The sequence below is a fragment of the Lottia gigantea genome, assembly GCF_000327385.1.
Source record: "Lottia gigantea unplaced genomic scaffold LOTGIsca_30, whole genome shotgun sequence".
Taxonomy (NCBI): Eukaryota; Metazoa; Mollusca; class Gastropoda; family Lottiidae; genus Lottia; species Lottia gigantea.
The window spans coordinates 1,255,738-1,399,916 of NW_008708987.1; the positions used below are offsets into that span (position 1 = coordinate 1,255,738).

The 144,179-nt window shown below is 33.7% G+C and overlaps 11 protein-coding genes across 11 annotated transcripts in view; 7 read left to right on the forward strand and 4 right to left on the reverse strand.

The window, feature by feature from the left end:
• Positions 1 to 839, forward strand: part of LOTGIDRAFT_161657 (hypothetical protein) — a gene marked incomplete at both ends in the record, with an annotated part of 2,484 nt that extends 1,645 nt beyond the window's left edge. Inside the window, one exon of the mRNA XM_009057503.1 lies at positions 755 to 839. Coding sequence (XP_009055751.1) covers positions 755 to 839 — 85 coding nt within the window. The remainder of the gene's footprint in view (positions 1 to 754) is intronic.
• Positions 840 to 2,522: 1,683 nt separating this feature from the next.
• Positions 2,523 to 3,092, reverse strand: LOTGIDRAFT_161658 (hypothetical protein; the record flags this gene model as incomplete). The annotated part of the gene is made up of 1 exon (XM_009057504.1): positions 2,523 to 3,092. One exon carries the CDS (start codon positions 3,090 to 3,092, stop codon positions 2,523 to 2,525), a length of 570 nt encoding a protein of 189 aa, XP_009055752.1.
• A 1,209-nt stretch (positions 3,093 to 4,301) lies between these two features.
• On the reverse strand, positions 4,302 to 9,263 carry LOTGIDRAFT_215949 (hypothetical protein). Its single transcript, XM_009057505.1, has 9 exons — positions 9,200 to 9,263; positions 8,630 to 8,786; positions 8,116 to 8,278; positions 7,327 to 7,555; positions 6,613 to 6,864; positions 5,794 to 6,027; positions 5,282 to 5,387; positions 4,677 to 4,865; positions 4,302 to 4,399 (listed from the first exon to the last, which is right to left on the reverse strand). The coding sequence occupies exons 1-9, from the start codon at positions 9,249 to 9,251 to the stop codon at positions 4,324 to 4,326; spliced, it is 1,458 nt and encodes a 485-aa protein (XP_009055753.1). The 5' UTR covers positions 9,252 to 9,263; the 3' UTR covers positions 4,302 to 4,323.
• An 8,821-nt stretch (positions 9,264 to 18,084) lies between these two features.
• On the forward strand, positions 18,085 to 56,143 carry LOTGIDRAFT_161660 (hypothetical protein; the record flags this gene model as incomplete). The annotated part of the gene is made up of 36 exons (XM_009057506.1): positions 18,085 to 18,210; positions 18,684 to 18,769; positions 19,543 to 19,690; positions 20,205 to 20,394; positions 20,801 to 20,961; positions 21,807 to 22,008; positions 22,454 to 22,566; positions 23,020 to 23,117; positions 23,836 to 24,032; positions 24,597 to 24,700; positions 25,018 to 25,152; positions 26,258 to 26,411; positions 27,187 to 27,207; positions 27,792 to 27,898; positions 28,417 to 28,517; positions 29,095 to 29,320; positions 29,634 to 29,759; positions 32,831 to 32,898; positions 33,072 to 33,168; positions 34,798 to 34,926; positions 35,505 to 35,552; positions 37,481 to 37,735; positions 38,211 to 38,385; positions 38,637 to 38,793; positions 40,479 to 40,666; positions 43,503 to 43,641; positions 43,686 to 43,805; positions 44,532 to 44,637; positions 45,020 to 45,134; positions 45,746 to 45,900; positions 47,741 to 47,835; positions 48,530 to 48,727; positions 49,406 to 49,505; positions 53,389 to 53,532; positions 55,506 to 55,619; positions 56,012 to 56,143. The coding sequence occupies 36 exons, from the start codon at positions 18,085 to 18,087 to the stop codon at positions 56,141 to 56,143; spliced, it is 4,830 nt and encodes a 1,609-aa protein (XP_009055754.1).
• Positions 56,144 to 60,939: 4,796 nt separating this feature from the next.
• On the forward strand, positions 60,940 to 61,941 carry LOTGIDRAFT_118943 (hypothetical protein; the record flags this gene model as incomplete). The annotated part of the gene is made up of 1 exon (XM_009057507.1): positions 60,940 to 61,941. One exon carries the CDS (start codon positions 60,940 to 60,942, stop codon positions 61,939 to 61,941), a length of 1,002 nt encoding a protein of 333 aa, XP_009055755.1.
• A 3,008-nt stretch (positions 61,942 to 64,949) lies between these two features.
• On the reverse strand, positions 64,950 to 71,520 carry LOTGIDRAFT_161662 (hypothetical protein; the record flags this gene model as incomplete). The annotated part of the gene is made up of 10 exons (XM_009057508.1): positions 64,950 to 65,302; positions 65,787 to 65,960; positions 66,168 to 66,282; positions 66,665 to 66,837; positions 67,187 to 67,401; positions 67,969 to 68,203; positions 68,567 to 68,631; positions 69,065 to 70,212; positions 70,573 to 70,667; positions 71,235 to 71,520. The coding sequence occupies 10 exons, from the start codon at positions 71,518 to 71,520 to the stop codon at positions 64,950 to 64,952; spliced, it is 2,859 nt and encodes a 952-aa protein (XP_009055756.1).
• Positions 71,521 to 72,128: 608 nt separating this feature from the next.
• Positions 72,129 to 76,548, forward strand: LOTGIDRAFT_232618 (hypothetical protein). Its single transcript, XM_009057509.1, has 6 exons — positions 72,129 to 72,229; positions 73,037 to 73,121; positions 73,474 to 73,621; positions 74,471 to 74,663; positions 75,140 to 75,405; positions 75,831 to 76,548. The coding sequence occupies exons 3-6, from the start codon at positions 73,541 to 73,543 to the stop codon at positions 76,257 to 76,259; spliced, it is 969 nt and encodes a 322-aa protein (XP_009055757.1). The 5' UTR covers positions 72,129 to 72,229; positions 73,037 to 73,121; positions 73,474 to 73,540; the 3' UTR covers positions 76,260 to 76,548.
• Positions 76,549 to 76,896: 348 nt separating this feature from the next.
• LOTGIDRAFT_215952 (hypothetical protein) lies at positions 76,897 to 97,879 on the reverse strand. Its single transcript, XM_009057510.1, has 39 exons — positions 97,735 to 97,879; positions 96,567 to 96,676; positions 96,190 to 96,222; positions 95,599 to 95,653; positions 95,190 to 95,314; positions 94,946 to 95,032; positions 94,156 to 94,223; positions 93,812 to 93,862; positions 93,375 to 93,477; positions 93,084 to 93,140; positions 92,458 to 92,661; positions 90,757 to 90,840; positions 90,373 to 90,459; positions 90,023 to 90,133; positions 89,453 to 89,590; positions 89,103 to 89,195; positions 88,364 to 88,410; positions 87,872 to 88,094; positions 87,289 to 87,430; positions 86,420 to 86,462; positions 86,046 to 86,118; positions 85,424 to 85,543; positions 84,998 to 85,032; positions 84,631 to 84,697; positions 84,047 to 84,139; positions 83,449 to 83,588; positions 83,019 to 83,103; positions 82,157 to 82,392; positions 81,667 to 81,823; positions 81,048 to 81,137; positions 80,578 to 80,638; positions 80,080 to 80,177; positions 79,618 to 79,699; positions 79,292 to 79,374; positions 79,005 to 79,085; positions 78,461 to 78,627; positions 77,886 to 78,075; positions 77,602 to 77,670; positions 76,897 to 77,507 (listed from the first exon to the last, which is right to left on the reverse strand). The coding sequence occupies exons 1-39, from the start codon at positions 97,751 to 97,753 to the stop codon at positions 77,379 to 77,381; spliced, it is 3,936 nt and encodes a 1,311-aa protein (XP_009055758.1). The 5' UTR covers positions 97,754 to 97,879; the 3' UTR covers positions 76,897 to 77,378.
• A 1,611-nt stretch (positions 97,880 to 99,490) lies between these two features.
• On the forward strand, positions 99,491 to 106,222 carry LOTGIDRAFT_53303 (hypothetical protein; the record flags this gene model as incomplete). The annotated part of the gene is made up of 8 exons (XM_009057417.1): positions 99,491 to 99,733; positions 100,229 to 100,499; positions 101,323 to 101,403; positions 102,063 to 102,110; positions 103,730 to 103,783; positions 104,841 to 105,188; positions 105,606 to 105,786; positions 106,096 to 106,222. Coding segments are annotated over 8 exons (1,353 nt in total), but the record flags the coding sequence as incomplete, so codon positions are not given.
• Positions 106,223 to 108,871: 2,649 nt separating this feature from the next.
• Positions 108,872 to 110,353, forward strand: LOTGIDRAFT_118933 (hypothetical protein; the record flags this gene model as incomplete). Its single annotated transcript, XM_009057511.1, has 4 exons — positions 108,872 to 108,970; positions 109,336 to 109,448; positions 109,780 to 109,882; positions 110,123 to 110,353. The coding sequence occupies 4 exons, from the start codon at positions 108,872 to 108,874 to the stop codon at positions 110,351 to 110,353; spliced, it is 546 nt and encodes a 181-aa protein (XP_009055759.1).
• Positions 110,354 to 114,147: 3,794 nt separating this feature from the next.
• LOTGIDRAFT_119057 (hypothetical protein) lies at positions 114,148 to 123,791 on the forward strand (the record flags this gene model as incomplete). The annotated part of the gene is made up of 16 exons (XM_009057512.1): positions 114,148 to 114,270; positions 114,818 to 114,922; positions 115,243 to 115,389; positions 117,217 to 117,369; positions 118,009 to 118,256; positions 118,878 to 119,067; positions 119,511 to 119,662; positions 120,045 to 120,111; positions 120,432 to 120,548; positions 121,054 to 121,209; positions 121,532 to 121,612; positions 121,811 to 121,945; positions 122,345 to 122,452; positions 122,807 to 122,935; positions 123,422 to 123,508; positions 123,693 to 123,791. 16 exons carry the CDS (start codon positions 114,148 to 114,150, stop codon positions 123,789 to 123,791), a joined length of 2,097 nt encoding a protein of 698 aa, XP_009055760.1.
• Positions 123,792 to 144,179: the final 20,388 nt, after the last annotated feature.

Here is a 144,179-nt window from a genome sequence, read left to right on the forward strand (position 1 = left end):
ACTCACATATCATCTCTTTGAATAAGTTATTGATATTTTCACAAACAGTTATTACTCATGTCGGGGGTGTATCTCGAAAATGGACTGAGGGTGGGAAATGAAAGGTTTCTCTCTGATGTCAGGCCCAAAACCTCTTAATCCTTCAGGTGCCAGAGGCCCACGGAAGGCAACAGATTTCTGATGGTCTAAGACATATTTTGAATATTTAGAGGGCTTAATTTTCTCTTCAGAATAAGACCTTTCACAGGCCTGATAGAGGGTCCCTGGCCCAAGGGCCCACCCCCTAAACCTAACCACTGACTGATTTAGTGATTTTATTAGTAATGATAGCACATGGAAATATAAAAAATAGTTTGTATGTGACTATAGCCTAATTGGAAAAATCGGCAGATTTTATTTATAAAAAGTGATATCTGAAATTGAGGTCTATCAGATATCAGAGCAAAAATTTATATGATGGAATCCATCAAGAAAAGTGCTTACCCAGACAGTATATTTTTTACGTCACCTAAAAGCTTTATGATATGATTCAGATAGCTGAAATATAATGCTATCAGAGCAAATATTTATAGAATTGTATCCCTTTTTACAAGTTTTGCGTCGCCTAAAAGCTTTATAATATGATTCAGATAGCTGAAATATAGCTCTATCAGCTTGCAAATTTTTATATAATTGTTTTCATTACAAAAGGCGTTTGCCAAAATAACATTTTTAAAAGTTTTACGTCACCTTAAAGCTTTATTATATATTTCAGTGCTCTACCAAGTTTTAATAAAGAAGAAATTGAAGATGATTTAGAAAGTGTTAAACCTTGGTTAGATAAAAAGGATGAATTATGATTGCCAAAACTTTTAGTCTGTTGTGTGAGCTTCTTATTTAGACTTTCCTGCCACATATTTTAACCTCACTAGCTTTCTTACTATATCTATAACCTTATCTGTTTACAAAGCCATAGTCCAATCCAAGTTAAAATTAAAATGACGCAAACGGTCTTGTGGATTTAGACAAAGACAATGAAGTTTGTCACTTAGAATTGCCTTATTTGCCTCCATTACACACAGGCTTTGGTCACAAAATATTACACCAAAAAAGATACCCTTGTCAAGGTTTGCTTTACTTGCTGATTTGAATCCTTTCACCCTTTCGAAAATGATAGTAAAACATGAGGTTCCACAGCAATTAAAGAAATTTAGCTTAATGACATTCAAAAAGGTTGTTCAAAACAGATAACTTAATGGTGATGTCCCTATAAATGCATTGAGATAAAAAACAATAGTTGGAGAAATTGTCAGGAATCTTGATTGTGTATGTATTATATTACATTCCATTTGTATCTTATTGTATTGTGTTTATTTATCTTCTGTTTGTTCTGCATTTACATTGTATTCATTTGTATCACAATTTGATGTTTGTATTAAATTTTTTAATTTTTAGATATTTTTTGTTACATGACTAAGGATAGGTAAACACATGTTCCTAATTTAAAGAAATCTATGAATATTATCTTTCTCATCTGAAAGAGTCTCATTTCAACTATCTGTGTTATTCTCTAGAATGAAAATCCAATATTCGTAAAGCCGCGAATAAACGAGGACACGATTCGTTCCTTCTATTTTTGTTTGTATTGATTATCCCTCAACGAAAACCGTACCGGACACCGTACCTCGTCTATTCTCATCTTTAGAACAGTGTAAATTAAAACACGAAATAAGATGTGATAAGAATTGATGTGCATCACATTTTTTTTACATCCAGAAACAGCAGATACAAAAATCATACAATTGATAATAAAAATATAAACATAAAAAATGTCGTCGTGATTTATTAGGTATGTAAAATGTCGTTTGACTCGAACACACTTGAGATCAAATCATGAGATCAATCTACACAAGAAACTGATAATCATTAGGCCTATTATATTCTTGATTCTGTTTCACAAATAAAACTTACAATCCAGTTTAAGGTAAATATGGTATTTTTCAATCTAAATTTCTAAGCCTAAAGGAACACCTTCACTATCTGTTCGACCAATCATACCTTGGTTTCAGAATTTTTTTTAACTTATATAATCAGTAATAGTTTTCACAGCTCAGCATCGAAATTTGAGCCTTCAAATCCATATGTATACATAATTATTCACGTTTGAAAGTTAAAAATTCGACTCGAATTTTAGTGAGATTATGTTATGGATAACACATATAAAGAAATACACAGTGAAATTCCTAGTTTGAGGTATATTTGAAAGGATTATGCGATTTTCGTGCATTCTAGTATTTTTTAAGACTATTAAAGTACATTCAAGACCCAGATCAATCTCCGAAAATGACGACTCCACGACATATTCCCACATTAAGATATTGTGTGACATTGAACTCTAATCTCTTGGTGTACATGACTGTATGATTTAAGGTGTTTCTGGTAGCGTAGCTAGTTCAACACGATGCTTTGTAAATGACAATAATGTCCAACCGTTAGCTACATGGTTTCTACAAACGGTTTATCCTTGAACACGATGCTCCAAGCTATTCATCCTGAGAATCGACAGAGCTTCTTCTAGAACTTACATCAGAAAACGCAACGCTGTGTCGCTTCCTCAGACCCTGACCTTGGTAACCTCCAGGTCTTTCTTGGTCACTAATGGTACTTCTGCGTCTTAGAATTCCAGCCTTCGGACTTTTAGGCCTATCACGAGCCACAAATGTCTTTGAACGCACAAGATTCATTTGAAAATCTCGCGTCTCATCGTTTGGAATCCGGTAACTTTTTATTAGACTTTTATGACGTTTCAAAAGTTTTTCTCTTTCCCGCGCTTTCCAAGACTCGTACTGATCGCGATGTTGACGCATCCAGATTTCAGTTGAGGGAGTTCGTTTGTTGATGTGGTCTTGTTCTTGTTTTAATCCTCTTGTCGTGCGTCGAGAACACCGGTACTCTTTGTGAAGTTCCTTATCTAATCGGCTATTGTTCATTTCCAATAACTTATCCTGAGCACAATTCAACTGAAGGCTTCTCATTTCCCGATTCATGGAGTCCACATGAGATTTTCTCCGTCGTGGACTCACCTCCGACTCTTTCAAAATTGCTACATTCATTTTCTAGTTCTGACTACAGCTATTGGCTGTTCCAGTTCGTTTGTAACGGTCTGAAAGGTATGGTATGGTAATGTGTCCTTACAAAGGAAGATCCTTCGATTTACAAGGGAAATAATTGGTCTTTGAAAACAAAGATATCTTTATATTTGACTAAAGTTCTGAAATGTTCCGTCTTATTTCAAACAGGGTTATGAATTTCGGACTTATCAATTTTGTAAAAGTTATTACATCCAATTAATTCCTCATGTTTTATTTAATTTTGTCATTCTGACCACAGAAAACTGTCATTGTGCCAATCAAAACCTGCTTACGAGTCGGACACAATATTTCGTGTGAAAGTGATGATTTCCGTAGCCTATACACCGCTTCAAATAATTGATCCTAAAAATTAATTAGACTCTATAATGGATTAGCACATTCACTTCAAACGAATTTAGAGTCTATTTCAAAATTACAAAACAGAGAGTTTTCCAAACCGTTCCTTAACGTTGAACCGAAATTTCATTACTGACACAGTTCGGCCAAACGGATCTGATAATTCAAAATAGGTCAATTATTCTTTCTATTTATTTATTTGTATTGTATTAGACCTAGATAAAACGTTTCATTTTTCTATTAGTAATATTTTTCATAGCTTTTAGCCTTTTGTGTTGATCTTTTGACTTGTAACAAATGGGCCAGGACAAAAGGGCAATATTAACAAATATTTTGGTAATAAGTGCGCAGTTATACAGTTGTATAGGGAATATGGGTCACCAATACATAAATAGCTGGGGATACAGTGAACTGGAGTTTTACTTCCATCTGTATCCGTAATAATTAAGGAGTTTCCATATTCTTCTGTTAAGAAAATACTGAGGGACTTTCAGATGGAAGGGATCCATCCCACAAAAACACTCTGAGCTAGAGCTATCGCATCTTGATCTAACTTGATATTGTAAAGATGGAGTTATGTTGACACAGACTCCTTTTGGAACATGACAAATCCAAACTTATCGCCTGAGTGACCATCTGTTTGATGGCCCCCTTTGACTTCATGTAGCTCTACCAGTTCCCCAGAAGTGATATGGTAACTGTTTGGATATCGCATCTGAACAGTAGGACTAGATATGCCAGGCAAGTATCCATGGAGGTTTTATCACAGAAGTTCAATAAGTGCGTTTGTCGTGTCTATAGGCGAGGGTTAAACGATGAACGACAATAGAAACTAAAATAATATTATTCATTTAATCTAGCATTGACCAGTAACTTTAAAGTCTGTTTGTGAATGTGATTTTATAGATTTACCATAAGCACAGAATGAGGATCTGAAAAATAATTTAGAAAAAATAATAAAAATTGAGCGTATAGTGTATATGATTATCTGTGTTCCTTGTAATTCCATTAGAAATAAGTGTGACGTAGCTATCGCAAAGGTCATTAGATAATGTTTTCAGCTTTTGCAATAATGACATCGTCTACGGTTAATAATTCATATACTTAAAGGAACTAGTGATGGTCGACGAGAAATTGAAATGGTGCAAATTGATGATATTTGCATCCCCGACACACATAAAAAGTTACATCTTTAAAGTACAGACTTACGTCTTCTCAGTTTTTCCTTCTAAAATGGACACGCCCATCACCTTCCAGTTATCTGGGTACATCCACGTGGTCAGCAGACCGGCTGTTTTATCATATTTTACTGTTATTCCTGTCACATTACCAATATCTGTTCTAGTCACAACTAAATGACTTACTTTATCACCATTATTCTTTATTTCACCTGAACCTCTGGAATATAACACATGTAACATCGAAATTGGTCGACAAGTTCTAAAAATATTCATTGGAACTTTGAGAACAGATAGGTATATGGACTTATGAACATGAATTACCAGAATCGGTTGGCCAGACAAGATGTTCAAAAACTGCTAGGATGCTTCGATCAATTTGCTGCAATTAAGAAATACCAGAAGAACGTTTTCAGTTCTGTCTGAAGGTATGACGCTTGTCTGGCAAAATTCTACTTCAAAGGCAGTCAACGATGGTACTTTGAAATGGCATTAATGTCTTTCATTATGTACGCAAGATGGCGCTGCTTCTTTGTTAGTTCATTGGGGTTCATATGACAAGGACGGCAGAGCGAAGGGAACGCTATGGAATAAACGTAGTTACGAAAAGCACATGTAATTACTGATATGACCTACTTAGTAAGTGGTAGTAAGTCAGTGTCTTGTTTTGTACCATGCAGTTGAATATGGACTTCACCATCCATAGGAGTATCTGCTGTAATGTTCACTTGATAGTGGTACCCTGGAAATATAGGATACATGGTTGCAGGGGATTCGAACCCTCGACACTTTAATCTTTGGATTAGGAAATGCTCAGTGAAAATATGTAGAAACTATTCGCAGTAATGGCTGGTAAAGGTGCCCTCACACCAATGTATTTACCAGCTGTGTATTGTTGCGAATAATGAAAGAGGTCATGAGTTCCGAGTGCAGCTCACAACTCAGTTGCATTTGAGTTGCGTTCGAAACTAATATTCGAGACCATATGCAAAGGGCGAATTCTGGGTCTGAGGGCCCCTTAAGCTTCCAGTCAATTCTTTCGTGTACGATAAGAAATTGACCAGAAAGTGGATGGGGGTTGGAGGGGAAGCCTGACCTGCCCATTTACCAACCCGTGGTTGGACAACTGATTTATGGGTGTTACTTACCGCAGTAAGTTGAGGCCGATTTGGTCTCAAGGTAGAGTGAACCCTTCGCACTGGATTTATCAGCATGGTAGCCCATTCTGGAACAACCGTTACCATTGCAGTGTAAACATTTACCAGCATCAAAATCTTCGAAGTTAGCACAAGGGAAAGCTTTAAATGGACACACTGAGTTGATAGTTTCAGTGTAGAGGTAATATGATCGTTCATGACTACAAGAAACAGCAGCTTCGGCACCTGAAATTGGCAGACAACGATTCAGAGGGTGTCTTCATCAGAACACATGTAGCTTTTATTTGTGTTGAAAAGTTTCAAAAGATTTTGCTGCCAGATTATGACACCATATTCGCCAAAACACAATTTAAAAATTTAAGAAAGAGACACTTCGTCGTTTCATAACCTAAACTTTGCAAGCCGAAGTGTTGTTAGCGATTAACATTTAATGATCTGGCCAAGAAGTTGATAGAGAAGGCAAAGATTCCCCCGTTGGTGTTTGAAGCTAGGAAATACAACCACGACAACTTTCAGACGCCCAGAGCGACAGAATGCGTGAGCTATAGTTTAATCTTAAACTGTAATCACTTGACCTGCTAATACAGCTGCTGAATTCTCAATCTCATAAGAATCAGATTTTAATTTTTTTTTTTCTGATGTTTTCGGTCCATTGTAATCTTACAAGTTTTCTACCACAGTCCTGTTCTAATGACGTTATGTTAACCAATCGAATCGTGTCTTGTTTGACCCGTTCCTTGATAATAATGACGAAATGTGGAACAGGGAATCCAAAGATTTAATTAGATTTCTGAATTCTTTCATGCTTACCATACAGTCCCAGAGTTACAGCGTTCCATCCGGTATGCAAAATCTTTTTCAATAAGTTGGAGTCACATCCAGGTTGTTCCGCTCCGCCATTTGGGTAAAAATCCACGTCCCCCATAGCTTGCTTTGTTCCCATCCCAATAGAAAGTATTCCTGCACCATTCGCATGAATATTGTCCACCAAAACAGCATCCGTAGGATCAAGTCGTACCTTTGGTGGAGTTCCTTCAAAGTACGGACCTGCTGGGTCCAAACCTAGAAACATATTGTAATAAGAACTACTATAGTTGCTTAATTCAATAAACTTTATGAATTTGTTACTAACAGAGGAAGCAAAATAGATATTAGGTATTAGGTATAATGTGTTAACAGGCGACACCAGGCCAAGTCTCGGAAGAAATGTTCGCACTGGTTGCCGATTTAACAACACATAAAACCCTTTTACAGATTTATAAAGCCTTGAATGGCACAGCTTGTAGTTCTACCACAGACTTGAATGATTCTGCAAAACATTCCTTTAAACAGCCAATACGTGCGTTCCTTGACGCATCACCTTACCTGTGGAACTTACTAACAATTAAGAAATCAAAATGTGCGCGTAATTGAAAAACAAAAAAACGTTTGTGTTAAGGAATTATTACTGATTCTCAGTAAATCTGTCGTCGCAGAATGAACCTCAGTGTTCATGCGTTTTAAAATTCGAATGTAAGGTAATACCTGAGATTCGTCCAAGATTTTTAACTCGTTCACCAGCGTAACCAGAAACATGTGCGCCTAGACTGTGACCAATGATATGGAATTTATCAGGAGAGCTGTGTGCGGTCTTGATCATTGCGTTAATAAGCTGTGCGATCTGAGCTCCGACCACTCTAGTGTTGGACGAAGCTTGGTCGTATGGTAATCCGGCACCGTTACCCCAATCTACGATTATAACATTCACATCTTCCTGCAAATAAACGTACCAAAAGAATTCAAGTGCCTGAATACCGACGTCACTTCTATTTTAGCTCTTTACAAATTCTTGTATCTAAGATATAAACTGACCATAAAGGATTATACAAAACGTTTAAATAACCACTACAAAGTACAGTTCAGGTCTCGCGTCTTGGAAAGTTTCTTACACAGATCGAAGCTTCGAAGGTTTGAGAAAATAGACGCCATTGTATACACTGTTCAAATATGTATATTCCTCGGATGTCGTTATAACTCAAAAAGCTATAAGTCCTGTGATTCCTCAAATAGATATATATTCTACAGATGCCGTTATAATCTCGGTTTAAGCGAGGACCAAAAAACCCTCACTGGCTTCTTGGGGAGCCATGACAGCCGAGCTCTGGAAACGAAGATCAGTCTTGAAATCTTGAGCGATCTCTCTCACCAATCGTTGGAAGGGACGTTTTCGGATCACTTTCAACCACCCTAATCTCTACATTGTCCTCCACAACGTCACATCATGCTGAAATCTTGGATGAAATGAATAACGAGGTGCATATCAGGTGTTCTTACCGCTCTGAGCAATTCCGCTGCCAAATCTTGTAACCACTGACGTTTACCATGATGGGTAAATCCGTGAACGAGAAACTTAGTCTTCTTGGAGCCATCAAAATGGGATTTCTGGACCGAAGCCGCATCGGAGACTATTTCTTGAACGTCAGACGTGGGTGTGGCTCTAGAAAGAAGACGTAGTCACTGACACATCTTATAGATCAAGGTACAGACAATTCCAATGACTGTAATACTTTATTTATCCTACTGAAACCTCATGCTTCTTAAACTTCAAAAACTCAAACGAAATCTTTCCCTTTTCCAACATATGGTCGTTTCCAACTAACGAGCTGATTGCAGCCCCTTGACGCAATGGTACTTGTCTGCGGTCAGAATAGGGCTAGAGTAAGTGCAGTTATTGTTTCTGTCAAACAACTGTCCCAGGAAAAACGGCAGTTTTCTTGACAGAATAAAGCCAGTTCACTAACTAACTTGTCCAATGGTGGTGGATGTTTGTAGTCGGATTATCCCTTACCTTGTGCGAAGTAGGAACTGTGTTTTTAAATCAGCCGGACTTTTAGGAAGAACTGAAAATGGTCTGCTGGAACTTCTAAAAGGTGGCTTTTGATCGAAGCATCCTAATTCGCCAAAACACACTCGTTCACTACCGCTACCAGTTGATAATATGAAACCTGAAACATATCACAGAAACTTTGACACCCCAATTCAATATTTTCTCAGAATATGTCGTGAAAAAATCGAATATTGTAGCCCATCGCCAGACAATAGTCCACAAATCTGTTCGTAATATTACTAGGAGGTTCATATCCCGAGAACTGTCGCAAACTTTTAAATAACGTATTTATAAAGATTCTAAGATTATGTAAGAGAATCTGATATAAATATACGCCTAAAATCACAAATTAATTAGATCTGGCGCGCTGTAAGTTGGGGGAGTATAGATGTAGTACAAAATAGAAGAAGCAAATACGAGGTAGGTCCACGGATCAGAACACGATGCGACACGATTAGCGTCTTCTATCTTCTACTGTATCTATCAATTACACACATCACCAGACACCATACTTCGCTCAACATAGCTTACCTTGACAAATTGGCAGTGCTAGAAGCCACACGATGGCTGACACATCAAACATTCTGAAGGTTTGCCTAATCTCTGAAATCTTATCAGACAGGCTAAAAATAGATAATTTAAAAATTAAAGGAACTTTGCTTTGTCATGGGTTTGATTGAAAACGTTTTTTCTGATAACTTTCATTTTATTAGAATTTGGACATCAGATGGGTAAATTCTCACGAACGCTGGCCTTACGTTAATTTATTAACTCTGAAAGAAAGAAAAAGAACAAACTAGCCTACATTAGGCAAGGATAACAACTTAGGTTCACAGTTAAAGATCCTTTCTACCAGCTGGTCCTCTTGGCATTGATCTTTCCCAGATTATCTGTACCCATGTGCAGCTGGATCTTCTGGAATTATGAGTGAAGATAACTTATTCAAAGTCATCGGACTATCACACGGTACGCTGATCGAGATCGGAACCCATAGGCATAGCCGCCATTTGCTCGACGTAACCAAGCTAATGACGTCAGGTAAAGAACCAACGCTCGAAGCTCACATTTCTGGAGCTAGTGACCTAATATTCTTAAAGGGTTACGACCTCTTAGGATGACCAAAAATTCGAAATTTTAAAACTTGGCCAAAATGAGTCTTTGTTCACCAGTGGACTTACCTGGTATCAAACTATACAACAGAATCCCCCTATCATCCAATAAATCCATAAAACTAAGTAATAATTCATTAAACTAAGTAATAATTCATTAAACTAAGTAATAATTCATTAAACTAAGTAATAATTCAGCGTTAATTCTATAGGCCTTTTCCTCTATGCATTGGATATTGTTAACAACGTCGGAATTTGGGTCTGGGTTTAAGATGGCTAAAAAATACTTTACAAGTTGCTAGAGGTCGATTTTAGCTTTCCACAGCTCTGACATAAGCATCTAATACTCTGTTGTTGTTGTTTTTTTGTACCGCAGACTTTGACCCAAAAATTGGGACCTTCCTTAATTATAATTGGTCTAGATATGAATTAACAAAAAGTGGGAATTTTTAAACTAATCTTTTGAACAACTAATTGTTCACACCAACTGTTGTTTGTTTAATCATGCACATTTCTTCATAATATTTTTATTTATTTATTTTTTTTTAACCGTACTAGACCTTTAACTGTATGTTGATGTTGTCATGGATACGGATATACTACCGGTCGAAATGGATCAAGGTCGAGTTCAATGTTAGCATGTTAGTGAATTTGTTTGGTTTTAAATGTACATTATATTATGATAATCATCACAATTTAATGTCCTTATACATTTCAATACAAATTAGGCTACATTTAAAAGTCATAATAAAAGTCCATTTATAAGTCTTGCTTTTCCAGACTTACAATATTTTCCCCTATAAAAAACGTCTGGATAACAAAGTCTCATGTAATTACGAAACTAAATTTTTCATTTCCGGATATTTGCAACACTAATTCATGGCCAACTAGACCTTCAGAAACTTATATTTTGTAAGAATTAAGAAAAAAAAACATCGCTTGGCAATATCACAACCGCTTAAAATTTTCCATTGATTTTTGTCGACTTTGCCTGTACATGGAAGAAGTGTTTGTCAAGTTGGAGTGAAAAACCGACACACTGTGTAGCATTTATCACACTCCGTATATATAAGTGTTTTGATCGACAAGAAAACAAACAGAATCTCGATGTAAAGGTTTTATTTAATTTCGATTGATCGTTGGTTTTAGAAATGGCAAGGTGAGATTTTAATGCTTTACGTAAAAGGGTCAAAATTAAGCAAACGTGGTGAAGAAAAATTTGACAGACATTTGTGACATATCTTCATTTATTATTATTACATTGATAGTCCGAGGAGTAGGCTAGACCGAAACATCTGCCTCTATTCTAGCCTCTGATAGCTATTTTGAAAGTTGTCAGCTGGTGTAGAGATAGAAAAAAAAACTGTTATGTGAGGATTTTCTGCCTCTATTCCAGCATCTGATCGCTATTTTGAAAGTTGTCGGCTGGTGACAGAAAATTAGGCCTTGTTTTGTGGGGATTTTCCACATCTCTGAAGATCTGGTTCATTTTAAACCTGATTAGATGCTTCAGATCTGCCAAACTCTGATATATTTGGAAAGATACATATTTTTGTAGTTTAGTCATACCTTCAAAATCACCCTACATGGTCCTGTGGTTCCGTCAAAAAAAGGTTTTTAAACAAAACTAATCTCTGACCTGCCATTAAAGATCGAATGAGCTACCAAAAGTTGGAGATGGGACGGCGGTGGGAGATAATTATGATTAAATCATGATAAACATTCAAGATTTGTATTTTATTTAAGGTGGTAGAAGTTATTGGTAAGTGATAATCATAGAAAATTATATTGGGTACTAATTAGGCTTTTCTTGTACATTTCGTAAGAATTCATATTATGGCTTTATTTTGTTAGAAATTTATTTTGGATTTTAAGAGACACTGTCTTGATGTTTACTTTTACAATTGATAGAACTCAATTTCAGCTTGGTATCCATATCCCTTTTCAGAATGAAAATTAGACATCTGATTTGTCTACAATAAGATAAAAACTGTACCACGGTAGTTTAGACTACTATCATTGCCAAGCATCACATATTGGATGGCTTAAACTGTCATATAATTTACTTTGGAATTATATTGATGAAAAGCTACAAAAAGGCACCATTGAAATTAGCTATAAATAAACTAAATTCAGCCATAATTGAGCTTCTTCTAAAATTCTTACATAAGCTTGTGAAACGTGTCCGTTGTTCTGTCAGCTTGTGTCTCAGTTTATTCTTGCTAAGCATGCTGGTCTTGTATATGTGGGTGATTGGGATGATGACATGGTTTTACATGGTCTTCTTTTATAACTGCATGCTTCTTAGATCTATATACTTCTGTTATTAATTGGGATAAATTAATGGTTACTAATAAAGAATATTATGTTATGTTAAGTGTTGGATAAAGAAATTGGTAATTTAGAATCCTTGTTCACGAAAGGCCTCATGTGTTGTTTAAAACAGATTTTGCAATGTCATAAAACATTAAGTTTTAGTGGAATTGCAGGAACCATAGTCATCTGATTGAAAATTGAAATGGTGCTAATTGATGCTATCAGTGTCCCTGATACATATGAAAAATTTAGAAAACCTGTTTATAATCTCTTTTAGATAAAAGATGGACATATAACATACGAAACTACCGCGACTTAATAAGTTGAATTTTGAAAATAGCTGCAATATTTCAGCAAAGCTTTTAATTCACATTTAAAGGCTTAAAAATGGCTATAAACGTGACTTGAAGGCTTAGCTGAAATGTTAAGCTTTTTTTAAGAAATTCAACCGTTTTCTACGTTTGTAGTTTTCAGAGCAACTGGACATGGATCTCATAACATTTGTTAGCTACCAACTAGATACTATATTTTACACATAACTTTAACCCTGTGCCAGTACCTTCTGTTGAATTGTGACTAGTTGCTTGTCACCTTTAACTGGTTTCTTTTACAACCAACGTGATACTCTAAATTTCTAGTTGACCCAAACAGCAAACCCAATCAAATAAACACCATATTAATTTGAATACATGTCTGTTCATTTGTTTGTGTGGACATATTAATTATATGAATATAATGCCTTCCAGTTTTTCTGGAGAAAGACCTTTATTTATTGCCAAAATGTATTATTGGTCTCAAGAATACTTAGTATATGATTTTAAAGGGGAAATTATCCTTTTAAAGGTGGGTTTCCTTAATTTTTAGTGTCAAATTAATCAAACTATTTAATTCTTAATCATATCATTATGTTCTTATTGCATATAATTAAGAGTTTTAACCAATCATAAATATCCATGTATACTGTTTGGATAAACAAAAATAGATTTTTTGACCTTTCATAATCGGCCGCTCATTGGAATTCTGCTGGCAATTCTCTTCTAATTTAACTTATGAATTAATTATGGACATGTGAGACAAACTGGTATTTTTCCAACACCTCTACTTTCTATTCATGTAAGTATTGGCATTTTCAATTTCATCTTTAAAGTAAATCTATATTAGCAGGTCAAACAGGAGAAGTCAAATATGATAAGTCATGTATAAGATATCTCTATGTATAGCTAGTTTACGAAGAACATGTCTTATTCTAACATTAAATATATCCTGTTCATACCTACTTGTTCATTGAATAAAAAATTATCTGGTCTAGCTTTATTGTGAATTGAATAGGAAATAGAGAAAATACTGTAAATAGAGAAAATAGGTTAAACATAATAAGTACTGGTAATAGATAGTTCAATTTTAAAATGGATTACGCTAACTCAACATCTAGTGAAATGCAGTTTTATATGTGAAGTTGTGGGCTATTTTCACAATAAACCTGGTAAGTTTTAAGGCTAAATATACTTTTATTGTAAATAGAAAAGAATAGTAGGTTACATTAGTGAATATTTGAGATGGATTACACTAACTCAAGATGCACTGAAATGCTGTTTCTGGTTTGAAATTTTTGATAATTTTTATATAACCTTGGTGAGTTTTTAGGATTTTTTTTCTATTTTGAATGCATTGTTTATTGATTAAAATGGAGAATATTCTTCTTATTGACTTCTCACTCCTGTACAGTAAGTTCCATTTCCAACGCTGGCATTTTGTGACACAAACAAAAGGTGCATTCAGTTTCTAATACTTCTAGGAATACACAATTTTTTCGCATTACAAAATCCCAGTGTTGGAGAGGGAAGAAATTTGATTGACTGAAGTGGCTATATCAAAAATAAAATGTAATAAGAAATGGTACGTAAGTTTGGTCTAATTTTAATAAGACTGGTGAAAATAAATGTAAATTGTTGAAACATTTTGTGTATAATTAAAACCAGGAGTAAGATGCTATTATACCATGACCTCTAATCACTCTAGTCAAAGGATTTTCATTATCTTAGACCTAGTGAAAAATGTGAAAAATACCATAGAATTGGGCGTGACATTTTTTTTTTAATGTACTGCATGATCTGTGATGTATTGATGTTGTTTGGGCTATTCAGCATAAATGTTAAATTATAGTATACATCATCTTCACAATATCAAGCTATTACAAACTTCATCTTCACAATATCAAGTTATTACTACCTTACTACCTACTATTTATAATTTGAGTGCAATAACCACTATTCTTGTATCACAGAATGCATCGATTTGATTGGATTGTATGCGAGCGAAGTTAGAAAAAGACAAAATTTGTAGTAGTTTGACATTGTGAAGATGCTATAAGATTATATCTTGACGTTGTGAAGATGCTATAAGACAAAGTTTGTAATAGTTTGACATTGTGAAGATGCTATAAGACTATATCTTGACATTGTGAAGATGCTATAAGACAAAGTTTGTAATAGTTTGACATTGTGAAGATGCTATAAGACAAAGTTTGTAATAGTTTGACATTGTGAAGATGGTATAAGACGAAGTTAGTAATAGCTTGACATTGTGAAGATGGTATAAGACAAAGTTAGTAATAGCTTGACATTGTGAAGATGGTATAAGACAAAGTTAGTAATAGCTTGACATTGTGAAGATGGTATAAGACAAAGTTAGTAAAAGCTTGACATTGTGAAGATGGTATAAGACGAAGTTAGTAATAGCTTGACATTGTGAAGATGGTATAAGACAAAGTTAGTAATAGCTTGACATTGTGAAGATGGTATAAGACAAAGTTAGTAATAGCTTGACATTGTGAAGATGGTATAAGACGAAGTTAGTAATAGTTTGACATTGTGAAGATGCTATAAGACTATATCTTGACATTGTGAAGATGTGTCGAGGTATAAGATGAAGTTAAGACTATATCTTGACATTGCGAAGATGCTATAAGACAAAGTTAGTAATAGCTTGACGTTGTGAAGATGCTATAAGATTATATCTTGACATTGTGAAGATGCTATAAGATTATGTCTTGACATTGTGAAGATGCTATAAGATTATATCATGTCATTGTGAAGATGCTATAAGATTATATCTTGTCATTGTGAAGATGCTATAAGATTATATCTTGACATTGTGAAGATGCTATAAGACTATATCTTGACATTGTGAAGATTTGTCAAGGTATAAGATGAAGGTCGTAATAGCTTGACATTGATGAGTGAAGATGAGTATTTACATGTGAAAGTTTATGCTCTAGTTATTCTAGTATAGTAAATATTAAGTGAGATATATCAGTATGAATGATATTATTGAAATATTTGATTAAATGAATGATAGGAGTGGTCAGAAATTAATCTTTAAGGTATATTGTCCACTAATTAGTTTTTTCTCTTCAAGGGATGTTGTCCTTGAAATTTTTTTTATAGGTAAAACTAAATGGGATGTAACCGATGAAATATTTGCTCAATCTTTTCGAAACACCTGATGATACCGCACAACTTTTACTCTCGATTTTGATACTTTAGATGAGATTTTGATTAACGGAATTGTCCTTCTTATACAGATTTTTTATTCCAAGCTATTTACAATTTCAGCTATTTGTGTCACTTTTAAGAATTATGAAATAACATGTAGCACTTCACAATTTGATTTTGACTGTTGTCACCATAGAAACAAAACAGATGCCCTAGTTTTATTCTTAAGAAGTGATACAGCTGGCTGGAATGAAGCTTTATCAGTTATTAAAATAAATATTTAGACTGCTATATTTATTTTCGACTATCAGTTACGTATTTCAAATTATAATTCTGACATTCTGTTTGCACGTTATCAATTCAGAACGAACTTATGAAGTTGATATTAGAATTCTTTTGATATTTGTCTTAATATCCATGATCTCATCTTTTTGGTAACCATGAGAAAGGACAGTAAACGAAACATCATGATAGACATTAAATTTAGATTGCTGTGTGGTAGATCAGCTTTCTAGCTTTTTTGGCAACAAATATCAACATATTTTTATGGCCACTTTCTTGAGCTCAATCTAGCAAACAAAATGTCAGATTGCCTGAACATTTTATTTCTATAAAATATTTATTTCTCTTTTGAAGATATTCATAGTGAAAACTGTTTCTTGTAACTAGATGTATAGTAACTTATAATCAGTAGGCTATAAACTATAGTGTAGTACTATACTGTATATATAGTAATTGTTAGTAGTTAGTAAGTGTTCAATATCTTTCAAGGTTCAAATGTCACTTAGTGCTGATATGAATTATATTTCTGTTAATACTATAGCATTAAAGATATGAACTCACAGCACCCCATGAAGGGCCCAAACCCAGAGTCTCAGAGGGAGCAAAAACTTTTCAAGGGTGACTATGGAACTCAACAAGATATTCAAGTCATCTAAATTTTTCAGGGGCCCTACGATTTCTTTTGAGGAGGGTGGGGATAATTGAAGAGCAGATTGGATTTATTATGCCAATGTCGGTGCTTTTGAAACAAAGAGCTGTTTTATATTTAACCTTATCAAAATGTCATATAATGTGGTTACAGATAATATTGCTGTGCTTTTCGATTTTGGCCAAATTTTTTAATTGCAGTTATTTTGAATGTGTTTTTGATATCAGTTTGAAATGCTAACAATCAGTTCTGATATAGTCAGGATGATTGGTCATTTATTGAACTAATAATCAATATATCAACAGTAAGGATTGACTGTGTATTGATCTAGTAATTCACTATAATTGCCTGAGGCCTCCTACTCCATTAAACCTAGCTGAAAAATCATTTCATTAATAATTGTTTAGTATTTGGTGAACATTTCTTACATATTCTTAGGTCACGGGTTTATCGTGGAATTTTTTTGTTTTTTGTGAGAGTTTGATAAGGCCTAACAGTGATGAATTATTGTTAAAAAGTAATCTTATTTAGAATTCAGGAGTCTTCCGTAAAGCTGAACCTGTCTTGTTAATGAATGATAAATTCCGTTGTGTCTTTTTGGACGAGACTCTTTACTTCCTGTATTTATCAGTGATTTGTTAAGTGATAGTAATATTGTGAATTAAACATAGAAAGAAACTTTTGGAAGATAATTCTGACATTTACTAAGGTCTTTAATTGTGACTATTGGTTATCTAATGATACATTTTATTATCTATATCTTATGCCTGTTTTGTTTTCATTGACTTTGTTTATAAATACATATTCCTAAACGACCAGCCTCTGATATTTACATTACAAGAATCGCATGATCACATGATATTGACATATGACGATTCATTACCGTTTTTATGTTGCGTAACTTTCATGGAAGCTGTAAGGTAATTTAGTACAAGTTTCAACAGTTTATTGTGCAATAATTGTTTTTTTTTGTTAAATTTCCAGGAATTTTGTAGAAGAGCCAATCCCTAAAACTACGTTCTTACAAAAAAATTAACATCCTTGTCAAATAGACATCTATTTCACTGGTTGTCAGCCCCTAATTACACCCCTGCTTGTGAATATACTTTCATTAAGGCTACAAATACATGGAATAATGTGCATTTAAGAAATACAGTAATCTGATTGGATAACAAAACTCAGTTTAAAATTAATTTTATTGGTTGACCAATCAGATGATTGCAACACTAGTCATCTTAAGTTAAGTTTTACAGATTTTAGGAGGATATAAAGGTATATGATGCTCAAAAGGGATTTGCATTATTCCAATTTTCAATCAAACATCTGTGGTTCCTGCAATTCCACTTAATATGCTTTAATCACATCAGGCAATACACAATTAGTGATGTCATCAAACATTTAGTTTCATTGGAAGTTCAGGAACCACAGATGTCTGATTTAAAATTGGAATGGTGCAAATTGATGTTTTCAGGGTTCCAAATACACATAGCAAATTTAGCAAACCTCTTTACAATCTTTACAATAGATAATGATAATATTTATTTTGTAGAGAAGAAGAAAATAAAAATGGCTGCTAGCGGTAACACAATCGAAATGGCTAAAGTAAAACCTGTCTCCTCCAATAGGAATTCAAAAGCTGTGTCTGAGAATGCATCTGATAAGAATATCACACCAACACTGGCCAAGTCTCAGGTAAATTGATAAAACTGAATCTTAACTGTGAATAGTTTAAAGGGACAGTTTGACCATCTGTTTGACCATCTGTACCTTAGTCTCACAAATGGAATTTTTTTAAATAAGCCTTAACTTAACTGCAAATCTCATGTGTATCCAGAATTATCCCTGTTTAAAAAGACAAATCGGCCTTATATAGTATAGAGGTATATAGAAAAAGAAATTTCTAGTTTGAGATATTTTTGAAGTAATTATGTGATTTTCTAGTACTTCTGAAGACTATTTAATTATATTCAAGACTCAAACCTCCGATAAAGACAAACTTGTCCCTTTTAAGATGGTGTCTGGAATATTTATGATTTTTTTGATGTCATTAAATTATATGGAAGTGTTGTCAGTTGGAGTTCTTCTGCCATAGACCAGCTTTAAAAACTTTGACAGGCTGACAGCAAATTTTTAAAATGAAACATTCTGCCTTTTTTTATTTGTAGCAAGATGAGAAAAAATGGATCAAGACGAATATAAAAGTAAAAGAATGTGCTCATTTTGTGAAAGCTAATAATCAAGAATCTTCACAGTAAGTTAGAAATATTTTTAAGGATTCAAAAGAGGGTTTTCTGTCTATATGTCATTGTCAAGGTCACATGCAATCAAGCCTGTACAAGGTATTGGGGGTGAGAGCCGGTCTGACTGTCGGAGGCATTGGCACAGACAAGAATTTTTCTTACCTTGAAGAGGATTTGCAAATAATCGCCTAGCAGACTACAATCCAACTCACTAGCGACTGAGCTATTCTACTGCAGTATTCAGAGTGGCCATCCTGTCATTAGCCATCCAGTCAGGTGCAGAAAAGTACTGACAAAATCCATTCTTTTCTTCAACAGTGAAGTTAAAATCCCCCCATGCAAGTTTCAACCAAATTTACCTCTAATCAATACACACAAACCACTTGACACAGCAAATTTTCGTTCTCTTTTTTTTATTAGCTGTTACTTTTAAAATAGCCACTTCAGTTAGGGTCTACTGATAGCCCTGTTGAATGTTTGTCAGATTAACTTTTTGACCCAACCTGATAAACACCACATCACAAAATACCAGCACTGGAGAGGGTAGAAATTTGGTCAATTTTGCCACTGCTAAAATACCAGCCAATCATGTTGCATCAGAAGAAATGAATGGAACCTTATTCTTGAAAACTTAACTAAGATGAAATCCAGATTGAAAAAAATTGATCAGTGACAAATAAAATGACTGGAACACTAAGATCATCTCAAGTTTTCAAGAAAAGTTTTTCAAGAATAAGGCTGCAGGTCAATTCATTAAAACTAAAATTTGTCTTGCTGTTTTCAGAGATCCTAAATGTAATTGTGGTTTGCGTAAGGGTCACCATCGAGATAATCAAAAACAAGGCCATGAGACACATTGGAAGGCTCACAGTATCCATGCCAACGCCTATGGTGAACTGGAATTCGATGATGATAACAACCAAGTTGCTAAGGTATGGTTGCCATTTTGTCTAGTCATATGAAAAAAAAGATTCTCATTCACTTTTGTTTGTTTTTCTGATTATCACTTTCTTTCCTTTCCCATACAAAATTTCATTGGTCTACCTCATCGCCTAGGAGACGTCAATCTAACTTCCTAGCTAGTTGACCATCTTCACAATTTCAAAGTTTCGAACTTTGTACTTATACCTTGACTGCAATACTCACCTTTCTTGTATCACAGAAGTTTGTAAATGGAGCCATTTGATCGGATTGTGCACTAGCGAATACAGCCAATCAGAGGCCTTGATAGAAAGTCTGTGAACACAAATCCATAATGTTTAGTCTTTCATCAAGGGCTCTGATTGGCTGTATTGGCTTGCGCACAATCCAATGAAATCTCTGCATTCTGTGATACAAGAATAGTGGCTGTTGCAGTCAAAGGTACAAAGTTCGTAATAGCTTGACTTTGTGAAGATGCTGATCTCCATGCATGGTGTTGATTGATTTTTGTATCCTGTTTTTCAGTTTGTGCGTGTAGGAGACTGTGAAGAAGGAGAAGTAAAAAGAATTTTAGATAATCTCCTGATAAAACACTGGAATCTCCAGAAACCAAATCTGTTGATCTCTGTGACTGGGGGCGCCAAGAATTTCGACATGAAAGCCAGGTTAAAAGAAGTGTTCAGAAGAGGTTTGCAGAAAGCTGCCGAAAGCACTGGTAAATACGATTTTCTTTTTTTCAATTTACATATAAGGGGTTAATGTATAGGAGTCACATTCACAATGTCAAACTATTACCAACTGCCTCTTATACCTTGACTGCAATAGCCATCTTTCTTGTAGCTTGGAATGCAGTGATTAGATTGGATAGCAAATACTGTTCTGTTATTTAAAGTGATCTCTACCCCTAAATATCGTTTAATGACTATATTTGATTCATTATCCTGAAAAATATTTTGGAATAACCAAACTTCTTTCATGAAATTAGGCACATAGGTGTTAAAACATAAACTGCATAACTTTAAAGAAGAAGTGTGTTTATACCATTATATTGTCGTTTTTGTTTTTTTGTGAAAGCCACCATATGGAATTCAATTTGAATAGAAATATTTTGATAATTGTAGGTGCGTGGATTATAACGGGGGGTAGTAATGCAGGAGTAATGAAATATGTAGGGGAGGCAATTAAAGAGATCAGTATCTCAGATGAGAAGAACAGGGTAGTAGCTATTGGTGTGGCACCGTGGGGATGTGTGAAAAAACGAGATGAACTCATTAATTCTGAGGTATGAGGAATTTTTTTTAATTTATTTTTATGTGGGCATTTGACTTAACTCACTTTTTGCACCAAATTTTTCTAATAATCTGAAGGTAGTCGTTAAAGAGGGAAGGTGTCTCGTTCAGTGCAAGATTATTTATTCCAAAGAAGTTTGGGTATCTTTTAGTTTTTCAATCTGTCGAGGGCAGCCCGTAATAGTTTGGGTGTCTATAGTGATTCAATCTGTGGAGGGAGGCCCGTAATAGTTTGGGTGTCTATAGTGATTCAATCTGTCGAGGGAGGCCCGTAATAGTTTGGGTGTCTATAGTGATTCAATCTGTCGAGGGAGCCCGTAATAGTTTGGGTGTCTATAGTGATTCAATCTGTCGAGGGCAGCCCGTAATAGTTTGGGTGTCTCTAGTGATTCAATCTGTCGAGGGAAGCCTGTAATAGTTTGGGTGTCTATAGTGATTCAATCTGTCGAGGGAGGCCCGTAATGGTTTGGGTGTCTATAGTGATTCAATCTGTCGAGGGCAGCCCGTAATAGTTTGGGTGTCTATAGTGATTCAATCTGTCGAGGGAGGCCCGTAATAGTTTGGGTGTCTATAGTGATTCAATCTGTCAAGGGAGGCCCGTAATAGTTTGGGTGTCTATAGTGATTCAATCTGTGGAGGGAGGCCCGTAATAGTTTGGGTGTCTATAGTGATTCAATCTGTGGAGGGAGGCCCGTAATAGTTTGGGTGTCTATAGTGATTCAATCTGTCGAGGGAGGCCTGTAATAGTTTGGGTGTCTATAGTGATTCAATCTGTGGAGGGAGGCCCCTAATATTTTTGTGTATCTTTAGTTATTCAGTCTTTTTAAAACTATTTCAGGGAGTGTGGCCATATAAATACAGTTTAAACGACGGAATGAAATCAGATAATCCAAATGAGACTTTGTTAGATCCGAATCATACTCATTTCCTATTGGTTGACAACGGCACACAAAATAAATGGGGTACTGAGATCGCGTTTCGTTCGAAATTGGAAAAGGTTATTGCTAAATTGAAAAGCACTATGAAAACTGATGACACAGGTAAGTCAATATCTTTATCTGAGAATTCTTAACAAACTATTATAATTATTTAAAACAGCAAGAAAACTCTGAAACTTTACAACGAACAATCCGAAACCCCCAATTCAAAACAACAGTTACAGAGCATTACATTGGTACCAGCTGATGTACTTTTCAAGTGAAGAAATATTAAATAATAAAAAGTGGTAAGCATACCCTGCCTGGCACAACTCGATATTAGTCACAGACAGAAACCTTTCTGAAATATCTGGTTGTTATTAGTATTTGTTGTACTGTATTGCCCATTGTAACTCAATATTACACATATAATAGAAGGTAAAAACAGTTTGTTTGGTTTCAATAAGAATGTGATGTTTATAGGAACAGTAACTAAGGTAAGATTGGTCAAAAAGATGGCAAACCTGTCCCTTTAATATCTGTTTATCCGTAGTATTTTTATTTTCAGGAACGGAGACTAAAGATATACCAGTAGTATTATTGGTACTACAAGGTGGTCCTGGAACTTACCAGACTATACATGGTGCCATTAAAAATAAAACACCCACTGTCGTAATCAAGGTAAGTTTTGGATCAATCTCAACCTGGTTTTCTCCTGAATAGTGATACAGGTCAGAGGTGCTCATGTGGAAAAAGCGTCTAGTCGACAATAAACAGAGGCACGATGTGCTATGGGCTGTGAACGGAAATTTGAAAAGAATATACTTATGCTGCTGTCATAGGCCAAAGAGTGAACTCAAAATTATCAGGGGGTGAAATTTGGCAAGACCGGTAAAGGGGCATGAATTTTACACTATGTGAGAATTTTGCAAATAGAAATTAAATTTAAGAAAAGTTCCAGAATGAACTCACTGATCTTCAGAATGACTCATCAGTGATCAGAGTAAAACACCAGTTCATGTGGCCTGACGAACAAATCTCAAGTAGGGAAATGGATCATAAAAAGTTGAGAAGCACTGGTCTAATAAGATATTGAATTAGTATGTAAAACACCATTTTATTTCACCTTGACAGGGAACTGGTGGTGCAGCAGATATCATAGCTCAAGCCTTTCAGAAAGCCAAACCAACAGAAGTTTCCAAAATAGATCAATCTGGCATCGAAATTAAAGAGTAAGTAGAATATACATCAACACAATTTCATTATGATGTCATTATTTACACGATGTCATTATTTACACGATGTCATTATTTACATGATGTCATTATTTAAAGATGTCATTATTTACATGATGTCATTATTTAAAGATGTCATTATTTACACGCTGTCATTATTTACAAGATGTCATTATTTACATGCTGTCATTATTTACACGCTGTCATTATTTACATGATGTCATTATTTACATGCTGTCATTATTTACACGCTGTCATTATTTACAAGATGTCATTATTTACAAGATGTCATTATTTACATGATGTCATATGCTTAGTTACGTCAAAACAAATAGTGGTTGGTTGACTTGTGAAAGTCTGACCTTGAAGTCATCTTTCCTCATTATACATATACCCATCGACCCAACTGTAAATAGGAACAGATAATCTGGGAAAGATAAATGCTAAGAGGTTGGCCAAGGACCAGCTGATAGAAAGGACCCTTGTGTATCAAATATGATTGTTTATAACATCACGATTGCAAAATTTACAATTATTCTATTCGACCTTTGGGCTAAAGATGGCAAAAAACCTTTGTTTTGTTGGAATTAAAAGTATGACAGACCTCTGACTGAAAATTTTGAATGGTGCAAATTGATGTTATCAGTGTATGAATACACATAAAAGTTCAGAAAACCCCTTTACAATCCTTTAAAGAATTATATTTTCTTCACAGAACAATAATGGAGTTAGATGATACAGCAGAAGGAGATCTGATATTAAAATTACAGCAATCTTATGATAAGAACTCGATACAAGATTACATGAATAAAATACGGGAGATAATTCATAATAAAGATTTATTAACCGTCTTTGAGTTAGATTCCAGAAACTTGACAGTTGATGTGGCCATTTTAACTGCCCTATTGAAAGGTAGGTTAGTTCACATGACTACACAGTGTGTGGGATGTAAAACTCCATTCATTTCATCTCAGCTTTAAATGTTATAGAGTTAAGATTGTGTAAGATGTCATAAAGTCAAATGGTGTTAATATCCCACCTTTGTAGGTCAGAGTTAAATGACCTAAAATCCAGTATTTAAATTTAAATAGCCCATTAAAGATATTTTTACAATCTGAAATGTTTCCAAACATTGAGAGTCTATTCCTATTCATAATGCAGACAACGTAAACTTGCTTGGAAGCTGACAGATTTGTGTCAAACAGGTCTGGTTTCATTTCCAACCACAGTGAGCTTGTAGCACATTTAGTTTATTGCTTGGTTAGCGCCAACAATTGATGGTTGTGAATAAGTCATTTTTTTTCATAAATCAAGTCGACCCAGCTGTAAATTGTTAAAGATAATCAAGGAAAGATCAATGTCAAGAAGTTTGACCTAGAACCTGCTGGTAGAAAAGATCCTCCTGAACTAAGTTGTTATTCTTGTTTAAAATGATTGAACTCTTATCCCATTGAACACATCTTTGTCTGTTTTTAGCCAATAAAAATGATGTTATGGATCAGTTGGAGTTGGCGTTAGTTTGGGATAAAATGGAAGTTGCCAAAAATGATATTCTGGGAGATGATACCTTGGATAGAAAGGTAATAAAGGCGTTTTTGTGGGCCGATTCAATTTGATAGATTAGCTATTTTGTGCATTTGTGAGAAAGTTTACCTAAACTGATCAGGCTAATCAACCTAATCATCAGACGACTAGTTATTGGTGGTTAGGCGATTAGATTAGACTTTTTAAAGATGAACGCATGTGGATTTCAACAATAATAAAATTATAATAATCAAAACAGATGACTTTCTTTTGTTGTCAGTGCAGGCAGTCATATTGCCTAATCGCTGATATAAATTTCTCATTTATAAACCACTGATAAACACACTATTATATTGTATATTCTGTATTATAGAAATTAAACCTACCGGAGAAAATGTTGACAGCTATCGAGAGAAATCGTGTGAGTTTTGTAGATCTATTTATTGACTATGGTGTCAACCTAAAACAGTTTCTAACCAAAGAAAAACTTCTCCAGTTATATAATACAGTAAGATTTATAGTTATACTCTCAGTTCAGATTGAAATGTTATCAGCTTGTTTGAATGGCAATAATCTTCAAGTCTCTACAAGCCCATCTTCCCAATGTCTTATACCTTGACTGCATTAGCCAATATTCTGGTATCATGGAATGCTGCGATTGTATGCTTGCAAATACAGCCAATGAGTGCTTGTGGTTTACATATTTTCTTCGTGGGCTCTCATTGGCTCATTCGCTAGCATACAATTCAATCAAATAGCTGTATTGACAAACTTCACTGATACAAGAAAAGTGCAGAATGAATTCAAGGTATTGGATGTAAGTTGTAATACCTTGACAGTGTGAAGATGCTGAGTCTAATTCAACATTTCGTTTGACTCTACATGCTATGGGGGTAAGAAATGGAAAAAGAGTAGGCAAGTTTTATCATTCTCCACACAATCTATTGAACTAATTTCAGATTCAGAAATGTGTCACTTCTTTTTGTGGATTTAAGAAAACAAAACTAGGTTGTATTTTGCCAAGTAAAGAAATTAATTTTTGTAAGAAAAATAAGTTGTCATATAATGAACATTGTATTTTTAGATACCTGAAAACTGTATATTGAAGAATTTGTTGAGAAAAAGTAAAATTATTAAACCTGGCATGGTATGGTATATTAGTATATTTCTATTTATTTTAGAGACAGTAAAACACAGGCATCTGTTTCTATCAATAGTCCTCTCTATAATAGTATATATATGAGAAGGTGGCTAACGCTAGTCACGACCATCTCTGCTTCAGACGATTTTGTACCATTTACCGTAATGAAACATGATCCCAACCTTATATGAATCGTTTCATTGAATATTTTCCCTTCACACAAGACCTATTTTATACTATTTCATACTAATTTAACTTTTGTTCAATGAAAATACTAAAAAAATTTACACCCATCGTTTCAGTGTATCAATGGAGCGGCCCTATGATGTCATGCAACAATTCCAACACTCTACCTGACTGTGCTACAGCAAGCCCTATTATACAGTATATTAATATGAATATTTTTAGCTTTCTTAATACTAACGAAATAGGTGAATGTTATGTTATAATTCTGTGATGTTACGTTTTTCAGGAGAAGATAACTATGGCCCACGTCGGAGAATTATTACAATATTTAATTGGAGATTATTATCTCCCCTATTATTGTGATAAAAACAACTCAACGTATAACGATGTAAATAGTCCCGTACATTCAGGTCTCCAGGCAATGACTAATTTACATGTCAGTAAGTAGCCTTGTTTCTCCAGTATGTTCTTAAAAGTATACTCCCTCTTAGGATAACAAAGAAATTAATTTTTTAAAACTTAAAGTAAAATAACAGAATCCCTCAATGATACAATAAATCCATAAAACTAAGTAGTAATCTTTTAAACTAAGTAAATTTGAAAGCTAATAACTTAGTTGAATGGATAAATAGTCTAATATAGAGATTCTATTCTTCAGTCATGAGACCTGGCAAGTCTAATTCATGAATTTATACTCTTATTGACCAAGTACAAGGTTTTAAAATTCGAAAGTTAGTATTCTTTTAATGTAACAGCTGTTCTGGACGGTTGATTTTACAGATTACAAATGGAGTCATTCCAGGAAAAAATTTACAGAGTTTGCCTTTTTTATTCATTCATATTAGTGTTAGAGTATCTCCAAAAGCACTGGCCTAGGTCATGAAGTTAAAACTAATGTAACCCCCATTTCCTAACATGGTGGCATAGTCTCGAAAAGATCTTAGCATTAGGATGTCCTATTAACTTCTTATTAACTTAATTATAGTTTATAGGATATCCTTGTTTTAATAGTTTAGAGAATACGTAGCCAGATGTCTGGACGGATGTCATTATTCAAAACTCTGTTTTTAATTAACCCTTTTAAAACTAATTAATTTTGATCAAGTAAATATCTTATTTTAGAAATATTTCAGGTATAATTTACAATGTTTTTAATAATAATAATTTTGATGCTTTAAGAAACCTTCTAAACGTTTGTGTGTATATTTGTTGTAGGAATTTGTAGTGAAGATAACTGTGAGTTCTATAATGAAATAAGCGAATATTGTTTGGGGCAAATCTTTTTACTCTTCAGATTATAAATTAATCTACTAATCAAATTATGCCATTTTTATCTTATTTTTTTTTTTCTAAATTTGCAGTTAAGCAAGAGGTAGCTTTCAAATATAATAATAAATCTTAAATGGGTATAGTGGCTTAAATATTTATATTGTAACAGAACCTGAAACATGTTGTAACTCAAGTTTCACGCTGTGATCTTCAGACAACTGACCATAAATTTTTGCCAGATCCGTCACGACAGCGTACACCACTACCAAAAAAATAAAAACAATATAAATTGCTATTAACTATACAGTATGGTACCACAAGACATGTTCCATATTTACCACTTGTGACATGAAAATACTGTTGTGTTGTGTCGAGTCGAGTCTGGTGTTTAAAGGCCTATTTTCTGTCAGACGTCTGTGGATCTTGCAAGTACTAAGACAAAGAATTTTACAGTGTCATTTGGCAAAAGCTGTTGAGAGTATTTATTTGTTATTGAAAAAAAAAATCCAATTGGGTCATATTTGTAGACATTTCTGATTGAATTTTTTCAGATGCGTCATTAAAGATAAAGGTGGATCATCCTATACAAGATTTATTTGTATGGAGTGTATTGATGAACAGACAAGAAATGGCCGATCTATTCTGGAAGGAACTTGATGTAAGTTTTTAATTTAGAAACATTTTTGTCAGATTTTTCAACCCAGTTTTTGTCAGTGATGCAGTTCACGGGGCTGACGTGGAAAAAGCTGTTAGTCTTTGAGTTATTATGACTGGACAATAGCCAGATGTGCTACAGGCTGTACAGGTTAAATCAATAGATGCTAAGGGAGTAGGCTAATGCCGCTGTCGTGTCAAAATTTTCCCTCATTGCACACTGCATGACCTTATCTATCTTCCTAAGCCCAATCAAAAATTGAGTCACGAAATGCAGCAATTTTATTGGATTGTACGCCAGCAAATAAACCTATCAGAGCCCCTGATTGGCTGTATTCGCTAGTGTAAAATTCAATCAAATCTCTTCATTTACAAACTTCCCTGATACAAGAAAGGTGACTATTGAAGTCAAGGTATAAGTTGATGGTTGCAATAGCTTGACATTGTAAAGATGGACTGACAGCGTCTAGTTTTATTTGGCTCTACTTGACCATGTTTATAAATTGATATTGAATTGAATAGGAGCCGTTAGCAGCAGCCCTGTTTGCTAATAGTTTATATAAAGCTATGAATACCAGATCAGAAGATACAGAAATATCTCTTAAATTACACCAACATGCCGAGTGAGTTCCATTACACAACTTATTATCTTAGATTCTACTTTTATTTTTTAATCAAAATGCAATTATGTATTAATTCTGTTAATTGTTGATCTACTTAAAGTAAGATTACAATTTCTTTTTGTTATTGATATTTTTGTTAGTCTCCATTGAAATCTAACGAGGGTACATACTTTCAAGCTATTTATAGCAAACAATCACATGTCACTCTCCCGCCAAGCAGAATCAGCCAGTATTGGCAATCTCATAATCTCATTGGTCGAATCATTCTACTTTGGGTTTAGCTATCCCACAATTCATAGTTGATATTTAAACACGGATTCTTCATGACTTGTTGCATGATTGGTTGAAATGAACGTCAACAATATGTGACCTTGGTATAAATCTCTTTAGATTAGATTGGAAACTGTCTAAAAATTAAAACGAAGCAAAATTTTAATCTGATATTAATTTGATTGGCCGACCACAGACATTTAACAAGAAATTTTATTGAAGCAATTAGTAGCCATAAAAGCCCTGATAGATTTTTTTGAAAAAAAACATAAAAAACCTCTTTAACGATATGCCAATTTTTTTTCAGAGAATTTAACGATAAAGCTATTGGTGTATTGAATTCTTGTTACGAGAAAGATGAGGTTAAAACTCAGGAGATACTAGTTCGTCAATTGAGAAACTGGGGCCAGACAACGTGTGTTATAATGGCAGTGCAGGCTGATAATAAACGCTTTATATCACAAACTGCCTGTCAAACTCTCCTCAATTCTATATGGATGGGAAATCTGTCTCAAGATAACAGTATATTCAGTGTTAGTAATATTGCAATTTTTTTAATCAGTTTTTTTTTTGAAAAGATATTGCTTTTTATTTTGAAATAGGAGGGAAAGCTTCAATTTAAACTAGTTATAGCTCAGCTAAGCTCCTCCCACTTATCCATGATGTATACAATATCCTTCATGAGGTCTTTTACATTCAAATTTGGTGAAAGTTTCATTGTTTATGATTCATTTCTCTGGAGTATTTTATCATGATTGCTCAAATTTGTGTCGCACCACAGAATTAATCGTACAATTTGAGAAAAATGAAAGAAGAATACATCAAATTTTGTTCAATTTTTTTTAGGTTATACCAAGTATAGTTCTGTTCCCTCTGATATTAACACCTATTGTTAAATTTAAAGATGATGAAATCGCGAAAGTCATACCAGTTGGAGACAAGGATAAAGAAGGGAACTCTTCTGACGGGGAGGTACAGTTATACGACGCACCTAGCACGGTAGATGTTATTTACTTCACGGTGTTTCAAACAAATATTGTTAGCCCAGGAAACCAGTATGGTCCATTCACTTTTTGAGATGACATATCATGCTTTTGTCATAGATACTGTATACTGTATAAATGCGAATACAATGTGTGCACCCTTTTGAACTCTCAAGTAATTTGGCAAAAATCTTGTCTATGTAAGTGTTGTTTTGGCTGACAAAATAACTAGCATAAACCAACTAAAATTCTTGAGGTTTTCAGTTATTTGTGAAAATATTCTCGCATGTCATAAATATATTAGTTTGAACCCTTTTGAGACTGACAAACAATAATGCTTACTTCCTTAAATTCATTTAAAAATTTTCTCAGTTTTCATAATTTGGCCATTTTCTGTAATAACCTATGAGCATGTCTTGAAAATTTTGCTGCCTGCTTTGATTTTGAAATTTTCTGTTTTCACTTCTACTTGAGACTTAGACACTAGATTTAGAGCATGAAATAGTTCTAGATCATCTTACCTTTCCTTCCTTCCTTTATATAATCCTCAAATCTTTTTCAAAAACAAAATATTCAAAGCTATATACTTCTTGCAAGATATAAAATAACGTCATTTCTTTTCATAATAAGAATTGATATATATCTGCCAATGTTACCAGTCTTATTAAAATTAGACCCAACTTTCGTTTCGTTTTTTTATTAGTTTTTATTTTTTGTATAGCCACTTCACAGAAGGGTCTAAGGGTCGGATCTCTCAAAAACCGCTGGTGATTTGTGTTAATTTGATTGGTTAAAGTAATATAGGTCAAAAGATTAATGTTCAAGACTCTGAATCAAGATTCCAGTCGTTAGACCCTACTCTGAAGTGGCAATACTAAAAATAAAAACTAATAAAAAACCAAAATGAATGTCAGGTCTGATTTTAATTAGACTAACCAATATGGATGCTTTAGTGTGAGCAAAGATAATATAATACATCTGGGTACAAATCAAAAGATCAACGAAAATAATCCATGTTATTTTGAGGTAGAACAAGAAGTGAATAACACATTACAATATTTTATATTGTATTAATAACTACTTATTCTACCTCAAATCAAAATGGAATGTTCTTAGTCGAGCTTCAAATTGGACCGGAATGAATCTTTGTTCAAACCAATTTTGACTGAGTTCTGTTAAGATGTTTGTTGTGTTTATTTGTAATTGTTGTGTTCAATGTTGAGTTAATCTTTTTGTATCCTAACCTACTCTAAACCCTTATCAAATACATCGTCTGCTCCTTTCTAATGCTTGATTCCCTCGACAGTCAAAAATCAGAAAGGATCAGACTAATACTGCTGTTTTGGCAAAAATGGCCAAGAATTCCAAACAAACATCAAACAAACATCTCATCAATCGATCACCACCCTGGACACATTGTTTTCATTAGATTAACGCCACATTATTTATCCTTGCATGATTATCTGCACATAGATTCTTTTGTTTGTCTACCCTGTATCAATCATCAGACTTCCAAACTCTGGGGAACTGTGGCTACTGGTTTGAATGTGAAGTATTTATCATCTACCCCCTGATATATAGTATAATGATGGAATCTGGAATCTGATATATAGTATAATAACTATTAAGCTGGAATGTGGACCTGTATTGCCGCTGTCTGTTTGTCCATTGATAATTGGCTTGTGAACTCAGAAGAGGTCACAGTTTTTATCAGATTTTTATAAAATTTTGTGTGTAGGTCCTTGGCTAAGTTCGAATTTGGGTACAATTCAATAAAAAATATTGCAGTTTCAACCCTTGATATGCTAAAGTCATGTTGGAAGTGGCTTGTGAACGGAATAAAAGCTCACTTTTTTTGTCAGATTTTAAAGAAATTTTGTGTTTAAGTATCATGAACAAGTTTGATTTTTAAATCGACATGTATTGATAACACCCCGTGATATGCTTATTCTAACTTAATCTAACTTTATTTAAAAATGATGAAATCTCGAATAGGTAAGTGGGCGTATCTCGCTTGGTAACAGCTAGCTTTTAGATATATCGCTATTTAGCCTTTAGCAGTCTGAGAAACTTGACTTTCTCTCATCAGGGCACTTGATTTAGCTCTATTGGCCATTCTTGTCTGAATGGAGCTCAAATATTTGAGTCTTGGATTTTATGTTCTGTTTTTGGTGTAATTGAGCCAAGTGCTTGCAAGATATACAAAGGCTTTAGCTTCTGAATCTTCACAATGTCAAGATATGAATTTGAATCACAGAATTTTATAAATTCAGCAATTCGATTGGACTGTATGCTAGCCAATAAGCCAATCAGAGTCCTCAACAAAAAGGCGCTTAACAATATATCTAACTGCGAATTTCATCTTCTCTATGACACGACTCATAGGAAGAAAATGCTATGCCAACTGATCACAGGTCTTGTTGGTGTAAAATTTGTGCATAGCCAACAGTCTTATTAGAATTAGACAGAACTTTTGTTCTATTTTTTTCATTAGCTTTTATTTTTAATATAGCCACTTCAGTTAGGGTTTAACTACAGCCCTCTTGAATATACATCAAATTAACCTTTTGACCCAACATGATCAACATCGCGTCACAAATTGCTAGCACTGGAGAGGGTAGAAATTTGATTCGTTAAAGCAGACGTCAGCAAGTTAGGCCTAAAGGCCTAAGGTTTAAGAGGGCTGTCATTAGACCCTAACTGAATAGCCTATATTAAAAATAAAAGCTAATAAAAAAAAGTGGAACGAAAGTTCAATGGCCGACTGTAACAAGGTGTTTGTTTTGATATTATAACAATGTTTTGTTTGGGTAATGGTGTTTATTTGTCTTGTTCACAAACAAATTGTTTTGTTGCATTCTTTGTTATTTTAATTTAATTATAAAATGTTCAGCTAAAATGAAGCACAAGCTTTCACCATACATCATGCTTATTAGACTATATCATTTTATCCGATTTTTTCAGGCTTGGCCCTAAAATGATTGTCTGTGAAGTTGGTCACACCAATGATTTCAAAAGAATAACCCCAAATTGTTTTTTTTTTTTTGTATTTTTTAACAGAAAATAGAACAGACAGAACCACCCAACAGACAAAGCTCATCTAATAGTTTTATTATAGATCCTATAGAGTAAGTAAATATATCTAGTCCTTTAAATAGTTGCTTTCCTCACTGAATGAGTTTTTATTTCAGCTTTTAAAGATTCCTCGTCATTTGGAAATCCAAAAAGAGCAGACTGATGCAGCTGTTGTGGCAAAATTTCACACTTTGCACACAGCTGGATGATTATTTCTGTATTTCAGGGAGACAGGAAATAGTCGGTTATCATGTTGTGAGAGATTTTGGTACCGATTAAAAACATTTTATTTGGCTCCGGCTGTTATTTTTTATCTCAATGTGGTACGTTAAATTTTTAATTTTTTATGAGGTGAGGAGTTAACCACCTTTTCTGTAGACATCATGTCATATCTCTAATTCTATATGATGATGTGGCATTTGTCTATATGATGATGTGACATTTGTCTATATGATGATGTGGCATTTGTCTATATGATGATGTGGCATCTGTCTATATGATGATGTGGCATTTGTCTATATGATGATGTGGCATTTGTCTATATGATGATGTGGCATTTGTCTATATGATGATGTGGCATTTGTCTATATGATAATGTGGCATTTGTCTATATGATGATGTGGCATTTGTCTATATGATAATGTGGCATCTGTCTATATGATGATGTGGCATCTGTCTATATGATGATGTGGCATTTGTCTATATGATAATGTGGCATCTGTCTATATGATGATGTGGCATTTGTCTATATGATAATGTGGCATTTGTCTATATGATAATGTGGCATTTGTCTATATGATAATGTGGCATTTGTCTATATGATGATGTGGCATCTGTCTATATGATAATGTGGCATTTGTCTATATGATAATGTGGCATCTGTCTATATGATGATGTGGCATTTGTCTATATGATAATGTGGCATTTGTCTATATGATAATGTGGCATTTGTCTATATGATAATGTGGCATCTGTCTATATGATGATGTGGCATTTGTCTATATGATGATGTGGCATCTGTCTATATGATGATGTGGCATCTGTCTATATGATAATGTGGCATCTGTCTATATGATAATGTGGCATCTGTCTATATGATGATGTGGCATTTGTCTATATGATAATGTGGCATTTGTCTATATGATAATGTGGCATTTGTCTATATGATAATGTGGCATTTGTCTATATGATGATGTGGCATTTGTCTATATGATGATGTGGCATCTGTCTATATGATGATGTGGCATTTGTCTATATGATAATGTGGCATTTGTCTGTATGATAATGTGGCATTTGTCTGTATGATGATGTGGCATCTGTCTATATGATAATGTGGCATTTGTCTATATGATAATGTGGCATTTGTCTATATGATGATGTGACATTTGTCTATATGATAATGTGGCATTTGTCTATATGATGATGTGGCATTTGTCTATATGATAATGTGACATTTGTCTATATGATGATGTGGCATTTGTCTATATGATGATGTGGCATCTGTCTATATGATGATGTGGCATTTGTCTATATGATGATGTGGCATTTGTCTATATGATAATGTGGCATCTGTCTATATGATGATGTGGCATCTGTCTATATGATAATGTGGCATTTGTCTATATGATAATGTGGCATTTGTCTATATGATGATGTGGCATTTGTCTATATGATGATGTGGCATTTGTCTATAGGATGATGTGGCATCTGTCTATATGATAATGTGGCATCTGTCTATATGATGATGTGGCATTTGTCTATATGATGATGTGGCATTTGTCTATATGATAATGTGGCATCTGTCTATATGATGATGTGGCATTTGTCTATATGATGATGTGGCATTTGTCTATATGATGATGTGCCATTTGTCTATATGATGATGTGGCTTTTGTCTGTATGAAGTTTATGTCTGTAGATAATATGGTTTTTATATTTTTGATATATTTCAGCTGACGTACCTGGTGTTTCTTGGTCTGTATAGTTTCCATCTGTTGATAAGTTTTAATAGAACATTCACTATACTAGAAGGTGTACTATGTGGCTGGGTAGTTACTATATTTGTAGAAGAGATTAGACAGGTAGGGTTATCTTATGTTTTTTTTTCTCAAAAACTTCAAAAAAACAACCTAGAAAAAATAGTCAAAAACAGCCAATTGAGTTTGAGCATTATTTTCAGAGATAAAGGATTTTGGCGGCAAGAGTGTTTGAAATTTCTTTATAATTCAGGGTACTGAATTCTTGAAAACTTTAGATGATTTAAATGAGGTTTTTTTTCTCAACTTCTCAAGCTTTATTGACAAAAAATAGTCACATGGTCAATTGAGTATTATGTATCTTGTAATAAATGAATAGATATGGATGCTGATGGTTTTCAGAAATAGAGGCTTTTTGCTATTAAATTTCTTGGAACTGATTTTCAAAAGTTTATCTAGATTTAATGTGAGTTTAGTTTTTAAGAATAACAGAAACTGGGATGCGATACTGCTTAAAATGAACCCTGTTTGTAAATCTAGGTGCCGTTCTTCAAAAAAATCTTAATATCAATTTTGTCTAATGTATTCTTTTTCTCTATACAAATGTCTACACTTATGATAAATTATTATCATAATAATTCTTAATATATTTGTAATGACATGTAATGACCCCAATTTTTCAGATGTCGTCTAAAACAGGACGAGTAATTGTAAAATCATCTCGAACTAAGGTACTCTTCAGAATACAGTGGTGTGATAAGGCTATTTTTATAGGCCCGCATATAAATGTGGACGTATATTGCTGTTGCCCCTGTCCGTCCGTTCGTTCACAATTCTTGTAGGTACAATAGAGACTAAGGTTTTAAAACAATCTTGATGAAACTTGGTATGCAAGTATATATTGATGAGATCTCGGTCAAGTGATGATAATCAACTGTTTTTGATGTTTTGCCGTGACATAAAAAGATTATTTGAAAATTCATTATAAAGCCACTAAAGACTTTGTTATCATTTCTGACAGCTGGTAGTGGGCGTATGTTATCTTGCCTTGCACGCTATCTTTAACTATAGTTTTTTTTGTGACATCTATATTTTTTGTTAGTGGCATGAACTTTGGGGATAGCAAGACTCAATGAGGCTTCCCGAGGTAGAGGAAAATGACAGACTCTGAGGGTTTGGCTATCCCATAATTTGTTATGTTATAAAGAAGGTGGTTAAACACCTGGTTTACTGAATGATTATGTAATAATGTTACTCAATGTCATGTTGTGTCTGTTCTATTTTGAATGCATTCTATATGTTGATAATTATCTAACTTGTATGATAGGTTTCAAGCCAAATTAATGTAAGTAAGCAACGCACACAGTCACAGACCAAAGTTTTTGTCTAAATTTTACAAAGTTCCATTAATATTTTCACTTTTTAAGGAATTCTGATTTTTGTGTTTGCAACATTAACAAGCGTTTGGATCTCAGAATCACATTTTTATGAAAAAAATGAAAAGGGGAGAAAATAAGATATTGTCTTTATTTGTCAGCAAAAAACAAAAAAATTGAAGAGCCATGCTTTGATGATTTGTGTCAGACACAACATTGTAGCCTACATTTTTTGAAGAAATCCTGGAAAGGCTCCACCCTTAAAAATTTACATGACTTGAATATCTTGTTGAGTCACATAATTGATGGCCACCTTGAAAAATTCCACCCCCTCCTGAGACCCTGGGCTAGCTACGGGCCTGGGGTTAGTGTTTGGTTGTTTGGCAAATTCAGTCTTAGTCATATTAGAGAGGTGCTCTGAAAGACTATTTATAGAGTACTTCAGTTAGTTTCTGGATACAACACAAGAGCAAAATATTAAAACTTGGACCTTGAACTTGGATGCCTAATCTTATCAAGACCTTGTGACTTGATGTATAAAGATCAAGTTTTTAGTAAGAAAATATGATTATTGAAGTTGATTTTCTTGCACGCTTTTGTGACTATAAAAAGTTAGTTAACAGTAAATAACAAAACACCAATAACTTAGTAACAATTTGCTTCTGTTTTTGACTAAAAATTATTTTATGGAGAGACATCCCCTACTTACATTCAGATTCCATTAATAATAACTACAGTTTGAGTGTTGTATTTTTGCCTGAATTGCTTGTTTGTTTAGATATGGAATGCTGTTTTTTGGTGAAGGGAAATTCTTTCTTTCTTTATAAATTCTATCAAGAGATAAATTTTGATGTAAAATTAACTGAAATGACAGATTATAAAATAAGTTGATAAAATTACCAAGAATAATAAGGATCTTAACTTGGTGAAATTCTTGTGACCTTGAATAAGTTATCTTTTCTCAATATTCTACTCAACCCAGATGTAAATGCGTATGGATAATCATAGAAAGATCAATGCCAAAATGTTTGGCCAAGGACCAGCTGGTAGACAGGATTCTTGTGTTGTCCTTGTGAGAACATCAAGAGGTTTGGCCAAAGAACAGCTGTTAAAATGTAAACTTTCCTCATCATTTTAGTCGACCCAGCTGGAAAGATCAATGCCAAAAGGTTTGATCAAGGATCCAGCTGGTAGATAAGTTTTTTGAGATGAACAAATATTGTTTTAATTAACCCATTTAAAAGAGATAAACGTACTTTATTTTTAATTTTTGTAAATTTCAGGTGATAACGAGTAATGCTACGTCTGTTGGTTCCAAGTTCAGGACCTACTTTACCGATTATTGGAATATCCTTGATCTGATGACGATATTCCTGTTTGCATTTGGAATAATTCTAAGATTTATACCAAATGACACAACATTTGAAATCGCTCGTGTATCACTGTGCCTCAATCTAATTTCATTTTACTTCCGTATTCTTCACATATTCTCTGTCAACAAACAGCTCGGACCAAAACTTGTCATGATCAGACGGATGGTAAGTCTGTTTTCTTTTTTAAGGCCATGATTCGTTTTTTTCAGGGGTTGATTTGGGCCTTAAATATATCGGGTCTCTCAAAAAACGTCTCAATGCTCGATGGGTTGTATCTTAGCTGTTGGTAAACTGGTCTCTTTCAAAATTCTCACACAAATACTTCAAGATGTCGTTGTCCAACCCTGAAAATATGAGACATTGAATGAAAATTGTACAAAGAATGATATCTTGAGGCAACTTACCTATTTCAACTTGTGTTCAATGTGACCTCCATCTTCTTCTACCACCTTAATCTTTTCAAACATACCTCAAACTAGAAATTACACTTACTATTTCTTTAGATGTCTTTTCTATATCGAGAAAAGACGAGTCGTCATTTGAACTTTCAAACATGGATAAGTTTGGACAAACATGGATTTGAAGGTTCAAATTTTAACGCTGAGCTGAAAAAAAACTGCATTAATTTGTTTGCCTTTAGGTTCAAGATTTGATGTCGTTTGTGGTCATTTTAGCAGTGTTTATAATAGCTTATGCTGTTGCTACGGAGGCCATTTTGTATCCCAATACCGAATTCTCATGGAAGTTATTCTATCATGTACCAAGGAAAGCCTACTGGCAAATCTACGGTGAACTCTTCTTGGAGGATATTGAAGGTAAAATTGTCCTATCATATCTTTTTCGCGTTTTGTTTACGTCCAATTCTAGATCTTATTCCGTGTATTTTCTGGTGTATTGATTTCCTTGCAAGGTACCTTTAACCATTCCTCGTCTATTCTCAACTAAAAACATTGCGCACTGAGAATTGCAGACTGCAGAAAATTAGGACGTATAGCCTCAGAGTGGCTCAGATGTAAAATTCCATTCCAGTATATATTTTGATACAACTTAATTTTCTATAACCAAGGTCAGAATGATTGTACCAATGATGCAGCTCTGTACAGAGATTATAATCAACCAAGATGTCCGTCTGAAGTTGGGAAGTTCGTGGCTCCAGTATTGATGGGATTTTATGTTTTAATGACCAATGTGTTGCTGCTGAATTTACTGATCGCCATGTTCAGGTATGTTCTGTTTTACCTTCTTGGAATATTTTTTGGTTAATTTTATTTTTCTTTATCAGATTCAAAGGGGGCTGCTCGAGTTCTGCAGGTTTGGGATTTGTGAAATCAACTGGTAGTACTGCAACGTCATGACATTCATGTCTACTGAACTACGCATGCTCTAGAGAGGTGTGGCTTGTTTTCCGCCTCACTTCAACTCTAGTCACCAGCGTGGCAGATCATCTCTATATTAACTATGTATCATGTATGATGAATAAACCAACTCTGTTCTGAGTTAAATTTAGAATGTGACATATCAAGTTCAGCTCAATTTAAACCTAGAATAGAATTAACCAATCGAGCGCCACCATAGGTTCAGAGTCCTATTGCTTAAAATTTCTTATGATCTATCAATTTTTTGTTTATTGTATTTCTCAATGTAAACTTCCACAATTATGACAATTTGATATAAGATTTTTTAAAGAAAGGGGGCTGTGATTAGTAGGACTCAAAACTTGTTAACATTAACTCATTCTGGTGAAGGTCTATTAAAGCCTAGAACAAGAGCTTATATATTTGCAAATAGGATCATGATACTTCAATTCATTGCATTTCATTACATAATACATGTACTTGAATTAATACTTATTCTTTTGGTGTAAGCAGCACATTCTATATCTATATGCATCATGATTTGTATGTGTTTATTGTGAGGTATATGTGTTTATTGTGATAACGTTTGCATCATGAAGAGTATGTGTTTATTGTGAGGCATATGTGTTTATTATAATGAAGTTTGCATCATGAAGAGTATGTGTTAAATTGTGAGGTACATGTGTTTGTTGTATTCAAATTAGCATCATGAGTTGTATGTATTAAAGTGTGAGGCACATGTGTTTGTTGTAATGAAGTTTGCATCATGAAGTGTATGTGTTTATTAGGAGTATGTAGATCATATTAAGGGACATTGCATTGATGATTATTTCATTGTGTGTTTTAATATTTGAATGAGGAATGCTCTAATATTTTAACATTGTTTTAATATTTTATGCTGTTGTCTTTTTTCTCTATTGAACTCTATGCAGACAGTTTTAAAAATGTTCAGATTATGGTCATTACATCATAATAATTGGGTAGTATTCTTAGAATTAATACGAGATTTACAAAATTGACCAACAAAATATCTACATAGTCAAACTTTTGGGGGAAGGAAATAAGTTTTTGTTAATGTGCAGGCACACAAGCTTTGTTCGTCAGAGACTTTTGTCACCAATTAGAGTCTTGTCTTGAGTTTCAACGACTGGTAAGTACACACGAGGAGACAAAAGTCTCCAGTAGGTCGTTTTCCACCATGTGGACAATCGTGTGCGGAACATGCAATTGAAAGGAAAATGAATCTGATTGGATGATGACAGTTTGTCTTACAGACGATAAACCTATCAGAGAATAAATCTTGTGACACAATAATCTTGTCGTGGAAGTACCGGCACACGCAAGATTTACTCAAGATTCAAGTCGGAGACAAACATCTCCGACCAAGACCGCTCGTGTGCCAGCACCTTTAGGGGCCAGTGGGTATAAAGTCTTGACAATGTCAGAGTAATTTTGATTGAGAATTTTTGGATATTTTGATATTTAGACACAAACCAAAGTTGTTTTCAAAAAAACTGTCTGCATGTTTCAATGCTTGTCACTAATTATTGCAGCTACACTTTCGAACTACTTCATCAGAACACGGACAGTATCTGGAGATTTGCAAATCTTCAAGTTGTGATGGAATATAGCACCAGACCACCTTTACCACCTCCTTTTACTCTCATACTGCACGTGAAATATCTTGTTCATCATCTCACTTCATGTCACCAGTGTCCACCAGGAACTTCGCATGGATTCAGTAAGTCTTACTGATATCCCACTATAGTTTTGTTTCACTGAATGTTGTGTTGTGTTAGTTGTATGCTGTGTTTGTGTTAGTTGTATGCTATTTTCATATTTTCATATTGTTAGCATGTCTGTGTATTGCTTTTCTCATTGCTAGCTAGTTTGTTGGCTGTTTGTGTTTTGCTTTTCTCATTGCTAGCTAGTTTGTTATTAGACGTTTGGTTTGCCGTATTCATATAACTGTCATGTGCTACAGGCAGTGCACGTTAAAGATCCCTTGACAGTTGGAAATCTAAGAAGACGAGGCTAATGCCACTGTCTTTGCAAAATTTCTTATTTAACACTGCATGGTGTTACCCTCTTCATTGGCCTAATCTGGAGCAGAAAAGTAGGACATAAAACTCTATTCACTTCATTTCATTAAAAAAAGAAATTGTCATTTCAGTTTGCACTTAATGTCCATGAGTCCATTCACCAATTTTCTATCATCTATGTTGTTTGTTGGCATGTTCATTTACACACTGTGTGAATACACAAGGCCTAAATAGTTCTCCTTGCTGAAACCCTATTTAATCAAATTATTGAAAGCATGATGTCAAGCATTCCATCCAAAATTTATTAAAATTACAAATTTATGGATTGATTTAATGCTTGGAATCAATTGCTTGAAGGTTTTGTTTAAATGTTAGGTTTTTGCAAATTAGTTTAGTTTTAATATTATTTCTTTTGATGTTGTTAGATATGTATCAGATCTACAGCTGTGCATCAAAAAAGCGAAAATAAAATGAACAATTTTTCATCCTTATTACTTCTTTTTTTCTATTGATATACATAATTTAGTACAACATGTTCTTCTATATATAAATATATATTATACAAATTCCCAATTCTTATTGTGAGGGATGATTTGAGATTTCTGAGACAAGCAAGGATTGAAATGATTCCTTGAATTCGAATTCAAAAAATGTTGTTGCTATCCAAAGATTAGGTCTGGATGTCATTTGACAAAGACAGAATACAAAAGTAGTTAAAGGGATTGTTAAGAAGTTTTCTAGCTATTTAAGTGTATCTGAGCCATTTATGGTTTCCGATTGCGCCATTTCAAATTTTTATCTGTGGTTCTTGTAATTCTTGAAATGCTTTAGCGTATATGACATATGTTGCAAAAGCTGCAGATATTATGATATCTAAGGGTGTTTGCAATTGCAATCTAATGTGATAAAGCATATTTTTCGATTATTGATGTCATCAAACATCAAACAGTGCAATTGCAAGAACCATTGACGTCTGATTGAAAATTGGAATGGTGGAAATTGATGCTATCAGTGTCCCTGATATACATAAAAAAAGTTAGAATAACATCAGTACCGTCTCTTTATACTCAACTAAGTTGTTTCAGTCTTGCTACCGTTCTCCAATCTTCAATCAACCCTCTCAATATTCCCATAGTTTAGTTGCTATAAATGTACTTATCCTCTGTTTTTCTTTTGTCAGTTACACTTTTCAGAAAATCCAAGATAATACAGATCTTCATTGGTTCTTTCAACGCTACCATCTTGTCCAAGAATATTATTCCCGCCCCTTCCTCCCTCCACCTGCTATTATTATAGTGCATGTCTATCTTGTGTTGAAATATTTATTTGGTTACTGCTGTAAAAAAGCTCCAGTTACATCAGATTTTAGTAAGTTACTGTTTCCTCTTAAAGGGACAGGTGCACCATTTTTTTTGGACCAATCATACTTTAGTCTCAGAAATGGGAATTTTTTTTACCGGAGTCAATCAGTAATAGTGAGCTCACTGTCAAAATTTTATCATATAAATGCATGTGTGTCCAGAATTACCGTATTTAAATGTTAAAATTTTAAGATACTCTGTGATATATATATAGTCTAGAAATAGTGTGTAAAATTCCTAATTTAAAGTGTTTTTAAAGGAATTTTGTGATTTTCGTAAATATCTAGTACTTCTGAAGATTATTTACATATTTTCAAGATTAAAATCACCCCCCAAAAAATGGCACACCTGTCCTTTTAACAACTGAACGTGTTGCTGTCCTCGAAGAAACATAAGTCTGTACTCTGTCATCTTACAGTGTCAAGTTACCTTGCTTGTATGACGGAAGTGTGTAAATACCTAGATTTGATTGGATTGAGAGCTAGAAAATACAGCCAATCAAAGCCCTCGATTACTCACCCAGCCAAATTATTTATATTTTTTCTGTTGAGGGCTCTGATTAGCTGTGTTGGCTAGCGTACAATCCAATCAGATAGCTGTATTCCATGATACAAGAATAGTAGCTATTGCAGTTAAGGTATAATTATGAAATTCGCAATAGCTTGACATTGTGATGAGGTCTATACTCTGTTGAACCCAATTTAATAAGCCACCCCTATACTATTTGAATACTGAGTGTAAGTAAAATATACCAGTATCCTAAACTCCAAGTAAACATACTTTAATAACGTTATCACTTATGATGTGACATGAGAATGGCTGGTCACCATAATTATGTGATCAGTAGACTGGTCGCTTTGAGAAAAATTGGACGAAGATGATTAAATTGGATTAACAATGGTCATTGATCCTAATCTTATCTGCTTTTGAAACCCTTGTGACTTTCAATAAATCATCTTTTCTCACTATTCTACTCGACTCAGCTGTAAATGGGTATGGATAATCCTAGGAAGATCAATACCAAGTGATTTGGTCAAGTATCAACTGGATCCTTGTGAACCTTGGTTGTAAAAAGTGCTCTTGTTTTCTTCATTTCAAGAAATGTTTTTCCTCGAATTTTGGTTGTGTTTAGACCCTACTGCATCCCCTTTAACCTCATGTTTTATGTCTTTAGGAAAAGTGTATGATAAAAATGGTCAGTATGAAAGACAGTTGATACAATGGGAAAGTGTAATAGCTGAAGCTTATTGTAATAAAGCAGAACAAGCTTCTATGGAGAGCATCAATCAGAGATATACCACAGTTCTTGAGAGGTAGGCATCACAGTTATTATTTAGTGCTGGGTGTTGTACATCAGTCCATTAAGCAATATTAATCATGTTATGGAGTATGATATGAGAGAATCAGTAACACTTCGTCTAGAAAGATTCAATGATTTTGAGAGCATCAACCAGAGATATACCACAGTTCTTGACAGGTAGGCATTAGGCAGGGATTGTAAATAGGATTGTTTTCTAGTCTGTATGAGTATCTGTTTATGTATTGCTTCTTTATACACGATTCTATTGGGAGCATTATAACAAGAGATAAACATCATTACAGAAAATATCGGAAACAGCCACAAGGTTCAATTTAAGTGGTAGCATATGTGAATTTGTTTGTCAAAAACACCCTTTTTTGCAATCTAAATCTTTGATAAGAGTGAATTAATGATGATGAGCTGGTGAATCAAATGAAATTAGTAAATTTTTCATGACGATATTTTGCCAAATTTTAGAAATATTGCACAACTCTTGGTATTCTCTGTAAATTTGCAGAACTATGGACCTTTTAGTTTTTAAACAGCTGGATCCATTGTGTCTTATTAACAATATTAATATCTAGTATTATTAAAGGTTAGGGTGATTGAAAATAACAAGTTACTATTCGTTATAAGACGCTGGCACAGGGCTAAATTTTTGTTTACAACAATTGTGGTGTTAATATTTAGTAAACCAAATAATTTTTTTTATTAGGATACAAGTAAAATAAAAGTAATTATATTGAACCTATCTGTAATCTAAGTCAGTATGTGAATGGCTGGTGATTCTTGAATCAGTCTTTATTCTGCGTTATTCCCATCAACTAGTTTATAATAGGAACAGATAACAGAGTAGGGAAATATAATATAATATGGTTATTTATAGATTCTGATTTTTTTTAGGTTGGAGAATGTATCATCTGGTAGAATGATGGAATACCAGGATGCACAGGGACAGGATGCCATTCCAACTCTCATAGAAACCCGATTTGAGGGCATTGAGGAACAGGTACTATTAAATATTTCCAAAATTCTAAATTTTTCAACCTGGTTTTACTTGCCCGTGGAAAGCTTGATATATCAGGTGGTCCAGAAAAAAAAACAAAAACACATTTGATTTCTTGTTTAATAAAAAAGTATTGAAGCTAAGACCATAATATTTTGACATCATATAGATACGTAGATATAAGACATCTTTTCAACAAATTACAGCTTTATAACTTGAATATCTTTGAAATATCAGCAGTTTTAAAATCCTGGTCCACTAGATGATGATGCAGATAATCAGACAACAAAAGGCCTTAAAGATCCACAGATGATATAATTAATCAATTGATAAAGCAAATAATGACATATCACAATCATTTAAAATCCCTGGTTTCTATCTTTAGATCAAAATAAGCCACAATGTATTAGACTGGATCATGAAGTCTCTTATAGAACATAAACTAGCATCTAAAGATGAAAGACCAGAGTTAGCTGATGTTGAAGAAAGATTACAAAAAGGTATTAATAGATTGCTTCCGATGAATTTAATAGTTCTAGTTGATATTTGATAAATAAGAACACTATAAAGGATATATACTACACCTTTCTTTAATTTTTAGCAACATTTCAATTCACATACAGAAATTTCCAGGATTTTTTTTTTGGTTACTGCAGCTCTGTCTTTAGGGTGGGGTCTGTTGGGGCTGGGCCCCAGCAAATGAGAATTAAGCCCTACCAAAACCCTCAGTTCAACAGAGATTGATTCATTTACAGTGTCTTTGTACAATATCAAAAAGATATAGATTTTTGGCACCTCAAAATTATCAGAAATGAGTTCTGCGGGCCTTTTATTCTTCAAAGTACAAAATCCGAGTCCAATTCATTCATGATGACGTAGCTGGGTTACTCTCAATAATACACATCCAGTTTGGCAAGCCATTTTAGGGTAAAAAAAAACTGGTCACTGTACACAAGTACACTGTTGTAAATGAAACATTAGTTAATGTTAATCTTCTTTAACTCAAAAAGATACAGAAATTTATAATAAATACCTGACCTTTTTCTATTTTCTTAAATTTTTTTGTCCTGACCAATTGGAGATATTAATCTCTCCAATTTTATATTAACAGAAGAAAGAAAGAAAGCCAAGAAGAGAATACGAAATGAACAACTCAAGTTTTTCTTTAAACAAGGTTTTGAGGTTCATGTAAAATGCCGTAATTCGACGTACCCTGAAACAAACATCATGAGAGCTGAAGTCAAAGATGATGAAGTTTGTTGGGCTGTAAGTTTCTCAGGCTTCCACATTTATTTATTCTACTTGTCCAACTTCAGTAGGGGCGCAGGCTGAAAATAGGTCAGTTGTCTGATAATGGCATAGGGCTAAACTACATGTATTTTTAGGCTTTGTTTTAATTTTTCTAGATCATTATACAGTTTACAATTGATGTATTGACCACTATTTTAACAGTGGTATTTCTATATCACTCTACAATTGATGTATTGAGTACTATTTTAACAGTGGTATTTCTATATCACTCTACAATTGATGTATTGACCACTATTTTAACAGTGGTATTTCTATATCACTCTACAATTGATGTATTGACCACTATTTTAACAGTGGTATTTCTATATCACTCTACAATTGATGTATTGAGTACTATTTTAACAGTGGTATTTCTATATCACTCTACAATTGATGTATCAGGCACTATTTTAACAGTGGTATTTCTATATCACTCTACAATTGATGTATTGAGTACTATTTTAACAGTGGTATTTCTATATTGCTCTACAATTGATGTATTGAGTACTATTTTAACTGTGGTGTTTCTATATCACTCTACAATTGATGTATCAGGCACTATTTTAACAGTGGTATTTCTATATCACTCTACAATTGATGTATTGAGTACTATTTTAACAGTGGTATTTCTATATCACTCTACAATTGATGTGTTGAGTACTATTTTAACAGTGGTATTTCTATATTGCTCTACAATTGATGTATTGAGTACTATTTTAACTGTGGTGTTTCTATATCACTCTACAATTGATGTATCAGGCACTATTTTAACAGTGGTATTTCTATATCACTCTACAATTGATGTATTGAGTACTATTTTAACAGTGGTATTTCTATATCACTCTACAATTGATGTATTGAGTACTATTTTAACAGTGGTATTTCTATATTGCTCTACAATTGATGTATTGAGTACTATTTTAACAGTGGTATTTCTATATCACTCTACAATTGATGTATTGAGTACTATTTTAACTGTGGTGTTTCTATATCACTCTACAATTGATGTATCAGGCACTATTTTAACAGTGGTATTTCTATATCACTCTACAATTGATGTATTGAGTACTATTTTAACAGTGGTATTTCTATATCACTCTACAATTGATGTATTGAGTACTATTTTAACAGTGGTATTTCTATATCACTCTACAATTGATGTATTGAGTACTATTTTAACAGTGGTATTTCTATATCACTCTACAATTGATGTATAGAGCACTATTTTAACAGTGGTATTTCTATATCACTCTACAATTGATGTATCAGGCACTATTTTAACAGTGGTATTTCTATATCACTCTACTATTGATGTATTGAGTACTATTTTAACAGTGGTATTTCTATATCACTCTACTTTTGATGTATTGAGTACTATTTTAACAGTGTTATTTCTATATCACTCTACAATTGATGTATTGAACACTATTTTAACAGTGGTGTTTCTATATCACTCTACAATTGATGTATCAGGCACTATTTTAACAGTGGTATTTCTATATCACTCTACAATTGATATATTGAGTACTATTTTAACTGTGGTTTTTCTATATCACTCTACAATTGATGTATTGAGTACTATTTTAACAGTGGCATTTCTATATCACTCTACAATTGAGCACTATTTTTAACAGTAGAATTATTTAATTGTATTCTAATTATTGTGAAGGTTTTAGGAAATAACAAAACTGTTCTAATATTTAATAAAGAAACTCAGAATGATGTGGTATTTTTTACCCAATGGATCAGCATTAATATACTCATCAATCTCAAATATTGATTATCTTTTTTTTAATAAATGATATCTTAATTTCAGATTAAAATGAAGAAATATAACCCGGTACGATACACAGCACCCAAAATATTATCCAATCAAAAGACTTATACTGATAAATATGATTTGATTGACATGTATGTTACATTTTCTTGTTGATTGTCCTTTATGACATTAGATGGGTGTGTTTATTGGATGATATGTCTGTAATATCATCTCTGACTTGAACTAATCTGTCCTGGTGGCTTTAGCTAATTCGTTTGGGTGACTTGAGCTAATGAATCCCAGTGGCTTGAGCTAATGAGTCCTTGTGGCTTGAGGTAATGAATCCCAGTGGCTTGAGCTAATGAGTCCTTGTGGCTTGAGCTAATGAATCCCAGTGGCTTGAGCTAATGAGTGCTGGTGGCTTGAGCTTTTGAGTTATGGTGGCTTGAGTCTTGTTTGGCTAATGCACTCAGGTGGCTTGAGCTAATGAGCGTGGATAGCTTGAGCTAGTTGGCTTTTGTGGCTTGAGCTAATGAGTCTGGGTAGCTAGTGCTAATGCACTCAGGGGGCTTGAGAAAATTAGCCTGGATAGCTTGAGCTAGTTGGCTTTTGTGGCTTGAGCTAATGAGTCTGGGTAGCTTGAGCTAGTTGGCTTTTGCGGCTTGAGCTAATGAGCCTGGATAGCTTGAGCTAGTTGGCTTTTGTGGCTTGAGCTAATGAGTCTGGGTAGCTTGAGCTAGTTGGCTTTTGTGTCTTGAGCTAATGAGCCTTGATGGATTGAGCTAATGAGCCTGGGAAGCTAGGTAGTGCAGACTGTTATTAAACATCATTTTGTTTAACTTACAGGCCTGAAAATGAGAGAGATAAATATGACTTTAATAAATTTGATATGGTAACTAAAGTAGATAGAACCAGCCTGTGTGGATTTCCCTATGAAATTTCTCACGGTCTACCCCTGAATCCCAGAGGAAGAACTGGTCTGGTTGGGAGAGGATTATTAGGAAGGTGGGGACCAAATCATGCTGCTGACACTGTAGTTTCCAGGTTAGTATAGTATAATTATGAATATTGTGTTCCAAGCCTGTATAATACGCACCTTCAAGTAAAAAAAAATAAAAAAAAAAATTAATAAAGTTTAGGCTCTAAAATTTGTGTGGAATTCCTCATTGAGAAATAACACATATTGAGAAGAAATTTGAAAATAAGTTTTTAGTGTAAAGACCGTAGCTTGACTTTGATTATAGACATTTCTTTTGAGACCATTTACAGTGTAATATAATGTGCTCCCACTTAACCTGGAGAAATCTTGTGTCACCGCAGATTTACATACCATAGGTCACTCCTCATGATGAAAAAATCTTTAAGTTGGCATTAACCAGACACCATAATATTGAGTGGTAATATGGAGTGATTAGAGCAAAACAAGAAAGTAAATACCTTGATCTTGCACCAAGAATTTGAGCCAGAAATAATTCCTTTGATATTTTATGGTAATTCAGCAGTAATGTTGGAATAATAATAATAAAAAATCCGTACAAGCAAGATAATTCCGTTAATCAAAGTCTTATCAAAGTAGAGCAAAATTGAGAGTAAATGATGTATAGTAGTGGACTCCTCACATGAAAAGTACCATCAGGTGTTTTGAAAAGAGTTGGCATGGCCTGCTTTGGTGTTATTATTAAAACGAGGGAATTTGGATTCATTTTCTAAACTTGTGTTTAGGTGGAAGAAGGATGGAGATTTGCAGGAATACAGAGAAAAGAAGCCTTGTTTAGAATTTGTAGCTGTTCAAAGACCTGATAAACAGTGGGCCATACCAGGGGTATGTTTAAGTTTTTTATATTTTTTATTACATATAGATAGATCTAGTTGGTCTTTTTTCTCAAGTTTCTTTCCCGTAGATTTTATCTTCTGTACTGTCATGTATTGAACATTCTCTAATTTAGGAATACATTTAGGTTTAGGTGAAAGTGCTGTAAAAGCCCTGTTAGTAAAAATACAAAAGCACAGACAGAGGAGAATGTTATAGGGGATAACATTCTGATTACAGAGCACTGGTCTAGGTCACACAGCTAGAAGACATTATCATTTTCTACTTTTCTAATATCCATTCTTTTTTTTTGATCATTTCAAAGATTATTAGATAGCTAGAGACTCAATAGAAAATATTTCTCTTTTAACCCTTTTAACACTAGAAACTGTGTTCTATCAGCCTCATAAATATCCCTGGACAGTGGAAATCAAAATAAAATTAGACTAATGTTGCTGTCCTGGCAAAATTACCCTCATTGCACACGCCATTCATTTCATTTCTACCAGACTCATAAATTAGTGATATATTATACCTTAGCTACAGAATTTCAATAACATCATATAATGTTAACACTTTAAATGATATTACTTGGAGTTCAGGGTATATGCCAGTATAACCCGGATAACCTGAGTAAAAATAATATAAACCTTCATATACCCTGAACTCCAAGTAATATAACTTAAAGGGTATGAAATTAACATTGTATGAGTGTGACGTCACTTAGTAACGGCTGTTGTAACAATGTCTTGGGTATATATTGCGTTATTAGGTACCAGCCTCTAGGGTTGAAAAAGGGTTAAGAACATTTGTTTCAGAACACATTTTTATAGATCTTATTAGCCTATAACTCTGTGAACTTAGTCTTTATTTTGAAATCTGTACTTTTAAACAGAGAATCTCTGCATCACTCACTGCTTGATATAACTACACTGCTATAATAATTCATATCATCACCATTCCTTTCCAGAAATTACGCGCTGAGGTAACAATTTTCTTTGTGCTATTGTTTTTTTTCTGCATCTTTAATACTTAATACTTGTTTTTATTGTCTTTAATTGAACAGTCTTCTAATATTTACTACTGGTAAAACTGAGTTTAAGCTATCAGATTGAAAATTTACTGTTATTTATAGTTTTCATTCTAAATAGTTCTATTGATAACTGAATGTTATCAGCTGGTAAAGCAACTATCAGCTGGTGAAGCAACTATCAGCTGGTGAAGCAACTATCAGCTGGTGAAGCAGCTGGTGAAGCAACTATCAGCTGGTGAAGCAACTATCAGCTGGTGAAGCAACTATCAGCTGGTGAAGCAACTATCAGCTGGTGAAGCAACTATCAGCTGGTGAAGCAACTATCAGCTGGTGAAGTAACTATCAGCTGGTGAAGCAACTATCAGCTGGTGAAGCAACTATCAGCTGGTGAAGCAACTATCAGCTGGTGAAGCAACTATCAGCTGGTGAAGCAACTATCAGCTGGTGAAGTAACTATCAGCTGGTGAAGCAACTATCAGCTGGTGAAGCAACTATCAGCTGGTGAAGCAACTATCAGCTGGTGAAGCAACTATCAGCTGGTGAAGCAACTATCAGCTGGTGAAGCAACTATCAGCTGGTGAAGCAACTATCAGCTGGTGAAGCAACTATCAGCTGGTGAAGCAACTATCAGCTGGTGAAGTAACTATCAGCTGGTGAAGCAACTATCAGCTGGTGAAGCAACTATCAGCTGGTGAAGCAACTATCAGCTGGTGAAGTAACTGTCAGCTGGTGAAGCAACTGTCAGCTGGTGAAGCAACTGTCAGCTGGTGAAGCAACTATCAGCTGGTGAAGCAACTATCAGCTGGTAAAGCAACTGTCAGCTGGTGAAGCAACTGTCAGCTGGTGAAGCAACTGTCAGCTGGTGAAGCAACTATCAGCTGGTGAAGCAACTATCAGCTGGTGAAGCAACTATCAGCTGGTGAAGCAACTGTCAGCTGGTGAAGCAACTGTCAGCTGGTGAAGCAACTATCAGCTGGTGAAGCAACTATCAGCTGGTGAAGCAACTATCAGCTGGTGAAGCAACTATCAGCTGGTGAAGCAACTATCAGCTGGTAAAGCAACTATCAGCTGGTAAAGCAACTATCAGCTGGTAAAGCAACTGTCAGCTGGTGAAGCAACTATCAGCTGGTGAAGCAACTATCAGCTGGTGAAGTAACTGAAATTGAGTTTTATCAGCTTGTAATATCTGAAGGAGGATATCTCTTTATTTGGTAATGATACATATGCACATCAAAAGCTGAAAATTCACAAAACTTTGGATATAATAGTACAATTGGAATTATTTGTCGAGAACCATTGAACAAAACTCTTGATTATGGATGTGCATAGATATTATTGATGGTTTAAAAATAATTTTATTTTTTGTTAAAATTGTTATGGTTGTTTGCATGTTTATTGAACTTTTTAAGAAATAGTCCTAATATTAACTTATATATAATTAAGAACTCTCCTTAGTGATAGATATTCCAGAAGTAACAATGATTCTAAATTCTGTTGTTACTAACATCGTATATTGTGAGCTTCAAGGCATGTGGGTCATATTCATAGATTCAATTTAGTGTTTAATTTCAATAAACTGGTATGTTTCTATTCATCTTATTGGTCAATCAATTCAAATTTGCACCCATAGTAAAATCGACATTATCCAAATATACCCTGATATACTCAGAATGAATAACAACAAGTAAATTTCGATGGTCCTCCAGCTCTAAATTGACTCTATTTGCCACAGTTTGACACCAAAATTTAAATCTAATCTGTTTTTACACATAATTTTGAAGGTGATTCATTAATTAATTTAGATGTTCAGTTTTAAAGCACCTAATTTTGTAGCACAAGAAGAAAACTAGCTGAAAATTACATATCAAAACTGCATTATATAAGTGCAAAGTTGAAAGTCGATTGGAAAGGCAATTAATGGATGCTTTTATTGCTTTTATATTGGTGTTATAGCTGCATGAATTAAAGTTATTATAAATAGGTGTTTAAACTTTTTATGTGTATCGCGGACACTGATAGCATCAATTTGCAGCATTCTAATTTTCAATCAAACATCTGTGGTTCAGGTAATCTCACAAAATCCAAGTTTTTGATGACGTCACTAACCGTCTAGGGCCTGATGTGATAAAGCATATTTTGTGATTAGTGACATCATCAAACACTTAGTTTTAGTGTAATTGCAGGAACTACAGACATTGGACTGAAAAGAAAATTGAAATGATGTAAATTGATGCTATCAGTGTCCCTGATACACATAAAAAGTTTAGAAAACTTCTTTACAATCACTTTTAAACCCTGTGCATAACTTGCCAAGTTCTAAGTAAAAACAAAATGCATGTTATCAGTAAAGCATACTTTTATAATATTCGTTGCTTGTATAATATTGGTTCAAAAAACAACCTGAATATCAAATGTTAAATCATAGTAATAAAAGTTATATTTGTTTCATAAATTGAGAGCATATCCTTCCCTAAAATAACAGAAGTGAAATATTCGCTCTTTGAACACAAATTTTTGACTTCTTATTGATATTGTGTCATCATCTCTCTGTCTTTCCTTTGTCTACGGTAAGTAGCATATAATTTGCTAATAAAACACCAAGTCCAATGGTGCCACAGAGCAGTATATTTTTCAGGATTGCAGGCGCTCTACAAATGAAGTGTATTTATCAGTATTGAAAATGCTTTCACCCTACAAGAGATTGTAAAGAGGTTTTCAAAATTTTAATGTGATGCTATCAGTGTCCCTGATACACAAAAATATTTATAAAACCTCTTTACAATCTCTTTAATCATTATTTGTATGTAATGTAGAATTTACCTGATCATCTTGGCTCATAACAAAACCTGTTTCCAATTTCAGGGCTTTGGAAACCCAGATAAAAAATTAGAGGAAATATTAATGACAGTATTTGCCAGGGAAGCTCTGGGTACTCTTATGGATGATCCTAAAGAAAGACCTCTTTTACTGCAAAAATTGAAAAAATTGTCTGAGAAAGGCAGAGTGGTAAGTCAAATTTTAGTCGAATTCAAAAGATATTGGATAATTTATTAGAATGTTGGATATTTTACCTGTTAGATAACATAGTTATCATTTTGAAATCACCCAATATAAAAAATGTTGAACAATTATTTCAGGATTCTTATAGCCCTCTGTTATTAAATATAATAGATAAATAACTAATAACATATTATTTTCCTGTTTTAATTGTACACTATACTGATTCCATAGATTACAAACTGGATGGTTGTGTGCTTTTATTGGCAATGATATGAATTAAACTGTTGTTAATTGAATAGGTTGTTATAATGCCATTTAGAAATTTGAAGTATGAGTTATATATCTGGCGCCACCAGATTTTGAACCATTGTTTAGCAAATGAATTCAATTCACAATCATACTTGATAACAGAGATATATATATTGTGACGTAATGTTGAAAACAATTGTATTCGTGACAAAATCAACAAGAAGAAGTTTTTCATCAGTCTTTGAATGTCCTGTTGAGGAATTTGCTGCCTCTCCTGATGCCATGCTGCATCCAACCCAGATACAGTTTTCACAGGAGGGTCTATACGCTGTATGTGACGTCCCAGAATATACTGAATTTAAGTTAGTGGAGCTTTTTGTTCTAGACACAGCTTAACGGAACTTAGCGGTTGTTATTCCATGAAGTTGTGTTGTTAAAGGGACTTTCCACTTTTTTGTAAAAAGTTTTCATTATCAAATATGTTGAAAATTATACCTGAAAATATTTCTAAAGTATGCTATATATATCTATGTACAAAGTAAACTAGTTTTCTAACAGCCTCCAAAAATCATAACGAACTTAAAAACCTTACATAATGTTTTTAAATATTTTGGCTTTTGAAAAGTAATGCCTGTATTTTTTTAGTTAAAACTTTCAGATATGTTAAAGGGGCTCATTTCTCTAGCTTTTTCTCTAGTTTTTGCAACTTTCTTCCTACAAAAAACCATAATGTCCCTTTAAAGTAAAAAAGAATTGAGTAATTATAAGTAAAGTAGGATATATAGACACACCTTTTGGAACTTAAAGTCAATATTTTTGTACCGTAAACCTTAAGTAATGTTTTTAAATGTATTATAATGTAGATATATGAAGGTTATGTAATGTTATTGATTATAATATATTTTTAACTGTAGATATATGAAGGGTATGTAATGTTATTAATTATAATATATTTTTAACTGTAGATATATGAAGGGTATGTAATGTTATTAATTATAATATATTTTTAACTGTAGATATATGAAGGTTATGTAATGTTATTGATTATAATATATTTTTAACTGTAGATATATGAAGGGTATGTAATGTTATTAATTATAATATATTTTTAACTGTAGATATATGAAGGGTATGTAATGTTATTAATTATAATATATTTTTAACTGTAGATATATGAAGGGTATGTAATGTTATTAATTATAATATATTTTTAACTGTAGATATATGAAGGGTATGTAATGTTATTGATTATAATATATTTTTAACTGTAGATATATGAAGGGTATGTAATGTTATTAATTATAATATATTTTTAACTGTAGATATATGAAGGGTATGTAATGTTATTAATTATAATATATTTTTAACTGTAGATATATGAAGGGTATGTAATGTTATTAATTATAATATATTTTTAACTGTAGATATATGAAGGGTATGTAATGTTATTGATTATAATATATTTTTAACTGTAGATATATGAAGGGTATGTAATGTTATTGATTATAATATATTTTTAACTGTAGATATATGAAGGGTATGTAATGTTATTAATTATAATATATTTTTAACTGTAGATATATGAAGGGTATGTAATGTTATTAATTATAATATATTTTTAACTGTAGATATATGAAGGGTATGTAATGTTATTGATTATAATATATTTTTAACTGTAGATATATGAAGGGTATGTAATGTTATTAATTATAATATATTTTTAACTGTAGATATATGAAGGGTATGCTGATGATGAAAGAAATACAGACAATTCATGGTCAGAAAGCAGGTTGATTTTATACCATGATGATACCGGTGAAATTCTAGATAATATTAAACTCAGGGTAAGGAATATTTGTTTTCGTTGATTGTTCAACCCTGTTCAGTGATGTTTTGTTGTGTAAAAGTAACTGTTTGTGAGCCAAGAAAGTTCTGAACATAACAAGATCCTTGTTCATGACCTCAATGAAACTTCGAGGAAGCCTGGAAACCATGGAAACCATGATCTCATCTGATAATAGATAAATTGGACTTGGTATTATCTATAAGGACATGTTGAGTAAAAGACCTTGATTGTATTGCAGGTCTCCTTGGACCACCCTGCCTTAACCACCCATTCCCCACTGGCCTCCACCCCTAGACTGTGGTGTAATAGAAATTATTCTGACCTATGTTGAATAAAAAGTTTATTATTATTATTATTATTATTATTATTATTATTACTTTCTATTTCTAGGCTGGCGATACCGTCTGTGCCACGGCCTGGATCACTGCCTCCTCTACCATGACATTCTGGGGAGCCCATGAAGAATTTCTTCGTATGGTCACTGATGATCTTAAAGCTCATTTCAATAATAATTCAGGCTGAATCGGTGTTGTTGGTTTGTATGTCCCTCAGGATAAGAACAATTCTGATGCCTTTGCCAATGTTTTTGTGAGTTAATGTGAAGTTTTTCAAATCGTTACACCAAATATAACAGAGGTATTAATGTTGAAGATATATTTCTATTGATCTTGTCCTTGGCCAGTGTTTTTGTGAGTTAAAATGAAGTTTTCAACCCCTGATACCAAATATGACAGAGGTGATGTAGAAAAACGCCCCTCAACTCTTATTGAACTATTCTGCACATGCATACTTAAAATCAATATTATACAGAGTAAAGTGGTTTAGAGGAGTTCATTTAAAACATTAGAGGTTTGATTGTTTGCAGGTTAAGTATAGCAAGCCTGAAATGTTAACAAATTAATTAATAATGATTAATCAAAAATATTATAATTATAGTGAAATCTGCTGATTTTCTATTTTTTTGATTGACCTATTTAACTGTAAGTGCCAAGTTGTATTACAATTACCTCTATGTTGTAAATTTTTATAAAATCCACAAAATATGCCCATGACAGATATATACATGAATATGAGGAACTATTTAAAGCCAAATATCCGAAACACCTGATAGTACTCCTCTTGGAGGAGTCCACTACTATACAATTTTTACTCTTGCTTTTTGCCATACCTAGGACAAGATTTTGATTAAAGGAATTGCCTTACTTGTACTGATTTTAATTCAGAAACAAGGGCCTTCTCCCTGACCCAACGATTTGGTTGAGATAAGTATTAAGTAACATGCAAGTTGTCTTTTGATATTAGTTCATTAACTGCCACCAATATATTGCAAAACTGTTATTTTGCATTTCAAGTTTAATTTTGCTTTTCCGTTCGTTCATACTTGGTATTTTTTATATAGAGGCCTAATATATCAGAAAACCTTTGTCCTTGGGGTCCAAACAAATATGACTGGCAAATACAGCCCAATCAATATCCCTTGTAGATAACCTTTCATTACTGTGATAAATTTTTAATGTTAGTTTTTAATATTGATATTTTATTAAATGCTGTGTATTTCTCATATCCTCTAAGTTATTATCTCAGATATCGTAAAAACCACAGACGTCTGATTGAAAATTGTCCCCAATACACAAAAAATATTTACAATCTCTTTAAGATGAATTTGGAAGAGCTGTTGTATTGATTATTATTATTAATATTATTATTATTATGTTTAATGTATGTAGATAATGTTGTATTTATTGTAAATATTATTGATAATTTATATCAGTCAACAATCTTAATATTCCCACTATAATTAGATACATCGTTTGTTTCAATGTATTATTTTATAATTTCTTTAATCTTAGGAGAATTTTTTTATTTCTTTTGTTTCAATGAAATAAGATTTAAATTTTGTATTTTATGAAATAGAATTTGTATTCAGTTTTTTCATTGTGTATGAAATTTAATTCATTGTTTAAGTGAAATAGAATTTGCAATATTTTCATTTTTTTGAAATGATTTTGTAATACAAGTATGTACAATGTTTTAACACTGTAGCAAGAGAGAACTAATCACATTTTGGTTGCAATTATTTATATTTAAATGCATCAAGTGAACAATGACTTCTGTTCGAAATATATCACCTAATAACTTTCTTCTTCAGTAATTTGTATTAGTCTTTTTTTATACTGAAAATAAAAAACATTCTAGCTATTTTATTTTTATATTTATCTATTCATTTTTTTATATTTCTGTTTTTACTTCATCATATTAATCAGACTTGTTAAAAAAATTAAAAATTTCTAGGATACAGTCATGTAAAGAAGGTTCAGTTGTACCAATCTGCTGATAAATCAAATATTTATATGACAATATTCCTTTCAACTCATTTATTTTACATATGATTTTATGCAGGACTTAAAAAAAACTTGCCTTTTTATGTCAATTTTGTCATGTCCATTAATAATCAGAAAATTTATTTGATAAAAATGAGATATATATTTAACATTTTGCTCTACTTTTTTTTTTAGATTATAGGATTTCAATATGCAATATCTATTTTGTATGTACAATCATTTTTGTGTTTGTGTTCTTTTTTTGAAAATCAGATAATTTACTTTGAAAATCAGATAATTTACTTTAAAAATCAGATAATTTACTTTGAAAATCAGATATTTTACTTTAATAATCAGATAATTTACTTTGAAAATCAGATAATTTACTTTAATAATTGGATAATTTACTTTAAAAATCAGATAATTTGCTTTAATAATCAGATATTTTTCTCTGAAAATCAGATATTTTACTTTAAAAATCAGATAATTTACTTTAATAATCAGATATTTTACTTTAATAATCAGATATTTTACTCTGAAAATCAGATTTTATATATTTTTACTTGGAATTTATAATATCCTTTATTGCCAAATATCCGTCAATTTTCTTTTGAAAAATTATTATCAGAATTTAATTTGTTGAATATTTTTTAGAATATTCCTATGGAACATAATATTTTTTTTGTTATTTTATCTTTTGTTCAAAATTAAGCTCAAAATTAAGCTCAAAATTAAGCTTTCTGGTTAAGCTTTTTTTTTATTTATAATAAATTGGTATTGTTTCAGTCAAATAATAAAAAAATTAAATTTTAGCTAAACAATTTTAGAATAATCCTTTTTTTTATTTTATTTTTCTCCCAATTAACCTTTCCATATTTTTACTCCATTTATATTGTTTCAGTTTAAAGGCATACTACTTCTTAGAATGGACATACAATTTAAAGTCTCAAACTTGGTCAATAAGTGTATATATTCATCAGTTGGACTTACCAAATAACATGATATAATAATAAAATATCATTATAATCTAATAAATATATCCATTAAACTAATTAATTATTAAAAAATTAAAATTTTTCTGTCATCCTAGGAGGTATTATACCTTTAATAATTGAAATGTTACAATACCTTTAGGTGGTATTTTCTATTGTGTGTATATAGTTTAGTATTAATATATTTCAATTTAAGAATTGGGTGGAATTTTAAATAAGATAAATCTCTGAGAGAAATGTAAATAATAACCATTCTGTGGTGTTTTATAATATTATTTATATTGTTAATAAACATACACTGGTACGTGATTTTATCTTTATACACCAACATGAATATGAATGAATATTGCGGTCATCTTTGTCCATTCATCGATCTGTCAACCATTAATGCCTAGCCCTTCTTTGCGCCCCCTTCAAATTTCGCAATGAGACCCCCACCCCCCCCCCCCTCCCCTCCTTCAAATTTCTTACTGTGACAGCCCACCCTCCCCCCTTCTCAAATTTCTTAAGGGATGTAAGATCTGACCCCCTCTCCCCATGACAATTCTCTGGCCCCTACACAACCCCCTCACATTACGACAAATAGAAAATAGAGTGGTTTCTGTCCAACGCCCCACAGCTGTAAATCGCAAGATTTATGAGGTTGTATAATCTATATAAAGTAGTATATCTGCGCGATACATTTTTTTCAGGAAAGGGCGGTGCCCCAACTTGCACCCTGCAGCTCCTGGGCTTCGTCTTCAAGCCATCTGCAGGTGCAAGGCGTCTTTGAGCGTATGTTACCTTGCCTGGAAAGTTATCTCTGTATCATAATTAAAAAGACAAATCAATAAATAAACGCTACTAATTTGAATCTAGTAAATCTACAGATTATATCTAAACACATGTAACCGAAATGTTTTGTTTTTTTTCAGTTTTTTTCATGACAGATTTATTAAGTATTCCGACATCAAAAGTCTGACAGAATTTAACTTGTCTATGAATAACACATGGCGTTATTGAAATATTGTTAATTTCTAATTATTTCAAATCTATTGTGACGTGAAGGGAGAATGGCCATGATCTGCGGCATGAAAAGGATTTTATTTGTGTTCTCAGTGTAAGTTTTTTAAGTTCATTTTTCTTGCATTTCACAAAGTTTTACTTAATGAGACCTCTTTAAGATTTGATAATTATTTTAATTTTCCAGTGTTCTATGATTATTTCAGTTTAAACACAAGGCCAGCTTTAAAAACAATTCTGTTGGATATTTTTATTTGAAAGAAACAAAATACGCAGGAGACATATTTCACTACAATTTGGCTTTATTTTATTAATTATTTATTATTTTATTATTATTTATTATTTTATTATTATTTATTAGTTATCCAACACCAACGTTAACATATTCAAACATAGTTACACAGTTGGAGTTCTGCAAAATACATGATGGGTTTCTTTATTTTTTAGTGTCAAATTAAGCAAACTATTTGATAAATTGGTGTTTCTAATGAATTATCATGTATTCTTAATCATATCATTATGTTTTTATTGCATATAATTAAGAGTTTTAACTAATCATAAATGTCCAGTTGGATAAACAATAAAAAAAGACTTTATGACCATTCTTGATCGGTCACTCTTCTGTTGGCAATTCTCTCCTAATTTAGCTAATTATTAATTAATTATGGACATGTGAGACAAACTGGTATTTTTCCAACACCTCTACTTTCTATTCATATAAGTATTAGCATTTTCATTTTCATAAATGAAAATAAGGAACCCATCTTTAAAGCTATAGTCTATATTCTTATTAATTTGAGCACTAAACGTTTCCATCTTATAGACTATCCTGCTAAAAACTAAACTGGTTGTTTTTATTTTTTATTTTAGAGTAAATTTGTGTGTTATATGGATGCTGTTTAATCATCATCTAGTTATTTTAAGCACCAAACATGTACTATCAACTTCAACCCCAAATATAGTACGACAGTCAACCAGCGAACGCAACGTTTCGCAATGTTTCATGAAGAAAAATGTAGTGTTTTTAAAGGTTCACAAATGTGCCAGTTCCACAGTGTCCAATATTATACAAAGGTTCACCATGAACTATGACCTCAATCCTGTATTACCAGATAAACCTTTCATCGAGGGAGTTTGGTATTGGTTCTTAGGTCGTTTTTGGAAGAATCACACCGCTCAAATTTTACCAATACCACCCAGAGAATCTTATAACACCTTTTTTGTTCATTCGGTTTACAACAGGCGAAAATTTCGGGAAATATTTCCAAACGATACTTTTTATTTTGCGATACTCAGAGACCCTGTGGATCGATTTGTATCATATGCCTTCTATTTCCAACAAGTAAAGAAGATTGAAAAGTTATATCCGGTGAAGACGCCTTTTATTTTCTCTAAAGCCTTGTCCATGCATAAAATCTTCAAAAATATTGAACAGTATGACCCAGCGGTGGATTTCGGTCTTTATAAATATGATATTTACAATTCAAGCCAGATTCAACAATTCATTGCTTCCATTGATAAGGATTTTGATTTTGTGATGCTGGTGGAATATTTTGACGAATCTTTGGTGTATCTTCGTCGACAATTGTGTTGGACTACCAAAGATATTGTGTACATTTCTCAGAACCAAGGTGGACCGAAAGCTGGTGTGAAATATGCACTTTCTAAGAATGATATCGTTCGAATCAAAGCCTTACATCAAATTGATGTGGCACTCTATGACCATTTCTATCGTAAATTTTGGAAAAAGATAAATTCTCAGGCAGTTGATTTCTTTCAAGAAGTTGCAAGATTTAAAGAAACTCTGATGATTATTTACAGCCATTGTAAATATGCGGTTTATCAACCACCCATTCTCAGGATTCCTAAATCTCCATGGTCACCAGAATTTACCATAACTCGCAAGGATTGCGACCAATTGATGTACTCCGAGCCATTTTTTATTATGAAATTAAATCTGAAAATGAAAGACAAATATAAGAAATATATGGATGGAAATCAGTAATAGAACTTGGAACTAAAGTCGGAATTGTTTTCAGAATAGATGCAGCAGAAAAAAGCATTTGGAAGAACGCGAGGGTTCATCTTAGAGAAAGGATTATAACCTTTTGTATGATTGTTGTCTTAAGACATTGACGATGGTATACCAACAAAATTGGTCGAAATCTGGAACTTCATTGCTTTAGGATTGTGGATGGAGACCGTGGACGTTTAAGAGAAACGAGATGAATTCTACCGTTCTACTATTTCGCTAATTGCCTAAAAACGGTCAATGGGTGAACACAATGCAGTGTACAACAAGGGCTATTGTGCTTAGACAACGAAGTTAGCCTGTTATTTCCAAACATCTTCAATTCAAGTACAGAAACGTTTTTGATCGACGTGGATGGACATCATGCAGTTTACAGTGGGGCATGTTGTGCTTGGACAGCGATTTTAGCCTGCAATTTCCACACGTCGCCAATTTAAAACTCATTTGTTGGACATGGACAGACAACACCATGCAGTTTATAATGTGGGCTGTTGTGTTTGGACAGCGGCAAAATCCTGCCATTTCCTGATTGAAATTTAAATATCGGCGTGACATATGTTGTGTGTGTAGAGAACCATACAAGTAAATGTATTAATGGTAGTCTCTAATGTTTGTTTAAGTTTTAGTTTTAATGGATATATCAATAGTACAATCATTAGTATATATTTACATATTGGTACTATAATCATTATCGTGATGGGAGCAGTGGCGTTTTTACAGAGGGGAGGGGGGCCCCCTGGAAAATGTTGTGGCTCCTACTCGCCCCCCCTCACCTAATGTTTCCTATAAACGCCACTGGGTAGGGGACGGTAGTGGTAGTATTCTTTTAGCAGTCATAATTATAGTCCTCAAAATATATGTTTGCCCAGTAATGAAGTTTTATGAAGTAAAAAAAAAATCTTCCTTCTTGCACACATTTAGTCCTAGCAAATCTTCCCGGGGCAAATTATTCAGTTGCAGAAACGTGACATTTCATTTCATTTCATGACCCGTTTCATTTCAAATCTCCATTTCATTTCATTTCAATACTCCATTTCATTTCATTTCAAAGACTACTAGAATTAACAATACTTTAATGTTGTGAATAATTATTTAATACTATAAATATTGATTCTGGTATATATTTTGAATAAACAGTGGTAGAAATGTGGTGAAAACTTATAGATATATACATAAAAAGTCGTAAGTCGTAAACATATAAAACTCAAATCAATAGTACACTTGTCCTTCCAGTAATATTTTGAAGTTGATTTCCATTTCTCATAAAAAACAAAAATTAGACTAATAAATCTATTCTACAATATATTATGTCAACACCTGTTTCAGGTATCAAATGATACAAGGATAACTTAGTTCAAAGATAGGGGACAAATATCCAATACTGGTAATTTATGACTACTGGCTAATATGATGTTTCTCAAATCTTACGATAAAAACTAGCTTGTTATATAATAAATAAATATCTCGGTTGTGTTCAATGATTAAACTATATAGAATTATAGAACACAAAAACACATTTAAAATATTTTTAAAGTCATTCATGTCTGTTTGTGGCATGATCAATAATGCTAGTGAGATCAATGTTTAATTCTTATATTTCTATTCATACAAAATCCATTCTTTTAAATGAGCGGTTATTTTTATTTGCCACAAATTTTAGATTGAGTCATTATTATTATTTTGCTTTTGGAAGTATCCATACGCCATATTGTCACTTGACATATTACAGTTTATCGAAAAATAAAGGTTGTTACTGATATATTGAATGGTGATAATCGAAATATAAATATATGAACAGGTAATAAATAGTGTCAAAGACAAATATTTTGAATTAATATTTAGCATATTTAACATATCAAAGAATAAAAGTTGATATTTTGTATTATTAAGTATATATAATGTAGAACTACAATTAAAAGTGAAATGTTTTGATTCTGAAGCATCCAAATGCTTCGATTTAAAGGGTTTGTAATGATTTATCACTTTAAAGGGATTGTAATGATTTATCACGTCATAAGGCCATTCCCGATTAGTGACGTCATCAAACACTTATATTTAAGGGAATTGCATGAAAATTGGAATGGTGTAAATCAATGCTATCAGTGTCCCCGATACACATAAAAAATTTAGAAAACCTCTTTACAATCCCTAAAAGCATATATACAAAGCTATACAAGCATCAGTTGGAATGTTTTGAATTATCACAGTTATTAAAAGGCAATAAGAAAACCTCTGGGTATAGAAGTGAAGACTGTGTGTGATTAACACACTATTATGAAACAAACTTAATATACCAATATCACTTATATTATATCAAAAATAACCATTCTATATAAGGACTAATTAGCAAAAGATAACATCATATTGATTCTTTAAATTTGTATTAATTTTAGAAATTTTTGTCAAATTATAACATAATATATTAATATATATGGTGGCTGCAGAATGAAATAACTATTTATATATCAGGATTATTGGTAAAGTATCGAAGCTATATTGTGACCTCATATTAACATGGATTAGGATATCTTGTCACCTAAATATAGCAGAACAATTGAAATACCAGCAGTTTTAAAATTCCCTGTCAAGATTTCAATATGGAGAGTATTCTATGTTATTGCACTAGACATCAACGACAAATAGTCAATATTGCCACAATTTTGAGCACTGCCTGCACCAAGGGTAGTTTATTTTGAAAATGGTGGCCACATTGGCTATTTGAATTTACAATAACCTTTTCTACATTGCCTTTTTTTTGCAATAACCAATAAATAATAGAACACTAAGTACTACCGACCCCAAAACATAGTAAAAAAATTACGCCATCTGACTGATAGCCCAGTTTTTATAGAAATTGAACCTGAGAGTGAACGACTTTTCAAAACCAGCTATTTCAAAATTCTTCTGAAAAGTTTCAGTACCAAAAAAACAAGATTATTAAGATACCAAATACTATCAACCCTAAAACATATTAATAAAAATTATGCCTTCCAACTGATTTCTTGCCCGGTTTTTATAGAAACTGAACCTGGATATGTACTTTCTCCAACCTTCAGTTGCTGTAGACTCAGCTCTCCGAATGATAGTTTGATGGCATACGTAACAGTTGAATCCTGCCCCACACGAGCTGTAACAACTCCCAATACCCCCGGCAACATAACAGGAAAATTAAACGGAGGTTGTGATTTAGGTTCAAAGGTCAAGATACCATCTGGTAAATTTGCCTGTTGCCCTGACAACGCTAGAATTAAATGCCATGATGACATGTAGTAACCATAGTGACTAGTAATGAAAGGTTGACCGTCTGCACCATAACCGATTCCACCAAGTATACCTGTAAGAAACGATAAATTATAAAGCACTTCAGCATTCTAACATATTTAGAATTTTCCTTGTGCTACAATATAGATTGCTAGAGTTAGATCCTGGTATAGGAGAAGAATCAGGATAATACCTTCGAACGTTTCAACCCACTTTCCCCGTCAGTGATAAAGGCTGTAGGGGCTGACATGGAAAAAGAGTTTAGTCGTACGAATGTGACAATAACCTAAACCCTGTGTGTTACAGGCTCTGCACGTTAAAGATCCCTCGACAGTTGGAAATCGAATAAGCTGATGCCGCTGTCCTGGAAAAATTCCCTCATTGCACACTGCTTGGTATTTCCAGTCATTATCATCCCAAAAGTCCAAAAAAAGCAGGGCGTAAAATTCCTTTTCCTTGTGCGAACCTCTTGACAACACATGACAGTCTCAGAAAGTTTTCACAGTCGCAGAAAATAATTCAACTCATGAATAAAAAAAAAAATAGCACAAATTTACCTGGCACATTCCACAAATCATTCAAAATAGTTCTCATTCTATCCAAGGTCTTCTTAGCCACCCCCAACGCTTCATCAACGTCTGTTCCCAGCCTAATCTGGGTGGACGCCCAATTTGGATTACCCATCATCCATATTGCATTATCTTGAGAAGGGCCAGGATACGGATAGCGTCCTGAAAAGGAAAAGTATTTATCATATAAAACCAAGTTTGTAAACGATATTTCCAGCAATCTGATTAAATAGTGTGATTCATCCTTATTTTTACCTGCAAAATAAATACAGGCCTACTTGATCCATACCATTCCCTGCCAGGAGGGGCCAGGAGGGAGGTCCAGGGCCCCCCTACACTTCATCATTCTTTAAAAGAATATCTATTTACCTGTCTGTACCATCATACCATAAGGTGTATCATTATAATCTAACTCAGCAGTCAAATGTTTTGAGATCTTGGTTCTGTCAACTAAATCTCCTAAACCAACAGAATGGGCCAAAACCTGGAAAACATATTAAAAGGGAAACTGTCAGCTTTTATCAACCTCAACGATTTGTAGAGCTATCTATTGTCACTAACTTCTGTGTTGAAATTTGTCATGTCTTGTAATCTCAGTCCAATGGTTTATAGATTGTTAGGTTGTTAAATTGGGGAGCTTCCCTATTTCTTTATTTTATCAATTCACAATGTTTTCTGCAAAGCACAATTTTCTTGACTTCCTAAGCAGCCAAAGCAATGTCTGTCTATGTATGTTTCTGTGTAATAGCCAGAGACATGTATTCATGAAAAGTTTGCCAAGAAAGGGTGTCCTCCTCAACATTGCTTCCACAGCCAGTGCTTTCAATGGTCATCTTAGCGTTGGTTAGTGATCAAAAGTAACAAACCTGAGCATAAAGAGTGTCTGTCATCAAGGCCCCAGGGTTAGGTATAGACAGATTATGTATACTAGGGGTGTAAGAATTATAATATTCAGCTGTACTGTTCCATAAATATTTATCTAAAGCTTCTATACCCTCATTATAAACAGCTCGACATTCAGCTGCAAATTCTTCATCAGCTGTTAAATTATTAATATAATGAATTATACAACAAATTACATATCAATTTTCTTTCTAAAGATTACAAATTATTACAAAACCCTGTAAGTTTACTCAATTGTTAATCCAATACATCTTTATGACCCTATAGGGATTGTGGAAAGGTTTCCCAAACTTTTTTTTAAGTGTATCAGGGACACTGATAGAATCAATTTGCACCATTCCAATTTTTGGTCATATGATCGTGGGTCTTGCATGCAATCCCAGTACAACTAAGCGTATTATGATGTCAATATTGCAAAAGCTACTAAGCCTTAAGATACATGATTGCATTATGTACCTGAATCAATAACAATTTCCAATGCTTACCCATAAATTTGGCCAGTTCTTCTGCAGCTCTCATAGCCAGTAGGTGAAATACAGAATTGTAAGCACAAACATCATAGGCATTCTGTCCAAGAACATCATATGTATTAACCATTCTAATCAAGGTACCAGATGATCTCGCTGATAGTATATGCCATTGTGCTGCTTTCTTGGCATTAGGATAAAGTTCCTTTGCAAAATCTTGTTCATTACCCCATCTGAAACACAGAGATCTCTTTAAAATTGCAAATACCCAGCCACATGTATTTTACTGTCCAGATCTGAAACACAGAGATCTTGTGTGACCAGCCACATGTAAGCATATATTTTATACTATTGGGCATGTCATATTTATATAATGTTTCATTCTGAGTAAAGCTCTTTTCATGAATGTACTAGTATGTGTTTTGAGTCACATCAATGTATAGGTATTGTATACATTGTACATAACCAAATGTTCTGCAGGCTGTGTCTAAATGACCAAAGATATTGGTCTTCAATCAGTTCCTATTTCAAATATATACTAGTAAATAGTCTACCAACAGAATAAATCTGTATTACTATTCCCTCTACCTACAAATAAAGTATACTGCTCATATTATGAATCAGACCTATTAGAGTACAGAGTACAGAGATCAAACCTATTAGAAATTGGCTCAGAATCTTCTCAGCCAACCACCCTAGGTTAGAAACAGATATCTAATACAGATATTACTGTCCTCATTAGACCAAACAGGTGAAGAACAGTAGGTCATAAAACACCATTTCATAGACATTGAACTAACCTGAGAAGTTCTAGAAGATACGTAATAAACATAGAGGAAACATCCGACATGACTCGACCACTGGGAACATCTATTTTATTACCAAAATGTTGAGTAAAACAGTTGGATTGTAGCTGTTCTGGGATCATACCATTGATCAACTGAGACTTGGCCCAACCTCTCATTTTATTCTTAGTAGATTCAGGTAGAAACATAATGTAGGGTATATGACGTTCTCCATCATTGTGTACAGAATCTACAATACAATGTCAAAATGTATTACTATCAATGATTCCTTATTCCAGTCGACCAAGCTGTAAATGAGTATAGATTATATGTGGAAGATCATTGTCAAGAGGTATGGCCAAAAACCAGCTGGTAGACAGGATCCTAGTGAGCCTAAGATGTATAAAATGTTTTGCCAAGATTCTGAAACTACTACTTCTTTTCACATGAGGAAGTATATCAATTATAAGTGAGTAAGTATTTCATAATGAAGAGTGGTATCAGGTGTCTAGAAAAGTAAGCATACCCTGCCTTGCACCAAACCCTTCATTGCTGCTAAACACACACAACAAACAAGAAATTAGGAGGATAAAAACAAAAAAGGTAGACTTACCCATATTAGAACAATCATAAGCTTCCCACTGTCTCCATCTACCATCAGCAAACCACATGGCTGACCTATATATAATAAATATATAACTAGTACATATTAGTCGACCGGAAAAATCTCAAATGATTCACATAAAGGTGCGGGCACACGAGGCGTCTTGGTCGGATTTTTTGGTCGTTGATTTCTTGAGTGAAATTTCAAGTGTGCCTTTGATTCCACGACAAGATTATCGCATCCCCGACAGGATTTATGATATTAAACAAGTTTGATAATTGTCTCCAATAGTTTTATCATCTGTAAGACAGGCTGTCATCATCCAATTAGATTCATTTTTCTTTCAATTGCACGCTCCGCACGTGACTAGAGATTTTTGTCTCCTTGTGTGCCCCTGCCAGTCTGTGAAACTCTAGACTCTAGTCTCTGACCTAAGATTATCCTGTCCACAAGTACCTGGGGGTATAACCTCAAGATGAATCAAAAGAATCATTGAAACAAACTGACCTTATATGACTAAGACTGTTGATCAACACGTCAGACAACCAAACTGGAACACTGCTCTGACCATTATCAGTCTGGTTACCAAGGAAAACTTCATGTAATTTATTTATCGCAGCTACTTGGTTAGCCATGTTGATTTTTTGACCATTCAAAATAGAGTCAGCTACGTCAACGCTGCTTTTAAACAAATTCTTATACCAATTTCCATAGACTGTTTCTCCAAAGTCTCTGTTAGGATAGTACCATGAAAGAGTCATCGGAACTTGGACAGTTTGTCCAGGGGGTATGCTAGCTTTAATTGAAATGGCACCAGTAACGTTCATAGCGCCCTTACCAGAAAAGGTGAACTGTCCATTACTTGCAAAAGTGTTCCAAAGAGCGTTAACATTGTCATCAACGCCAAAAGTTACAGAATCCATATTTGTACATAGAGAAATGTCTCCATTTGGCGGCAGATTTCCTGGTCTGTCCAAAGTTAGACAATTTAAGTTGCCCTTTCTTACGACATTCCATGCTCCTTTCAATCCTGATGATTTTGTCGTGTTGTAGCCATTGAGGTTGACGGTGGTGGACAGAAGGCAGGATTTATCTACTTCATTGAATGTCCATGTCTGACAAGCTGGCCAATCGTTGCAGACGTGCAAACAGTCAACGTCTGTTTCGCTGGGGGTAGAGAAATCATAATAATTGGACTGAACTGGCGTGAAAATGAAGTCGCGACCTTGTCTGTTTTCGATTCCAAATGGGAGATTAAACATGAAGCTTGTATCGACTGCTTGAGTTTTGGACGGGTTGGAGGCGGTGAAGAGAAATGAAATGGCGGGAGTAGCTGAAGAATTCATATCATGAAGAAAATAAGTTGAGAATGCTGTTAACGAAACATTAGACAATGGCAGACGGCTGTCTTCAACAGTTAATTGTGAAACAGGGTGTAATCCTTTATATTTTAAAGACTGGACACCAGGTAAATTAGAGGCTGGATGCGTCTGTAAAACCAATGCCATATTTCCGTTATTTCGATTCAGTAATTGTCTCCAAAATACATCAGCAAATTTCTTCGTTTGATAATTTTTGAAGGGTATGAATTTTAGGGTATCGTCATGGGCTTGATTTGTTGATGTCCGGACAGCAAAGAAGGCATTGTCAAAAACCTGAAAATGAAACATATAAATTCTGTTACTTTTTGTACAGGAAAATCATCAGGTCTACTGTCAAAGATGGCCACCTTCTATCTCTCAAAAATTTACCACTTTCTAATCACAAAATGTTAAAGGTGCTTATAACATTATGGATCTTTTGATCGTAAAGCTTGGTGGCTCACAACTGGAAAGTGGCTAATTCTGTAGATTTAACAATTCTGACTGACATATTATAAACAAAAACTGTATGGAATTGTGATAAAAATTGGGTTTCGTTTCAAATGCATGAATAAAATGGGCCTAGAAGATTGTTTTAGTGTCCTAGTTTCTATAGCTAACAGGATATAAAATATAACAAGATATTCCCTCTACCTGTATTTTAGGGGCACTAGAAGGTGACTGATTTATAATGGTCCATTCATGTAGACTTCCATCAGCTCTTAATTCTATACTACCACACGATATACCTTAAATACAGTGGATATAAAATAATATACATGATATACCTGAATATATTAGATATAAAATAATATACATGATATACCTGAATATATTAGATATAAAATAATATACATGATATACCTGAATATATTAGATATAAAATAATATACATGATATACCTGAATATATTAGATATAAAATAATATACATGATATACCTGAATATATTAGATATAAAATAATATACATGATATACCTGAATATATTAGATATAAAATAATATACATGATATACCTGAATATATTAGATATAGAATAAAATAATACATACATGATAATCCTGGAAATATCTATAAAAATATAAAATACTAAAATAACACTATGTGGACCCTTTAAAAATGGCATCTCAAGGTTAGACATAGAAATACCTTGCCTTGCTAGTAACATCCACCAGGAAGACCCCAAAAGAAAGTACTTCTTGTTAAATTCTACTGAAACCATCCAACTACTATTGAGTTTCTCCCATCCACTTTTGTATCGCTAATTTTTGAGAAATTTTACCATATTCTTTTGGAAATTTTGATTGTCAACCTACCTCCTAAAGCTACAGAACTTCTGATACCAATAGGTGGTGGCTTGGTACAGTTGGCACCGCAGGTCTGGTACCTATAGTTATAATGTCCTGAAGACTGCCAGGTTGTGTATGGCGCCGACACATTCTCTGCTTCTAAATAACTACATGGTTGATTAACCCATTCATATTCATCAGAACTTGTCACAGTGCCTTGGTTGAGATCATCGATGGAAAATGACGGAAATTCTAGAGGTTTGGCTGCTAGACATAGACCTACTGACAGCACTGCCACCAGCAACACTCTCATTCTTATAAATTATCTGAAAATCATTTAAAAACCTATAGAATATAGTGTAAGAAAACTTAAAGTTAGTAATATCAGACTCTGGTAAAAGATGACCTCTCTAAGTAGGCCTAACTCTACTCTTATTTAAGAAGAGGTGGGTTCATGGTTCATTGACAACACTTGTCAAAACTTCAAAACTTAACAGATGTGCAGAGCTCAAATTGTCCAACAAAACAAGTACAGTAGACAAGTACAGTGTCAACACAAAATCTGCATCTCGATTAAATAGGAATTGGTATAGGATAGCAAAGATACCTCGCGCCTTTCCTTTTAACCTTAAGCCGCCCCAGCAGAGAGTAATGAAGCTTGCATTTTCTCACCTCGACCTCACTTGACCAAACAATCAACAGAATATTTGGCATCCAAATTTGCTATGCAATACGTCTGAACTGCACTTGATTGCCTAGCACATTCCATAAACTCATAAAAGCATAACTCACTTGTTGTCATCAAATTATATCACCAATAAATTAATTCATCAATCAATCGATTAATTAAGTTTCTTCCTGCAAAAGCAATTTACCTGTGTCATGTGATAGTCATGTGATCAAACCGGATGTTTACATTTTGTAAACAAATAGAAACCTCTGACGCTCTAACAAAAACCTGTTTTGCAAGAATTTAAGTCCAGTTTCTTATTTATTTGTGAAATTGCGGACTAATTGAATGGGTAATAGTAAAATAAAACTTCTTTAATGTCCAATTATCGTAATTTATAGTTAATTTAGTTATTTTGTACTTAATTGCATCCGATAACGTACCCATAGTTTCAATCATTACGTAACCAACTACAAGTACAAGAGCAAAGTTTACACTGCCCCTCGGAATCAAATTCTCTCAGATCCGAACTTTCTGTGTTTGGACTATGAATTATTTAGCCATGATATACCAACACCCCTGTACGGCATATCTGTCCTAAAGTAAAGAATGGGGTCGATTTGAGGCAAGAAATCTCAACCAGGATTGTCTGAATATGAATGAAAAATGATAGGCCTGCTTGATCTATAAAAGTTGTAAATCATTTTAAATATTAACCCCATAAAGCTGATTTATTGTAATTATTGTTGTGTAATCATCTGGATATAGGCTCACATTTTTCTGGTGTCGTGGACATAAGAGAAAAGTTGATGTTGATCCTTATAGCCTATCACTTGGATGATCCACGACGAGGGGTGATTTTTATTCTAATGCTGGATCAATGCTAAGACAAATTTGAAGTGCTTATAAATTTCATTGAAAGTAGCTTAGTAGGCTATTTTCAAAATAGGCTCACCTAGTCCCGTCGCCATGAATAACTGACATTTCTTACAATTTTGAGGTGCCAAAATCTATATCTTTTTTATTTTGCTGGGGCTGAATTATCTCTTGCTGGTTTCCAACCCTATAACAACGGCCCGGGCTGGACTCACCACTCTGGTCAGTCTAAATTTCAGTTCATGGTATTTTAATGTCCCTAATTAACAAAATGATTATTCAGAATTCAAGAGGCTTGGTCATCGAGAACGTCAGTGTTATTTGAATTGACCAGAAGAGTAAACAAAGCGAATTCGGACAATTAAAAAGTAAGTTAAATTGGTGGGTATGATATGCCATAACGACAGGCCTTTTACGTTATGGACTTAGCTTTGATACTTTAATAATAATAAACTCTTTATTTAGCATGGGTCAGAATTAGGTGCAATACACAAGGACATGATCCTGTCTAACATTCAGCCCATGGGAATAATTCCAAAATGAATTATCATTTTTTTAAGCTACCACCTGATATATAGGCTATTAAATTTCCACTTGTTATTCAACGTCAAAACCTTACGAAAATGAAAATTGTTCAAACTTTTTGTACAACCAAGAAGTGGCATATCTTAAAATTGTGTTCCGTTTTTTAAGTAATAGGCAACTGTTTTGTTCATTCAGGGAGGCAATAGGGCATATCATGTAAACTGTTCATGAAGTAAACATCTATCTATATGAAGCGGTCTCTATGAAAAACTGCCATGTCATTGTATATGTGTATAAAGCCGTTAGCTGTATGAAATTTATCCAATTTAGAAGAATCTCTAGGGTAAGGCTCTTATCTATAAATTATTCACTTTTTATGCTCTGATTAACGTGGGTAAATTATCAATATGTTGTATAGAATTATAAAATTTATAAACTGAAAACGATTTGTTAATTTGTTAGCACAGTGAAGGTCATCCAAATTTTAAAAAAATCAAGATAAATACACCAGTACATGAAAATATATCAATATTAAAACATTGCTTGAATCAGGGGAAAGTAGTGTTTCATTAATTCTTATTTATTAAAGATAAATACCGTCTACTTACATTTTATCCAATTTCATATGCAGGTCACTTTCAGAAATGTAGACTAATGCTCATAAACTCTGTATATGATAGATTCTTATAGAAATTACTCTTTTGTGATATCTATAACCCACCAGTGGCGGAGCCAAAATAGCCGAATTATTGTAACTATATACCTTTGGAATCATCTAGTTATAGGCTCACATTTTTCAGATGTGAAAATTTGATGATGATCCTTTAAAAGCCTATCATTTGGATGATCCAAGACGAGGGAGGGGGGTGGGAGGGGGGGACTAGTTGATTTTTATTCTATTGTTGGACCAATGCTATAGACCTAATGGCTAAGACTACTCCCCCTCGCAGCCCCGGAAGCAAGTTTTTCGGACAAAAATGTCAGAACTTGGTAAGAAATTAGGACAATCTCAAAAACTTCCCCCCCCGCCCCCTCTAGGACGGAAACCTAGCTCCGCCACTGTATCCCACCTCATCGATGAATGGACCACAGTAAATGCACCCCTTTGCCCAATCCAATCTTAAATTTATTTTCAGAAATAGATTTAATGATCGTAACGTCCCAATTTACATTTTAGTATCTCCCTTTTCAGATAAAAATGGCGTCTCAAGATACAATGTGGTCTTTTGGTTATGGAAGTAACATGGATGTCAAGGCTGTGGAAACCAAGAAAAAAGTTAAGATCATTGATCACACGGCTGCTATTCTGAAAGGCTGGAAGTTGGCCTTTAATCTGTCTGGAATTCCACTAGTAGAACCAGCTTATGCCAACGTTACCAAAGGAGGTAATCAATGGTTTGAAAAAAAAAATGATATTATTAAGAGGTTTTCAGAACTTTTTATGTCGACCGGGAACAGTTATGGTTCTATTTGCAATATTCCGTCAGATGCCTATGTGTCTTCTTGTCTTTATAGAAATACCTTGCCGTAAGTTATTAACGCTTAGTTGTAGTAGAAGTAAGAAAGAAAAAAAACTTGTTCAGTGGAGTCACGGATGCAGTGTTCCCGATACACATAAACGTTACAATCTCTTTACATTGACATCGAAAATAATTGGGCCCTTTTTTTAAAAGACATTTCAGAGGAGACATAGATAGCCCCCCAAAAAAATGCGGTCAACGGATTATTTTAAAGAAAGATCCCCCCTGTAACAATAGTCTTTCAGCCATGATTATATGCTGCAATTTTTCATATTCTGATGCATATTTGTCTAAAAATATTTCAATGTACCGGTACCAGAACGTTCTGCGTTACATTTTAGATCCAACAGATGAAGTCCATGGTGTTGCTTTCTGTATGACGAAAGATTCTATTGAACAAATGGACAGGGTTGAATCTGGTTACAACAAAGCGCAAGTAACACTTGAAGCTTACGATGGTCGCAAACTAGATGGATTTGTCTACGTGAACAAACCGTCCGCAGTTTCAACAGAAACTCACCAACCTTCCAGTAGATATGTCGGTGTTCTGGTTAAAGGTGCTAAACAAGCGGGTCTTAGTAAATCGTACATAGAAAATCTACAAAAGGTACTTTTTTCTTTATTTTTTGAACGTGACGAAGAAGGATGGCAAATTGGTTATTTAAGTTGAAGCCCGATCATAAGAATCTTTGATAGTGTAACTATTCATAACCAAATTCTCATATATAACAAATATACACTCAAAGCATACAAAGTCTCATCAGAAGGATGATTGGTAGATAAACAAGACATTACCTTATGCTCGTCTTAGGGGGATTCCACTGCAAGGTATGCGAAACCATGACGTGGACGTAAGTAATGGACCGAAGTGTGGTTTAGAACTCGCGAAGGGGAAAGAGCTTTCCGCGTTATGTAGCAATACATGCAGAACTATGTCGAATTAATGAATTCCAAATAGGTCACTAAATTGTTGGAAATGCGGAATTCGACAATGTCAAACGTTCTAATATCAGAATAAATTTCTACTTTCAGACGGAAGTCTACAAACCATCGGCAGAAACCTTGAAACTTCGAGAATCTTTACCCAAACCAGACGACCTTCCAGCAATATCCGTAGAAGAACTAGCAAAACATGACGGGAAAGACGAGAAATTTCCAACGAGAGTCGCAGTTTTAGGTTATGTGATGCAACCGGGAAGATCTTGGTTCGGAACTCATCGCGGCAGAGACAGAACCACGAGATTTTTGATGCAATACCACGGGTTGCCGTTAGATGATAATGAAGATTTTGGAAAACCGCCATATCCACTGCTGGACTCGTTAACTGGTGACGAGAAAGAATATATTTCACGATGGATGGACCATTATTTATCTTCCTCGAATGGCAAGGCTGTTGGTTATGTCAAAGAATTCAGGGAGCAACAAAAATCTGGCCAAAGCGTTTATCAGTTGCCCAAATAGATGTGATATTGGTCATTGCGCTAATTACAGACATAAGGGAGCGTAGCGCTATAGGGTTTTGATGGGGTAGAGAACATCATCGGAGTGTAGAGGAGACCATATTGAGTATTCTGAGCTCAGAGACTAGCGACACTTCCGGTTCTGAAAGTCAATGGTTGGGCAAGTCTGTCTGCTAATGATAGCATATATTAAGATTATAAACCTAAAGATTGTTTTAGATTGAAAAAATGTAAGGATTGTTGAATAAAAACACACAATATTCTGCTGTTATCTTGTTTAATTTCCCATCCTTTTTGGCTTTTTTGTTGGCCCCAAAAGAAATAGGTAGACCACTAAGGGTGCTTTACCCTCTAGGGCTGTTACAGGGCCTTTCTTAGTATCTCTAAAGGGTTTTCTATGAAGAATGCGGGTCTCAAACTCTTACACATGTGGTATGATGAGCTTCCAAAAAAGTAAGAAATGAATGGCAAATGAAGTTTCTATGGAGGGACCGAGTAGGGGACACAGAATGGTCACAGTGGCGTTTCTTCGGGGTGAGGTGAGGGGGGGAGGGGGGGGGGGGCGGTCGGTCGATGACAGCTCGGCAAAATGCCACTACGTAAGGGCAAAATAATAAATAAATAAATAACTAAATAAATGAAATACAAACTATGTTGACCGTTTAAATATTATAACATCAATATAAACAAATATTTTACAATAATATAACATTCTTTAAAATAAATACGGTAATCTTAACTACCTGTCTAGTATGGAACATCTGTCTCTATTCCAGCAGATAACTCGACTTCCTCAACTCTGTATCTTTTTTTGAAATACGGATTTTTTCTATCCTACTTAATCACAGACGGTAGTGAAATATAAGTTAAAATGAGGCTAAGAGGTCTGGGTGAATTTGATATACATTATTAAAAAGAAAGACACTACTAAAGTTAGGGAGTAAGAGGTGTTACTTTGTACTAATGACAAAGTTACGAAAGCACAGGCACAGTACTTAAGTTTTAAGTTATTTAATTTGAATAAACAAAGTGTCGTTTCAAAAATTTCTTCATTTGCCTCCATTACACTACAGTCTATTCTTTTGTTCTATGATCAATATAAAATGTCAATTAAAAGTTTCTACAGCTCCATTGGTGGTGGTGGGGAAAGTTTTAATTGAAAACTCTCGTGATTAAAAATGGTGGATTTGGTACGAGTATAATCCGTGCGAGATTGTTCTGGTTTGGAAAGTTCGGTCATTATAGCAAGCTGAAATAGAAGATAATAAATTGATATACTGAACAGTTTGTAAAACTCAAATACACCAGAACGGAAATATGCGGATAAATTGATGTGTACTTACTCTAGATTTAGTCTTCATGGACTTTCGAATATACTCAAAATCTTGGGCATGCTGTGGATCCATCAGATTCTGAAAGTAGATTAATCAAGTAACGATGGATCAAAATGAATGAAGGTCATAAACAAACAGGATAACCCAACCTTGTACAAGAATTATGTCAGCATTAGATAATCATATCTTAGAACAACATTCAAAATTTTTTCAGAATTTGTGACCATTATTATTATTTTTGGACAGTGTACAAACCAGACTTCACAGTTTTCAGATATAAAATTTATTCCTACCTCTCTTGATTTTTGAGATGACGTCTGTGTAGCCTGAGGATTAGAAAGGTATCTATGAAATCGTGAACTCTGTAGTCTACCAGTCTTTCGAGCATTATTACACGTAAAACACACCCACGTTTCAAATCCTTCTATAACGTGAATTGATCCTACAGAACGTAAACATTGCAGATGGTAACTATGGCAACACCTGAAAATATATACATATATTAGAAAAAAAATCAAGTTTTAAATCACTTAGTTTTTTAGTAATTCTAGAGCATGATCAGTAAAGATGGAATTTTGTTTACATAATGAAATCATTTTTGTCATATGATTGGTGTAATCATGAATTTTAAGATAACACATTGTAATGAAAAACTGCTTCTGATTCTCATGTGAAGGAAGAATCCAAAAGAGATTAAAAAACACTTGCATATTATAAGCTTTCTGCAAAGAAATTCCAAACGCACAATTCTTCAGCCAAATCTTAATCAGAACCTTTGCAGAAATACATCTTTTTACCAAAAAACACAAAAAGTAAAGTCTTCCAAACAAGCAATTTATACGACATGAAGTATGAAATTAACATTCACCTAAAGACTATAACATTATCAGAATCAGTTGAACTTGTAAATGATCTGTCACATAACTGGCAGTTCTCTCCCCTTGGTACAAACCCTTTATTAGCAGCCTTCGTTAAGTTTCTCATATGAACATGTAGATCGTGATTCAACAGATTTTTACACGTCTTCATTAGAGTCTGGAAATATTGTAGGAATGATAAATTAACAGAAGAATTATGGCCCTTTGAAAAAGCTCTAATATTAAAAACACCAGTGGCAGTGTCAGCCTACAGACTGGGGGTACAAACAGGGGGCAGACTGACTTTATGAGGGTACAACTGTCAAGGCTGAATTTCACAATGTGGCAGCAAGGTCTAAGCCTCCAATAGAGCACCTGAGAGGGTTCTTTCCTAGGAAAATTTGAAAAATATAATTGACTTTGTGCATTCTGATACATATTTTGGTGGAAATATTTGAAAAATGATCTCAAATTTGTTACAAATAATATGGGGATATAATTAAGGATGCAAACTATTTTTCTATAATGTGTTTTGACAATTAGATTAATTCATACCTGTTCATAATTATAGTTATCTAACATTCCTATTATTAATTCTTTTACTTCACCAAATTTACCCGTATTATACGCTGGGTCCTGAAATTCATTCATTTATCATAAGATAGAGATATCGCTCTAAAATATCTCTCAAAAACTGAGATAACCCTGTAATTTGAGTTGCTTAAGTTATCCACTGGGAATATAATATCTTTCCAATACAATATCCTCATCAGTATAGCTTGTTTGGAAATTGAAGTTAACTTTCTAATATAAAACTTGAGGTTTATGAGAAAAGTACAAACCTGGACAATTTTCTGCAGTATTGCAGGAGGAGAAATGTATCCCATCATACTGTTCAAAACATGGCGGGTCATCTCTTTAAAATCTACAAAAAATCAAAGAAAATGTTTTCAAACTATGGAGGGATCTTTAATGTACATAGGCTATAGCATACAGACAGGGCCTTGGATTATTGACCCATCCCAACCCATGCTAGGATTAAACCCTGACATTTAGGTAAGAGAGCAATTGTGTAAACCACTGAGCCAGCAATATATCAGAGCAAGGAAGGCTTAAATTCATCAGACAGCATGAGACTTCAGATAAGACAAGCATAAACTTAAAATACCTTCTAATATTTGTTTATCCACATGATCTTTCAATTTTCTTAAAGGTGACATGATTGCTTCTAATAACGGAAACCATAGAGACTGAAAAAGAATTGAAAACACATTGAGGGCCTACATAAAATCATGAGATATTTTACAGCAGCTTATTGTTACATTGTGGTCTGGATTTGAATTAATCCCTTCTTAACAAGAGTTACTTCCCTTCTAGTCAAATAGAGTTACTTGCCCTTGTTGTCATGTGACAAAAATTAGAAAGGCCTTAAAGGAGAGTAATAAATCTTGGCAAATCTGAGATACTTTACAACACAAGGGAAAGATTTCCAACGCAATTTCCATCAATAATATGATAAATGTGCATTAACAAGGTCATAGAAAAGTTAATGTATTAGTTCAGAGAGGGTTTTGGCAATTCTGACTTAGGAGAATCAGAAACTTTTACACCATAGCCTCCTTCAACTTACCTCTCTACCACTTTCATCCATTTTACCTGAGTTTCTCTGACAGAGTTGTATAATCACTAATAATACAGCTTCTACTTCAGCAAATAACACTTTATTATCTACAAAACAATGTTATATCTGGATTATAGATGGATTCAGATGGATGTATCAAGAGTTTAGGGTCTCCATTGTAATCTAACAAGTTTTCTACCACAGTCCAGTTCTAATGACTTACTTTTAACCAATCAAAATGTGTTATGAAGAACCTGTTTCTTGATAACTAGGATGAATTGTGGGATAGCTAAACCAAAAGCAGTGCATTATGATAGTCTTTTTGGATTTTGCTATCCCACATTTCATTTCGTCCTACATGACACATTTTGATTGGTTAAAAATAATGTCGTTAGAATGCAACTGCAGTAGAAAACTTGTTACAATGACAACGAAAAATATCAGAAAAAAAACTTATCTAGACAATAATTGGGTACGGTATTCAAGTTGAGACAAAAAATTACTCACTAATAGTTTGTTCTGTTGATTGTACACTTTGAGTAAATATTTTCAGTTTATATTGCACACTCTGAAAGGGTAAAATTTCAGAGATTAAATTAAACCTTTTAAATCTCCTGGGTCAGAAAACACAAAGTTGTTTCACGTTAACCAAAATCCATAATGCACTATTTTGCAGTATTTATCAAATTAAAATTTTCTGACTGGCGTATCTAAAATGTCTGCTAGGCAATGAAGTTGCCATGAGTTCAAATCTTCCTCAAGTAAGTAAAATTGACATGGAAGCTTCTGAAAGTCTGTCTAGTGTCGGCTTTCCAACACTATCATCATTATATGTGAAAAAAGTCAGTTAGTAAAATGAGAAATTTTATTTTGCATTGTTGCATCAACCTCCTTTGCTCTTGAATAAGTTCACAACATACAGTTTTATTCAGGTACAATGTAGATAAAATACAATAAAAGAAAGAAAGAATATCTACCTCTAACATAATTCTAAAAGCACCGTGTATATCTCCTGCCTTCTCCAGTAAATAAGCTGTAGCCTCGGATACTTTATATTCACGACAAATCTATAATTAGAAAAATTATTCAAATTAGATAAGTGGATGAGATTCCCCTAATTTGTAAACAGATCTAAACTATTGTATTTGTTACTTCTAGGAAGTGAGAAGTTTCCAACTAGGAAATATATTGTAAGATGATCAAAACTTTACTTTTGAAAATACTAATAAATCTGAACAGCACATGCAGATACATGTAGATTAGTATCATGTCACATCTGTCCATTATATTTTTCAGATTGGCTACATTGTTCTGTAACAAATCTGAAAATAGGGTTGCTCAATAGCTACCCAAAATCTCCATAGGAAGGCACTCCTCCCCAACAGTTACGTTACTGCTTTGGTTGCTGTACATATACCTCGTTTTCGGACTGGGAAATATGACCTCCAAAATATTTTTTGTTTCTGCAATCACTGTGGTGCGACAGTTTTAGTTCTAGGTTTTGATAATAAAAGCTAGTTGTCCAATATAGAACTTATCAGCAAGTTGTTTTTAGGTTAGGTGCGCATTATACTCGCAAATATACAGTATACTTACAGCAAGTGTTTCTTCTAGTCTATAACCTTCAGTAGCTTTAATAAAATTATAAACTTCACCAGGTTTAAACTGACACATCAATGAAATATATTTCTCAACAATTTCAGCTTCTATATTTACTTGTTTATCTGGATTGATAGCACTTCCTTGGGCATCTCTAAAATATAACAATACTGTATAATGCTGAGTGTAGTACACACCATTTATGGGGGACAAACCTTTATATAATTTTCAGTGCCAGTGGGGAACAGGGGGTACATCTCTCCCCCACCCTAAAAAAATTTTCTGTACTCTCAATTGTACCCCACTTCATTTCTAAGTAATTTTAATTTTGATTTCTGTATGTTTTTGCCCTAAAATGTGTCGGAATGGATCAAACCAATGTTATTTTTGAAAAATTTCTCATGGGTTTAAGTAGGGAAAGAAAAGGGTGTGAGCCCCCTTGTCAATATAATTCATAGAAACCCCCCTGAATCAACCCAGTGCTTACCTATAAGAAATGACTCCTTGTAGAAACTCAAACAATAATGTAGGTTTGGATGATAGTTTGTCTACAATATCTTTTAAATTACTAGCTAGGCTGGTGATGACAGTATGGGCTGCCTGTTTACAGTCTATAGACACTAAATCTTCTAAACTTTTCAATGCTTCCCTTCTAACACTGTTCTTCTCACTCTCTGTTCTATCACTGTCTATAATACTGGTTATATAGTTGAAGGCATGGTACTGAAATGAGTGAATGAATGAATGAATGAGTGAAGGAAAGAATGGATGAATGATGGTAGAATGGTAATACATGTATAGTTGAAGGTATTCCATTTAAATGAGTGAAAACATTCATAAACTGTATTGAAGGTACCGGTATGTATCACTGTTGGGGGACCTTGACTTTGAAAGGCGGGTATCACTGTTGGGGGACCTTGACTTTGAAAGGCGGGTATCACTGTTGCGGGTGACCTTGACTTTGAAAGGCGGGTATCACTTCGAAAGGCAGAGTCTAGGCCTACATGCCTTGGCCATGTTTAACAAAACTCTTGATTAAGAGGAATCCAGATTTTAAAAAATATAGTAATTTGATTGGTTAATTAAGCTAAATTTAAAACAGATTTTAATGATTGACCAATCAGATGACTGCAGCACTAAAATCATCTTAAGTTGGAATTTCGTGAAACTGTCCTCTTATTTTCTTCTTTGATATCAAAATATTGATAGACCTCCATCTTCACAGTTTCATTTGAGTCCTTACAGTTACAACCATTTTTTTTAAACCATAGCCAACTCTGTTATAATATAATGCTCATAATAATTCTCATTATTAACAGTATAAAGACATGTAAAGAAAAGTAACTTACTCTTCTTGATGGGTCCTTTAAATAGCATGATAATATTTTATCATATTCTCTTCTCTTCTCATATAAATATTCACAGACACGATAGCTGAAAAATAGAACAAACACTTTAATATTCATCCATGTACTTAACGTTGGTTGATTTTGACGTAATATCCAAATTGTTTTCTAATCAATTTTTCAGTAATTTCAAATATCCCACCCAAAAACACAAGAAAATCAAAAGGAAAGATCTGCTTAATCAAATAACAAAAAAAAATGTTAGATCTCTATTTATTAAATGAATCTGTAGAATTAATGAAATTCAAATATTTATGTAAATACCTTAAAGTACAATCAAATTTTACCATAGTCGTGAAATAACAAATTTGACTAGACACTAGATATCTTTGGAATACTTTTTCGCAAAATCAAAATTATAGTTTATACTCACAATTTAGCATTTTCAGCCAGTCTGAGTAATTTATCTTCGTTAAATTGTTTCAGACCACCAGCGTGTATCAGTTCCATCAGAGCTTGTTGACGTTCTTCATGACGTGATTCATCTTCTGGGTTCGACAAGAACTCCAACACCTGAACATTTCAAAAATAAAAATAAAGAATTTATAATCATTAGCAATATTGCAGTGGTACAAAATAGCTTAATCATGCTGCTCACAGCCAAAAGTAAATCATCACCCTGAAGATCTGATGAGTGGCTTAAAAAATCTGTTACTTTTGATTAAATGCAGCTATTAAGAAGATCGTGAACTGTTCTATAGAGGACTTTGATAATAGTTGCCTTATAATAAACCTTCACCAAGTCATGTAATTTAGCAAACAACAGCAATGTGGATCGATCTAATTCTGTATTCGTTAATTCTTAGGAATATGGCAAATGGGAAGTCTCTCTCTGTAGAAATAACATTCAAACACAATAGAAATAGGTTGTATTTCCTAGTGGGAAACTTGGATATTTTGTAAGCAACCAAAGTTTGCGAGAAATAGATTCAACACTATGACCTAAGAATGTTAATAAAATCTCAATGTACCTGTTCAAACAAGACTCTATTTACAATTATAGTATTTTCATGTCTAGCCATCTGTCTTGCTAGGAATGTAAACAATACTCCAACTTGGGTCGGCTGAAATAAAACAGTCAAATGTTTATAACTGTGTACACTTGTGTAAAGAAAGAAAGAAAAGAAGAAACAACCATTTTTACACCTCAATACAACTTTAGTTCATGAGCAGTCTACCAGTTGGTCCTTTAAAAAACATCAAAACAACTAAAAACAACAAAATAAACAACAAACAACTCTTATTTGATTAGAAAGATTCAGTCGTCCATTTTTATACAATTTGCCACCGGGATCCTGTCTATCAGTTAGTCCTTGGTCAATGCTCTTGGCATTCATCTTCCCTGAATTATTCATCCTCAATAACACCTGGGTCATTGTACCTTATTGCAATGATGAATTTTAAAACTCAACGTAACATTTCAGAGAGTTCTACTGTAATCTACATCTTAGGAAATGAAATGGGAGTTTCACATGTCTCTCCTCTCCTCCTAAACTGAGAACAGATGTAAAAAATCTAACTTAGCAGAGTGTTTTGATTGAAACTAACAACTTACAGTAAATCCAACACTTTCTACCATAATTTTCAATAAAATATCCACTAATCTCTGGCGCTTCTGAACTCTGGAATAAAAATCAGAATAGAATAAATTACAATAAGACACAGTTCCATGTATTTAAAAAGAAATATTTAATCCAATTTTACAGTAAGAATGTTCATTTCCTGATAATTAATGATACACATGTATTTGAAGGCTTAAATTTTGACATTTAGCTATGAACATCATTATTGATTAGCTTAGCTAAATGATTTCAGTTTCTGAAACTTAGGTATAATAGATAATGCAGATAGTGAACTTCCCCTTTAAGGGCTTTATTAGATAATTTTCTCTATTTTTACCAATAGATTAATGAATTATTTACCCTCGTTCTGTGTTAAATTCTGATTCTTCAAATGCCTGAAAATAGAAGAAATCAAATCAACCATTTATATTCCTAATAAAACATGCAAATCAAATGAATTCAAATCAATGTTAAGCTGTTGAGGTCAGCTATATAGATTTTCCTACTCCCTTTTTCATTACACAACAATGAAGGCTTGCAACCTACAGCCTACAGCCATAGGTTTTTCATCTTATTGAAAACTTAGTAATTTTTCCCAAGCCAGGCTCACCAAATGGCCTAACCAACAGAAGAAAACAGGGTAGAATTATCCAAAAGTATTCTGCAACTACATGTATATTCTAAATGATGTTGAAATGAAAATTACAAGGAAGAGCACATGAAAGTAAAGAATTATGTTAAGTAAAAGAACATGAAAAACAAAAGGAAATAAATTAGATTACATACCAATGCTAGAACATTCAGGAATTCTCTCGTATCAAATTGTAATAATGTTCTAAGATGAGGATAGGTTGGTTCTTCTGATCCTGGTTTCTTAGTATGTAGACATGTGATACACTCAAATACCTACAATAGCAAGAAAAAACATACTAGATATTATAAACCATATATTTATGAGTATATTGCACAAATGTTTACACCAAATGTAGATTTGACAAACTGGGGTGCAATTTTGACAGTGACAAAAACTTTTATGCACATATACTTGTGTGTATAGTGCTCAGTTTTTAAACCTAAGTAAGGCGTGTGAAACTGGGGGTAAACATTTAAATCTGAAATCCATAGATAGTGACCAAAACATGTTCAAATTTTTTGCCAGAAGCTCCCCAGTCAATGTATCAATATCAATATCGTTATTTTTTCAAGCTGATCCCTGGCCAAAAGATAACTATTCGGGGTCACCAGACTTTCACATTCCGACTGAGACAAGAACCCTGACCACCATTTCTTCGATGTAACCAAGGAAATGATGTCAAGTAAAGTTTACAGCACTCTTTAACTGACTGTGCAACAGAACTAAATAAATAATCAACAGCCCCCTTAGAACCTTAACTTCAACTGGACTTACCTTATTTTTAACATCTTCTATATGATCTGTTGGTATATCACCCAGAGGATAGGCTCGACCAGCCAAACAACAGCTAATAATAATAATATAGAAATACAGTTATTAGATATAGGTAAACTATCAACAGGAGATCACAGTCTAATATAGACTCTAAAACTTCAAAAGTCCTTTGCTGAAAGGGAGAAGGTTTAATTTTTGAAACCTATCTTGGATTGGATCGGGCATCATAAATTTTCTGATCTTGATTCGGTTAAAGAAGACAATGCTATTTGTGAGTCTATTGAACGAAATCTTTTGTGTCTTTGCATTTATTTAAAAAACGAGGGTATATCAAAGATGTACGTCACGGAAAAATGATAATTTAAAAGATTTACCTTATATACACTAATAATTTATTTCCTAGTTTAATTTGATCATCTGAAAGTTGAAAATAAACTTGATTTCATGTTTCATGAAAAATTAGATTTAAAGATACCTTGCCAGGCAAGGTAATATACGCCCACTGATAGCTTTGTTTGAAATTGAATATTTGTTAGATAGCGAACATAGACACCAGGAAATATTCAACTTATACCCAAATCCATCACAAACTGTGCCATCACGCATTTTCAAGAACAAGGGCAATAATTCATACTTAATATTTTTCGATTTCGCTGATTTTCAATAGGGTCTATCCTTGGGTGATAACGAACACTCATACCAAGTTTCGTCAAAATCTGTCAAGAATTGTGCCTTCTAGAGTGTTTACGAGCTAAAAATTAAACGCGTTTGCAAGAACAAGGGCAATAATTCATACTAAATATTTTTCGATTTCGCTGATTTTCAATAGGGTTTATCCTTGGGTGATTACGAACACTCATATCTGTCAAGAATTGTGCCTTCTAGAGTGTTTACGAGCTAAAAATTAACAAGGGCAATAATTCATGCTAAATATTTTTCGATTTCGCTGATTTTCAATAGGGTTTATCCTTGGGTGATTGCGAACACACATACTAAGTTTCGTTAAAATCCGTATAGAATTGTGCCCTGTAGAGTGTTTACGAGCAATTGTGGACGGACAGACGCACCGACGGACATGGGTGACGACAATATACGCCCCCCATTTCATGTGGGTGTATAAAAATACTTCAAATCTATGCACCATTTTATATTTATACACAAGATTCCACACATTATATATTATACACACAATGCTTTCAAAACAATTCTAAAAAATACACAGAAAGGAGTAACACAATCTTACTTGACAATGGCTTGCCTGCAGATACAGCTTCACTTAGTAACATTAACAGTTCCTCTAATGGAGTAGCATAGTCCAGCATTCCTTGATTATATACATAGATAATGGCATCATATAGACCATGACCCCAGCATAGATTAACAACCTAAAAATAATCAGATTTCATGCCAGCTTGCCTTAATTTGGTGCATCAGATTTCACCAGTATATAATCAAAATGTGACCTTTATGCATCTGAGAACCAATTCTTAATATGTCATAATGTGTCAAGGGCAATAACTCAAAATTACTTAAATGAAAACTTTAAAAATCAAATTCATTTCATTCAAGATAACCAAAATAACCAGAGCTGGGAATAAGTTTATAGATAACAATGCAGAAAAACTTCCCTAATTTAGAAAATGAACTCTTCTACATCTCCAAACCAAAGTATCATATCAATTGAAAATATGCACCTGTGGAAGAGTTCATTAATTGACTGAGGGGTGAGATCTAACACGTTTTCTACTACATCCCCGTTCCAATGACATTATTCTTAACCAATCAAAGCGTGACTTGTAAAACCCATTTCTAGGCTGAAAAGATACCTGATGTATATCAAGACTGGCTATATCTAAATGAACTATACAGGCTTCTACACTATCTAACATCCCCTTCTCTTCATAATTACATACAAAATCTTTCATCACAGCTGGTGGGATGGCGCATAATTTATCATTTAATATATAAGGTTCTAAACATTCTAGAAAGGTTCCTTTAGCTATTATATCTTCACCGAAACGTTCGTATATTCTACCAAATAATACGTCACTGTAATGGAATGTATACAATGTTTTTATGATTGGCTACGTCTAAAGAGACATTATTTTTTAGTCTAAAGAATTGTAAATTTTATGTGAAAAGATTTCTGAAACATATTTATTTGATCAACTGAATTTGTTCCGAAGAGGGGAAATTAAAAAAGAGGTGTGTAACAAATGTAAAGTAAGCAGTTTACACAAACTAATTCCAGAAAACTTTCAAATAAATCCCTTTATGTTTTGGCAAGTTGTAAATTTGTATAAGTTATAATTTCTTACGTTCTGTTGAGGTGAAGACAATAATCTACACAAACTGGTACTATTTCCTGAAAATAAACCAAATAAGAAACATTTAAAAAATAACGAAATTTAGAACAGAAAAGCCAACTCTTTTTCAAATCTCATCTGTTGACGGATCTTTATACATACAGTACCTCTAGCACACGGGACCTCCGTTAAATTATTTGAATGTCATGTGACAAATATGAGATATGGAAGTAAAGGTAGGAAGAGACAAGGTATGGTGTCCAATTAGGCATACAGGATTATCGATACAGTAGAAATCAGAAGGATTATCGATACAGTAGAAAACAGAAGGATTATCGATACAGTAGAAAACAGAAGGATTATCGATACAGTAGAAATCAGAAGGATTATCGATACAGTAGAAAACAGAAGGATTATCGATACAGTAGAAAACAGAAGGATTATCGATACAGTAGAAATCAGAAGGATTATCAATACAGTAGAAAACAGAAGGATTATCGATACAGTAGAAATCAGAAGGATTATCGATACAGTAGAAAACAGAAGGATTATCGATACAGTAGAAAACAGAAGGATTATCGATACAGTAGAAAACAGAAGGATTATCGATACAGTAGAAATCAGAAGGATTATTGATACAGTAGAAATCAGAAGGAACCATTCACTACTTCTATTTTCTCCTGTTTAGATAATCCGGACTTTAAGTCAATCAACCTTATTACGTATGCTTGATCCATGGTTTAATATTTACCTGATAGTATTCTTCTAGTGCCTCTATTTTACCTTTATCAGGACATAGCTTAGTCATTGATAAATCTACATAGTCAAATAATAACTCTAAAATCTAAAATATATAAAACAAACCCTACTTACGATGGAAATCAACAGGGAGAGAACAGCTAATTTACCAGGGAAAAACGAAAAAGGGTGTTCATCTGAGATAGTTCCTAAACTTCGGAGCTGTTTTCCTTATGTCTATTAAAATTGGGACTATGCTATACTGTACATAGCATAAAATATAAAAAAAATATCATGAAATGAAAGTCAAGCAACAAAATCACCTCCAAAACAGGAGAGTCAACATTATCTCCCTTTACTTACCAAATGAGAGACAATATCTCTACGTTTTGAGGAGGAACTAGTTAAGCTAACAACAGCTTTAGCTTTACCATCGTAGAAAGATAGAGCTAAACTTAAAGCTTCATGGTATTTATTCTGTTTCACCAATACATCTATTCTCTGTCCAAAAAAAAAACAACAAATATAAACCATGAGTCACAAATTAAAATCACAAGAGGAAGACAAATGCAAAATTCAATAGATTCTCTTTCTTTACTCATTAAAAACTCGTCCTCAGTCATAGATAGACTTAGAATCGTTTATACCTGCTGGTCCTGAATTATCGTACCCATTTACAACTGGGTTGACTGGAATAATGAGTGAAAATGAATCATTCAAGTTATCAGACTTTCAAGTGCCTACCAAGCTTAGAATAGACACCACAGACACTGTTTATAAGACTTAACTTAGCAAATTATGTCAAACGCTATAGAACCTCACGGATTATGGACGTGTTGGAGTCAACCACAGTAAAAACACAAAGCAAAACATCAAGATTTGCATTCTATAAGATGTTTGAAATCTATCAATGTATCTTGAAAATAAACGAACCTCATTCCATGATCTAATATTATAAACACTGACAGTTTTAGTTCCCAATGTAAATAGTTGAGAGGAATGTGATACAATAGATTGATAACACGCCTGTTCTCCAGCATACGCCTATAAAACAGACACAACAAAAGATTTATTCATGTTATATAATAGTATTGATTTCACATGATTACAAAATACACAAAATAACACTTAATGGCTAAAGTCAGACATCACTGGCAAGTAAATTAATGAAACTTGTGCAAGAAAGGTTAACAACTCTTGTTATTCAAGTGATTTGGTGCCATATTTTCAAATCCTCTGAATGAAAGTGTTGACTTTCTAAAGAACTAGAGAATGTTACCTACCAGCGCCTGGCTGACGTTCCCACCAGTAGCTAGCGATTTAAAGAAACTCGATCCATACACCAACTGTACATCACTAATATCTATTACCTTTAAAACAAAATATACAAATTATCACTGAAGATCAAAAGAAAAAGAAAAATAAGAACTGTAAAGTGTTTGTATGGGTATTTATGGATTTAATTTCCATCATTCCAATATTCCATCAGATGTCTGTGGTTCCTGTAATTCCACAAGTACTTAACCATATCATGTCAATATGAAAAAGCTAATTAAAACTTTAAAAGCACTTTCTATGATGTTTTATTTCGTTTACTATTACTGCACTATTTTGTAAAACAACTTTGTGTCTAAAGTTTGGACCTTTGATTGGCATTTACAACTCACCTCTAGCTCCTCCTCTGAGCGTACATCTATGACATGTAATTTCTCTGTTTTATCAAGCGTTACTAGAGTTCTGGCATTCATCCACTGAAATTTATATGATAACTTATTCCTTGATAACGTTACCTGTATGTATTTCTAAACCTAGTATATAATAAACCTAGAAGTAGTATATCTATGTATCTTGTGTTTTTAATGTTACCTGTATGTATTTCTAAACCTAGTATATAATAAACCTAGAAGTAGTATATCTATATATCTTGTGTTTTTAATGTTACCTGTATGTGTTTCTAAACGTAGTATGTAATAAACCTAAAAGTAGTATATCTATGTATCTTGTGTTTTTAATGTTACCTGTATGTATTTCTAAACGTAGTATATAATAAACCTAGAAGTAGTATATCTATATATCTTGTGTTTTTAATGTTACCTGTATGTGTTTCTAAACGTAGTATATAATAAACCTAGAAGTAGTATATCTATATATCTTGTGTTTTTAATGTTACCTGTATGTGTTTCTATACGTAGTATGTAATAAAACTAGAAGTAGTATATCTATATATCTTGTGTTTTTAATGTTACCTGTATGTGTATCTAAACCTAGTATATAATAAACCTAGAAGTAGTATATCTATATATCTTGTGTTTTTAATGTTACCTGTATGTGTTTCTAAACGTAGTATATAATAAACCTAGAAGTAGTATATCTATATATCTTGTGTTTTTAATGTTACCTGTATGTGTTTCTATACGTAGTATGTAATAAAACTAGAAGTAGTATATCTATATATCTTGTGTTTTTAATGTTACCTGTATGTGTTTCTATACGTAGTATGTAATAAACCTAGAAGTAGTATATCTATATATCTTGTGTTTTTAATGTTACCTGTATGTGTTTCTATACATAGTATGTAATAAACCTAGAAGTAGTATATCTATATAACTTGTGTTTTTAATGTTACCTGTATGTGTTTCTATACGTAGTATGTAATAAACCTAGAAGTAGTATATCTATATATCTTGTGTTTTTAATGTTACCTGTATGTGTTTCTATACGTAGTATGTAATAAACCTAGAAGTAGTATATCTATATAACTTGTGTTCTTAATGTTTACTGTATGTGTTTCTATACGTAGTATGTAATAAAACTAGAAGTAGTATATCTATATAACTTGTGTTCTTAATGTTTACTGTATGTGTTTCTATACGTAGTATATAATAAAACTAGAAGTAGTATATCTATATAACTTGTGTTCTTAATGTTTACCTTCCTACTTCTATATGTCTTACAAAGATTAAACAATACAGTACTTTAACCTATTATTATTCTCGAACACGGCAATGTTTTGTCAAGGCCTTCAAATGTGAACATCTAGTTGTACATATTGCATTCCATTTCAATTTTCAGAGGCTTTTTCTTGGCAGTCAAATTTGAAGGTCATATCTCTAACAGCATGCAGTGTGCAATTAGGTTAACTTTTGTCAGGCTAGCGGCATGAGACTACTCTCTTTCAATTTCCAACTGTGGAGTGATCTTTAAAATTTACAGCCTGTAGCACACTAGGCCCTAGTCTATTGTACCATCTGATTGACTACACGCCTTTTCCATGTTTGACCAATGCAAAAACTTCCTCTCAACACTGATTATGTGTATAGGGTGTGGTCAAATCTTTTCTCCGTTCATAAAACAAGTCCTCAACTTACATTAATACTGAGTAGTTTATAAGGAAGATCAATTTTCTGTAGACCAGAACATCTAATGTCTTGAGGACCTTTACATATAACTTGGTAAAAATATATCGTTTGATCTCGACCATAGGCTAAAACAGGGTCAATAACTCTGTCTTCCTCTGATACTTGAATGACCACAAACTGCCAAGCTAATAATGGTAATGTAGAGGCATCACCCTGAAAAATAAAACATCAACTTCAAGCCCTGACCGCTTTTAATCAACCTTTCTCCTGGCTCACTTAATACCTAGGATGGCGCTTGATTGGAGAGTTTTGAATAGGTTCCGTCTGTTCCAATTCTGCCCCCAATCGAACTGTATGAAAGCAGATATGTCACATTCAAAATATTCCCACCTATTACCTTCTCCGCCATTTTGAATTCTGTCTGTACCTACTATTTTTTCGGCAAATGTGGCATGTTTCTGAACTACATTCCAACTTGTTTTATTGAGTGTTCTGTCTTCATGAATCCCAAACGTGTAAATCTCACCAATTGAGTGTCAATTTTTGTCATCTAAAAAGAGACTTGGGAACTCTAAAAAACTCATTCCTATTTAACTTCTTGTTTATTTGTCTTAGAAAGAGAAAATAATGGTTACCTTTAATGGCTGCATGAACATTACTTTTAAATTTGGTCTTAATGTTACCAATAAAACCTGAAACAGACAAAAAAATTATTTTCATGAAACTTTTTTCTAACATAATCTGTAACAAACCTGGCTGAAACATCGGAATGTCTTGTCTTAACCCATACCAGGATTAAAACCCAGGTGTTCAGGTTAGCAAACAAGTTTCTAACACACTGAGGCATTGCAGCTCCCTTTTAGTTTGTAATAAGATAATGATTTATAAAGAAACTAAAAGCTTCACAAAGTAAAATGTGTCTGTACCTTTGATAAGGAAGCCATAGCTAGAACTGTAACATCTTGCATTGGATGATCTTTGATTGTATAGTTCATATGTAATGGTTCAATAACACACACTTCACCTCGACTGTAATATAAAACTTATTTACACCTTTCCAATTTTATGCCAGACATCTACAGTTCTTGCGATTCCATTAAAACTATGCGTTTCATGACATCACTTTCAGTGTCCCCAATTAATACAAGGTTGCTTTGAAATGCTCTTTTCAATCCCTTTAAGGTAGTGATCAATTCATTGCAATTTGTTTTGTTGAATTTTTATCATATAGTCCAGTCAGTATTGAGTTGCATTGTCGTATGGTAGACAATTAGGTCAAGTGACTTGGAATCCTACTTAGGTAAGAGAAATTCTGATACCACAGCAAGTAAATCCTGTCTCTGCTTTCACCCTTATTACTTACCTTCCAGAGAATAAACATTTCGATTCACAAGTTCTAACGCCAATTAATCTCCTAAAATATAAAGGATAAATATATAAAATCCTAGAAGTGAAAAGAAAATCAGTCCAAAGTACAAAACAATTCCACAATGAAGTTCCACTATTTTTAATCTATGTTTAGTTTACAAGTAACTTGATCTCAAATACCGGTAAGCTTATACATGTCAAGTTTTCTCTCAATGTAAGATAAATTTTGATGCCTGTGCCAGTGCTTTTGAGAGAGGAACCTGTGTCGGCTTTCACCACCTAACACCTACATACAATGTACATAAGCAAAAGCCTCAACAGTAAACACAGTGGTCTTACTTGAATTCTAGTTCGAATACTGAGCCACCACTATCACTACAAACAGCTAGAGTTAAATTATCTGTGAACTGTAACAGATAATATACTGAGATAATAGATGATTAACATTCATGGTACTTTTGTTAGATCTTGTAACTTTTACCAAGTTCATAGTAATAATATATGGTTAAATGGAATGAAGTCAAGTGAAATTGATCTACTTTGAGAAAATAGTTAATCAGTCTTGTCTAATGTTGAGACTATTAGTGGGCCAGTGAAATGGAATGGAATAATGATTACTAATCACCATTATTTCTGGCAAATTCAAATTGAAATAACATGGAAATTTGCAGTCATGCTTGCTGTTGAGAAAGTTAGTGGACAATGAAATGGAATGGTATGATGAGAACTATTCACAATTATTCTAAATTAAATTTGAAATAATATTGAAATTTGCAGTCATGCTGTCATTAGTGGGCCAATGAATGAGAATTGCATGTTCGTAGCCTACTATTTACCGCCTTATTTAACAAATTCAAACATGGAAACTTCCTACATCAGTATATATAATTAGGTTAATCCTTTCAACAAAAACTACTGTTATATCGTCCACATTAAATTATGTAATATAATCCTATGTGACTATCATGAAGTGACGTCACATAATATAAATGCCATAAGCTTTAATATATATATCTAAGGATAGGGGTATAATACGCTGCTTTTTCATTCACACCCACGCGTTCAAAGAGTTAATAATGACCAAAATAAGCTAAACCAATTCAGTAGTTTATATTTCATATCTACATACCTTCACATGTAATATAGCTGTTCCTTGTGGATGAGCATCGGTTATAGTTCTGATTAATTTACCATTGGTAAGATCCCACATGGTAATCTGCAATATAAAATATATTCTCCAGACTCCAGAATTTTATCAAATTTGTTTCTTTATGTCCAATGGATCCTATTCTGATGTTTTCTTTCGAGAAACTGAAGATCATGAAATTAAGAAATATCTCAAAGACTTTAAGCAACTTCAATTAAAGACATACCTGTCCCTTAGCGAAGCCACACAGCAGTCTGGAGCAGTCTCTATTGAAACTAAGAGCTGATACTGAACCATATTGAGAACCAACAGCAGTACTACCTAAACACCATTTTAATACTTGTTTAGGGTCTGAAATAATCAATGAATAGATTTTTCCAGAATCTTTATTATTATTTGATCTCTTTTACAATTTTAAAACCAGCCCTTTTTTAAAATAATTGTTTATGAGATATCTTTATTCTGATCACTTGTACGAAATTCCTCGTTGATGAAAGAGGTCTACATAATAACTGTTATTGCCTAATAAATATGATCAATCAAGATGTAAGGTCAGGGCCATACAATCTTGTTCAATTATTAAAACAATGCCATTCTTTCGGGCAGCTAAAACATAAAAGTTTGGAATTACTAACCAAAGACTAGAACCAAACCATGTGAACATCCAATCGCTATCAAATTAGCTACAGCCTAAAAAGATAAAAAAAGATAAACTGGGTTTATGAAAAAGATTTTACTTTAAAGCAATTGTAAAGAGAACCTTTCAAAACTATATTTGTATCTGGAACAATGATAGTATTGAATTTCACCGTTCCAATTTTGTAAATCCACTAATTGAAATGATGCAAATTGGAATCAAGAATTGATTAAGCTACAGATAAATAAGCAATAAGCGCTTTGAGCATGTCCCTCAGTGATGTGGATACTAGCGCTTTATAAATGTCCGTATTATTATTATTATTATTATTAATATAACCTCTTTACAATCCCTTTCAGGTCAAATGATTGGACTACTATAATAAAAGGGAGTTTTAGATAACAGTGTTCAGTACTAATCTGAAATGATGTAAATTTGTCATGATATGTCAAAGAACCTTTCGAACATACTAATAAGCTAACAGTTACTGGTATCAACAATTAGAAGGTCTGAATCTAGATTTACATAAACATCCTTCATGGACTTAACTATGAGTGATTAAAGATGATAATAACATACAAATACTTACAATGGCAGTTGGCATACCAGCATCAACCCTATCCTGAAAAATAACATACAGTTAATAATAATAATAATAAACTCTTTATTTTACATGGCTCAGAATTAGGTGCATTAGGACATGATCCTGTTTAACATTGAATTAGAACCACAAGGACTTGGTATTGTGTAAAAGTCAGACCATGTGGACAATACAACAAATGAATTAAAAAAAAATCGAACAATCTACACAGATATTTTGATGCACAATTTGTTTAATAATACACAAGTACATATGTATTAGATGCTAACAGATTGGAATGGTGCAAAATGGCATATCAAAAATCCTCTCTCCACAGCAAACAACTGAAGGCCTCCATAAAATCATTTAAAAACAATCTAACTTACAGCAGCAGACAATAACTGAGCAGACAAACTTTTTAACCTACATGGTCGTAAAACTGAACCATGTACTGGCTTCTTCGGTAATTTCTTCCTGAAGAGTAAAGGTGGACATACTCATTATAAAAAAATTTAAATTAGACTACAGTTTCACATGATAATCTCAGCGAGGAGCCAGGTTTACTTCCGAGGGGGGCGAGATATCTGAGATTGCCCGAATCTCTAACCTATTTATGTGATTTTTGACCGAAAAAATTGCTTTCGGGCTGCGAGGGGGGGGGGGGGGGGGGGTGTGGAAGGGGAGGAGGCTGCCCCCTCTACCCAACCTAAGGCTCCACCACTAGATAATCTACCAATAGACAGACTTGTGCAACAATATTTTTATAGACCTCATACATAGATTTTAATGTGATATTGAATTGAATTAAAGAAATTTTACACCTTGACTAAAATGTTTAATTTGTTTAAACTTTAAATGAACAAACTAGTATGGTGGCCATCATTCTCATATGGCAATAGATTGAATTCCCAATTATTTTTTTTTAAATATATGATTTTTGTTCTTTTTTTATTTCTACAATTATTTTTTTAAACTAATTTTATTTTTCTTCTTTGTTTTTCAACTTTGCCTTTCATAAATCATTCTTATAAAGTCTTGACAAACTTACTTGTCTCTTTTCCTTGGTCTATCACTAAGATAACTATCCTGACTAGATAGAGAGGAAGTCTCACCGGAATCTCCTCGGAATGTTTGAACAGCAGACGGTATATCTTCCTCATCTAAAACTGATACTCCATCTTCATCCTTCAATAACAAAAAATTTGAAAAAAAAGTAGAAAAAGCTCTGTATAATGTAAAAAGATAGCTTGCCAGACAACGTAATATATGCCCACTTGCAGCTTTTATCTTATTATAGATTAAGAATATTTGGCAGTACAATATCAATCAATGATAATGGATGATTTCAAGTAATGTCAAAATCTGGCAAGAATTGAGCCTTCTAGAGTGTTTACAGGCTAAATATTGTTTTCAAGTATTATATCTCATATTTTTGAATTTTTGAATAGGCTTCATTCTTGGGTGATTACGAACACTTCTACCAAGTTTCATCAAAATCCGTCCAGAATTGTGGCTTCTAGAGTGTTTACGAGCAGTTATGGTCGGACAGATGACACCAATGTGTGCTCCACATTTCATGTACGCATATAATATTAAAATCAGGGGAAAAAAGGTGAGAAATCAATCTTACCTCATTTAAAATACTCTCCAATGTTGGTGCTTTTTCAACTGTTGGTAAATCAAACTCGGCATCATCCAACTACAAACAATAAAAGACCGTTAACTATAAGGTGAGCAGATTGTACAACCTTATTTGGGCTACCATAATAAGTGGAATGAAATGAATGGAGTATTACGTCCTACTTGTTCGCACCTGATTGAAGACTGGCAACATCAAGCAGTGTGTAATGTGGAAAATTTTGCAAGGACATTGACATTAACTCTTTTTTTTTGTCGATTTTGACTGTTCAGGGATCACTGAGCCTCAATTTATTGTTCCATCTGAAGGACCAGACTAGACTAGACGTTTTGCATATTTTCTATCATCTAACAGTGCAAGAACTGGGTTACAACTACAAAGGCATTTAGTGATTTAAGTGTGGTCCAACACTAATTAAATCCATTAAACCATAATACATACAGATATGGTATTTTTTTTTAAATCGACCAAAAGCAGTTCTTAGCTGTTTACGATTTAGCCCCACCCCCTTATTTTGACATCGATAAAATCTTAATCCAAATTCACTGGCCGTGATTCTGATATGATAATCACAGATCGATATCCTAAGATGCTGATACATATTACCAATTCAATGATAATCACCTCAGGGATGTCAAAACTCATGTTGTCAACATTTAATTGGGGTTGATTGTTTTTTTCAGCTTCATTTTCCTCCATCTTGCTAAGGGAGATAACTCTTAGTTATTATGCTCCTAAAAGGGAAATGTCAAATTGACGTCTACTTTTTTCTAATAAGTTGTTTTCTCGAAAGAAATTGATTTTTCAATTTTCATTTTTAATCGAAGAATACTCTTTATTGCCAATTTCAGAATTGCCATTCAAAAAAATGCAAATTATCAGAAATCATTCTAAAGAGTTATATTTTTATTTGAGTCTGGATAATCATACAAAAGGAAATTCCCTATGTCTATAAATAGACATTTTCCCTTTCACTTACTTGGAATTTTGGGGAAGTTGTTTTTATCAGATGAATAACATGATATTTTGAAAACAGATCGTATGTATTTGTCTAGTTGTATTTCAATAAAGTAGAACTGCTGACTTTTGCCGAACTTAGAGTTGGCTACTGGCCTAAGACTTTTCATATTCAGTCAGTAGCCTAACTAATCGGATTCTTACTTCAAAATAGACAGGACAAGGACAGGCAAAGTAAAGTACCGGTAGGCTCTCTCTGACTCATCTAAAACTGTAAAGATCAAAATTAAATGTTAGGTCTATATTGAATTTTGTTGTTAGGCCTATTATTTTGAAATACTAGTAGGTAAGTAGGGGCCTAGTCAATTTTAACAGTAGCCCGATAAATCTTGCCCAACCCAATTCTTCAGAACAAATTAGAGATGATATCTAATCGAAATCTAATCGAGTAATTGTGTTGGACAGTTTTGACTGGGATGCTGAATTGCATTAAAAAAGGGTCATTAAAGGATTGGCCCGCTAGTTAAGTAAATAGACTGCAATTAGATGTATGGTACGGAAGTTACCTTGAAGATATACTCTCTGATTAATTCAGTTACTGACAGTTGTCATATTATTACGTTTTGTAAATCTTTATGTTTTGTTCTAGAAATTCAGAAGAGTAAAAAGATGACAAGTAGAGATTTAGAAGAAGATGCGGACCAAGAGCTTTCAAATTATCGTCAAAAACTTGTCCAGTTGGACAGTGAATTGGACTCTGACAATGTTAAATGTTTAAAATATTTATGTTTCGATGTGATCCCAGCTTCGAAATTAGAAAAAATTACACAAGGAACTGATTTATTTGAGTTGCTGGAGCAGAAAGGTTTTTTAGGGAATGGCAACTATTTTTTTCTAGCAGAATGCCTGAGTAAAATTGGTAGAAGAGATCTATCAGAAGTTGCATTAGACCATAATGTATTAAATACTACCATTGAAAATTCTGGTCCTCAATTACCAGCTCATAGGTAGGTAGACCTGTAAACTATTTCAATGTCATTTTGATTTGAGTTGTTAGCCTATGTTTATTCTTATTGTTTTAGGCTGGTACACTAACGTGATGGTTCATGATTTAAAAGTAGCCATATTTTGACAAATTTCAATATTTTGATAATTAATGCTCATTTCAGGAATTTAAATGGTGATATAACAATTGCTTTCTCACATTCCCCATAGATAAATTTATATCTAGGCTCCAGACTAGCTTCAAGATTCATTCATTCATTCCGCAAATTTTTGGTCACTCCTGAAAAGGTTAAATGACTTGAATGACTTGTTTAGTTGCTATAGTTGAGTCTCCCCTTTAAAACTTCTCTGGGACCCTGGACTAGCAATGGGCCTGATTTCTTGACAATATGGTTTTAGAATCGGTGTAGAAACTTGTGTCATCAGCTTGACGTGACTGGCAAATAGCAGTTAATAACAACCCTGTTTGAATTTGTTCTCTTCAGATCATTATGGTTTGATATCAGTGAGGATCTGGATGCTGAAGAAGTCTGTAAATGTCTGTATTACTATGGAGATGTACCAAAATCTAAAAGAGGTGGCATCAAATCTGGGATCGATTTCCTTAATTTCTTGGAAAAAAAGAAGAAAATTGGCCCTGACAATATGGACTACTTACTGGATGTTCTAAAGACTATAGAGAGAAACGATCTGGTTCAAATGATACAAAAATATACAGGTGGGTTTTTTCATTAATTTTAGCAAGGTTTCAATTCACATACAGGAATCTATATCAAGCACAAAACAAGTATTTAATTTTGTATCTTCTTCTAAATGTTATTTAAAGATTTTATTTTAATACGCCCACATGAAATGTGGAGCGTATTTTGCCATCAACCATGTCCGTCGATCCACAATTGCTCGTAAACACTCTACAAGGCACAATTCTTGACTAATTTCCATGAAACTTGGTGTGTGTGTTTGTAATTACCCAAGAATGAACCCTATTGAAAATCAGAAAAATCAAAAAATAATTAGTATGAGTTATTGCCCTTGTTCTTGAAATGCTTGTAAACACTCTAGAAGGCGCAATTCTTGACAGATTTTGATGAAACTTGGTATAAGTGTTTGTTATCACCCAAGGATGAACCCTATTGAAAATCAGAAAAATCAAAAAATAATTAGTATGGTTATTGGAACTATTGTTCAAAAGAAGTGTAAAACTGTAGGTTGATTATTTCATACTGATTTTTTATTCAAAATCAAAGCTGCCAGTGGGCGTATATATATTACCTTGCCTGGCAAGCTATCTTTATCAATTTATCAATATCAATGTTTTCATTAATTCACAGGTCGAATTCCAAGACAAGTTCCATTCAGACCAATTTACAGACCTCCCCAACCCACCATGGCAGCTCAGCAGTCTAATGATGAGTTGGAATCTTTTAAAGCAAGAGAAAAGGAGAAGATGCCACCTGATGATGATTTCGACTCATGGAAAGAGAGAGAAATGGAGAGCATACCACCGGATGATGTTGACTTGTGGGTGGGGCTAGGGAGAGAGAGGATATCTGGGGATTTTATAGCCGGGCCACCACCAAAATCAATTGGTCCACAATCTTACAGTATGACATCTCCACTCGGTTAGTACTTGTTATGTCATGAATTTGAATATGAAATCAAAAATGATAAAGTAATTGATTTACAAATAGGAAATGAAATGAGGTAAATTAAAATGGAAATGAAATAATTTGAAAATGAAAACTGAAATATGAAAATGAAAACTGAAATAATTTGACAATGAAATAATTTGAAAATGAAAACTGAAATAATTTGAAAATGAAAACTGAAATAATTTGAAAATGAAATGAAATAGGTAGAAAATAAAGTCTTATAATTTGCATTGTATTTGAAAATGAAATGAAACCTATTTATTTCTTTTACCTGGGACCTGTTTCACAAAATCTTAACAAAATTTCAACCAAAATATACCTTGTAAGCTGCAGAGATCTATGGATGGAATAATTCGGAATGAAAACTTAATCTTTGGACACAAGCTTATACATTGGAGAATTCCATAATTTATTATTCATAATCTGTATTGTTTCAGATATACCAATGCCTATGCAAATTCAATTGGCATACCAAATCTTTAAGGAACCAGAAAAGATTCCTGAATTTGGCAAAGCACTTGGATTATCCTCAAATGAAATTGATGGAATAATGACCAATAATGCCAAAAGACTGGACATGATTGCCCTGGAAATGATGAGATTGTGGTCCCAGCAGACACAAACAGAAGGAAATCAAAATAAAATCAATGACTTGATTGATGCCTTGATGAAGAGTGGTTTTGAAAAGCTGTCCGTGGAATTGAAGAATGAATTTTTAAGACTCAATGATGGTAAGACTATAAACTAGAGGTCAACTGAACAGCTATGGGCCCTTGGACCAATGGGTTTTCCTAACGCCCTCATCCCAAAGTTGATCGTAAGAATACTACTTCCCTTGCCCCTATCTATCCCTCGCCCCTACCTATCCCTTGCCCCTACCTATCCCTTGCCCCTACCTATCCCTCGCCACTACCTATCCCTCGCCCCTACCTATCCCTTCCCCCTATCTATCCCTCGCCCCTACCTATCCCTCGCCCCTACCTATCCCTTGCCCCTACCTATCCCTTCCCCCTATCTATCCCTTGCCCTTACCTATCCCTTGCCCCTATCTGTCCCTTGCCCCTATCTATCCCTCGCCCATACCTATCCCTCGCCCCTACCTATCCCTCGCCCCTACCTATCCCTCGCCCTTACCTATCCCTTGCCCCTACCTATCCCTTGCCCCTATCTATCCCTTGCCCTTACCTATCCCTTGCCCCTATCTATCCCTTGCCCCTATCTATCCCTCGCCCATACCTATCCCTCGCCCCTACCTATCCCTCGCCCCTATCAATACACGATTTTCTCATCAGATTTAGTTTTTTTTAAGTTCGAATTCTAAAAAAACTTTCATTCAAAAAAACATTTTTGGAACAATAGGATCATAGGACCCCGGACTCCTCTGATTGTCCATGATGAAAATTGATATATATATATATATATTTATTCATGTTTGAATTTGAGGATGTTCCATGAGTAATTGTTTAGTTATTGCCCTTGACTGGCAGTTTAATTTTCTTCTCATGTTTAAGGTGCAGTGACAGAACCGAATGTTAATAATCCTACACCACAGAATACCTTACCTGAATTACCAGTCAGTGGTCCGGGAAATAATAACAATTTGGTCCCATCTCATACAGACGAACATAAAAATATTTACATTAGTAGCGGTGAGTATTTTGAAAATACTTCTTCGGTCACAAGCAGCAACCAAATAGAAATTTCAATCATGAGGATCTACATGCAGTCAAATTCAATGATGAAGACTAGTAGACTTTTTAGCATAAACACCTAAGATGGTAATAGACAAAGTTTGATTTCTAGTATAGCCTACAGTATGGTATTTTCAATGTAGTTGTTGTTTGAAGAAGTGAATACATTTCAATTCATTGGAATATGCACAAATGATGCTGATAGAATACAATTTTTTTATTATTTTTGCAGGCGAGGCCCAAGCCTTGAACCCTGGAGAAGACGGCAATTACGTACGACAGATGAGTGAAGCTAGTAAGTTGGTTGATTCCTTCCTCGTGAACAACATTTTGTCAAAAATGTCCTGTTGTAGGTAAAAATTAATCCAAGCGATGCAGTTCTCAGGACACAGGTCACAGGAAAAATTGTCTAGTCACTAGACTCTAGTGGTTTGGATTGGACAATAAATCGAGGCCCTGTGTGCTACAGGCTGTGTATGATAGAATAGTAAGACATGATTAAAAAAATAGGCTAATGCTGCTGCTTGTAGATTAAATTGTTCAGACTAAAAAAAACTCAAATTCTCTTTTAGTTGTAGATGTTGAACCTCCAGCACCATTGTTAGAAATGTATCGAATGGACAGATATCCCAGGGGTATGATTATCATTATTATTATCAGTTTGTTTGTTCTGGAACTTTGAGCATTCATATTAGAGGGATTCTAAAGAAGTTTTCTAAAATTTTTATGTGTATCAAGAAGACTAATATCATTTATTCATACCATTTCAGTTTTAAATTGGGTTAAGTAAGAGTTTGCGATTCCACTAAAACTAAGCGTTTTATGACACTTTAGCAAGGCCCTTAGTTGATATTAACAACTTTTGCAAAATTGATGTGTTAACGCCCAGTACCTCTAAGACGTATATTGAGATGGACTGAACGAGTTTTTTGAAAAAAACATTAGAAAATTACAGTAATCAAGTATTTTCTCTAATATTCTGTCCTATCTATTGTATCTATTTGTGATGTTTCTGGGCCTCAGCCTTATTTCTTTCAAAGTTAGCCCGAATTTAAAATTTGTCTTGCAAAATCTTCCTTGGAGGGCGCTTGATTGGCGAATTTGGCATTACCAGGATTCATGCAATCAACTGGAAGTTCATTAAAACAATTCAAACAATATTCGAAATGCGTAAAAAGGAAGGGGTAGACAGAACTCAAAATGGTGGAGAAGAAATAGAGTGTCATTTTAAATGTGACTTTTGGGTTAGGTAATGTTAGTTTGAAGCCAGAATTTGAACAGACGAAACCACTTCATAAATCAGGCACTACCTGGGTATTTATTATTTTTAGATTGCCAAATATTGGACCTGTATTTTGATGCCATTTTGTCTCTGTTCCAGGAATGTGTGTTATTTTCAACAATGAAAATTTTACGTATGATTCGAAGAATCATTTAGCAAAAAAAATGAATAACAGAGTGGGGTCAGCTATAGATAGAGGTAGAGATCAACTTTTTTACTTAATTATTTATCTAGAACCTAAAAAATACATGTTGTTTAGTATTATGTAAGATTTATTGAAACGCTATTATATTTTTAATGAAGTGGGATAGAAAAAAAGGAAATTTTCTTCCAAAATCTTTTTGTATTTAAAGTTGTTCCTTCTGCTCCTTTGGACCCAGGTATAGTATGGTTTGAGCAGTGAATTTTCTCCTGGAGAACAGGAAATTAGACAGTAGATTTTGGCTTGAAACTTCTTATGGGCCCTTTTTTGTTTATTGCAGATACTTTAGATCGGACGTTTACAGAATTGGGTTTCCAAGTTTACGTTCACAATGATTTGAAAGCTGTTGAAATGGTTCAGATTCTGACCAGATATTCACAAGAAGATCACGAGCTTTTTGATTGTTTTGTTTGTGTGATTCTGTCTCATGGTACCAGAGACTATATCTATGGAGCAAATTGTGAACCAGTACCGATTAGAACTCTAGCAGATCCCCTTAAAAATCTTTCCTGTCCTGGGCTGTGTGGTAAACCAAAGCTATTTTTTATTCAGGCTTGTCAGGGTCAAGACAAGCAACATGGTGAGTGTATTAACATAGATAATAGATGAAAACATATCTCCTGCCGTTCTGCATTTAGTAGGATAATGAAAATAAACGACAAAATTGATCCCATCTCTTGTGAAATTTTACATTCTCATTGTCTTTTTCTGAAACTTCTGTTGAAGCTTTAATGAACACAGACTGTAGGACGTGTGACCTCAGATCTTGCCCCTTTCCAGGACAAGACGCTTGATATTGATTTGATTGCTAGAATATATTATTTTGGCAAGCTAGTATATAACGTACACAACATTCTTTATCGATAACAATGTCTGCTTTGATTACCAATTTTCAACAATGGCACTCTATACCAAGGTAGTATATTAGTTTTGTATCAACAATGGTATTGATTTGAATTTAACATGTCCTTTTCTCTAGGTCGAGATATTGAAAGAGATGTTGTACGTGTTGACGATCTGGATGAAGATGCTCCCCCTAATGGTGAAGTGATTCCTAACGAACAAGATTTTCTGATTGGCATGGCAACAATTCCAGGCTTCGTGTCGTATCGCAGTAAAACGTCTGGATCTTGGTTTATCATTAAATTGTGCGAGGCTTTACAGAAATTTGCCAAATAGTAAGTTCTTTCTGTATGCTCGCGTTTGGGTATTTTAATGATGGTATTTGGAATTAATCAAAGCCTCTCATGTAAAACGTTTTTTGATAATGAGTTTGCAATTGTGGGATAGCGAAACCCAAAGTTGCTGTCATATTGCTCCACTGGGATTCAGCTAACTAACTTCTATTGACTAAATCCAGATGCTACCAAGTTTCTAACATTACTTTAAAATTTGATTGCTCCTAGATTCTGCAAGATGTAAGGTCATCCTTATCCTGATGTTAACAAACTTGAGAGATTAATTTCTAATATTTTTTTTAATTTCAGCTGGGACATTCTACATATATTAACCTACGTGAACAGTGAAGTTGGTAAAGCTAATGCTGATATTGATGGTGTTCGCTATAAACAATCACCAGGACCTTTATACACTTTACGAAAACGACTCCTCTTTCAACCTATTGTCAGGTCCAGTGACTAGTCTATGAAATCATACTATACACCAGTATTGATAAATACTTAAGGTTCATTGGAGGACAGGGCATTATGTTTTGTAATTTTTGTAGGATAAATATGTGTGCACTATTGGGGACAATTAGAACACTTAAACAGACCTGAAGGCCTAGTGTGTTTAAACGAAACGAAAATATTCTTTTTCTGTATTATGTTTTGGATTGTCCCTGGATCATCTTTTCAATGTCAAGGTATTATGATCTGTGGCTTATACCTTGACTGCAATAGCCACCTTTCTTGTATCATAGAACACAGCCAATCAGGGACCTTGACAGAGGGACTAATCATTATGCCATGGATAAAAGTTTACAGACTTTCTGTTGTAGGATCTGAATGCCTGTATTCGCTAGCGTATAATCCAATCAAATCGCTTCATTTACAAAGTGCAAACTCACATGATATTAGAAAGGTGGCTATTGCAGTAATAGCTTGACATTGAGAAGATATCTCTGAATGTGCACAATTATTTTGCTCAACCCTACAGGATTGTTTTGGTTAAACAGGGCTGTAACTAGATCAAGGCAATATGAGACAAATTCCTTGTGCTGAATTTCAGAATTTGACAAAAAAAAAAAAAAAATAATGTAAAAAAAAAAAATTTGTATAAAAAATTAGAAATATAAATATGATATCTGCTAATTTGTCGCTTAAATATTTTATATCTACGGTAATGGTGGATATCGTTTAAAGTCTAGCGATAGTGTTGCAATGAAAGACATAACTGACTTTAAAGACAATTGAATTGTTTACCCGAATTATGGCCCTGATAACTGTATGAAAAGCCGAAAGCTATAAAGCTATAAAGCTATAAAGCTATAAAGCTATATGTAATAATGTTTCATTAAGCCATGTTAAGTTTTTATAAACAATATCCAGTTAATTAGATTTTCTTTAATGGTTTGTATTGTACTATGTTTAACTAAAGAATAATTTGAAAATTCATTGTTAAAAGTTATAGCAAAACTGTTTATGATCAAGAGATTCTCTGTGAGCTCTTAAGAAGTGCTACAGGTAGATTACGACTAGAAAGAATTCTCCATTATTTTCCCTAAACTGAATGTGTAGCCTAAAGTGACACAGGTTGGCGCATACGAAACTTCGCATCTTGCCTAGCTCTGTATAGTCGCAGATCTCTGATAGGTAGAATTTCTCTGTTGATCAGGATGAGGTTGGCGGAGCTAAGATTTTAGTATTCAATTTGCTCAGAATTCTTAATAATGCCTGTGTCCATGTTGCTTTAATAACCAAATAAGAATTCTCAATGAATTCTTAATAATGAATTTTTCCATGTATATAGAGTCTCTTTAAAAGAGAAACATGTTGTTTTATTAACAGAATAAGATACATTGTATATAAAATAAACAAGTTACATTTATGTAATATCGAAAATATGTTTCAAATATGTATCATCAGAGAAATTAAATTTCCTAAAAACATTAAAATAAATTTGTATTAAATCTGTTATTTATTTCTTAAATTTCACTTGAATAGTGAATTCATTGAATCTGAGATCGATTTTCTGTTCAACTCAGTCATTGTGTTAATTTTAAGGCAGTGGAGGCTGCATCATGCAGAGTGGGCTCTACAGGCATTTATGGATAAAAGTGATTTTCAACAGATACCAGATTGATAATTAAATATATGTCCAGAGAGGAATGGCCCCTTAAGTAAGATATGCAGCTTATTTTCCAAGAATGCTTGACAAAGTTTGATCAAATGCGCTTGTTCCTTCGATATCTGATAAAATTATGGATTATTTCTGCATATATTGATCTACCTCGTACTTTAGGGTGACCAATATAAAGGGAGGTAATTTCAATTTAACTGTGGTTCGTATTCTTACTTGACATATCTATTTTTAGCTCTCACGTGACACAAAATGGAGATCTCCACGAATGAAAAATGAAAACATGGTTGATTCTATAACGAAAACATTATTAGAAGTTTGTAAGGAAGTTATTCTGTTGGTTTTTATGTCTGTATTGTTATATTTTTCATACGAACATAACATTTTATACTTCAATATATTAGCAGATCGTTAGATAATCAAAACAAGGTTTCTGTTACATAAGTAAGTGCGTTTCATGCACGTTTCAAACAGAAATAAATGTGATGAATTTGTTGATCACTGCCACTGAACTGGAGATTTGAAAATTTGCAGACAGAATCACATCTTTGTGATTTACTGCTATGCTACAGTGTTTCAAGGTGTGATATCTTCTCTTTATCATCTCTGAATGGAAGTTCTTCTTCTACTGTCATTAGTGTAACCCAATTCAAAACTTGTACTACAAAGTGATTCCTTACATGCTGCCATGAGCTTGAGATCTTGAGTGCCTCAATTGTTAAGTTTAATAGTAAATAAACATTCAAAACATTGTTGTCAAAGTTGAAAATTGTCTGTCACATTTGATCTCAAAACAGACTTTTCCTTTGGAAACTTTTAGCTCCCCAATAAATGTTTGTCAGGAAGAATCTTCAAGCAGAGTAAAGAAAAGGTTAATCTTCTAATACTGAATTTTCGTTTGTAGTTTGATATTAATGGAACACAATTTTGCCATCTTCCATTTTGAAAAAAGGTGAAAACAAAATGCAGAGAAATAGCGAGAGACAAGAGGATGAAATCGAAGCATTAAAATCGATGTATGTGAGTGATTTTACAGATCTGAGGAAAGACAATGTTTGGAAGGTAAGACTCTTTCTACCAGTTGGTCCTTGATCACTTGACCAAGCCAGTTGGCATTGATCTTTCAAGAATTTACAGCTGGATCAACTTGAAGAATGAGAAAAGAGGACTTGATTAAGGTTGCTAGACAATTCAACGAGATAAAAACCCACAACCATAATCTCTCTCTCGTTAAAAAGAGTCTGATTTTATGACCAGAGTCCAAAAGAGTCAGCTTCAACCCTCGTCTTCAATCATGTGATCAAATATTTTAAAAATGAATTAAATTTCTTACTTGTATATAATATATTTATAGAAAACTTTTACATTCCCTTTAAGCCGTCCCTTTGTTCATTTTCATTCTTCAATGTCCTCATTTTTAATTCAAGAAAAAAAGTGCACCTGAGATAAAGATTAGATTTCGTCCTCAATCGAGAATAGAAGATGAGTGTAATATGGAAGTTACTTTGTATGTGAACTGTCCATTCCACTATCCTGACAAGTGAGTTCTCCGTCTTTATTGCATCAGTGGTGTTTCTATATCTCATTAGGTTAGGGGGCCGAGAAGGGGCCAATTTGGCAATTCTTTCCCTATGTCAAAGGGGCAGTATGCAAAACTTTTATTAGCAATCTATACCTGAAAATATATCTGTGTCAGCCTCTTTTCTTGGTTTGGGTTGGTGGGGAAGGTGGGTAGGAGCAGTGGAGCTCCATGCTTCAATGAGTATAGTTATTTTATGAAATGTTGGAGATTTGAGGAAGGTACAAAAAGTTTTCAGTGACCATCGTTTATCATACCCTAACAGCCTTAGCCTGTTTTTTTCTTACTTCAGAATTCCAGTAATACGACTGGAAAACCCTGTAGGAATCACCAATCAAGAACTTGCCAAATTGAAAACAGAACTTGAAGAACAGATGAAGACATTAGTGGGAGAGGTAAGCCAATTGTAGTTCAGATGGGACAATAATTTGAGGCCCTGTGTGCTATAGGCTGTTCACCTTATAGATCCTGCAACACTTTACACTTTGCTGCTGTCATAGCCATTTCTCCTCATTGCTTTGTGAACTGCATTAACTCAAACAGGAGCAGAAAGGTAAAATATAAAATGTAGTAATCTTTTTCCTTTTATCAATTATGATCTATATTCTTCATTTCATTTCACTTTATTTATAAAGGTGATGATTTTAGAGCTATCTTTAACTGTTCAAACCTTTTTAAACGACCATATCCGTCCAGCACCGAAATCTTTCTATGAAGAAATGATGAGTAATAAACAGAAACAGGAAGAAAAATACGCTCTAGAGCAGGAACGCAGAAACGAAATGAAAAAACAGCGAGAGGAAAAGGAGGTACCGGTATACAATATTTCATCTTCGCAATGTCAAGGTATTATCAACTCTATCTAATACCTTGACATCATTAGGCAATTGAACATCTCAGTTTCAGTGATGACTTTATTTTCCACTGAGTTTTTCTGAAGCTGCTCTTATCAATCTGATGAATTTATTCGCTATAAGATTTTATGTGGACAATATTTTTAAGATGAAAATGACCTTTGCTTCAATTAAGGGGTCATTGTTTCTTGTACAATCTTATTTTCTCATTTCACCCTTTTCTAGCGAAGGATCATCGAAGAAGAGATAGCCAAACGTTTTCAAACTCGGAAAGAAAGCACAAAACAAAGAAGAGAGGATGACAAGGTAAAAATTATTAGATTAATTTAATATCATTAGGTAGCCATCTTGGTTAGATCTGATATATTTAATAATTGATGGTGTAAGATGTCTATGTAGGGATTGTAAAGAGGTTTTTCTAATTTATGTGTTTGGAGGCTTCCATTTGCATAATTCTTATTTCGTCAGATTTCTATAGTTCCTGTAATTATCTATGATAAAGGTCCTTATAATATCAATAGCAGCTTTTGCGATAGTGACGTCATAACATGCTTACTTTTAGCGGAATTGCAAGAATCACAGACGTCTGATTAAAAATTTTAATGGTTGGCTTTACATTATAGAATGAAGATTACCCAAGACATGAATCTCTGAAAGAATCTCAAAAACTTCCATCGATTTTTACAACCAAAGACGATAAAAACAGGCCACTGTAAGTTATATTGATGGATGTTTCAAACTGGGTCCAGGCCTGTTTGGTTGAACAACCCAGTTTTGTACCAGATCTGATATGAGCTCATGCCGGACCTGTGCCAAACTTGGCCAAAATAAATATTGCTAGCTGGGAAACTGTTTTGGGGACATGGGGACACAATTTTCATTTATAAGAAAACCAGACATCGCTGTTTAAACCACACCTATTACAAAAAGTTGAGATCGAAATTTGAGATGATCAAACATAATACTTCATTCCATTTCAAACCTGTACTCAGACTAGTTAATGGGGTAAACTTGTAGACTGTCAAAGATTGAAGTTGGTTATTTTACAGGTCTCCGGAAACAGAGGGAGGTAACTATGGAAGAAATAGTGATGCGTTAGAATCAGAATCTATAGTGTTTGGTATGGCGGAAGATAGTAAAAACTTAGATGATGACCCCATTCCTTATTACAGACCATTTGATGGTACCACTGGACATTCTCGACTCAGTGATGATTTTGAGCATATCATGTCGTTAGGGAAAGGAGGTTTTGGTGACGTTCTCAAGGTAGGTGAATTGTTGATTCCATCTTTAGCCTCAACCTCATAACAAAACTATGGCTCAGTGATTTGCTTTCTCACTCTCTTACCTGGGTGTTTAAGGTTTTGTTTCTAGTTCAAGGCTGAGGAAATGTTTTCACTGATCTTATACCCCTCTTACTCTTGGTCCTGTTAAAGTAATCTGTATCTGGAACAGTACTTGGTCCCAATATAAATGGCTACTAACATCAGCTTACCAAGTGCCCTAAAAGGGCTATTAGGTTCTGAAGTTGATTATTTCATTTGTTAAAGTTTTTCTGTAAAAGAGCCAAAGTTATAGTTATAGAAAATGAGGGGCCAAAAAGCAAGTTGTTCACAAACCAGAATTTCTTTGGCTCTATCAAGCAGCAGGTCAAAGAAAGTTCCGTCATGTTCAAAATGGAGGTTAAAAATTCCTCTTTATTTGATATCAAGGTTCGGAATAAACTAGATGGTAGATTTTACGCTATTAAAAGAATACCACTGAACACTAATAGTCAACAATTTACTAAGAAAATTACACGAGAAGTCAAGTTGCTGTCCAGATTAAATCATGAAAATGTTGTCAGGTGATGATTTGTTATTATTATTAATTGATTTAATAGTAATCTAGAATAGTTCATCTTTTCTCATTGTTCTTGAGACATCCCAGCAGGAAGATCATTGTCAAGAGATTTGGCCAAGGACAAACAGAAAGATATGATCCTTGTAGACCAAATTGCAGTGTTGTTACTGGGAAAAAATTGGTGAGGGGGCTGAGCAAGGGGCCACAAATTTTCCAAAGGGGGGCACAGACCATTCTAACATTATGTAAAAAAAAATATATAAAATGGGGGCCAAAGACGGACCAGCCTCTATTCTGGGGGGACCATGGTAGAAACACCACTGCCAAGTTGTTATCCTTTTAAAAATATTTGTTTCTTTCTATTTCCTTCCTTAATTTTTGATTTTTCTCTGACAGGTATTATAATTCATGGATAGAAGTGAGTGAGAAACCAGCTGGAAGTGATACATCGTCTAGTTTAGATGATTTTATGTACCAGAGCAGCTCGACCCCCAGTAAACCAAAACCAGCTCCAAAACTGCCACCACCAGTCAATGAAAATAGTCTTGGTATAGCTGATAATATTGAAAGTTTAGCCCCGCCCATCGTAGCAGGTCAATCACTAGATTGGAGTGTAGATTACTCAACACATCAAGCTACTGCCAGTGAATCTGATTCAGAAGATGAACATTCGGCTTTATTAGGATCTATTTTGTATGTTTAAATTACTTATTTCATTTATAAAATAGGGTTATTGAACTATTTGGAATATATGAAAGGGAAAAATGTTGATTATGGAGATGCTTTTTTCGAACAAAAGGTTACTGTATGAAAGTCTGGTGAATAAGTCATTTTGTTTTTTTATTTTTTCCAGTCCGTTTGATGAAGAAGATGATGATGATGATGTTATTTTTGGTGGTAATGATGATGATGATGAAGTCAAAATCCAAAGATATCAGACATCATCTAAGGTATAAAACAAATCTTCCAGAATTTAAGTCAAGTTGAGAGTTTCAGAGTGACATCAGAGGCCCTAATCTGATTGGTTGATTTACCTGGATTTAAAATCTGTTAAAATGATACTAAAATTTAAATAGAATTCTAGAATTTATTACCTTAAAGGGACAGGTTAGGTATTGAATATATCTAAATAGTCTACTAGAAATATACAAAAATATCTCAAACTAAGAATTTCTTTTCGTAATTCTATAGATGTCTTTCTTATGTATGGCAGTGATTCGTCTTTTTAACTTTCAAATGCAGATACACGTGGATTTGAAGGCTGCTCCAATTTTGCTGGTGAACACTATTACTGATTCAAAGTACTTAATGATTCTCATTTGGGATTTGAACTCACAACGCCAAAATTATCCTGCAGTTATCAGGCCATAATTCAGTCTCTGATTGTCAGAACTAGTTCTATAATGACTGAATTTCAGGATCTATTAAAGAAGAGTGAGAAGAAAGAAAATAAAACTACAGTGTCTAATGATGATCAACAACAGATTCAATATCTTTTTATTCAGGTCTGTATGGAATATCATTTCTATCATTATCATCAAATATTCACGTGATCAATAGCTGGACACATGTTGGTTAATCCAAAACTCCAAGGTTTGATCCTGGTATTGGTCAAAATTACCTTTTGATTTGAGGTCGTTGTTAAGATGGAGGTCAATAAATCAAGGCCTTGTTCACTATAGACTGTACATGTTGAAGATCTTTGGAGAGTTGGAACCCCAAAAAATGTCCCTCAATGCATACACCATAGTGTGTCTTGCCATCGTAAACCAAATTTTATGATGTTATACTGCAATTTCCATACAAATATATGATGGGGAACTGAATACAACTTAGGAAAATTTCCCTCATTTCACACTGCATGTAGTCCTCTCTTTGCCGAGTAACATTCAGCTATGTTGAAACAGATTGCACAAGACTTTCATGCAATAAATGTGTTATGAACTATGATTAATGTTATACAGATGGAATACTGTGAGAAGAGTACATTAAGAAATTGTATAGACAATGGGTTGTTTAAAGAAGTTGATAGAGTGTGGAGATTATTTCGTGAAATTATTGAAGGTTTGAATCATCTACACGATCAGGTAGATATTTATGTGAATTGAGCTGGTATTTGAACATACATCATTTAGAGTTACAAACTTCTATATTCTTAACATAATCCTCATTCAATAAATCCATAAAACTAAGTAATTTTCCATTACAATACATGTGTTTCTTTTTAAATTGTCTAACCAAGAGATTGCAATATGGTGCAAATTTACAGAATTAAACGAAATTAGATGTGTTTCCATTGAGGGGAAAAACCCAGCTTTAAGCTAGCTTTCGTATGTTTCTACTGGGCAAATTGAGAGGTGACCGTAACAGATCGGGAATCGAAAACCTCTCTTTTTGTGATTTATTGGCTGCCAATTGAAAGCTAGCTTAAAGTCGGCTTTCACTTAACCAGTTGAAATGCAAAAAGTCATCTTTATCTCGTTTTGGAAACACGGTTTATATATCAATAAGGTTTTGTGAGGAGGTAGTTCCATTCCATTGACCTCACTCGTTTGAAGTTTCTTGTATTTAATTGAGATATCATCTATATATGTGTGTATTAATCAATAATTAAATAATTAATGATAATTTCAGGGCATTATACATCGTGATTTAAAACCTGTAAATATATTCCTTGATTCCAACGATCATGTCAAGATTGGAGATTTTGGTTTAGCCACTACTGATATCTTAGTCAAGGTAGGTTCAGTTTGTAGCTAACAATGGAGTTGTCAGCACTATTTTGTTTGGCCACTTTCACCTGAATGTTTCTCTTTCAAGGGAATGTATTTGGGTTTTCCAATTTTTTTTTTTTGTGTACCATTTATTTTCTATTAATTTAAACACTTAAAAAGTTTAGTTGCATGAGCCATAGAAATTCTATGAAGCACACTTTTGGTATCACTTTGCCAAACCCCTTGTACAATATTGAAAACCTATAAACACACGAGTGTTGAGTGCAAATCAACCATTTTATTTTTGTTGTTTATTTTTAACAGAAAAGTCTGGGAGCTACGAAGCCGCCTGGTAGTTTATTTGATACCACAATGAATTACTCTACAAGATCTAACAGTATGGGAGATACAGAGTTAACTGGGAACGTGGGGACAGCTCTCTATGTTAGTCCTGAAGTCATGGCTACTGGCGGTAAATTTCATTACAATCAGGTGAGACAGAATTACCTTCCTTACTAGAGTGAAAGAAGGGGTGATCAAATTTAAATTTAAAGATATATATGCTGCATCCTGATTACCAAATGATTACTAAATGATTACCTGGTATTATTATTACCAAATGATTACTAAATGATTACCTGGTATTATTATTACCAAATGATTACTAAATGATTACTAAATGATTACTAAATGATTACCTGGTATTATTATTACCAAATGATTACTAAATGATTACCTGGTATTATTATTACTAAATGATTACTAAATGATTACTAAATGATTACTAAATGATTACTAAATGATTACTAAATGATTACCTGGTATTATTATTACCAAATGATTACTAAATGATTACCTGGTATTATTATTACCAAATGATTACTAAATGATTACTAAATGATTACTAAATGATTACCTGGTATTATTATTACCAAATGATTACTAAATGATTACCTGGTATTATTATTACCAAATGATTACTAAATGATTACTAAATGATTACTAAATGATTACCTGGTATTATTATTACCAAATGATTACTAAATGATTACCTGGTATTATTATTACCAAATGATTACTAAATGATTACTAAATGATTACTAAATGATTACCTGGTATTATTATTACCAAATGATTACCAAATGATTACTAAATGATTACTAAATGATTACCAAATGATTACTAAATGATTACTAAATGATTACTAAATGATTACCTGGTATTATTATTACCAAATGATTACTAAATGATTACCTGGTATTATTATTACCAAATGATTACTAAATGATTACCTGGTATTATTATTACCAAATGATTACTAAATGATTACCTGGTATTATTATTACCAAATGATTACTAAATGATTACCTGGTATTATTATTACCAAATGATTACTAAATGATTACCTGGTATTATTATTACCAAATGATTACTAAATGATTACCTGGTATTATTATTACCAAATGATTACTAAATGATTACCTGGTATTATTATTACCAAATGATTACTAAATGATTACTAAATGATTACCAAATGATTACCAAATGATTACTAAATGATTACCTGGTATTATTATTACCAAATGATTACTAAATGATTACCTGGTATTATTATTATCAAATGATTACTAAATGATTACCTGGTATATATTATTACCAAATGATTACTAAATGATTACCTGGTATTATTATTACCAAATGATTACTAAATGATTACTAAATGATTACCTGGTATTATTATTACCAAATGATTACTAAATGATTACCTGGTATTATTATTACCAAATGATTACTAAATGATTACCTGGTATTATTATTACCAAATGATTACTAAATGATTACCTAGTATTATTATTACCAAATGATTACTAAATGATTACCTGGTATATATTATTACCAAATGATTACTAAATGATTACCTGGTATTATTATTACCAAATGATTACTAAATGATTACCTGGTATTATTATTACTAAATGATTACCTGGTATTATTATTACCAAATGATTACTAAATGATTACTAAATGATTACCTGGTATTATTATTACCAAATGATTACTAAATGATTACCTGGTATATATTATTACCAAATGATTACTAAATGATTACCTGGTATTATTATTACCAAATGATTACTAAATGATTACCTGGTATTATTATTACCAAATGATTACTAAATGATTACCTGGTATTATTATTACCAAATGATTACTAAATGATTACTAAATGATTACTAAATGATTACAAACTTTTCAAAACGTGCAATAATAAAACATTTTCACTGTTGAAATAGTGCTCAATAATTATTTATATTATAGAAAGTAGATAGCTACAGTTTAGGTATAATATTTTTTGAGATGTGTTATAAACCACTAACTACTGGAATGGAGAGGATAGTTATATTGACTGATCTCAGATCTCCAGGAATTAAATTCCCACCAGACTTCCAGGATGTAGAACTGGAACAACAGGTACTTGTAGAATTTATCAGAATTTGAAAACAGTTGTGTATGAGAAATATTTTCTATTGTCTGGTAAATAGCATATCCAATGTCATGTTATATTTTCATTGACATCAAAGATGGTGAAGAACAACTTCTTAGTCAAAATAATGACACAGATTCTAGAGATATGTGGCCTATGTCTTTAAAGAGAAATTTATTTTTGAAAAGTTGTCAATAAGCAATATGTTAATGATGTCAGAAAAGTGAAAAACATCATTGATCTGCTGTGACTGTTAAAATCAAAATTAGACGCATGCTTTAATGTTGTGACAAAAATTTTTGATTCATCCTGTGAAAAACAGCGTTTAAAGAGATTGTAAAGAGGTTTTCTAAATTTTTATGTGTATTGGGGAAACTGATAGTATCAATTTACACCATTCTAATTTTCAATCAGTCGTCAGCGGTGGTGACATAAAACACTTAGCCTTAGTGGAATTGCTAAAACCACAGACGTCTGATTGAAAATTGGAATGGCACAAATTGATGCTATAAATGTCCCTGATACACATTCAAAATTTAGAAAACCTCTTTACAATCTCTTTAAGTAGTCTTTTCTATGGCATGGAATTAAACACTTTGTAACAATGTTGTATTGAATTATTTCAGACTAAGATCATCAAATGGTTATTGAATCACGATCCGAACTCTCGACCAACCACCAAAGAATTATTACGTTCAGATCTGTTACCCCCTCTACAGATGGAAGAGGCTACCATGAACGAACTGTTTCGCTCTACCATTTCCAAACCCCAGTCTCGATCCCCCTACCACCGATTAGTTGATGCGTTATTTTCTCAACCTTTCTCTGCTGTCCAGGATAGAACGTATGATTCAGATACATGTAAAGTAAGTTTGTGGTTTGAAGTCTGATGGCGGATCTGTTTCTTGATAACAAGGTCAAGTCTGGGATAGTTAAACCCAAAGAGGCTGTCGTGTTGCTCTACTTTGGGTGTCACTATCCCATAATTCCTCTTTGTTGTTCATAAACAGGCCATACATGACACACCTTGATTGGTTGAAAAGAACATCATTAGAACGGGACAGTGGTAGAAAACTTGATAGATTACAATGCAGAAGAAAAATATCGGAAAAAGCGGAATGAAATAGTTATGGGATTTCTTCAATTTTTCATCAGTTTTTATATCCCCACAAATAGTTAGGGCATATATTGTAATCACCCTGTGGGTTCGTCGTTCTATGCTCACCCTACAGGCTAAAATTCTTGATGGATTTGGTTGATTTTGATATGCCCACACGTAGTATGGAAGCATATTGTCGTCTTTCCGTCTGTTGATAAAAACTGACCATGATGTGATACAATACAGTTTGCTTAAAATTTTCTATAGACTAAACATGAACCAAATGTGAATGGACAACAAATAATGATTTGTACTTCAATCAAAACTGCTGATGGGCAAATGTGGGCATCCTGCTTTGCAAGGCTATCTTTTTTTCTTTTTCTTTCAGCCTTTTAGTTCACCAAAGTTGCATTTAATACAGAAGTCAGTTAGTGATTGTATAGAGAAAGTATTTCAAAATCATGGGGCCATCAAATTCTCTACACCATTATTAATGCCAAAATGTCACCTGTACGAGTCAAATGAACAATATGCGTGTTTCGTGGACCATAGTGGAGGCCTCGTAGGATTACCATGTGATCAAAGGGTGAGTAACTCTCTAGTGAATGGTCTGTTTGATTCACTATTCTGTACCTTGTTCTTAAATTGGTTTGGTCTGTTTGATTCACTGTTTTGTATCTTGTTCTTTAATTGATTTGTTGTGTCTTCTAATGCTGTATTCGTTAAGTCTGGGAAATTTAGAAAATACGACTTCCGAAGTGGTAAATAGCATGGCTTACTTCAAAATTTTACTCAAAAATCATATTTTCTTTTGGAGAACTGGTAACTAATGAGCAGGTGTGCAATCAATCTGAATTAAAAGGCCTACTATAGACACAATGATATTAGATAATTAAAGAAAATTAATGTATATTATCTACAGAGAAATCAAACAAGTGGTAGTTTCTACTTTCCAGTTATAAACTTCCCACTTAATAGTAGACCTATCTATTGCTCATTTTCACATTTACCTTGTATTCTATATTGTAGGTTCCGTTTGCTAGATTTATAGCTAGAAGTAATACTCAGTCTATGAAACGATACTGTCTAGATAAAGTTTACCAAGAGAAAAAGTTCTTTGGTCTACATCCTAAAGATATGACAGAATGTGCTTTCGATATCGTCACTCCTTCACATGCTAGGTAAGTTCATTTTTCAATCATGATTGGTTGTAAAATACAGCGTTTAAGGAGATTATTTTAGTTATGTTGAATGGATATATATTAGGCATGGGACATAACCGAATGGTAAATCAGAGATGCAAGACTTCAGGAAATTTCTGGAATCCCTGAATGAAATGGGTTGCAGATTCATTTCATTTCTGGATAAGAAGCGCGGAAAGGTTGGCTACATACGCTTCCCAAAAGTTAGCGGAAAGGAATTCAATGGTCACTTACATCTTTGGTAAATCTTACACCAATATTATATATAAATGAAAATGTATGACATATTTTGGTTAACATCTATGTATGAGATTTTATTGGCAATCTTCAATTTTAAAGATGTTTGATTTTTTTTTTTCAGTTTGATTCCAGAATCAGAATTACTGGCAGTTTCGTCTCAAGTCATCCACGAATTTCCTACATTAAGGGTAAGTAAAGAGCAGCCTATTTTGCATTAATATTGTACATAGTTTAAGTGTGGGCCTAATTTAGGTAGAGCTGTGGAATTATGCAATATTGCCACTCAATATTATGGTGTCTGTGTTATGCCAACTGGTTGATTTATTCATCCTGACAAGGTGCATTTTATTGATGCCATTTCCAAATTTACGTAAGGGAAAGAAAGTAAGAAAGTAAGAAGTAAGAAAGGTTTACACTATATTTGCCATTATAGTATACTTCTTTACTAAAGTCAGAAAAGATAACCTCCAGTTTCTTATTTGAATCTGTCAATCATTTGATTTTTAAGGAAAGAAATTATTATTTTCGTCTCAACCATACCTCACTAGTGAAAGCTGTTTTATTATTTTGTGGAATACGTGAAGAGAAACATCATGCTGTACAGCTTTGTCTTCGAGACTTTCAGGTTAGTTTTTAGAGTTTGTCTTTAGGCTGTTGATTTAGCCATGTTTTTCTGAAATGTCTGTTTGTCCCTCCTAAATGTCTGACTGGAAATAGGTTTATAAGGTTCCAAATATGCATTTTTCTTGGGCGAAAACAGATGCGTCTACATCTGAAAAATGTTAAGGCCAAATATTGGAAATTTATTTCACTCCCCAAAGCATGTCCCCTTTTCTGAAAATATTGTTTGGTAAATATTTGTCTTAAACAGGTTGTAAAGAGATTTTGTAAGCTAGAGACACTGATATCATCAATTTGCAACATTCCAATTTTCAGTAAGACGTCTGTGGTGTTTGCTATTCTACTAAAGGATTATATAATATCACAATGGCAATAGCTGCTAATATCTTATAGCATTCATCACAGTTTTCGGAAGTCTAGACCAATGATATAAAAAGCTCATGGTAAAATGACCATGACACATCCTTGAGAAATTCTGATTCCAACCATTGATCAAATTATAATTTCAGCATAAGAAGACCATGAGACGACAATCACTGGAGTCTAAATGTGGTGTGACCTTCACAGATCACAGTGCTGCTAATTTCTTTGCTTTGTTAGATTTTGAAGGAAGTTACAATAAAGTTAGCAACCTGTTGAGACCTGTTGTTAAATCAAAAGGCCAGGTAATTTGTCACTATGAAGTGTCCATTCAGTTACTTGCTGTTTTACAAGAAATCACCTAATCTGATTTGTTTTTAAAGTTGTTAAAAGTACTCAATTGTAACACTCTCTGATTGATAGTTAAATTCAGATTTGATATAACTCAGGTCCAGTTTCTCTGGCCAATTTAATCTCTTCTTAATAATATACTGATCACTGCTAAATAGTTATCTTCTATCTTGTATTTTATCATTAGTGAAGTAAAGTGTGTAGTCAACTTTACTCTAGTGATTGAGAAATATGCTGATTACTTTGTCTATATATTTCAATGTGTTTTATTTGTAGGCGAGCACCCTAGCTAAACAAGGTCTACATGAGTTGGAAACTATCATCAATTATGCTGAGTCATTGGATGTCAAATTAGAGGTAATAATACCTTCTACTTTCATTCTTGATGCTGCCTCAAACAAAGTATATTTAACCCAAAGGTTCAATCCCAGCATAGTTGAGGATAATATCTTCTGAGTTTTCAACCTGGTTTCCCCCTGTCAGCAGGTAAGCATCTAGTTCCCTCAATAACACAATCAAGGTAATCTAATGTCTGGTATTGTGTTTATATTTAAGATAAAGGTTACAGTGGGATTGATATACAATCCAATACAATATGATGGTTTTATATTCCAAGTTTTATATGAACATAGAAAGAAGAAAAGGTTACTGGGAGATGTTTTGGCTGCAGGAGGCAGATATGAAAAATTGGTAAGAGTTTATGTTATTATTTTGTTTTTATTATGGTACATGCCCATCAAGAGCTAACGGTGGCCCTCTATTGGTTAGTTCTGAACAGGTTCCGTCTGTTCCAATTCTGCCCGCAATCGAATGGTATGAAAGCTTATTTCCTTCTCCCCCGTTTTGAATTCGGTCTGCACCTACTATTTTTTCGACACACCAGGAACGCAATCTGAACACTGTTTCAACTTATTGTAATGAATGTGGTCCTCTTGAATTTCCAACATTGCTCTTCGCTGCGTGACCCAGACGCTATTTTTTTGCATTTTTTAAAACCAATTTCCAGAGGAGGTCTATTTTGACGTGCATAACTTGCTTGTTAAACTTTCAGGCTGCCATTCTGATTTTTTTTCGTCATTAAAATTTCAGATAAGAAAATTTAAAGTGGAGAAAGATGAAGACTGTGGTATTCCGTCTGCAGTTGGTGTCAGTCTGGCTTTCGAGAAAATTGTCTCGGCTGTCTTAGATACTGTTGAAGTATGTTCCTGTTTCTTATTTTACTTATTATATTTCCTCTACCATTAATCAATATTATAATGCATGACTTGATCAGTACCAATCTGCAGTAGCATTTCTATAAATTATTAGGTAGGGGCAGGTTGGAGTCCACAAAGTTGTCCAAAGGGGCTCACATGCAATTCTCTCCCTTTTTTAACATGCTAAGACATTTGAAATTGGAGAACCTTAGTTTCTAATTACCTGCTAAAGTGAAACATAGTAGAAAAGACAATGGATAGCTCGGTCCTGTATGGCTGGACAATTAATCAATCAAGATAAATCAAGATATATTTCTCTCCAGGTTTATAATTTCTGTAAATCATTATATTTTAGGTTCCGAGTTCTCACGATATTGTAGTATGTTCTGTAGGACATAAGACTTTGTTAAAAGAAAGATTACGTGTGGTAAAAGAGTTATGGGCGGCTGGGCTGAGAGCAGAAGTCTTCTATGATTCAGTTCAGGTAAAATATCTACAGTTTTGAACTCTCATTAATGATTACTGAATAAACTGAAAGTTCAATTCTCATTCTGAAAAGTGATGTGGATAGCTGAAATTAAGCTCTATGTGTTGGTAAAATAAATAAATTGATAAGAAAGATAGAAACAACTATATTATACAAGAATAACAACTTATTTTAACAAAGATCCTCTCTATCAGCATATAGTTCGTCATACCTCTTGGCATTGATCTTTTCACCAGTTACAGCTGGGTCAACTGAATGACTACATGTAAGATTTTAATGCCACTTACCATGATAATTGTCTTGTGTTGTGATAAATCTCTTTCAACTATATGCCACCCTAAAACAATAATCTTTCACTGGTGTTATGACTGCATGCCTGTACCTGTTCCTTCGTAAAATTTTACATCTTCACCCTATAATTCTTAAACGATTCTTGCATTTTATATTTTTTCTTTTTGACAGAAATTGTATTTTTATTTTAAGAATCTGGAAGAGGTTCATATGTACTGTCGTAACTATGATATTACCTATATTGTATGTTTAAAAGATGGTGATGGTGGATCAGTCAGAGTGAGTTCAATTACTTTTACTTTACTTTAAAAAAACATCAAGATTCCAAAAGTCTTCCACCATTTTGACTATGTCAGAAAATGTGTTTGTAATTAAATCATTGAACTGGTAGCACTTTGACTTCCGAATAATGAGTTTGCTTTGAGGTGAACTACTCACTCACGTATCAATGGTTTATTTCCAGATTCGTTGGATGGAAAAAGATAAGAACATGGAGAAGAAAGTATTTATGGTGGAAATGGTTGAATTTTTACAACAAAAATTATCAGCCTCCAAAATGTAGGAGTTTTGTATTTTCAAGGCAAACAATTAGGCATAAAGGCCTTTTTACAATTGAGCCCATTTTATAAACAAATATAGAACACAAAACATATAACAATAACATGTTTTACAATTTAGCCCCATTAAATGCACCAGAGTTATAAATCTCATTTAACATACAATATATAATCATATAACTTGTCCAACTTCAGTGGTGACTCAGGCTGAAATAGGTCATTTGTCTATTTTTTAATATTTCTTATCATCTAACTGTATAAATTTATTTGTTAAGTAATAGTAACTTTGATTGTGCCTGACATTTGTTTATTCCATTGCAGAGAAACGAATGATCTACCTGTCAATAGAAACAGTGGGACCAATAGTTTATCTTCTAGCCATATTGAATCTCATCAATCTAGTAACGTCAATGGTCGGGGTTTTAATTTTATATTTATTAATCAAGATATGAAGTTACCTGGTAATACCAGACGCAGACACGAAACTCAGGTAAAAAAATATAAATTTTAAAAAATACAATATTCTGTGTTGATGTTTTATCAGAGTTTTTATATTAGGTGTTATACTATGTTTATCATCAATATCTGAACGAATGTAACTCTAATTAAGTCTGTGTTTCAACAAACCAGAAATTCGTTGAATAATTTTAAGGTACAGAAATGTGTGATAAATAGCGTCTCACTGACCAATGTATTTTGTTACCTGTTTTTGTAGATTTTTGGTAAAGTGACGTCACTGTGGCCATGGTTACCTGGTAAATCTCTAGATGTTATAGCGTTTAATCTGGATTCTACAGTTCTTAAAACATTGGCTTGTTATCTAGAGGTTAGTATGTTTAGCTGTTACTTGAAATTTATATTACATGTATTATATGCTTATATATAGAGCAAATATACTTTGTATAGAGCAAATATACTTTATATAGAGCAAATATACTTTGTATAGAGCAAATATACTTTGTATAGAGCAAATATACTTTATATAGAGCAAATATACTTTGTATAGAGCAAATATACTTTATATAGAGCAAATATACTTTGTATAGAGTAAATATACTTTGTATAGAGCAAATATACTTTGTATACAGCAAATATAGGGCAAATATACTTTGTATAAAGCTAATATACTTTGTATACAGCAAATATAGGGCAAATATACTTTGTATAGAGCAAATATACTTTGTATACAGCAAATATACTTTATATAGAGCAAATATACTTTGTATAGAGCAAATATACTTTGTATAGAGTAAATATACTTTGTATAGAGCCAATATACTTTGTATACAACAAATATACTTTGTATAGAGCTAATATACTTTGTATAGAGCAAACTATGCCTGACAAGCGAAGTGTTATATGGAATTTATTTCTGGTCTATATTTAGATAAATGAAGATGAAGAAACGTTTGAAAACAGTATTAGTACAGTCATAGAGAAGTGGGTATTTTTATATTCTGTTTGCTTTTGTTTTTTTATTGTTTTATCTAATTGTATGAGAACTGGACATCAGATTTTCTGTCTTAAAAGTACTACTATTTTCAGATGAATCTATTTTTCGAATTTATGACAGTTCTTTACTGGGAAAAGTCTCTTATCCAATTCTAGCTTTTATTCAGAATCACAGTTTCTAGTTTTCTATTTTAACAAAATAAATATGTTGAATTCTGAATAGATAACTATATTTTATATATCTTTCTAGATTGTTACATCATAAAAAATACCTAGTTAAATACGTAGTTAAAAATACCTAGTTAAATACGTAGTTAAAAATACCTAGTTAAAAGTAAATATGTTGAATTCTGTATAGATAACTATGTATGTCTTTCTAGATTGTTACGTCATAAAAAATACCTAGTCAAAATAATTGATGAAATTCATCATCTCAAATTTGAGAAAAAGTAAGTAAATAATTCTGAAATATTTCAATAATCTAAATGATATGTAGCCTTTTGATTGGTTAAAACAAATCAACCAATGAGATTCTTAAAAACGAATTTCAATCTTTACAAACTCAAGATTCGGAAGTACAGGGTCTCATTTTTGACTGAAGTATATTTTCTAGTATAGAACGCACTCTTTTACCCCTAAAGGGGCTTGTCAAACTAGAGTTGCACGTTATAGACAGTGTTAAATTTTTTTACCAGATGATCCCCAGTCAATAACCCTGGATTCCGAAGCAAGCATCTAATGCTCTGAACCCTGTGATTTCTGACTTCAAGTAGAATTTTAAACATGTTAATTGTATTTTCAGGGTGCTGTATTTTGTGATCTATGGTATAAAAGATGAAAGTATAAGGCTAATGACTTGATGAACGATTTATTTGACATCTTACTGTACTTCAGTGAAGTTTTTAAGGGGAGGATGGTCTGATTTTACTCCCCCTCCTCATCCACCCTGTCTATATTCAAATTTCTGAACAATGCACTTAGTGAGAGAATTTTCTGACAGTGGATTTGAATAGCCATGACAGGCTTTCAACATATTTCAGGCTAACTTTAAATGTGAGTTTCGAATGTTGTATTATATCAATGGAAGAATTAGTATGACAAAGGAGTATTGTGCTAGTATTCTGGGACGGATTGTTTCTACATTTTGTGGAACCATGGTGATAAAATACATTTAAGAAGTCACAAAATGATTGGAAAAGAAGAACTTGATGGCTTCAGAGTCAGTGGCGAATGGAAGTCGATCCAAATTCTTATATCTTCTCTTCTAGTTTATACCATTTTACATTGGTACATGTTATTTTTAGACATTAAGTGTTGTACTTATTTAGTGTCATTACGTTTTGATGAAATGAATATACAAAATATATTCATAGTGTGAATAGACTGAATGAATGAAATCTTCATTATACCCCTTTCAATTTATTATGAACTATATCATAAAACAAACTTCTTTTATCACGGTAGTGTGTAAATGCCTCGACAGACAGACCATAAACAATATGGCAGCGCATGTTACTGGCTCTGCTGGGCTGGGTTTTCTGCTGAAAAATCGATAGTTCTGATTGGTTATATTTGCTAGCATACCATCCAATGAAATTGCTGCAAGTGAAGATGTATATGAGAGTGACTGATATTGTGTTAAATGTTAAACATGAGAAGTTTATTATATTTATTATACAAATTAAACTGGTTATGTTAATGTTAATGTTTCATTAAAAGAAATATACAGTGGTTATGTTTTTTTATTTGGTGAGGGCATTGTTTGTGGCATCAAATTTTTCGAACCAACCCACCTAAACAGAAACATTGCGGTGAATGGGCAACATAATTGAGGTATGAAGACGCAAAATATATATTTCTGCAGATCCTGCCTCCCCACCCCATCTTTAATCTTGGTTTCGGTAGTTAATCACACAGTGTTATCCCTATGGCCATATGAATACGGAATGGGGATGTTATGTTGGTGAAATTACTCATTCAAAATCAGGACGAATGATTTTCTGCAACACCGCAACGACATAATGATGTGACAGTCTTTAACTTAACGATGAAACATTTGTAGTCTATAGCTAAGTTAAATTGAGTTATGTCCCTTTAATAGCTATGATATCTCCTTTTTTTACAAAATCGCTCAAGTGTGGGATGTATACTGCGAATATTTGAAAATATAATACAATATAAACAAGTAATATGTTTTGGGGGGCATTGGGGTATGGTCTTTGGTTGTAGTAAGGAAATTAGTCGGTTGTCAGAATTTTTTCAAGAGGAGTTTGGGGGTCAATGCCGACTTGCCCCCCTGTAACTAGGGACCTGGAGTCTGTTGTAGCCTAGTAATAGATCACAAATATATATCGGTGTAGTTGTATTACTTTGATTCTAGATCTAGATTTAAACTTCTATTTTAATTACTTGTAGGTGATATATTTCTCCGGAAACCATATATAAAAACATTCAAAATCGTTCTTCTTAACTAAACAAAGAAAGTTAACGGTTTCAAACAAAAGACTTATAAAATGATCGATCGAGAAAGGTTTGTATTTAAACTGTGAAGTTTTGACACTTTTTGTGTGGGTAAACATCTTGATGTTTTTTCGTGAACTTTCAAGGCTTTGTTTATCTGTCTTGACATGCTTTTTACCCCCGTGTTCTGTTTTGTTCTCTATTGTTTGCTGATCGACATGTGATCTGATTCATGGTCGTTAAAATTCAAACCTTTATCGATTAGTTTTAAAATTTGAAAGTTGGGGTTGTTTCTCGCAACGTTCATTTTATCGAGACTCATAAACCTTGATAGAAATGAAATTACAGGGTGAAAAATTGCCGTAAAACAATTTTTACGAAAGCACCATGTTCCTTACGCAATGTTACATGATAATGATCATGTAGATGTGAATAATCGTATCGTAAAGGCTTGCCTACAGTTTGAATTATTCTACAGTGTTGATTACACCAGCGCTCTGCACCATATTACTGAAACTGCCGGGGATTGTCGAATGGACTACAGTTTTAAACGATCCAAGGTGTTATTTCCGCTTAATTCTACAATTATGTTAATTCAGCTTCACGGAAATAGTTGATAGTTGCACAATGTTGTTGCAAATGACCGTTTAGATTTTGCCCAGAATTTATATTAATGGAAATATCAGCTTCAAATAGAAACAATATCGTATTCTAAATTTGTCTTGGTTTAATCGTGCAAAAAAGTCTCAAAGACTCAAAAAGACTCAAATATTTTAGTTCACATTCAGGGTGTTTTAAAGCTGAAGAAAGCTTTCGTGTATATGTAAGTTGTGCTAAAGGTCCCCGAAATCGACGTTAAGTCTATACCCATTTAGCGTGACAAATATTTGGTTTCTTCAATTTTTTTTAACGTTTTATTCTGTAATTTTAATAATTCGATTTTGATAGCTTTGATTTGTATGTCGTAGAAGGCAGATTGATAGTCTAAACTTCGTTCAAATTTAAATTATATCTGTGAGGCTTGAATAGAAGCGAAACTGTTGAACCTGGTGGAACGTGGGTGCAATAAATATACTCAAAGAATCCTTATTATAAAAACAGTCCATTTATATTCTTCAATAGGTCATTATAGGAGAGAAAGTCTGTGATGAAAAAATAGAGGGGTTGTGTATTAACGTGTTTTGTCGAAAGTTCTTGTATTTTCCGATTGTTAGAAAATATGTTTTGGTTAGAAATATTCCCGGTATTACTTCAGTTATAGTATATCAAATATCACTCATTGGTTATTGTGTAATATATTTGATGATATTTTGAAGCCCGACGTGATTGTTTAAGGGGAGGGCAAGGTGCTGGGGGTTGTAGTATATCCGGAGGGGCAATGGGGTATGGTGTTAAGTACAAGAATTGAAATGAGTCTGTTTTATATAGCCACCCCCCCCCCCCCCTTTTTTTTCTCCCCTCTTGATACGGGTCTGTCTGAACGCCATAGTGATTTGTTGGATATTTATTCAGAAAAGGGTATTTTCACATGATTTTAACTTCTGAATACGGCCATTCATCTACAGCTTTGTATGATGATTTCGATGTATTTTACAGGTTTTAAGCAAGTTTTTACGAGGTTAAAGATGTTCATGTATTAGTGATGGGTCAGTTAGTGGTCAGAGATAGCCTTTAATGCCTTTATAATCCCTCTCAGTTTTTGTTCAATTTGGTAATAATCGAAGTGTATTAACCTTTAGAGTCTATTATTATGTCGCCTCTCAAAGTTGAAATAAAAACAAATAATAAACTATATTAGATATTAGACAATGGGATATCGATGTATCAATGTACTAGATTGAGACACACACAGAATAACGTAGTATATGGAAACCTTTTTCCAACTTACTAAGACATCAATGAACGAATTATTTCCACTATAGCCAGTGGGGTAACCAGTGGGGGGACAGGTGCCCACCACTTGGAACCCTTGCCCCTCCCCCGAAATGAAATCAATCGATGTCAGCGCGGCACTTGGATTGTTTTAGGATCCCCCCTCCCCATTTCAAGTCACTGCCCCTTCTTGTCCCCCAAATGAAAAAGTCTAGTTACGCCACTGTCTATAGCGGCAAGACTTCTCAAATATTTATGCTAGAAAAATTTATTCTGTGGACTCTCTGAATTGGGTGTCAATTTTTATTTATTAGTCAATAAAGCACTGTAAATCTAAACATGAAGGTCCATACACCATTCAGAAAAGCACCTTGAGGTTTGGTCGGACAATTTTAGGGCTTTCGTCGAGATTTGAAATTTTGGTTTAAAGTAATACCAAGTCTCGAGGTGTTAAAACAAATATCTGATTTCTTTAGTAATTAATCTTTTCTACGATATACTACATGATTAGAACTGATAAACAATTGATGTTTATTTGTTTATTTATTGTTTATCTAATCAGCGGATTATCAACCTTATTGATGTTTATCTCGAGATAATCCCAACCAGTGTTTACAGATACACAATCTCTTACAATTATTGAATGGATTAAAACTCCGTTTCAATTCAAATGTAGTATGACAATGTAGTAATTGTAAGTTCACGAAACCTTGAAATGTGTCCTTACATGTGAATTAGTCATAAAATGAAAGTCAAGGTGGTCGAGACATCTTCAAGTTTATTTGAAAAGAAATAATTTCCTTTTCCGATTTGAATTAACAAAAAAACAACTCTTTCTTCAATTGACATTTCATTGAATGTTCAAACGCCACAAGTAAACAAGTACATAATAGAGTAGACAGAAGAATACATTTTAAACAAGTCGGCCACTTACTTCAAAAGTAAGCAGGCTCGTAGCTTCAGAGGCAAAAGGGGAGGGTGGCTGTAACCATTGTAACCGTACACCATTGATATATTAGCCTACTTACCCCTCCGAACAACCAAGTCTAGCTACCGGCCTGAAAGAGGGAACCTACTTCTGATTTGCCTTGATGATAATTATAGCGATTTGGTTTAATTTTCTGGCATAAAACCTCGAATTTCATCTCGATTTTCCACAACTGAAGGATATATGACACTATCGGTCTGGAATATAGGTTCCTAGTTTTTAAAGCTTTGAGTATATTACACTATTGTAAGATAATCTGATATGGAGTAAACAATTCTAAGTCGCAATCTTGGACTAAAATTAAAATTTTTAGCTTCATAGAATGATTTCCAAATGTTATAGATTTATCGGATTATACAGGGATTCTGTTGTGTAGCTATGATATCACTGATCACTGACTAAATCCACTGATGAATATATACTCTTATTGATCAAGTTTAGAGATTTAAGTTTTATGTTCATTGAAAGAGTTAACCCGAAGAATCTGACTCTACCCGTTTCTCGGACCTGATTTACGGATGGGATATCGAACGTCATAGTTTTCGGGAAATGTAAGAGGAAGAAAGCCTTTAAGTAGACTTTTTAAACCGTGCAAATCTTTTTCTTTAAGTAGGTTTTAGAATTTTTTGTCGGTCTATGTCTATACTCTATAGACTAATGTAAATGAAATTGAATGAGAAATCGTTGCAGGGGAGTCGAGGGGGGTATTTTTATTTGATTATTTAAGGTATTGTGAAAGGCGGAGTGCACTAAATGTCAGCTATTGAACACATGTAATACAGGATAATAGGACAGATTATACTATTTAATATTGAATTAATACTTTTGTCTGTAAACTTTACACCTTCCCTCCCTCGCAGATAGGTTGGCGTAATCTGTCATCTGTAATCTGGCGTGGTAGTTGACTCGCGAGCAATTGAGCAACTGAAGGTATTTAGAATCATGGACGAGGAAAGAAAATGCTTCCAAGTTTGTAAGCTAGTCTTTAGGTAGTATCTATTTTAAGAAGGCCACTTAATGCTCATTTTTTAACTGAGCTCTTTAAACACATTATAATTATCTTTAGAATAGTAAATGCCAGGACTGCTTTTGGTCCGAGTTGTCATAAATCGCCCCCCGAATTCTCAATCTGAACTAAGTAGGGCATTTCAAACCAACCTATGGTCTAAAACTCTAGACTGTTAAACATACACCTCCATGGTAGATTCTATAATATTAGTTTTCTTTGACTATTTATTTACAGTATTTGAACAATTGATTAGGTACATGATTACAAAGTGGACAACCACGACGGTAAATCTACTGTAGAATGTCAGACCCACGGTGAGTGGACAGTTTACTGTTCTGTTAACTCATTTACGCTTTTTGGCTTATGTACCCCTAACATATCTAGTCATTCAAGTGGGTTTTCACCAGACCCATGGTTAGTGAACTACTAACTATTCTGTTACGCCATTCTTTGGTATGATTACTAAAGATCGATCTTTTGACGGAATGTCAATGGATTTTGGACAGTAAAGTTGGTAGTAAAGTAACGGTAGGTAATCTATCATGACAGCAAGCTACCTGCATTGGTATTGGCTATTGTACAACAACGTCATCCATCAGGTTGACAAGACCTATGTCTAAAATTGTATGGAACTAAAAAACACCCTATGATCACTATAACATCAGTCTTCCAACATTGTTGTACAACGTTTATTAAATCGTAACATTCGTCCAATCATACTTCATCCTATCTTCACCATGATAAGCGATTACAAACTCCGTCCTATAACCTGACTACAATATCCATCTTTCTTGTTCTCGGATAGCAGCGATTTGATTGGATTTTACGCCAGAAAATACAGCCAATCATAGCCTTCGATCGACAACTCTAAACATTAAAACTTATTATTTACATACTTTCTGTCAAGGACTATGAATTTCTAGCGTAATAGTTTGACTTAAAGACTCGTTGAATACGCCTTGTTTCACGAAGTCGGTTGACTCAGTTGTACAACAACACAATTCAAAACGTAGATTGCACAAAATTAATGTATCCAGGGCAATGTGTATCTTTTGTTAACGGAAAGTTTGCAAACCTTTGTCATTGAAGGCCGGATATTGAGCTAGTTTGAAGCTATGACTCAGTTTTAACTGCAAATTTGATTTAAAAAAATTCTGAATCATACTGACTTATTTTCAAATGCAAATTTAATTGAAAAATAGGTCTGAATCATTTAAACAAGCCAGCGTTTGACAGTTTATATTTCCTTGATGTTTTGTTGAAACAAGATTAGGCAGTGATATCACGTAGATTTGTGATATCCGTTTTAGAAATGAGGTCCAATATTGACAAGTCCGATATAAAACAAATTTTAACACGTTTATGCCGATTTACATATTACATTCTGGCCTCCGAATGAAAGAAATAAATTGAATTTTTATAAGTAATTAAAGGTATGACAATGAAATGATATTTAAGCACGTTTATGCCATTTACATAATTACATTTTGGCCTCCGAATAAACAATATACATTGGAGCTCCATCTTATGAAGATAACTCCCACCCCCTCCAAAAATGAAACTACATGGAGACGGGCGTAAATCTACATGCGTCTCTTATTTCAATAACCATCCCCGCCCCTACCATCCCCATGCAAAAAACGTTCACTGGTGTCGGACGTAAAACTCCATCTTCAACACCCCAATATCTCCCCTCCTCCCCCCACCCCCCACACACACTCATCTCCCTCTCTCACCCCTCAAATAACGGTCAATGGTGTCGGACGTAACACGTAACACGTAACAAAAGGCGCAATGCCACAGAGAAGGACGTAAAACTCTATTTCGTCTTTTATATAATGACAACACAAGTGGGTTAGCTCATTGAGCTATGCCTAACATATATCAACCCCCTGACACCCCCCCACCCACCTTTCCTCTCTCATCTCCTCGAATAACGGTCAAAGGTGTCGGACGTTAAACTCTACTTTTCAATAGCCCCAAAAAGGCGCAGTGCACCCGAGAAGGACGTAAAACTCTATTTAGTTTTTATATAATGACAACACAAGTGAGTTAGCTCATTGACTGTTGATTAATAATAGTCACACGTCTAGTTCTACTATTATAGTCGTTTATTAAGCAAACAAATATTAACTAATAATTGGACTGAATTGAACTGACTGCACCCGACCTGGCGAGTCTAAGTGGGGTCTTTCAATATTAATATTAACTTTGTGTATTAAAGCAAACCTTTCTCGGAATGTTACTTAATTCCTTGTTCCTGAATCACAGTGTTTCTATTACTGTTTCTGGTAGAATATAACTTACAATATTATGAATTGATTAGGAATTGGTAACAAGAAAATTGTCTGGATACCGCCTTTAAATGTGGCGTGATTCAGTAAATATTATTAAAGGTATAGGCGCGTTTTATTTTTTGAACAGTCAAACTTTAGTCTCAGATACGGGATTTTGTTTTAGCTAAGCCAATCAATGAATAATAGCGTCCACAGCTCAGCATCGAAATTTTAGCCTTAAAATATATGTGTGCAGAATTATCTGTGTTTGAAAGTTAAAATGACGACTCGTCAATTTAAGACGATATATATATATATGATATATAGAAAAGATATATATAGAAATAGTGAGTAAAATACCTAGTTTGAAGTATTTTTAACGAAATTATGAGATTTTCGTACATTTTTAGTACTTCTGAAGACTATTTACATATATTCAAGACTAAAATCAGCCCTCAAAAAAGCGCATCTGTCCCTTTAACGTTTTCTCTGATGTTATGAGGTAATCAATGGTCGAATTGGGTATATTTATCTGATATTGCGAGGTAATCAATGGTCGAATTGGGTATATTTATCTGATATTGCGAGGTAATCAATGGTCGAATTGGGTATATTTATCAAGATGTATTTAAGAACTCGAGAATCCGAGAACTTGTGACTGAAATTGCGAGACAACAGGTCTTTAAAAGTTTACACTCAAACCTAATAATATATATTATTCAAAGTTAGTTTCCATTCATAAGTTTAAATCAATGGTTGCTCAATCCACCTTCGGTAACCTCAATTTCTCAATGAGCTCTTAAGTATATTAAAGATCCCTTAGACATAGTAACGCTGTCTTGGCAAGACGTTTCTCTATTGCAGACTTCATGGCTTTTCTACGGGGGACCAGGTGGGCCACGCCCCCAAGAAAGGAGGCTGGCCTGGCTTTGCCCCACCCCCTCTTTTCAATTTTTGTTATCAATTTTCATAGTGAAAGCATAGCCTATGTCCCTCCCCCACCCCCTCCTGAAAATTGTGTGGCCCCTGCTCGCCCCCCTCAATTAATTTTGCCTAGAAAGACCCCTGATATTACATCATTATGCCCAGCGCCTCAGAATATGATGCAAGCCTCCATTTCATTTCATTGACCCGGGAAGGTGTCCACCATTAGGATATAAAAATAAATTTCAACTATCAAGTTTTATTCATATATCATATTCACCAACAGTACAAGACGTCAAATAAAATTCAAATTTTATTTGAGTACCCCAAAACGGCACCGGACGTAAAACTCCACTTATTTCAACTCAGACAAATAATAGTGATATTGATAATGATTATTTAATCAAGATATTAAGATCATGTTTTACTCGAGATTTCTTATCGACATGACCAGGGTCTCTTTTGAACCTTCTGTTTTTATCTTATCACTAACGATATTGCCATGACTTTATCTGATGACATTAGTCAGATCATGTTAAAGGGAAGCCTGGCAAAATCTTACCCTTTTAGTTCCTTAGACGTGGCATACGGATGTGATTTCGTCACGGTTTGATCCTAAGACGTGATACAGGTAAACGAATGTGATTACATCACGGTTAGGTCCTCAGATTTTTGCATAAATAAATAAATGTAAGCAATCAGAAAAAATAATAGCTGAATATTGGAGCAATATTTTTTAGACTAAAACACACATAAGCAATGAGCTTAAGTAAAAAAGCCGACGACAAAAGCAATTAAAAAGTCTAAAAGCGGTCCTTTGTAATTTGGAACAAAAAAACTAATGACAAAGAAATGATATTGGCAAGTAACGACAGGCCCACCCATATCTTTAAAACATGTTCTTATTGCACCCTTTGTAATCGAGCTTCGTGTTGGTCTCTTATTTGTGATAGGTCTTTACAAGAGGGGTTATCATTTGGGCCATCACCTTTTTTTTATAAAATAGAAAAAAACATAGGCCTACTTAATACTGCATTTTAAATAATTTTGTTTTGCACTATCACCAAGGAAGCAATCATAAAGTGAGTGTAATGCTAAATAGAAAACGTCTCGAGCCTAGAAACAAAGGCCTCTTCAAGAGTTCATTAATTGTTTTACAATAGCATCAAAATTTCGTTGTATAACGACAAGATTTCGTTGTTTCGATGTTTAACGTCAAGATTTCGTTGTTTTATGCCAAGATGTCGTTTTTTTACGTCAAGATTTCATTGTTTAACGTCAAGATTTCGTTGTCAAGATTTCGATGTTTAACGTCAAGATTTCGATGTTTAACGTCAAGATTTCGTTGTTCTACGTCAAGATATCGTTATTTTACGCGAAGATGTCATTGTCAAGATTGCGTTGTTTAACGTCAAGATTTCATTGTCAAGATTTTGTTGTTTAACGTCAAGATTTCGTTGTTTAACGTCAAGATTTCGTTGTCAAGATTTCGATGTTTAACGTCAAGATTTCGATGTTTAACGTCAAGATTTCATTGTTCTACGTCAAGATGTTGTTTTTTACGTCAAGATTTCATTGTCAAGATTGCGTTGTTTAGCGTCAAGATTTCGTTGTCAAGATTTCGTTGTTTTACGTCAATATATCGTTGTCAAGATTTCGTTGTTTAACGTCAAGATTTCGTTGTTTTACGTCAAGATTTCGTTGTTTAACGTCAAGATTTCGTTGTTTTACGTCAAGATTCGTTGTATAGCTTTATAGCTTGTTTCAAAGCGTGTGTTGTGTTATAAGAAAGCCATGACTTCGATAAATAAGAACGTCATTATTTGTTTTACAATAGCATCAAGATTTCGTTGTACAAAAGATTTTACCGCTGTAAAAGAACGTCATCACAAACTTCGATATTTCGTTGAAAATCAGCGTCACCTATTTAACTGTGTATCAAGGTCATGCAATGCGATGTACAATTACATAAAATTTCCATCTCATGTAGTCTCTAATTTCTAACCATAGAACAAGAAGGCGCATGCGAATTACAGCTATCAATTACAGGCCGTGTCGATCAATACGTCATTTTGGAACTAAGATAACGTATTACCTGATCATATTTGACCAAAAGGTCGATCACCGTAAGAGCGTTTGTATGTTACAGTCAACTAGACATATGGTACCAATACACCAATGTTTACATATTATTTCCAATAATAACTGGATAATGGGTATTAGTACTAGTAATGTCCACTGAGTGGTCAACTGGGAATATATCGTCTGATCTAATCAATTCTTAGACCCAATGGAATTATCTTGTTGCTGGCTGGATATAAAAATAATGGATCGTCTGGTCTGGTACTTGAACTCGTCCTTTTTGTCTAATCCAGGCGACAGACAGATTTTTTAATCTATCAATCTAAGTATATCAACGCTCTGGAATTTGTTTCTGTTACTGATGAATGATGCTTTGAAGCTATGCTGCTATGATTATGATAATAATATGGACATTTATAAAGTATCCACATCCACAAGGGACATGCTAAAAGCGCCATGAGTTTCATGATGACTGGAATTCAGGCTTTGCAATGATGCTGTGATGGTTGTCATAATGCAATGCATGCCATGATTGTTATATGATGCCAAGACAGTCATGATGCAATGGATGTTATGATTGTTATATGATGCCAAGACAGTCATGATGCAATGGATGTAATGAATGCCACGATGGCAGTCTGTCCTCAAATAATAGCAGGAAAAGGAATCGATAAGTCAGTAATACTAAACCATCAAAGTTATCAAGTGGTCAACTGGTCGTTGGTCAATATTCAGCACCACTTGTCAGAACTGAGTCACGAGCTATCAATATATTCCGGTCCAATATGAATAATATTTGATATCACTGACCAATTATCCCGTAATTAAATTGTCAATATTGGTCTGTCAAGACAGAAAGCGTGTAATTCGAGTAGAATCATATTGACAACACTTTATCATTTGATCACCATCTTCTATCTGTAAGCAGGGGTGGTCGATCAACTGTGGGCCTGGGGTCAATGAGTTTCCTAGGGCACCCACCACAATGCCCAACTTTACAGCAGCATGTCTGTGCCAGGGTCCCACCAATGATCCATACTCTCGAAAATATTTCAACTTGTTTTTGTGGATGTCGTACACGATGAGGGGTATATCTAATCATCTAGAGCACCTGGTGGCATTCTGCGAATTGGTAAGTTGATTCAGCACCTCGGGAGATTCCTCATGGCAAATATTGTACTTCGATTTAAAAGATTTGATGCTTTGAACAGCTTTTCTGGTAATGTCCACTCATCATATAAAATAAAAAACAAAATTATAAAATGACCAAATATAGTTATATGAGTGATGGTCAACATTGTTATTGGTCAGTTTAAATGTTAAACATGGGTCAATATTTGTGAGTTAACACTGATATTGTTAGAATGTTCACAGTAAGGTGTGAGCCTGTGACTTGACTGTTATGACCATAGATTAACATTATCCACCATACACTCGAGTTTGTTCTGGACAGCGGTCAAATTTTCAAAAGTTGTTAATTTGTTTGATTAATTTCGTGACCTCATAACTTCTAACATGTAGTTCAAAACCTCGTCAGGGCTTTCTGTAATTATCTGTTTAGGTACGTCAACAGGGGAGTACCTAAATGAGCGGGGTGCAAAAATGAAAGATGTCTTCCCGAGGAAAGGCCAAAAGCCAAAGATTTTCAAATGGCCGGAGATGAATTTTCAGCATTTAAAGGGCTTAATTTCACAAAAAATAAGTCTTTTCATTGGCCTTGGGGGAGAGGGGTTCATTTGCCAGATCGCGTTCTATTATTTTTTAAAATTGAAACTGAGCTCAGCTCTAGGAATCTATATTGACATTCATATCAAATTTATATTAACCAGCTCTTTTATGGGCTTTCACTTTAACCATGTTGCAGAAATGCTCGATCTCATTTTGCAGTATGTTGTGGTATGGATTATACGAAACTTTCATTCCATTTAAATTCTGAGAACAAAGATTCGTTGTTTCATATTGGATTAAACTAAACGATCCATGATTGATAGGCGGTGCTAAAACCGGATGTGGTATTGTTCAATGGTCTCGTCAATAAACGTTTCACCTGCAGTACTGTATCGATGGCAGATGTACCACTATGACAGTCAGTGTTGAGAATGCATTCGAAAGTTAGGAATTAGCGTCCACACACGTGCACTAAGTTCCCTCGATTCAATACCTCTTAGTGACACCTTTTATTAATGAACCATAAGACGAAATTAATAAAATTATCAACAAAGGCCATATTGTCTTTCTTAACAAAAAACATTAATTTTGACTGAATGAAGAGGGTAGTGTAATGTTTACGCCTGACTTTAAAAGCCTGGTATACTAAAGGTCATCTATTGTAATGGACAGGTCAAGTTGATATCGGCCCGGGTCACTATAAACAGGTGTGAGATATATTAAACATTCTCTTAAAGGGATATGTTCTCGTACTAAATAGAGGTTAGGGTGGTTGAAGGTAATAACGGTGCTGTCTGGGCATCTTCACAATGTCAAGCTATTACAAACTTCGTCTTATACCTTGACATCTTTCTTGCATTACGGAATACAGTGATTTGATTGGATTGTATGCCAGCGAATACAGCCAATTAGACTCCTCGACAGATTGTTTATTGTTTACAGACTTTCTGGCAAGGCTCTGATTGGCTGTATTCACTAGCGCACAATCCAATCAAATTGCTACATCCACAAACCACAGTGGTACAAGGTGATTAATGATGTCAAGGTATGAGACGGTGTTCGTAATAGCTTGACATTGTGAAGATGTATTGTCTAGGAAGGAGATCATACTTTAACAATGGAGACAATCAAAAAGAAAGTAACAACAGTACTGTCTAGGTAGAAGTATATAGTAGGCGCCAGTCAATAAGATAAGTTGTATAATAAGTATTGATATAAGGAGAATGATAAATATCAATAGTAGAAACTGGTACACTCTGCTCCGTCATAATATTACTCTCTACTTCACGTGCTCAACTGTCAATCATTTCATCACCATTGTTCTGGTTACACAATGAACTATTTAGAAGAGACCTATTTCTCAGACTTCTCTCCCTTCCCAGATTTGAAAGAATTTTCCGAATTTTCAGAATTTTCTGCCCCGTCTTGATTAGCCCAATTAGGTGCAGACGAGTAGGACGTTAAACTCCATACAATTCATTACCGAATTACCAGCAACCTTGTACAGCTGTTGCTTTAAAGATGGGTTCCCTTATTTTCATTTATGAAAATGAAAATGCTAATACTTATATGAATAGAAAGAAGATGTGTCTTAATGACTTGGAAAAATACCAGTTTGTCTCACATGTTAATTCATATTTAGCTATATTAGCAGAGAATTACCAGCAGAATTTCAATGAGTGACTGGTCGAGAAATGTCAAAAAGCCTTTTTTGTTTATCCAGACTGTACATACGCGCACATTTATGATTGGTTAAAATTCTTAATTATATGCAATAAGAACATAATGATATGATTAAGAATACATGATAATTCATTATCAAATAGTTTGCTTAATTTGAAACCAAACAGTAAGGAAATCCATCTTTGAAGGACTAGTAAAGAGGTTTTCTAAAAAAAATTGCGTGTATCGGGGACTCTGAGAGCATCAATTTGCAGCATTCCAATTTTCAATCAGTTGTCTCTGATTCCTGCAATTCCACTAAAACTACGTTATGGGAACAATTTTTATTTTTCGTTCACAGACCTCCGGACTAAATTCAGATAGACCTATTATTAAACCATTCACAAAGTCTATAAGAATGTAATAAAAATTCCCATGAAATAGTTATTATGTGAGATGAGTAAACATACAATATTTAAACATACAGTCGGTCTAGTGTTGACTTCATAATAGATGACTTAACAATGAATTTCTCGAGTATTTTAGGTGAAAATTAATTATTATCTAATCTAACCCACGAAAATTCGAACACCCTTATATGTGAAAAGTATATTTTGTGTAAACATAACTTGACATGTAAAATAGCGTGTGTGCTGAAGTTTTCGATTGTGGATTCACGGTTGTCATCCTTTTGGGTTGAATGTAAATGTAATTTCTTGAAACGTTGCTTTGAATACAACTCATAAACAAGTATGTTTCTTTGGCATGTGCTCATCGCTCTTAAGTTCCACAAAACGTTAAGAATTATATATTGATATACATAATATATGGCAATAAAACACGACTATGAATATAACGATGTTTATTAGTAGTCATTACGTAGTCTAATTACGACACAATTATCACTTATAATACATGCTATACATTGTTAATGAAGAATATAATGACTCGCATTATCATAATACATGTTTTTATTACATGTCATACCTATTATAGTCATACCTATTTAGTTACGCTACTGGCGATTGCAAAGGAGATGTCCACCTTAAGCAAAATTGAAATGCACTTTTCGTCCTTTCGTCTTTCTTTTTTTGCACTTTTAAACTACTGACAAAATATATATAGTTGAACGTCTTACGTTTCTATACCTTCGTGGCCAATGACATAAAATTGAGTGTAAGTCGAACTGATATATACATTGGATAATGAAAAGGAAATTACGCCTACGTCCTGTTGTGCACATTATAGATGTAATCAAATGGAAAGAAGAAGATGTATTACGCCTTTCATTTCTCTTCCTTCTTCGGTTTATGACAGGAATTGCACCTTAGATATTCGTCTTTTACTTCTACTCCTACTATAGGGACTGATTGAACCTAGTCCATGGGCCCAACCCCCCGAGAAATCTTCCGTTAACAGGCAGTCAATTTACGTTCATAGAATCCTGGAGAGCATAAAATGTTAAAAAAAATCAACCCACTGAAGTCCACGAGCCCCCACTAATCTAGTTGAGTCACTGTTCTATACCCTATTGGGAACTGAAATACAATGGTGCACATACACATGGGATGCTGTTTTGTTTGGAAACAACTTAATCAGACATTAAAACATGATATTAAATATAAACGTAATAAATAGTATTATATACAGGGCGTTATGTTGATTTGATAAAAATAATATATTCTAATTTACTAACAGGTGCGTACTGATATTATAATAACTAGAATTATAACAATATTTATATAAACATGTTACATAATTCTTTTGGTTTCAGATTTACATGGTTACCATTCTGATTTAGAGGAAATACCAAAACTACCATTACTGCGTTGACTTTTTTCAAAAAAGGTTTATGTTACTCCAGTGTGTATATGGATGTATTCATAAAATCGGAAATTTTTGCTATTTCATGAAGACTGTTGGAGCTCTGGTACCTTTCTCTTCTGAAGACATTAGAAATAAAGATATGAATGGAATTCGTAAACTTTACACTAACTTCATTTGAGGTATAAACAAACCAGTACTATTACTGTTATTGGTATTTTTTACGATCCTTTGATTGGTATGGCATTCTCTGTGTTTCTGGCAGTACATACAGGTTCCAATCTCCAGGAGTCGGGTTTGAAAGCATTGTTAGTTCCGCTGACTGCTGCCATTCAACCACACGCCGCTCTGAAACAGTGTCATTTAACATAGATTCATATTAGGTTTAAACAAACCAACTAACATCAGTAAAAGCCCCTAATCGCTGTTTGTACCCTTTTATTGATAAATTCTACACTTTCCACAAATTCTTTTTTTGAGGAACGGGGTCAAGGTCATAAGTGTACTTTCATGTTTGTAGCCAACGGACCTAAGGGATATCGTGCTATTGTTTGGAGGGGCAAGTAATATATCTGGAGGTGCAATTGTGTATGGTGTTTAGTTACAATAATGGAATTAGTAAGTAACTCCATGTTTTCTGTGAGGCTTTGCTCCCTTATCCCTCGTGTCCCTCTGTAGCTACAGATCTGATGTCATGACTGGTATCTCTACAAAGGCGGCACCCAGAGCTATAAAGAGCTATTAAGAACTGTAAAGGTAAAAACCATACATTGGAATGTTACTGATGTAAACAACAAACACCGATTGAAGATAAAAGGTACCAGAAATGGGTCTGTTAGATTGTCTGGTAGTTTATAGTCAGGGATTCCTGTATCCACCCAACTTCTGGTGGGTGATATTTCTTTGATTAGGATAAGATTAGAATCATTAAAGAAATGGCATTTAAAAAACATCGGGATTTTGCCAGAACATAGTCAAACCTTTCAAGCACTTGAGTCCCAAATGTTAAAGTTAAATACATACTCTTTTCGAAACACCTGATGGTATTTCTCTTTAGGGGAGTCCACTAGTATACCACATTTACTCTCGATTTTGCCGTACTTTAAACGAGATTTTGATTGTACGGATTTTTTTTTTGGAATTAAAGCTCCATTAAAGCACACAATTCGCCAGTTATAAATTCGTTTCTTTTACTATAATTGTATACGAGCCAGACCCTGGAGTTTCATTCAAAATAGAGACAGGGGTGCAAGACCCACAGAATGTCTGATTGAAAATAGAGGTGGGACGGGGAAATGGGCTGTGTGAAATGGTATCTAAAAGTATACCCGACACGGTGGCGGAGAGGGTTTACGTCCGAGGGGGCGAATATCTGAGGTTGCCCGAATTTCTAACCTAGTTATGAGATTTTTGACCTCTTTTTTTTTATAAACATGAAGAAATGTCGGGTGCTAAAATCTAGTACGTCTGCTTTTAATATAAAATTCTATGAACGCGTGACTTAAATATCAATAAAAGTGGTACACAAAACTTTTTACATAATTATATCTTAGTCTATTACTTTAAAAAAACATCAAGTTTTAATACCGTTCTTACTTTAACATTTAAAAGAATCATAAAAACGAGGGATATTCGCCTTTAAATTCCAAAGTACGCCTACCTGGTGCATTCGCCAATTGGCACCAGGAGTTTTTACACCTTTTAAGTATTTGTCAATGCCTACATCCCTTTAATCAGCTGTTAGAACTTAATGGCCATGGACAGGGTTTGACAAGTAGATAGAACCACAGCTATAATTTTTCAATTCTTGGAGATGTCATTATAACAGTAAAACTCTTGATACCGATTTTCGATTAAGCAAGTCATCGATATCATAATTTACGGAACCCCAAAACCTCATAACATCAAAGGCCAAGGTCACAAATAAAGAGATATGCTTAAAAAATAATATTTCGACATACTTCATTTTCTATATTATTCGTCTTCATTTCTTTACAAATGTTAGAAATCTAAAAATCTGTTTTTCTTGGACGATTTTTTCTTGTTTGTGAACTTACTTTGCCCTCCCTCTATTCAGTAACCGTAGTTAAAGCCAATGTAAACATAACATGTATTTTCGTGATAGACATCAAAGAAGACATGCTTAGAACATGTAAAAAGACGGTAGAGTTATTAA

Coding starts and splice junctions, on each gene's coding strand:
- LOTGIDRAFT_215949 (XM_009057505.1), bottom strand. CDS start 9,251: ATGTTTGATGTGTCAGCCATCGTGTGGCTTCTAGCACTGCCAATTTGT. Junction 8,279..8,629: donor CAGTTCCTACTTCGCACAAG/GTAAGGGATAAT, acceptor TCTTCTTTCTAG/AGCCACACCCACGTCTGACG. Junction 5,388..5,793: donor ATCGGCCTCAACTTACTGCG/GTAAGTAACACC, acceptor CTATATTTCCAG/GGTACCACTATCAAGTGAAC.
- LOTGIDRAFT_232618 (XM_009057509.1), top strand. CDS start 73,541: ATGAAAAACTGCCATGTCATTGTATATGTGTATAAAGCCGTTAGCTGT. Junction 73,622..74,470: donor AATTTAGAAGAATCTCTAGG/GTAAGGCTCTTA, acceptor CTCCCTTTTCAG/ATAAAAATGGCGTCTCAAGA. Junction 74,664..75,139: donor TGCCAACGTTACCAAAGGAG/GTAATCAATGGT, acceptor GTTACATTTTAG/ATCCAACAGATGAAGTCCAT.
- LOTGIDRAFT_215952 (XM_009057510.1), bottom strand. Junction 87,431..87,871: donor CCAGTCTTGATATACATCAG/GTATCTTTTCAG, acceptor GATTATTTTTAG/GTTGTTAATCTATGCTGGGG. Junction 86,119..86,419: donor AAATTATTAGTGTATATAAG/GTAAATCTTTTA, acceptor TATTATTATTAG/CTGTTGTTTGGCTGGTCGAG.